At 39.7% G+C, this 144,179-nt stretch overlaps 3 protein-coding genes across 4 annotated transcripts in view; 2 read left to right on the top strand and 1 right to left on the bottom strand.

Moving 5' to 3' along the window:
* The window catches only part of LOC111233888 (extended synaptotagmin-2-like), a 58,486-nt gene extending 42,675 nt beyond the window's left edge, over window positions 1-15,811 (bottom strand). For both annotated transcript variants that reach the window (XM_022761798.1, XM_022761799.1), the window contains exons 1-2: window positions 15,692-15,811; window positions 14,082-14,469 (exon numbers count right to left, since the gene is read on the bottom strand). In XM_022761798.1, coding sequence (XP_022617519.1) covers window positions 14,082-14,462 — 381 coding nt within the window. In that variant the 5' untranslated portion in view covers window positions 14,463-14,469; window positions 15,692-15,811. The remainder of the gene's footprint in view (window positions 1-14,081; window positions 14,470-15,691) is intronic.
* A 12,757-nt stretch (window positions 15,812-28,568) lies between these two features.
* On the top strand, window positions 28,569-95,895 carry vipr2 (vasoactive intestinal peptide receptor 2). The gene is made up of 13 exons (XM_022761832.1): window positions 28,569-28,686; window positions 54,655-54,766; window positions 64,672-64,785; window positions 67,720-67,811; window positions 81,388-81,485; window positions 83,614-83,746; window positions 86,848-86,998; window positions 87,292-87,352; window positions 89,780-89,849; window positions 91,569-91,660; window positions 93,481-93,610; window positions 93,747-93,788; window positions 95,712-95,895. Exons 1-13 carry the CDS (start codon window positions 28,636-28,638, stop codon window positions 95,883-95,885), a joined length of 1,320 nt encoding a protein of 439 aa, XP_022617553.1. The 5' UTR covers window positions 28,569-28,635; the 3' UTR covers window positions 95,886-95,895.
* Window positions 95,896-141,026: 45,131 nt separating this feature from the next.
* Window positions 141,027-143,562, top strand: LOC111233820 (E3 ubiquitin/ISG15 ligase TRIM25-like). Its single transcript, XM_022761725.1, has one exon. It carries the CDS (start codon window positions 141,036-141,038, stop codon window positions 142,368-142,370), a length of 1,335 nt encoding a protein of 444 aa, XP_022617446.1. The 5' UTR covers window positions 141,027-141,035; the 3' UTR covers window positions 142,371-143,562.
* The last annotated feature ends 617 nt before the right edge of the window (window positions 143,563-144,179 follow it).

Here is a 144,179-nt window from a genome sequence, read left to right as displayed (position 1 = left end):
AGAGGTGCTGATTCAACTGTATGATCAATTTAGGGGCTAAAGTTTGTGGTGCTGTTGAAATATATTGTGTCATACTGAGAGATGTTTGTAATATTTTGTCCACCCTATTTATATCAGTGAACGAAGACTTAATATTAGATCAACCTCTTTTACAGCCAAGAGCAATAAAAACGTACAAATTTGTTACAGAAATGAAATGAGAATAAAAACTCATGCTCCACTGTGTGCATTTAATTATTCAGCAAACTGTAGGTCTGCAATTACAGCAGAGTGTGTGTGCCAGGCATCTTTGTAAAGCCTAATTACTACAGATAAACACAATGCAAACCCTTTGTTTTGACACTGTCTCATCTATCTTCCTCTTTTCCCTCTATTCATGCCAGTTGTCTTTGGCAGAGGCCACACAGCCTCACCGACAACACAACACCACAATATACAGAGATGTCCTACTGTTATAATACATGGCACCTACTGCAAGTATTTGTGTGCAGCTCTCAGGACGTGTGAACGGAAAAACATACGCTGAGAATTATCTATCGCTCTGAAGAGAAAGGATTCTGTATTACAGTGAACATATGAGAATATTTTTCTTGAAATTAGGTTTAAAAAAGTGGAAGTTTATTTTATTTTTGAGGACAAGGCGATTACGTGTTCATTACATCAGATATTCTTTTCTTCAAAGGGGAGAATACTTTACAGCATTGCACTATAGGTTATTTTTTAAGCCTTAATGTTGCTAAGCTAGCAAGTGCCGCCGTGATAAGTCGCCATAATCGACGATGTCAACAGGTGTGCAGTCACTATTAACCGCCATATATCTAGTTTCTATTTATCGTATATGGTCGCACTGCGAGTCTGAGCTGGATCAATAAGTGTATGGATAAGATAAAGATAAAATCAGCTGGTTAGTGTCTGACTTTGGGAGGATGAGCCCAGTATTTTTTTATGGTGCACAGTGAGATCAGTCACAAACATGTGAAGCATTACTTCATTTGTAAGTGTTGTCTTGTCATTACTAGGGAGAGCTTTTTTGTTTTTTAGCTGCTTGAATAAATGTTTGTATTGATCATGCCAGAGTGTCATTTAGATTTTCTGTTGGAAAATAAATCTTTTAGATTAATCAACTATGCAAAAATATTGTCGATAGATCAATCGTTCAAATAGTCGTTAGTGGCAGCCCTGATCACCATTCATGTGAACCAATAGAGTAGACATTTGAACAATAGTAGATATTTCACTCAAAATAACAAATGTCAAGATCATGAATGTGCTACAGGAAAAGTCAGCGGATCACCAAAGTCGTTAGGGTTCATTCTCTGGGGACCATGAATGTCTGCACAAAATGTCATCCTAGTCCATCAAATATGTATGACAGATGTTTCAGTTTATATCGACGGACCAACATTACCATCCAGAGTCGTGCCTCTAAAATGGCGTGAATGGAGTGACTCCTGTGTGTTTTACTATGTGCAGGTATAGCTCTCTGTCAACCCATGGAGCTCCTGCTGACTACCTGAGAGTACTGACAGTACGACACCACAGTGGGATGCAGTCTGACAGGATGTCAGTGCAGCAGCGTCAGAGCTGCTGTGGAGGACTGGGAGTTGACTGTGACAGACCTGTTACATAACTGACACACTGGAAGGATTCTGCACAAGCACTTAAGCCCGGGGCAGATGCACATGAATGAGTACTTGGACCATAAATGCAATTCATTTAAATGCAGACTGAGGTCAGGAGGACCAGGAAGGCTTTCAGCTCTGAGTACATACACAAATATATAGTCGGTCTGTGTGTGTGTGTGTGTGTGTGTGCTTCCTCATATAAGTGTTTTGCATTTATGTACATTCAAATGACCAAAGAACAAAGTCCTTTTCTGGGAATATGAAAAAGCAGATAACTGCTATACAGCACATATTATTGTAATAAACAAATCCAAAATGATCTCAATACAGAGTCTCAACAACAACAGAAGAACTATGCATCATATAAAAGTAAAAAAATATGTACTTACATTGTAGTAAGACTCACGTGCATATTTTCGTGGTTAAAAATGTACTGATTTTAAAGAAATGTAAGGGTCAAATAACAATTTAAATGCCAGGTTTTAGAGTGTATTTTCATAATATTGTATCATTTTCTTTAAAATGAACATACTATACAATGCTACAATGCTCAGGAATACACTACTATAGTTGTGAAAGTCATTTTAATGACAACATAAAAAAAAAAGAGAGTGTTTCTTACACATGAGGGATAAATATTAAAATTAGTGCCGCTACACAACAGTATGCTGCACGTATCTTCTCCAGAGCATGCAAGGTCACTTTGTCTCACACAAACATAGCGCATGTGGCTCAGTGTGACACATGACACCATCCAGGAAACACATACTGTACAATCCACGTGGACATAAACAAACAAGCTCACGCTGATGACGATATCAGAGTCACGTGGTGTTTTTCTTCAAGTTAAAATTACAATCACTATTTTTATGACACCGACAATAAAGTGTTGCTCTGAACTCGTGGTGATGGATTTTGCATGACACTGTCTAATGACCCATTTATATTTAAGTATCACATGAATGGTCCCCGGTCTGGAGTTACCTAGATTAAAATAGTCTGGATTTTTCAGGTTTAAATTAATCTGGAATTGTTGTCAGAGCAACAAGTTCTTCAGCTCGAACCTGCAAAAGTACATCTTATTGACAGTTTGCTGGATCAGGACGAAGAGTTTTAGGGTGAACACCTAACATGAACTCATTTTAAAGATGCAAATGTCTTCTTTTCTTAAAGATTTAATGAAAAATTTTAAATAAATTTAAAAAAAAAAAATCAATTTAAAATGTCTGATTGTTAAAAGAGAAATGAAGCCTGAACATATGGTATTTAATCTGACATTAAAATAGGAATTTGTCATTTCAACACTTGCTGATGATGATGATGATTCATACTGTATCTCTTTGTCCTTTAACAAATAAATCATCAATGTTGCCATGGAGACGGCAAACACAGCTTGTTTATATATTGGTGAAACTACATCATGAAAAGTCAGGCTGAATTATTCAGCCCTTCCTGATTCACACTTCCTATTTGGACTGTAACCATGGATGAACAGAAAACAATGAACATCGTGAATTCGTTTCACTGTGATTTCTCTGCAATTAGCTTTGATTAATCTTAATTGATTAATCTTCTGATTATCTTCTCAATTAATCCATTAATTGTTTCGAATATAAAACATAAGAAAACAGCACAAGGTGACATCATTAAACGTTTGATCAAGAGCCCAAAACTTAATGAAACACCCCAAAAAACAGCAAATTCTAATGTAAAATAATTGAGAACATGGAATCATTAAATGTTTTTCAGTGCATAAGTGATTATGAATTGAAAGTGATTATCATTTGACTAATGATTACTCAACTTGCAGAAGTTCTGTTTTATTTTACAACTGCTTATTTCACTGAGATTTTTCTTTCTTTCTTTACTATGAACCCAAAGCCTGGAAAAAAAATTATTAGACTGACTAAGTGGTTTTCTTTAGAGTGTGCTTCCTTTGCCTTTGCCTGTGTAATCTGACGGATATGTGGTTTGCAGCAAAAACACCATCAGAAATTCCATCTCATCCAATTACATGTGCTAACTTGAGCCTGGTGTGTCAGTCTTGTTTTACTTTTTCATTATTATATACGTACAAACTTCCAGTCTCAAATTACTGAGAAACAGGAAGTCAATTCTACCAGCTGCCAGGCCGCCAAATCAGGAAAACATTCACCACACATCACCATGTCAGCCATGACATCGTGGGAACTCACCACGAGTACAACAAAGCAAAAAGGATGAAGATACATCAGTTATTATCACTATGTCCAACTTGGGTCCAACTTGAGAGGGGAGTCCAAGTCACTGGATTGCAGCCAAACATGGAAATGGAAGACAAATTGTTGGTTGTGTTTGTTTACACTGTCCGTCTACAAGTTTGTACAAGGTAAAATTCAAGATGAAGGTACGCCAGATGTGGCTGCGGTCTGTCCCTGCTCCGGTGTTTGGTAGGTAATTGCTGTAATTACGGCAGACAGCTACACTGGCTGCATCTGTTGCATCTCGACAGATGTTAAAAGAAAAACAATGAAGTTGGATCCAAGGAATAAAAGGAGAAAAGAATGAATCATTCGGCCAAGAAAGAAGGCAGCGACAGCGGCACAGTTTTTTCCCCTTTTAGGGTAAACAACAGAGAAAGAGAAAGGAGGACTGAGACAGTGTACAACAGTCAGGTTTTAACAGACTCAGGCCGAAGAGCAAATGACAGTCATTAACATGACGTAAGCAAGAAATAACACAGGAGGTACTAACAAAAACTGCCAACATGACTCAGCACGAGGTGAAAAAACTGAGTGTAAAACTCAGAAAATACGAGCAGAGGAGGAAACAAATGTGAGACAGAGATAAAGGAGAATGAGAGACGCACTAAATTCTTTGAGATAAATGAGACTGATGGGGATGAATAAAACAGCAGCTAAATATACGATGCTCTTTAGCCTGGAGAGTGACAGAGAAAGGAAACTGGTACATTTCCTCAAGGAAAGAGGGATGAAGGACAAAGGCTTTCGACCACAAGTCATTCATTCTTTCCTCTTGCGCTTAGCGGAAAGCCTAACAGCTTTTGCTCTGTTCACTCTGGTAGAACAGCGCCTTCTTCCTTGATGAAAATGTTGTAATTTGCTCTAACTTGTTGATGGCAAACAACTACACCTGGTATCATCACTTCGCCATGAAAAATTGGTGAGACAAATAAATAAATACCAGGCAGGTAGAATCTCTGGCCTGCTACATACTAGCAAGCATGAGCAGCCTGTGCTAGCATGCTACATAAAGGAGCTAATGAAGAGAGGGATTTTTTTTTTTTTTGCTAGCTTGTTTGTATATCTCAGCTAACAATGTTTACAGTGCTAACAGAGCTAACAGGTTGTTTTGGATACATCACAGTTTTTAATGTCCACCACATAAACCACAACGCCAAAATCAGCCACGTTTTACAACAAAGCTGTTCTACCAGTTTTGAGACCACGGAAACAAGACATGCTGTTTTAATGGATTTGACAAGATGTAAAGAATCACTTGAAAGCTGCAACTACCAGTTATTTTCATTGTTGATTGATCATTTCTCGATTAAATGATTAAAAATATCAGCGAAATAGTGTTTTGTCCCATAAACAGTCTAAGACCCAAAGCTATTCAGATTACAATGATATAAAACAGAGAAAAACAGCAAACACTCGCACTGGAGAAGCTGCAACTAGATAACTTTTGGCATTGTTGCGTACGTCAGATACTTTAACTTTCCAGACTTGAAAAATCTTGTCTGACAGTATTTTCACTGCAGTGGATATATTATGGATTTATTATTCAAACTGGCCTTGTTGGATCATATTTCATCTGCCTGTAGCAACACGCCCACACCAGCACAGACCCTTGCTTTTCGTAATGCAGCCCTGTTTTCAGTCTGAGTGCTCCCTAATCTCAAACACAGCATGTGGACCAGACTGAAGGCAAAGACGTGGCGTCTGCAGGGTCCCTTTTAGTAACATACGTGTGTGTGTGTGTGTGTGTGTGTGTGTGTGTGTGTGTGTGTGTGTGTGTGTGTGTGTCTGTGTCAAAACGTGTCAAGGGGGTGAGACTCACAGTTCAACTATGTAACAGCTGTTTGGAAATCCTAACCTCCCTCTGCAGACACACCCCCGACAAAAAGCGTGTGCGTGTGTGTGTGTGTGTGTGTGTGTGTGTGTGTGTGTGTGTGTGACACAGAGAGAGAGAGAGAGAGAGAGAGAGGGAGAGGGGTGTGGAGAGGATGAATAATCCTGTTGAGTAACGCTGAAATGTATTAATCTAAACTGCAAATGACAAATTAAAAGAAAACTGCTTTTTCTGTCATCATCCTAGATTGGTGCTCTGTCACTGCCTCAGCTTCCGATGGGGAGGAGAGAGATTCTCCTTGACAAGGTGACGACAAAAACAACAAGCAAAGCTGCTCAGTCAGCTTCCCTTCAAGCTGCAGCAGGCATTGAAAGGTGCGGAAACAAGAAACCTATATGACGAGACGGCTGCTCCACGCTGACGTCTATATTTAGGCTGAGAGAGAGAGAGAGAGAGAGAGCGAGAGAGACTGTTGAGGATATGAGGAGGACAGACTGCAGCTAGGAGTGAGATCAGTCGAAGAAACCTGCTCTGTTGTGCTGAGGCTGGAAAGAAAGAACCAGACTAGATTTTCATGTATAATAGATTTGATCATACAGCCTACAATAGCAATTCTGCAGCTAGCTGCAACTGCTCTCTGCATCGTGTTGTTAAAGTGGGATTTATACATGTAACTGAATTCCTAATTTGGATTGAAGCTGAGTCATAATATTAAAAAAATATATAAATATCATAGTGTTTCCCTTATATCCCTTGGTGCTGCTGCTGCAATGTCATGAAGTCACAATTCCATGACTCTGCAGAGGGCTTTTAATTTGAAACGACGGATAAAGTAGAGACACGTGGCGACAACCGTGCGGGCCAAGAGGGGGAGAGAGAAAGAAAAGGTAGATTTACAGTACATATCATACTACACGTACAGTAAATCCAACATAATATAATATTTGATCGACCTCCCCTTTTTTTTCTTTTCTTTTTTTTTTAAATTGAGCTCCCTTTTTGTTCCTGGGACTAAAATACTTGCGATTCTCTTCTAAGGAATAGTTGCAATGGTTTGTCACTATGTGCTTTTTGAATAAAAACAGGAGGCAGAGATTTGGGTGTTGGGCCTTTGAGTTGAAGTAGTAATGTATTGTGACTTGTAATGTTTTCTGTAAATGAGCATATTTGCTACAATCCGGCGTGTTTACATTGTGTATTTTGTACTGATGTTCATTAACACTCATTGTCCCTATCAAATAAACTTAAAAATGATATAAATTATAAATTGTATGTGACAGGCTTTGTGTCCAGGCAACAATATGCATAAATAGTCACCTGATCACGAGTTCAACACAATCTGTGGAGAGACTCGCAACTTGCCATGCAGATCGTGGACCGTGATTCTACCTAAAAAGATTGAGATATGATCTTTGGGCCAGATCACCCCTAATTTATCCTATAGTGTGCACTTTACACTTTATATTGAAGGAAACATCAGCAGGGTTTGTTCCAGGGTATTCCAAGTATTTCATCAAAGAATTCAGTCAAAATGAATTGAATCTGGACTTTGTGAAGCAAAACTGAATCAAATCAAATCAGGAGATCAGCTCAAAGTTGGATGTTAACACCCTCTAATAAAGATAAAGTCAGCACTTTAACCTAATAGTGATTGTTGCTCTTCATAATCCACTGTTTCAGAGAGGACAGCTAGAAAAAAGAAAACTGTCCAAACGCATACAGACTGCAGGTAAAATCGGAACAGAGCAGCACAAGGCCTTTCTGTTCCTCCACATTGTTTCCATTCTGCGCTGTGGAGCAGAGCCCGGCCCTTTGGCACATCAAAAGACCAGGGAAGCCCCACCCATGCCATGTCATACGAGTACACTGAGACGAAGAGAACGAGGAGGAGGAGGAGGAGGAGGAGTAGAGAAACGCAGAGACTCAGGGAGAAACAGTTACACTGCGGTCGTAATGACTTTCCACGTCTGTTTGTTGAGAGGTTGATGACAGAGACAGACTGTTTTAAACCAGGCTGTTTTCACATTTTCACGAGAGCGGGGGGTTAGCTGAGTTTGACTGAACGTTTCCTGCACCGCCCAGCTTCATATTTATACTTATACACATCCACACCTAGAAACTGTCCAGGACAACCACACTCCACTGACTCCAATAATCCATCTGCAGTGATCCAAACCTATAAACAACCAAAGGATCCAGACTTGAGACTCTTCTGTTTTGTTATTGAAATAACTGGTTCTGAATTACTCAATTAATCATTTAGACTTTATTTGTTTGCACATTAAAAATGTAACTAGTACAAAATATGATATGTACATCAAGACACTGTATGTCTGACAATACATATGTACTTTTACCTACATATACTCACATAAACATAAATTTAAAGTAAAAAAAAAAGTTTGTGCAAGGAGAGACAGGAACTTAAAAGCTCCTAAAAAATAAAGGCAACATTTAGAAAGAATACTACAAAAAAAAGAAGATGAGAAAAAGAAAAGCAAAATATTAGTAGACTACTATCCTACAGTCAACACTTCAACTGGGAGTTATTTTGTAATATGTAAGTTTGAAATCCACAAAATGGCACCTTTGTATCTAAATAGAGATGTAACCATATTAGGATGTACATGTATGTCCATGTAGTGTTTTTTCTGGCAGAAAAGCACTGGCTGGGCGCCTTGTCCCAGCGCTTCGTCAACAAAGCACTGCGCATGGGTTTGTTTCTATGGTGACGATATCTTGACAACATATCACCAGCGGAGGACTGATCTGCTCCTACAATTGGCTTTTCTCTGTTTCTTAACGTAAATAATATAAAATAACATAAACCAAACAACTTGATAGTTGTGGTAGATAATTGTTACTGCTGACATTTTTTATGCTGGATGATTTGTTGATCTGAAACATATATAAACTATGTAAATATAGCTGCACCCCTGTATCTATGTCTTACTTGGGTCAAACATTACTGCCTTTAATTTGTCTGCTTTGGTCTTGCCTGGTTCGACACTGCTCCACTGCCATTTCTTCTGATTAGGTTAAATGTGATAAATCAATCACAGTCAATCCAAAGCCAGTTAACTTGTCTTAAACTCAACTCCCAAGTCAACAGCTTGCAGTCAGCATTAAGGTATTGATGTGCTAAACACATCAAACAAGAGTCAGGGGGTCCTGTTTCACTCTCTCCCTCTTCCCATGCTTCTTGTCTGGATCTTCACTGCAAAAGCTTTGTCTATAAGCCAGGACAAATCCTCTAAACCCTAAAACAAATCAAATCAAGTCATACTTCACACTGGCCACACATCTGTTGTCTGTGCTACTGTGAAAGAGGTAGAAAGGAAGGCATGATTCCTATCTAAATTACATCAAGTCAAAACACTTTGCCGCTCAGCATCAGGACACTGTACAAATGTCTGGCTAGGTTACACAGGAATGTGGTTTTACCATATAAAACTGTGGCCTAAATCCCGCAGCCTGCATGTGTAAAACTTCCAGACCATTAGTTTACTGGCCTGACCTCATTCCTTCTCAGCAATGCTGCTGTAGCAGACATTTCATCATACCCCCAACCCCACTAACCCCACATTCACCGTACTTAAGCCAGCCAGCGAGGACCTGGGATGACCTCTGTGGCATTAAGCCTAAACTTCACATGTAGTTTTATATTTTTATAAAGTTCATATGATCCAAACATATAACATATGAAAATGATTAAAACACAAACTGATGCCAAACAATAGATTGTGACTGGTTGCTGCAGCCAATTTCTCTACTCTGGAACGACATTGTTCAGAAAAAAAAAAAAAATCAATTAGAGCTTATGTCATGCATTGCTAATCACATTAATAGCTTTAAAGGTTACAGATAAGATTCCTGCTCTGCTTATCTTCCCTCCGTCTGGCACAAACTTTCTGATTTTCTTGTTTATATCGATCAAAGCATCAGTTACAAACTGCATGAAAGCAGCCATCAAAACAGTGATCAAGTTAGACTGCGGAAACCAGACAAAAATGTCTTAAAGGTTCCATATAGTCTAAAGGTAGATGTCCATGTGTTGTTTGATTATAAAGCAGGTCTAGGTTCTGTATTAATACTGTGAAAGTATCAAAGCGCTCAGTCCACAGAGAAATGCACACAGCCTGTATTCAGAAACTGAGCCTTAAAACCAGCCGTCAGGACTTCTGCAACTTTGTGATGTCACAAAAAAACAGTCATCACCCTCAGCCATGTCCCAAGCCCCGCCCACCTGGACCCACCATCCAACCTTGTAGGATTTGGTTTCTCCGAGTGTTTACCTGAAATCTGCTATATTTTTATTGGATCACTCAGAAATCAGTCAGCCAATCAGAAGGGAGGCTCTGAGCCCTGGATTGGCTCACTGACCTGTTGTTACTAAAGCTTGAGAGAGAAACCTGAGAGAGGAGACGTAAAACTACACTGAGATGGTTTTTGGTTCTTAAAACCACAAATATATCTTCTTACAGATCCACACTTCAAATAAAACACAGGAAAAGTGTCAAATATGAGACCTTTAAGGTTAAAGGGCTTTCATCATCATGGTTACAATCTTGCAACACATTGTTTGTCTTTCAGTTTTTCTCCCAATCTGTTTCTATCTATCCGACTTTATTCTACTGTATTAAGGCACATGAAAAGGATGAAAAAAGGATTTTAACTTCTGTCACATGTGTTTGAGTTCCTCTTTGGTGGTAAATACAGATGATATGATTATCTCTCTGTCCAGTGATCATCATGACTTATGGATGATGCAGTTCCTGGTTAAACTCCGTTGTATAGCTTCAAATAAAATCAGCAAGACAACAAAAACAAGCCAATCTTGTCCTGAATAAAAAGCCTGTACAGATGCATCTCTTTGTGTCTGACAGCAGTGAGGGAGTTGTTCGGTGTCAGCTTGTCTTCAGAAAGATAAAACTGTACCTCAGGCATTCCTGGCTTGCTGCTAACTATGAGCTGCTGCCCACACTGCCGATCAAGCCTCATTCCAATCATATTTTCTGAGAGCGCGAGCCACGAGGAGGAGGCGATCAGCGCAAGTTTCGGTGATGATCAGAATTGATTTGGTATATTCCAGATGCGGTTCATTTTGTTGATTTTACATATGGGCTGAGTGCTCATTATATACAGTATTCTGTCCACTGATGTGCTACTGTGGAAATGAAATGAAATTAGGCCAGTGTTTAATTAGGACAATGAAATTTACTTAAAATGCCAGATAAAAATCAACTTGTTGCTGTGTGACCGAGCAAAGCAAAGTCTGAAATATGCAGCAAAAAAAAAAGAAGAAAAAAAAAAGTCCAATTTCATGACAGGAGTATAGAAATTATGCATAGTTTAGAAAAACAACATAAGAACTGACATGTTAGAAACAAATTACTGTTCAGTTTGTCAATTGACAGAAAATAATTTTAATGACAACATATTGAGAAAAACACCAAATATTTTTGAGGGTTTGCTGCTTTACTTTGTTTTATATTATTGTGAACTGTATACCATTGGATTTTTTGGACCTTGGATTTTCTTGACAGATTAATCAATTATCAAAACAATCACTAATTGCAGTCCTTAAATGATTAAGAGTTTGATTTACTTGATTTACTTTGATTTGTGCTTGACTTTACAAATTACAGACAGAGGAGTTCACACGGGATTATATTTGTTACAGTTTCCCAATTTAACACAAGCACACTTACTTTACATGTATTTGATGAATAAGAAATTATTTCTGGTTCTGAAAATGCTAAACTAATTTCTCCTGTTACACTGCCCATGTCAGGTCGCTCTCAAGCTCTTTTGCTTAGGAAGATAGCAAAGCATCAACAGACACTTTGGAAATGATTAGCATTAATTTAGAAATTTGACTCTTTTATGAATATGCGGTGAATTTTAATATTAACCGGCCACTGAAAAGAATCATTTTGCCAAAGCCGTGGCAGCATTTCATTTGTCATACATCGGAATGTCTCAAATAGTTCAGTCAATCAATCAATAAATTAATTAATCAATCATAAGAAAAGTAACCAACAACTTTGCTCGAGTTTTGACAGAGTTAAGAACTGAATTGTGGTAACTCAGGGACTTCCAGTGAGCTTCTAATCATTAAGTTTTGAGGTCAGTGTGACAGAGGTAAAGTAGATAAAGTATCTCGTATGAAGAACGGGGACACACTGACAGCATCTGAGTATCTTTCAGGGGTCAAAGTTCATTGCTGATTGTTTGGCACTGTTGCTCATTATCAGGAGGACACATTAATCCTTTGGCATCCTTTCACTGGTCTCTCAGTTTCCCTTTAATCAGCCACACAAAGGGCTGTCAGTCAGCATTATTTGGTTTACACTTCCAAATGTCATTAGTCACGTTGTTTGTGGATTTACACATCTGGGACAAACACTTGGTCAAACACGCAACACCAAGACAAAAGCTTGCTGACTGGCAAAAAACATGTCAGACACTGCTGCGTCTCTGCTTACAGCAAAGCTTTCTGCACGGGGCCCAGGGTTTTGTTGCTTAGCACCATTTTTCTCAAGGTCTGTGTGATAATGGATGTGTTGATGGGATGATCTGTGATGGGAGGGGGCTGTGTTTGGGTTATTTGGGTCTGGCTGGTATCCTGCCATCCACTCAGCCTCTCAACAGTTCTCCGGCATCATCATCGATTACAGAAAGTGTTACTGCAGAACGGAAGCCTCTTTATTACAGTGGGAACGGGTTTCTGTGTAAATCTCACAAGACTGGGAAAAGATGAACTCATTTCCTGAGGTGAAAATGCTCATTAATTAAAAGACTCTGACTGTCTAAAAATTGAATTGACTTTAGGTATTCAATATACAATGATACACAATGAAAAAAAGTAGAAAATCCTCACATTCGAGATTCTGGAACGAACAAATTTTTTGCTTGAAAAACTACTAAAACTAAAATTAAAAAAACTCAATTTTCTTGAGTGAATGAATGAATGGTTGTTATGGCCTGAACCAAACAACAATCCCAAGTCAAGAAGTCAAATTATGGCAAAACCTATCCAACGCTTTACTTGGCAGGGGTGCGTTCAGAAGTGCCAGCTGTCATGCATAATGCATACAGTTCTTATTTCTTGAATAGCACATGAGTTTTCTCATCATGGATGTGGTATTAACATTAAAGGTCATATGGGGAAGGATTAAGGAGTTACTACCATTCTAATGTTTTGAAATATTTACAAAAATATTTTAAATATTTCATGTTCCCAAATCTAAACAGATGGCCAGTCTATATGAAAACTATGTCCTGAATACTATTTTGCCCGGTCAGAAACAAAAAGAGAACTTTGATGTCCCAGTAAATATCACATATTTGTGGATTTCATAAAGTGCGTTACTGAACCAAATCTTTTCATGCATTGCTGTGGTCTTACAGATCCCTGCTACCACAAGGCAAAGAGCTAATAAGCAGAGACAAGCTAATGTTACTGGTTCGTTCAGATACAGTACATCCTTTGAGCACACGCCCAATAGTATCCTCCACATCAAGCCTGCTGGGAACTTGTACTGTTGACTGGAGTAGCTTGTCACATGTCATGACCAGGGCATAAGTAGACAAGAGAGAGAATAGCAGCTATGTGTGGAAGTGGAAGGCATGTGGCCAGACTGCCTTCTCCCTTCTCCACACTAGTTTCTTATTGTGTCCTGATAACCACACCAAACCAAAAGGATGAAAAAAGAAAGTGAAAATTAGAACAGGTTCATAATGACTCTACTGCTTTTACAGTGCCAGCCTTGGCAGCCCAGTGGGCTTCGGGGCCCATACGTTAATTATTCATCGAGGACTCCATCTCCCTCTGGCAGTTAACAGGATTGAAATGATCATAAAGAGTCTGCTGTCAACCAATGGGTGAAATGTGTGACCTTTCCGACGGCTATTTACGAGACCCTCATTAACAAGCAACATGGTTTGTTTTGTCCTGTGAATAAAAATGAAAGTGTCAGAGCATCAAATGGCAGAAATGTTGCCTCTGTTTGTCCCTGGCCCCCCTGATAGTCACCACATTAGTTTTCAAAAACCACCTGAACATCTGAACGTAGTGACCTAAGGTAGAAAACTTCCTAGGTGTCACATTGCTGGCCATTTTGGATTATCTAACTGCCACATACTATACATTATTCCATTTGTTGTCAGCTACATTACCCAAACACTGACTTCTTTGAGACATACAAGGAATTCAGTGAGTCAGTTTGGCAGACAACTGGTCAGTGTTGACATGCCATACTCAGTGTTGGCAGGGAGAACACCCAAGGGAAGGGTGAGGCTTGAGACAGAGTCATAATACACAGCAATGATGCCAAAACAGTGATAACACCAGGTATGTTATAATACTGCAGGACTCACCCATGGTGGCAGCTCAGCAGTAGGCACACTTTGCCTCCCTGCTTTCTCCTCATGTTCCAGGAATGCTAAGGCACGGTTTATCCTGTAGTCCTTACTGCCGTGGTTCTTCCTCCAGTAGAATAACATGGCAAGTCCTATCAGAACCCAGCTAAAGCTGAACTCAAAGTATCCCAAGATGTAGATCGGAAAGATGATGGCGAAAGTCTTGGCAAAGTTAATCCACATTTGGCTGACATCTGTCAACGATGACTGCTGCTCTTCTTCCAGCTCTCCTGGAGACAGAGGTGGGTCCATGGTGGAGCGCACCGGGCTGCTGGGCGCTGCAACAGGTCCATTCGCCCCGACACCTGGTCCCGCAGAACCCTCCATCCTGTTACTCATTTCCCCTCTGGAAAGGCAGTAATAGCAAATGTTTGTGTCATGTCACACACAGACAAAGGTGACATTGTTTCATTACAGAGGCCTCATGCTGTGAGATTTTCATGCCCACAGGTCAAAGGTCAAACAATTATACCAAAGATATGCTATTATAGTTATAGCTTTACTAGTTATTTTCATTAGTGCTGACACGGAATGATGATGATGAGAATAGATGTAAAATGACAACACAAGAACCCCACAACAAAGATAAGGGTTTTTATGTCACACATTGTGATTATAAACTATGAAAAACAACTTAGTTTTACTATCATTGTTACACAACTATGAGGGAAGCAAAAATAAGTATGTATCACAGCAAATCTCAAAATTATAATGTATCTAAACTAATGGTATATCAAAGGAGATATTGCTTGTTGTACCATGTTACAGTATTTACCTTTAGCAAGCAAGTAGTAGAAACTTGATTAAAATGAACCAAATTCCCAAACAGATCCAAATTAGCAAATTTTGGTCATTGAAAAAATCACTTAGTTTGATAACTTAGAAGTTCCCCAATGCATATGATGGCTAAAATAAAGTAGTATTTGTTTATTCTACAAAAGCAATTTCACAGCCTTCATTACATATCCACACAGACTGCAGGCTGAGCTGTCATTCCAGGACTTCATACAAAACTCCTTAGCAAAATTGTCGACTTTTCGTTACCTATATTAATGTGTAAACTGGCAATAGCACGTACCTGAAAAAATCAAACTTAATATATCTAATGAAACGTTTCGATCCACTGTTCAATTCGGCATATGTTCAAAACACCTACCCGCAATCTTGTCGCTAGTATTTTAACTTTGAAGAGTGCCTCAACCGTTGGCCCCGCTACCTACCAACACCGCCACCGTTACTGGCAACAAGTGTGAAACGGTTAGTAAAGTACAATTTCTACTGAAATGTGTGTTGTATGTTTCGGTTGTATGTGTGCCGAATACAAGACCACTTACGACTAAATCCGATATTTATTTTAAGTCTTTGCTTACGGTGCCTTAAAATGTCCCTTTGAGTAGAGTATCGCTTAAGTGCCGGATTTTTGAGCGGAATCTGTCGTGACGTTTTCTCCAAACTGACACGTATCGGGTACTAGGACTTCACCACCAGCTACTGCGTGAACCAAACATCAGCGACAAAAAAAACAACTTCTTCCTCTACGCTCACCGCTGAGCAAGCAGCACACTCACCGGTATCCCCCTGCGACATTCGCTCTTCCTTGAAAAAGAAACAAAAAATTCACTCTGCCAACCGAGTCCACTGCATGCCGATCAGCTAAACTCTGATAACCCTCTCTCCCCTTCAGTACATCCTGCTGTGAGGGCGACTAGTCCGTCTCAAGCAGCCTGCAGGAAACTGTCATCGCGGGAAACAGGTCAGCCTCCGACAGGGAGGGAGCTTCAAAACACAAGCTCAACAGCAGACCCGGGCGCCATCTCGTGGCGGGAAAAACGGTAAGGTTTCAAAAATATGAACGTTTTAAACGGTCATTAGAGTTTTAGTTTTTGTCTGACAACAACATTTTAAATCTAAATTTAGTCCATCTTGTTTTGATTTAATCTGCAGCCTTGGAATTATGTAATGCTAAAATTCTTGTAAATTCCCTGTTGTTTCCCAAGGTTAATACATTAAAATGTAGTCATATACATATCACTTCTTTTTTTTCTTTTTTTCTTTATACAAATCCCTGTTGTGTGACCAAGTATTGTTTAAAGGGGCTATATGTAACTTTTGCTATTGCTACATATAACGTTAGCATTAACAACTGTTTACTTACCATTCTAGAGGAAACGTTCAAACTTCACACCTTTAAGAAACACGTTAACTCTTGTCTCTATCACTTCTTTTCTTCCATTGAACTTAGCATGCTAACAAGCTAGCCCTGGCCTGATTGGTGCATCTCATGACTTTCTGATACTGAGTCCATGTAGAGTCCCATCCGTCCTTAAGAAGCAGTTGCTTAGAGGACGTATTATAATCTCTTTTTTACAACAGTTAGCTGATATAGAGTACAACAACACTGGGACTTTTAACTACATGTATCACTCTGGTTACATTAAAGATTGTTATCTATCTTGGATTGTAACAAACTTTGGCCGCAAATATGAATATATTTCCAGAAATAACATTCGAATTAAATTATGTATGGTCGGCAGAAGAGGAAGAAGGGAAGGAAAGAAGCCTGCATACTCCTGCACACACCTGAGGTAACGTGTAGACAAAGTAGCAAGCTAATGTGCTGGTCAGGTAAATGTTTATGTGTTGCTTAGCAGCAGTCCAGTACCAGTCCAGTTGCAGAACTGTTTGTGTTGATGTAGCCAAATAAATGATGAAATAAACAAACAAATCATAATCTGTTGTTGCTTTTTACTGTTAAATAATATGGCACCTGTAGAACGGTTGCATAAAAGCAATATAACACTTGAGGTCATGCAGTTTTATTGAATATCAGCATGGCTGCGATTCGGTCATATAGGTACGAGGCCACAGAGACAACTTAGGCTACATATAGCACCTTTAAATTTACAATAGTGGGAGATCACAATATTTGCTATAACACTAACTACTGCATATCACTGGATTTTTGTGTCATAGTATGCCCTGTCAGTCCTAACCCCACTAGTCTGATACCCACAGCTGGCTGCATCTCTGCTGGGAACTGGGATCAGAATAACTGCCAGACTCCTTCCTTTCGATCTTTCATAAACTAAACATTGATTTGATATTTTAAACCCCCCTCAATTATTTTAGATTAATCAATAATGAAAGTAAATCATTAGTTGCAGCCCTCATGGTTTTATAATACAATTTTTTTTTACATCTAGACCTAGTGGTCTAGCTGAAGAAAGAAGGTTTTATGAGTCAAAAAGAGGTGTCTATGTTTATCAAGACCCAGTAGGTCTATGGTAGTACTTGTTTAAGACCTTGTCCAGTGGGGTCAAATGGAGAAAAAACAGTGAAATTGTTCCCTTTTTTGTTTTCATGAATAGAATAAAGGCCCAATGAAAATGAAATTGGCTTTCAAACTGCTTTAGGGGTTTTACTTTGATGTCATAGTTATTGAGTTTCATTTTTACTTACTGGATGCTCTAAAAACCTTCCCAAGAATAAAAATGTGGTAGGGATATACTGAATAGTTTTATTCATTGTCCAAAAGTAGTCAAATTTACATATACTGAGTCTAGCATGGCCTGTGAGATACTACTCGTGTAACGGAGTAAAAATGAATGTATGCTTCCTCCTTTTTTTCTATTTTTATATAAATATTTTATTCCTAAAACACAACCTTGATAGAGTACATTGAATGCCGAAATTGCATCATACTGTAAGTGGTCTGGTGAAAATATGAATTGAAATTATATGGCGAGTGATAAGTCGACTCCATGTGTTCTTTTTTCAGCACTTGGCCAATCCCTTACAAATGACATTAGGATAGCCTTTGACCAATGACCATTTCATCCTATTTGCTCCCTTCAATGTTGGAGCACACTGTCATTTAGAGCAGTTAAATAAAGCAGCCAGGTGTTTAAATCTAAAAAAAAAAAGATAATTTGTTATGTAAAATCATATGACAACATCACTAAATTGAACTCAAATTCATTTAGAAAAGATTCAGGGCGGTGTGCACCATCACTGTTCAGCGTGCTGTCATAGCAGACTTTGTCACCAGCATTTCCCCACTAGATGTCGTGGTAGTGTTTGTAAACTGAAGCATCACAGCTGTTGTGGAGTATAAATTCATATCAAACATTATCTTTGTATATTTTTCTATGTTTTTTTCTATTTGAATAGGCAGTAGTACTTAAGTAGTTTGGAAAATCCTTGTGTACATTGTCTCTGCAGTAAGAACCCGGTAGTCATTACAGCACCCATTCCCCAGTGCCCTTGAATCATTGAGTTTCATCAGGGTTTTTCATGTCTTAATATGGTATTATGTTTTTACCATTATGTACTTTAATAAGAAGACACTCACCTCAGCATAAAGCTAATTTGAAAAACAGTTTCATTGGTTTTTTGCCCAAAACAATTGCTTAACATATTAAAAATGAACTGTGTGTAAGAACAATCAAAAGACTTCTTTTTGGAGGAAGTGCAAATGTTAAAATCAGGACAAAAACAATGATTTTTTTTTAACTAAATACAAAACAATCTCAACAATCTCACCTCACAATTGTAATTTGCTAATGCAGAGGCCTGCTATGTATTCTTCAGTCCTGACAGCGTTTTTGTCTTGTGCTCCTCAGAAACTACTCTTTAAAATGAGTATTATACATTAATATGTGATGTGTGTCCATGCAAGTGGGAGAAAACAAACGGGAAATTGAGAGAAAAAAAACCCATAAGAACATTATCTTTAGTGAATTAACCATGTAGTTGGTTTAGGTTGGGTATGGTGTTCTATTTGCATTACACACACATGTAGGTATATGTATGTACAGTATATATGTGGTTAAAAGCAAAGAAAGGAAAAAAAGTTTGCATCAAAATGGAAAGCACCCAAGATTAGATAATTGAAAAGAAAAATGGAAGAATACAAGTCTTTGTTTTTTTTTTTTATTGATTTTTCTTTCATAAACCACCCCAAATGGGCCAGACAAAACTTATTTGCATCATTGTTAAATATACACTTACCTAATTTAGATTTATATGTATAAAGTTGGGGTAAATTGGAAACAGAAATGCAAGGCAAACCCTCCATATTTTGGCTGTATTACAGTCAGAAAATGTATTAGAGTATAACTAAACTGTGAGTTATATAAATTGGTAAGTTGACTGTGTTGTGATTTGCAATAATAGTGATTTATTAAGTTATTTTCTACTGTTGCACTCACTGTAATTCCCCTGGCAAAACAGAATCAAACTAAATGATAAATCTGAAATGGAATTTTTGGCAAAAGAAATAAGGAGCTGACGTTCATATCATGTAATATCTCCATCTGTACCCACACTATCTTACCTCACCACTATTTGTTGTTCAAGAAATCTCTGTAAGGTCATTAGAATAGATTAACCTTTAACCCTAACCCCTAACCCTTGATTAGTCATCTTGGTTTCACTGCCTGTATCCCGAAGATACTTTAATGTTAGGTTACATCAGTGCAGTGCCGGTTTGAATTTGTGTCAAGATCAACACATCAGTAGAAAACCAAGACATTAAGATGAATTGTTGAGATGTTTCTTTGCAGACTAAGAATAAATAAAAGTAATGGTGCAAACAAAATGATAAAGGATTATCTGGTAGGACAAATGCAGCCTGTAACACTGCTAGGCTCATTATTCTCATTTCATTTTCCTCTCCTCTCTAAAACTGTGCAGGATAATGACAGAGAGAGAGAGGATTATGAGGAGGAGGAGGAACAATGTCATTTCTAATATGAGGGTGGGAAAAGAGCAATTTGCAAAGCCGCAGCACAGAGGCAATAAACATCCTGCGTCTTCAGACCGTACAGGTGAGAGAAAAGAAATACAGTCAGAGCTGAGGAAGAAGAGGATGGGTTTCGTTTTAAGCTGAAAGACAGCAAAGGACACTTAAAGTTTCCTAAAGGCACGTTTTACAATTGTATAAAATACTTTGATGAATTAGAAGTGCATCCAACAAGTCCTCCACATTAAAAGACAAAATACGTTGTTTGCAGCTCTATGTAAGCATTTCCTGAAGCCCATATCAGCAGGACAACATCCATTATAAGTCAGCTATCAGCTATAGATACAAATGACCTTGTTAGGTTGGTTAGCAAAAGATCATGGTTTGGGAGAAAATAAACCAACATTGACAGGTGGCTGGCAATGGGAAGTTAACCGAAGTCCGCTGAGTCTAAGTCCAATGTTTTGTTGACCCATCTGGAGCACGAGGTGATATCATTCAATGTCTTGTTTTGTATGGTCAACACAAAAATCACCCAAAGAATATTCAATTTATTATAATGTAAGAAGAAAAAAAGAACCTGGAACCATCAAATATTTGGCATTTTTGGTTTTGATTATCAAAATAGGTCTTTCGATCAACTCATCATTGCAGCTCTACAGGTGCGCTTCTCTGTTATACTAGAAAGTGGGGTTTCACTTCCAGCCATTCTTTCTTTGTGCATTTATTTAATAATGGTAGTGAAGACAGAGAGGAAACATGGGAGAAAATAACAGGGGAAGAGTCCAGCCAGTCGGGAATCAAACCAGGGACTTGCTGCTCAGGGTACTGACACCCATGTGGTACAGTCCTTAACCGATCAGCTATCAGGTTGCCTCACTTCTTACCCTTCTGAGGTGCAGCAGGAAGAAGTAGTTAAGGAAGGAAAAGCGTTAAGAAAGAGGCACCTGACTAAGAAGTGACAACAAGCACTTCAAGTCAGGCCAAAAGACATGAAAATAGAAGAAATGATGCACGCGTGCTTAAACCAGTTGTTCCCAACCTGTGGTCCAATGCCCACTGGTGGGCTCAGAAGGCATTGCAAATGGGCCAACAAATCATTTTGAAATTGGTGAAGGAAAAAAATATATGATTAATGTTTTCATATGTCTTAAAATATTCTAAAAATACTGTCATTTTGTTGTTTTTTCTTTCTTTTTTGTCATGATAGATAGATAGATAGATAGATAGATAGATAGATAGATAGATAGATAGATAGATAGATAGATAGATAGATAGATAGATAGATAGATAGATAGATAGATAGATAGCAGTGGCGATTGCTCTAAGACTGCAAGGGAAGCTCAGCTTCCCCTAAAATGTCAACAAAATAAGTGGTCAAATATGTGCTGTTGTGTGTACATTTCATTGACTAAATATGCGCTAGAACACGTTCATCTTTTGTTCAGAATCAGCTACTTATCACAGGTGACCGACACGACTTCCTTCTCATTCATCCCCACAGCGCCACAGTGCTTTACACAGTGTAGACGCCGAGCGTCTACTGACTTCAACGGGGAAGCACAGAGTGGGTTGTTCCACTGCAGCGAAACTAGACGGTCATTGGATAAATGCTGGGCTTTGTCCCGCCCATCGGACGCTCAGCGTCTCTGGGGGTCTATGGGGCAGTGGGCTGGCCCGGACGCTCGGCTTCTGCATGATGATTGGATGATCTGTCTGAGGCTGAGTCCCTTTTTGATTGACAGCAAAATGAGCGAATCAGCGATCTTGAAGTATAAGCATCCACCGGAGCATTTTTCAGGTTTTTCATTCCGTTGTTCGGAGTTGATCTGGAGACGTCACTGATCCTCAGCGACTTTATCTTTGTTAAAAACGACTAGCGTTGTGTTTGGCAACTCTCTTCTGTCACTCTGCGAATTTACATATAAATAAACGGACACATTTTATGATGTAGGCCGAAAATGAGCTTCCCCTCCTTTTAAGACCAGCAGCCGCCACTGATAGATAGATAGATAGATACTTCATTTATCCCCTAGGGGAAATTCATGACCTATCACTGTGATAAGCCATTGACATGAACTATTATGTTGTTGCTGAACGGGCCACTTTTGCCATCCATGGCAAAAACTGGAGTATCAAAGTGGATAGCTGGTTAGTAACAAGAAGAATTGAAATGAAAAAGAGTCAAGAGACATGCAGTGAATCGACAGGTGATCTCACCTCCGTCAAACAAAAAAGAAAGTCCTGTAGCTTTGATCATTATCATTCAAAGTGTTCTGAGGCATCATTTGGCCTCTCATTGTTTCAGCATAAGATGTGAGCTGCCAACATTTTTGAGATTTTCAAGCAGGCCATGAGTCGGAAAAGGTTGGGAATTGCTGACTTAAACTTAATGGAATTTCTCAGTCAGTGTCTGCTGAGCACAGCCGTCATGTTGGCAGGGGTTGTTGTTTTGATCTTGTGCAGCAGCTTTAATCTGAAAACGGAGAAAAAAACATATATTTTCCCAATATTTTTAGATCAGATTGCACTTCATGAATTTGTGAATGGGGGGGGGGGTTATTTGCCCCGTGGTCCCGCCTGCAGGATTTCAGTTTCTTTCACTTTTTTTCATCCCACTTGAGTTTGCAGGCCCGGTAATATTTTGGCCCATGTTGTCTTTCCATAACAAATTCAATAAGCTACTGCAAAAGGCTTTGAAAGCACACCGAGTCCCTGTGTACTGAAAATTCTATCAATATGCAAATGTATTTTTGATAGAGGCCGTCTCTAACATCACTGAACATCTGCTCTTAGTGTATACTGTATGACCGAGCTGAAGGTTTCAAGTTTCTTGTGTAATTTGCAGCGGACTAAGACCTCCGCACCAAAAGACTGTGCTTGTATATTCGCATCTTAACCTCAGATCTCAGGAATCTCAGGAGAAACTTTGTGGCAGCAACTTTTTGTGACAAACTCTCCACAAATATCAATCAGCACGGTTCAAGACAATCATCCATCTGTCCTTAAAATTCCTCCTGAAGAGTTACACACCAGACCCCCATTGTGGACTTGACTTCACAGAAGCAGCAGACAGTTACTATGGATGGTACTTAGGAGGTGATTACCCTTGAGACACACATCAACAGAGACACACAACAGAAACAGGTCCTTATGGGTTTCCCTGCCTAAAGAATCTATTCAGTCATCCAGAGCAGTTTTCCACACAGCAGATTTACCTCATTTGCATTAGATGAACTGCTGCTGTCAGCCAGTCACGGTCCAGTACCGTGAGGGTTCACATTTATACAAGTAAAACACTACAAAAGGACTCTATTTGTAGCAAAGGTAAATGGGAAATCAGAGTCTCTAAACTTACCAGAGCTGATTTACAGGCAGTACGGGTTTTGATGTGAAGTTGAGTAAAATTTAAAACAAATGAACTTAATCTGCAGGGGTTAGTTCACCCATCACAACAACATCTGTTACTCACCAATACCGCTATCTGGTCATGCAGATTATTTAGATTTTAGTTTCCAAAGTTTTGAGATTTCTGTCTTTAAGATGTCTGCCGTCACCCCAGTACAAATGGAGGCGAATGGTATTAAATTAGTAGTTCCCTAAACATTTGAAAAACTCACCAGCAGTACATCTTTACAGAAACTGTGCCTCCTTTACTCTGGACAATGAACAGACGTCGGACATGTATCTACCTTTGAATGAAGAAAGAGCTGCATGAAATCTGTTCGGTGAGTAGCACCACTGTTCATACGTAATGATCAAAAAACTCTTGATGTTTATGATTTGAGAGAACTGACATGTTTTCACTTCTCAATTTCTTCTCTTGTGGCAGGACACCGAAACAAACTGGATTGTTAATTAGTGAGATAAATGAAGCCTCATTTATTAAATAATGTCTCCGTCTTTATCAGATCAAGTCTTTCAATCAAATAATTCATGTCCACAAAAAGACAGATGAAACTTTAAGAGCTAATTTATCAACTTAATCATACTTTAATTAATTCTAATCATTTGTTTTGTGTGAGTTCTACCACACCCTGGCCCCAGATATTCTCCCTGCATACAAATCATAAATAACAAAATTAAGAAATGAAAAATAAAAGTCTCCTGTTTGGATGAGGATGAGTACATTCTGTTTTAGAGTATGCTCACACCAGCACATTGTTTAAATTTGGCTTTATACACAAGCCATAAAACACATGAAGCAGCTGGATGAGGAGCGACTGCTTTAAGTTTTTCTGTCTGCACATTTTAATGTGGTGTTGACATTTTCGCCCACAGCGGGGCAGCTGATGGCCTCTGGCTTTGTGTAAATACGTGCCACTTAATCCTCGCTCCGCTCTCATGAGTTTACTGTACGGGACAGAAACCATGTACGTGGCTGTGAGTGTGTGTGGGAGGTGGTGTCTCTGTGTGTGTGCGTGTATGTATGTAGTTCTGTTTTTCTATTAGTCACTGAATCAAGAAGCGTCGTCTCGGGGTTTGAAGTGACATTTCACGGACAACCTGTCATATATAGTATATTTCTTCAGACAGTTCATTGACCTTTATTTGACAGTCAGAGACACTTTCTACACTCTCAAACTGGATCTGAACATCTGAAACACTCACTGCAGTGCAAACACTAATGCCTGACATTTTTCACGGTCAAAGTGAAGTTACAATACGTTTGTTTTTAACTTGTCTATTTATGTGGTCAAAAGTGTAAAAAGAAAACATTAAAATATTCATCAGCTCATCCAACCTGACCAACCATACAGGTTATTTGTTTCAACCCTCTGATACAACCCATAGGAGAATCTCCTGAAATAGTGCAGCAGGCGTACTCGACCTTGGTTGTCATGGTTACAATAATAAACTGTCTTGGCTTGGTTAGGTTTAGGCACAAAAACTACTTGGTTAGGTTTAGGAAAAAAGATTGTGGTTTGGGTTATAATAAGCACTTCCTTAAGATTTGATGATCTTTGTTGTCATGGTTACAATAAGTTTGTCGAACGGTCATGGGTAAAAGAAACAATATAAACTGCTAGTTTCACACAGGAACCGAACACCAGTCTCCTATGTCAACTTCCTGTGTTTTGTTGACCCATCCATCCATCCAAACTGATGTGAGCTTTGGACGGCGATTATTGGATGATAAAAACTATTGGATAACGGTGGACAGGTGGAACCATTAGTTTGATGACAAGATAAGGATGGCTGACAGTTGTTTCTTGAATTTGTATTAAAGCTTAATTTCAGGAAATCAATTCAGTCCCATTGGCCACACTGGCAGTTAACCAGCTGGGATACCAACATGGCCCTTAATACGTATATACTGTGTGTATATATATATATATATGTACACACACACTTTGACACTGAGTTTGTCCAGTTCTCCACTGCTCTATAGGACTGTTTTCAATCCAGGTTGTAACTCAAACACTACAACCCTGAGTCTTTTGGTGCAGACAGTGTTGTTCTGAATGTTGTGTTTTTGGTACATCAAAGATAGGTGATACATTTCCACATAAACTAATAGCTGTATTAGATAATGGTTGAAGTTTTCTGTTATTTCACCAACAATTTCCCCAGAAAGTGTAGTGTAGAAGTGTAATTGTTCTTTTAATTCACTTGTGTACAGTTATGGTTACAGAGCTCCAGAAAAAAAGGGAAATTTGAACATCTACACTTTCCATAATAACTGCGCAAATACAGTCTACTGATGACAATAATTTGCCTGGTCTCATATAAAATGTTTTGTAAGGCAGTGAAAAACAACCTGTTTTGTTCACTTGGTACGAGGACCTGTTGGAAATGTTATGTTTTGACAACCCCACCATAATACTATAAAGTCTTAAAAGACTGGAGCCAGGGGTCAAAACTGCTCTGAACATGGATTGAAGAAAGAATAGATGCTTTCTGGGGAAATTGCTGGTGAAGTGACAGAAAACTTCAATCATTACCCAATGCAGCAATGAGTTCATGTGGAAATGTATTACCCCTCTGTGATATACCAAAAACACACCGTTCAAAACAACACTGTCTGCACCAGAAGACTCAGGGTTGTAGTGTTTGAGGTACAAACTGTATTGAAGACAGTCCTATAGAGCAGTGGAGAACTGGACAAACTCGGTGTCAGAGTCAAATTATTTAAACATTGCACAGTGGTAATGATATTTTCAGACCAGCTTCTTGGTAGACACTGGTTAGAAAGGGGCTGTGCGCAAAAGATGGTGTGGTTTGAATTGTGGGCATTTGTCTGCTCAGGTTATTGTCCGCTGGGCACGTACTCTATTTACTTTATTTAAAACCTTTTTACTTTCAGTCATTCCCAATTATTCTAGGCTGAGATGACTCCAAAAGGAATTTCCTAAGCAGTCAAGTCAATTTTCTAAGACAACAATGAAACCTTTGGATGACAGAAAAATCATTAAAGTTTGGGTTTTGGTCCAACTGTCAGAAAGTTGAAGTCATTCCCCTCCTTTTAAAAACATTTGCTGTACCTGTAGTCAAGTTATTTGGACCATTAAAGTGAGACTGTGTCACTTCTGAAAGAAGCAATAACATATTATTCCTCTTACAAATGAAAAGCTGAATTCATAAGCAGTAGCATATACACACTGAGAGGTTTTGCAGCTCCAGCCTTATTTGATCTGGTATGACCAGTAGCTTACCAACTTTTAAGTAGATAATGCTGTCTTACTGACATTACTGAGTCAGTTCACGAGCGTTGAGTCTCCTGTGGTGAATCATTTCAGTTGCCAGAAAAGAGGTGTTACCTTTTTCATTTTGTACAACACAAAAAAAATTGTGTATGAAGATATTTAGGAATGGAGAGTAACATTGGTATAGGTAAATCAATCTTTTCTCTGAGAAATTATGTTTATATATAACTAAAGTGTGACAGCAAATATGTTTTGTAGGAAATATAATTGTGGCCAAATTACATTTTCTATTAATGAATGAAGACACTGTAAATTTACATTTTTTAAAAAACTTTTTTATGGTTGTATTGAGACTCTTTTGGTTAAAGTCAGGGAAAGATTGTGGTCTGGTTTAATACAGAAAAAAGTTAAGTGACTTCAGACCAAGCAGCAACCTCAGGGGCTGAAGAATGAAGCCAACATGGAAGCGCCAAAAACTGCATTTCCTTTAATAACCACTAGAGGCTGACTCCAAAAGCAAGTTAAACCCCATAGACTCCCATTTTAAAATGCTTAACTCTACAGCAGAAATAAACATGTCTACAGCCTGGAGGTGGAGCAGCTCTCTCTGAGCTTCAAAAATGCTCTTCAGAAACGAGTGGTTGACTTCACTGAGCCTATGTCCATCTTTATTCACAGTCTATGCTTCAGACACAACGTTTGAATTTACATTTGACCAAAACACTTTCACATCAAACACCAAAACACATCTTTCCTCAATCTTAACCAAAGTGCTTTTGTTAACCATAACCACACGGGACTGTGGATGTGAAACCTAGTCTCTGATGTGACAGTGTTGTGCCGTGTATGAACACCATCCACTGACTGCTGTCAATATATGTGCTGTTGCCTCTGAGTATTCTCCAGCCATTACATTTCCTACAAAATATATGCGGTGGTAGTTTGGTTGTATATAAACGTATTTTTAGGAGACAGAGTTGGATAACTATGTGTAAGCTTTTTCATTTTGGTTTATATCCACTACAAGTTCATAGATCCTTTGCTTGGATTCAAAAATGATGTCACAGCTTGGGCACTTTTTATTGTGCAGACACTTTGAGTTGATTTGTGGTTTGCTGGGTTGAGATTAATGTTAAAACATGAAAGGCACAACTGAGGCTGGCTTCATATCCTTTGAAGCTTTTTGTCAGTTTGCCTCCCTCATCATTGCATCGTTCGTAGATAAAATGCACGTCTAAGTGCTTTGGTGAACATTTAACATGTAATAAAACAGGGTAGAATAATAAGCATAAAAGTAAAAATAAAAGAACTGTTTGTGTAAGATTAAAAAAAGGTTACATACAACTTAAAAGCAACATTACAAGGGTAAGTTGCATGCTGGATATACTGTATACAAGCATGCTATTATGGAGACTTACGCTAACCTGAACCTCAACCTAACCTTATCCTGATTTAATGATTCACTTTATTGGGACTTGCTTTTTGTCCCCATAAGGAAAACAAGTCCAAGGCAATGTGACTGTATAGCCAGATTTAAGTCCACACAACATGGGTAATACTTGGAACACGCAAATGCACACAAACACACACACACACACACACACACACACACACACACACACACACACACACACACACACGCACACACGTGTACTTCTTTTTTGTGAGGACACTTGTTGACATAATGCATTCCCTAGCCCCTTACCCTAACTCTAATTATAAACTCATAAAATAAATAAAACAATAAATAAATAGAACTGAATTGGATATTGCTGTACATTGATTCTATATTATTATGAGCCCCAATAAATGTTTTATTTTGAAAGTCTGAACAGGAAGTGTCTGTGCTCGTCGTCGTGTCCTTGACAGTGGAAGTCAGCTGCGGGAAACTGATCTCTCTGCACATTCAGCTCAGTGGAAGCGACCAGTGTGGATACAGGACATCAGTGGCTGTGTGTTTTTTCCCCCTCTTCATCTTCTTCTTCTTCTTCTTCTTCTTCTTCATGGAATTAAAAAACTGCTCAGATCCTGAAGACGGGATGAAAAACTCTGAAGTGGAGTTTAAATGAAGTCCGGGCTCCTGTTTTAACCAGTTCCTCCTGAGTCTACCTGAGGGTTAAAGATGAGAAGTTTGCTCTTGGTCACCTTGTGTTTCTCGACGTGTCTGCTCCTGGTGAGTCTCTGTCCTAGTTTTTTTACTTCGATGTTGTGAGTGACTGAAATTATTCAGAAAAAAAAAAAAAAACAACAACAAAAAAAATGATACTGAATATTAACTGTATTTTCTATCTCAGAATGCCAGTATGACAAAAGCTTCAACTGAATTTATACAGATTAGAAAAAACACATTTTCAAGGTGACATAAGTGGGAACTTAATTATAGAGACAATCATATTTATATTGCTAATAATCTTTTAATGATATGGAATTGACCTTTTTGGTACAAAGTTGGAAGTTATCCCACTTTATGTCCTTTTGTTTTCTGCTGTTTTAGTGTAAGTATCCTATAATTGTGATAATTAAGTATTAAGTATTAGCAAGTAATGATTTTCATAATCAGTTTTTCTCATTAGCTTCTTGATTTGTTCATTTATAAAATGTCAGAAAATAATGAAAATGGTCATCACAGTTTCCCACAGCCCAAAATGACATCTTAAGTGTCCTTGTTGCAGCTGAACCGATGAGTTGACTCTATTTTGATAATCGATTGAACATTGAAGACATTTTTTTAAAGCAAAAATTAGTTGTTTTGATTTGAGTTTGTGCTATTTTTTTTCTCAGTCTTATATTCAATATCAGTCAGTATGTTTAGAGAGATTTAGACAAAACTGTGATTGACATTTGTTTATTATTGTCATTCACGTTTTATGGACTAATTAATGACTCATTAATGATAATAATAATCATAAGTAGGAGCCCTAGTCTTATTTAGTTCATGATATTCAGTTTACTATCATAGAAGAGAAGAAAACTACTAAAATTTCACATCTGAGAAGCTGCAACAACTGATTTTATGGGCATTTTTACCCCCAAAAATGACCTTTTCAACTCATTTTCTATCAAGTGACTGATCAATTAATCAACTAATTGTTCCAACTGTAATTAATTTAAGTATGATGTGAGAGTTTAAGCTCAATTATTCCAACCAAACTATACTTAGAGCTGAAATGACCAATCAACCAATCAGCTAGTCAATTAACAGAAATTCATTTAATTACTTTATTAATCACTTAAATCATTTTTTCAAGCCAACAGCTCCTGAAATGTGAGGATTTGCTGCTTGTTTGTGACTGATCATAAAGTTTGACAACACATGCTATTTAGATATTTAACCTCAGGAAACTGATGATGATTAATGAAATCGTGACATTAAATAATCAGCAGAATATTCCATGAGGAAGAAAATTAATCCTCTGATATTTTGATAAGCGATTATGTGTTTCAGTATTTTTTCATATTTGGATTTTCTGCTTTTTTCTGTTTTATATCATCACAAATTGAACATCTTAAAATCTATAAAGACTGGGGGATTTTAACAGGGTTTTTTTTTTTTACTGTTTTCTGACATTTTATAGACAAAACGATTAACTGAGAAGAAAAAAGCCTTAAGCCTAATTTATAAGTGAAAGCTTGTTTCTGTGTGGAATAAATGTGAGAGGCAGCTGAAGTTGTCCCCTGGCATTTCTATTTTCATTAATTAAGATCATTTGTGGAAATAATCTCCCACTGTCTGCTTGTTCTTGTCAAGCCATCCTCCAGCTATTATCCCACTTTTTTTTCAGTCCCTCACACATGATCTGCTCTTTTCCCATGTTGATCCACCCCACAGGATAAACAGTGGAAGTGCTCTCTGTCTCTCTTCCCATAAGCCTCCTTTGACTAAAAGCAGACGGGGGCTGTCAAAATGTTCACGTCACCCAAAACGAATGTGGTTTAATTACCTAACTGGAGAACGCTGCTGCACCAAGTACCCAGAAAACCCTGCAGATTCTTTAGCAAATCCTCAATTCTCTCTTTGCCCACTTATCTTCTGGTGGGGATTCGGTACCTCTCTTGCTCAAAGGCACTTCAGAAGGAACTTAGGCTTTAATTTCTGCTGGCTGCTTTTCTCACTGACATTTAGACCATTCTTTATTCCTTTATTCTCACAGGAAATTCCTAATAAGGTCAGTGGAGTTTGGTGTAAATGTGTCCATAGTGTATTTGTAAATGATCGTGAGCTGTACACTGAGATGCTCATTTAAAGTAGTAGCCTAAACTATGGGGTGAGATATAGGATAATACATGATATTATAGAGATTATACTTACACCTTTACTACCTAATATTTGATCCATAAACAGTTTCTAAATTTAATTTCCAGGGGCCAGTTGCACAAAACACCTTAAGGGTTTAATTTCTCCTTAGCTGAGGGAGTTACTTAAGGGTGTTGCACAGAATCTCTTAAAACGTTTCCTTAGTTAAGGAAAAAAGTTTGAAAGGCATTTGCAACAGTGAAAGAGATTTTACAGCAGTTCCATGGAGACCGTTGACTTGCCACCATTAGCACTTCTGAGCAATCATTGAGCTAGACGTTCAGACAAATCATTAACCTGTGATGTAGAATCAGTTCCTCATGTTTAAGGGTGCCACTGGGTTCTCCCCCTCCTCTTGGGCTGTGTGCATTTTCTTCATTTTTCTCCATAACCTCAGTCATGTTGCAGTTAGAGTCAGAGGTACCTTTAGTTTTTACCCTTATTTTGGTGCTAAGGTCTTTTGTTGAACAGTTTAACTGACTTCAAGTGATTCCTTTAGTAACAGACCAAGATAAGGAGAAACCCCTAAATACTCGAGTGAACATTTTAAGGAAACCTTTAGACTTAAGGTTGTTTTGTGCAACTGTATTTAAATTAAGGACACCTTAACTCAGAAAATCTTAACCCGAGGTGTTTTGTGCAACTGGCCCCAGAACATTTACCATGGCAAAATATAAAGGAGGATTGGGAATCTTTGGGAATCTCGTGCTTCGATTAGATTCAATTTTGATTCTCTGTGTCATGATTCAATATCAATTCTCCAATGCAATAACTACGATCTATGTGGCTTTTCCTTTTGAAAAAGTTTGACTGCAAAAAATTTGGAAACATGTTACAAGAGTTCTCCGTCTTCACAAGGGTAACAAAGTCAAAGTGTAATCTACTGACCACCATCACTGGCTGAACGTCTCGGTTCTTCAGTAGGATCAGATCTGGATGGATGCGTTTGGGGTTGGGAGATTTTGTAGAGGTGGTGGCGCAGTGTGTATTGATTGGACGGCCCATTTGCTTGAGTTTAATCATGTACTTCCCTAACATTCGTCTCTTGGTGATTCTGTACAAGGTATTTAAAATATTAACCTTAATCCTGCTAATTATTACGTAAAGTGAATTGGTTTGACTTGGTGGTGGTGGGAGATTTTATCCACATCTCCCACCAGGTGGTGCTGAAACAATTGAAACAATGAATAGATTTGTCAATTGACAGAAAGTCTATAATTCATTTATCAAAAACCCCAACTATTCTTTGGTAGTTCCACCTGTGTGAGGATTTGCTACTTTTCTCTATTTTATATCATCATTAATTGAAGCAAATTGAAGCAATTTGACAAAGTCAGCTTGAGTTCTGTGGAATTATGATGGTATTAATTTTTTTTTAGTTTTGGCATCATATTGGTTAAATTATTAATAAATCAACAAACAATCAATATATTAATCAGTGATGAAACATGATTGGTTGAAGCCTTAAACAAGAACAGTGGCTGCAGCTACAGAATGTAATGTGCTGTATATCCATTTCATGCTTTTTCCATATAAAACACAGTTCCTTTTAAAACCATTTAAATGTGCTGTGTGGATGTGTAGGTGGGTAGAGGTCACAGGTCAGTAGAGGAGGGAGGGTCAACAACATACTGTGTGTGAATAGAGATGAGTAGACAGATAAACACAGAGATATGCAATGCAATTAAGGGCAGCACAGGCAGACAATATATATATATATATATATATATACGCACGTGTATATATATATATATATATGTGCGTGTGTGTCTGTCTATACAAATGTATATATATATTCTAATGAGAGCATGAAGAAAAAGCAAGAGCTCCTGGGGAAAAAAAAAGCAGCCAGTGTTCTGACTCCAGGTCATCTCTGTTGATTCTGTCTGATATTATCTGGGAGAACAGAAGGTACTGGATTCAGGCCTGGATTCAGCCGTACTGGCATTTTTTTTTTTTTTTAAGATAACAGTGTTAACAACATCTGGTAAAAATATGTTTTCATTCAGGAGTGAAGAAAAGAAAAAACAGTTTTTTTTCATTACCTGTGTGTTTTTGAACGTTCTCTAACCTGAAAAAAATAAATTTCAATGACATACAAGCCTTTGAACATTAATGACATACTCTTGTGAAATGCAGTGGGTAGGAATAATGCTTAATGTTTTCATTATGATCCAACATAGTGAAAAAAAATAAAAATAAAATACAGAAAGTAAAATTACACACCACTAGAAAACTTCAACCTAAATACAGTTTCAAAGTGGTAGGAGTAATTCTGGGCATCTGGGGCACCTGTAAGTAAATTCCTGCCTCATTGTCTGCAAAGATAATATCAGGTGAGTGACAGTCAGAGCTTTTCTGAACGTAACACTCTCATTGTTGAACCATTGGTTCCAAAGATAGAAAATATCTGTTTCTTTGAAACTCAACATTTCAGTGTAAGAACCAGACACTGTCCCACAGCGTTAAATTCCATTATGTGTGCCAGTCAGGACGGACTCTGGCATCCTGGAAACTGATAATACGATCTGCAGCTCAATTATATTTACTTTTAGATTCTGGGTCAGCTGCAGCAGCAAAGCGTTTTGAATTTGTCTAGTGCAGTGGTTCCTAACTTTTTCCAATTCATGGCCCACTTGAAAATCAAATCTGTCAAAAATATTGCCAGCCCACATCTGACCCTGTAACAATGGGGAGGCACAACGCCTGATCCAGAATTCTCAGTGAGGAAGTAGATGCACTTCCAGCCCTGGTTTTCCTTTTTTTTCGTCACTTTTACGTGGGAAAACCACGTGAAACAAAACATTAATCATAGCAGAGAGTAGAGTAGTAGAATAAAGTATTTTGACATAGTTCAAAAACATGTCTGGAGAGGAACTTTAAAAGAAACACGTGTGGTAGGGTCAGTTTGCCCCAGTGGTCAGCAGCAATACTGTCAAATCAAAGATATCCCCTGCAGCCCAGGCAGCGATTTCCCATTATCAAAACAGACTATTGACCTTGAACGCCACACAAGCTCAATTATAAGTCTCTTGATTGTGAAGTTTCAAACTGTGAAACTTTAATATTTATGAAACTTTAATCAGAGCTCAGAACAGCTCGATTTGCATGAACCCGAGAAGCAAACCAGGTGAAGGAAAAGCTTCTAGCATACGCTCCGGGTGAGACAGTGAAATTTAAATAAATAGGTGGTTATTCTGCCGCACCGTTTCCAGCTCTAATGCACCCATACTATCCACCGAAAATCCACGCAAGTAGACATCAAAGCTCTCAGTGTTTGAGTGACAGGTGATGTCTGGCAAGTGCAGAGCTGAAACAACCGTGAAGCAGTTTAGTGATTAAAGATACAGACTGAGGATGAAAAAAAAAAAATTCACAGGTTTCCATTTTTGGATAATCTCTTAATGCCAATTAAGAAAATAAGGAACACAGGGAAACAGTCTCAGCAGTGTGCAGCATGTATAATCCCTTTCATGTGCTTCAGGTTAAGGTTAATTCACACATAACATTCATTTATTAGCTTATCACTGCCAACAGAAAATTTAACAGTATAACTAAACCGACTTACACATATTCTTTGACCAAAAAAGCAGAATTAAGAAAGAACCTCACATTACCTTGCAACTTCTCAAAGCAGATAAGTAACAGAATTAAAATGAAACGAACCTGATCAAAGAGAAAGTCAAATAAACTATAGAGCCTAAGAATCCCCGGGGGCCTTGTCAAAACATCTCCCCCCAGGTCCTGTTAACAACATTCACTGTGCTGCTCTGATCTACGTGTCGATAGAGAAGCTTTTGCATCCACTCACTCTCCCTCTCTCATGACTGACGGAGCGTAAACCCTCTGACATTCATGAGTCAACGGCCGGGCTGTGATTTTCAGTCTGTGCATGTTTCATTTTTTTCGAGTCCGATTTATTGTTTTAATGCGAGTTTGGAAGCAAAAAGGAAAACACAGAACTGTGTTTAGAAAAGCTTTTATTGTTTTGGAAAAGAATATATTCGGACGCCGAAAATCAATGGTATATCCAACCTGTGTGTGGTGAAGACGGGCTCTTCACAGCCTGCTGTTATCGTCTCATGGCTGTCTGATTGGCTAGATTTCCAGCTGTGGGCTTGGATGTTTTCCAGACTAAAATCTTGAAGCATGCATGTGAGATTTAGCCTAGCATCTGAGATGCTAGATTAAATGCCACACAGGGCTGTAATGAGGGGAAACGGTCAGACTGTAAACTTGTTCAGCAAGTGTCCTGCTCCAGAGGTTGAACACACATTTGGTGATGTGATGGAGGAAGTCAAAGCCTCTGTATCAGAGCAGCAGGTGTTAGAGGGAAAAAGGTCCAGGTCCGGACCAGAGACTAAGTCTAGACCTCTTCACCAACACTTAACTTTCTACAAAACTGCACTTTTACTGGAGTCAAAAAAAGATTAAAAAAAAAGAAGTCACTGGAGATGATGAGTCCAATGCAATAGAATGTATTCTTTCACAAGAACAAAAGCGAGATCAGATCCAGATCTGAACTGAAGACAGAGAGCCTGCGCACAATCATATTTATTTCCTTCTTAGGTGGGTTCTCCACTTATTTTCTAAAGTGAACCTATCACTGCCTTGGGAACAATGGTGTCCAGCCCCGTGTGGGATCAGGTGTCCAGAAGCCTCTTGTCTACCCTATCTCAGGCTCCTGTGCCAAGGTGTGTAGTAGGACCAGGCATCCAAGAGCCTCTCCACCACCCTAAACCTAAGGCCCTCGTCCATCTTCAATCTGGGCCTCACTATGGCTGCTGCTCCAACACCATCGCTCCCAGGGCCTTCAGACCATTTTTTCTTTTTTAACTTAATTCCCTCCAGGTTCCATTCTATAACAATCTTTCAGTAAAGGCTGGTTCACATACAAATCTAACCTCAGTTGTAAGAATAGCTATTCCATTGGATTATATGAGTTTAACATTCAGTATATTTATAATGTATAGTATATTTTGGTGAGGATTTACTACAACACAAGAGGCAGTAATCACCCATTAAAGGACCTGTGTGTAGTGTTTAGGAGGGCGGGGGTCTCATTTGGTTGCAACCTGCACCCTCACCACTAGATGCTACACTAAATGCTACACACTCGTCCTTTAACCTTTAAGTCTCTGGGTTGGTTTTCTTCATCTTGGTCCAAGGATGTGCAGTGGGGACTGCAACAACAACACACCACCTCCACATTTGCTTCCCACAAGGAACAGGCATTATTTGTCAGAAAAACATAAATATTGGTAGTGCATTTTTCCCCATGATGGGACCAAAATATTATTAAAATGAGAGAGAAGCATCTAAAGCCCTCAATATGTGATGTAGATTTTATACAGTGTTGCTCCCTTTTCAGTCGACTGTGGACGACCTCACACTGGTAGTTTGGTCCCTCAAGATTTTGTAGATGTTCATATCTATGTGTTGGGTTGGGTGCGGTCATTGATCGTCAGTAGTCCATATTGATGGGTACTGTCGGGGTGGGTGGAGCACCTCACCTTACAAACAGGTACAGGACATTTATTAGATTATTTGGAACATGTCTTTAGGTTGTAGTTTACATTCACACCTGGTGAAATATACAGATCGAAACACCTTGAATCTTCACATTTGGACCAAAGAGAGTCAAACTTTTTCATCCAAATTGTAGTACGGAGGCTAATTTTTGGGATTGGCTAGTTTAACTCCTAATTAACATAAATAGAGATATTCCACATGGAAATTTTCCACATAGCCATACATTATCTTACATACACAACTGCTTGTTAAGTTGCTTCTTACCTCCACACTATAAAGAGTTATGGACCTGTTTTATTCATTAAATTAACAGTTCAAAAGGTCCCATATTTTACACTTTTCCTGTGTTTTATTTGAAGTGTTGATCCATAAGAAGATGCTGAGTCTCTCTTCTGATTGGCTGACTGTTTTCTGAATGATGTACAGCCAGGCCAACCACAGGTAACGGATTGTAGCTTACTACTGTAGCTTGGTAAAAGTAATCAGTAAATGCAAATGGTGATGAAATGTTCCAAACAGACGATCAAATTAAGACTAAAAATATTCTGGTATTTCAGAAAAAAAAAAACTTTAGACAACTTTAGGTCTCTAATATTACTATCCTTGGGATGGATGTGAAATTACATTTTTCTGTCTTGTAACTAGCTCAGTGATGGAATGACCACTTGGTGTTGTGTTGTCAATAAAGTTAAAACAACAAAAACAAATGTTGGATGGTGGATCTGGGATGGCCATGACATCACAAAGTTCCAGAAGTCCTGACGGCAGTTTCTGAATACATGCTGTGTGCATTTCTCTGTGGACTGAGAGCTTTAATACTTTCATTATTTATACAGCACCTAGATCTGCTTGCACCTAGATTTATAATCAATAAAGTGGAAATGTAAATTTATACAATATAGGACCTACCAAAACTCAGTTTGAGCTCAGAAACTACTTCGATTAACTGCAAGCCGAACTTAACACCAACAGTAGCGTCTTGATTATTAAACAACATTGGATTTCCTCTTCCAGCTCTAAATCCTACTTTTGAGTACAGTAGTTTACACTTTCAAATTTTTCTTTCAACATTTCAAATGCCAGTTTTCATTTTATGGAATATGAACCCAATTTCACCTTAAAGAATTTAGCATTTTTTCCAAAACACAGGATCTGTTGTGAGCGTCTCCTGTGGTATTAACTCATAAAGAGTGCCTACACAGAGAGCTGGCAGGGCTGATAGAGGACAGAGGGGGGATGAGAGCAGGTATGTCCACCTCCAGAGGGATCAACAGGAAGCTTCGGCATCCACAAAAACCTACACCACACCCACACTATTATGCTCGCAGCGCAGTCGGAGCGATAATTCATCCTATAAGTTGCTTACATTATCCTAGAATTTGAATGACGAGGCATCAGCACAAAAGTATATAAAATCTCAACTCCCACTCTAGCAGTGATCAAACCTACACACACCCTCTCTCTAAAAAGAAACTACAAAAAAAAGGAAAGCGAGACTGGAATGCTGCTCCGAGCCTACATTTCTCCAAATAGACATAAGATACAAGACTTTGAAGTTTTATTGCCATAACATCTCACTAAAATGTGAAGAAGAAAAAAAAAAACAGCTTTCACAGACTTTTAGACATGCAAACACACTTAACAGCTTCAAAATGGAGACAGTTGGCTACCTAAACACAACTGATGCTTCACCTGGCGGTCACACATCTTTTCTTGTAGCAATATATCACATCCTACTTTGTAAACCAGGGTGGACAGTCAGTGATATATATGAAACAGCAACATAAAGCTGCGTCAACAAAGCCGTAATCATCAAAGCGTGTGAGGCTGGATAAACCCATCCTGTCACGTCAGGGATACATTTACATTTATCAGTTCGGCAGAGGCATCGTACAAGTGAAGTACAATCGAAGGCTAACGAGCCGGACGCCGTGAGGTGCAGTTTAATGAACGGTGCTGAGCGATAATTGCAATGCTTGTTGGTGTTTTCAGGGAAACAAATTGGATGAGTCACCTGTGACTCGAGGTGGTCACATAGCGGGGGAACAGAGAGCCGCGGACGCCTTCCCTCTCATATGGAAATGTCTTCGTTTATCACTGTCAGGGTATGTGGTGATACAGGCTCCTGTAGTCAGTTTAATGCAGTGTAGAAAACTCCAACATCTTTTCTCTTCATTGGAAAGATTGAACTTTTTTTTTTTTTTTCTGTGGGTTGAGAGAGTTTTTCTACCAACTTCGGAAAGGTGAAACTCTTTTAAAGTGTTGCATGGTGGTTGAGATTAATGTAGAACTACATGGCTAACGCTTTACACAGTTGACTGTTTTACGGATTGAAGCTTTTTTCTTTTTTTTTTCTTTTTTTTTTTTACCAGCAACAGTTTATTCGTCAGCCCAGTCCCTCTGTTACTGTACAGTGTCTCCGACTTGTGCGGGTTTTCCAGATACAGTTGATGAGCGCAGGTTTTTGGTAAAGGTGACTTAGCGGGATGGTACCAAATCTGGCAACCTCTCTACGACGACTTATTGATGTAACATTAGGCCGCATAAAGCTGATTAACTTTAAATCGACTTACTGTGATAATTGCATTGTGAGTCTGTATGAGAGCTGGTGTCAAACCTGGTCCAAATCAAACCCCAAGAAGAGTCATAAAGAATTGTTTACTACACATAACTTATCATTTTTACATTTCTGTTTGCTGGGCGGAGTTTGCATGTTCTCCCTGTGCCTGTGTGGGTTTTACTCTGGCTTCCTCCCACAGTCCCAAGACATGCACGTTAGGTTAATTGGCGACTCTAAAGTGCCCATAGGTGGTTGTTTGTCTCCTTATGTCAGCCCTGTGACGGACTGGCGACCTGTCCAGGCTGGTTCCTTCAGCTTTCAGTCTTGGCTAAGCTAGGCTAACCATCCCCTGTCTGAAAATACTGTACTATTCTTACAGACGCTCATTTATTTATCTATTGGCCACTAATACAACATACATACACACACACAGCCCTGACTAATTATCCCGTTATAAAAGTTGTTTCGGCTGCCATGTTAGCAAATTGAAGTATTTTCTAACCAGCGGGCTCCACCAACTCCTGAGGAAAAAAATCCCTCTTTTTGATTCTGGCCAGGTAGTTCACCGCTGTAGCTGGCAGAAACACCGAAACAGTGAAAGCTCTGCAGAGACATAATTAGGTGGCGATTCTCCAGGTTTTGTCACTACAAGCAACAGCTTTCACATTGTGCGTCGTCATTTGATTGAAGGTACATTCAAAAAAAAGAAAAATCTGATTCATGTCTGCATTAAGGTTTGCTCAAGGTTTTGTTTGAAAATAAAATCTAATTTTAAAGTGACATGGTGATGTGTACATAACACTATGATATTGTATCAGGTCAAAATTAGGGCAACATGAGATGAAAGAAATGAATGGTAACCACCGGGACTTAGTGCACTTACAGTATGAATAATTCACTGTACATCCGGCCATGTAGTAAAAACCAAACTGAATATAAGTTATAAGAAGGTTTTTGAGAGGGTAAGGCATAGATTAAAGCCTTTCTAATATATATAATTGATTATTGTCAAATATAGATGACTTTCCTGATTATGATCACCAACTGGTGGTATCCACGTCTTTCAATACTGACGCACTGACACCAGTGATTTTATAGAGATATCATATCATTAATTCGTTTAATTAGTTATTTATGGGCTTTTTAACATTGGGCCAGGAAGGGGATTAATATTAGCCTTCTTCGGTATCTGTAATAGCCTATATATATACTATAATATTACATCTCAGTTGAAGTAAAAGTACAGTAACAAACATGCCTGAATGGCTCAATAAAAGTTAAGTATCATATGTCAATATAATACATTGATATATGTGGGATAGTCTCATCTACTCTTCTGGCTTACATATACACATACTGTATATTTGATTTAATTTGAGTGAGAGTAGATGTTTTTTTGTTTTTTCATCTCACTGTAGAAAGCTGTATGTGGTCTTTGAATTTAGGCCACAGAGCGTGGCGAGGCATAACCCATTATGATTAAGCATTGTGCTGTGGGTTCCTCATGTGCAGTTGCTTACCAACAGCTGCTTTTCTGCTGTGGAGCATAAAAATTAACACAACGAGATGAGATGAAACACTCGCCTCCATTAAGGCCAGCACACAACACAGCAGAATATAATAGAGGCACTAAAAATATTACCAGCTCTCTTTGGTGTTGGCGTCTTGTAGTTCTTATAATCAGGTTTATATTTGGCTTATTCCACTCATGGACTCTTTGTACTATAAATCACACTGGATAAGATGATCAGCTAAATAGCCCTAAATGGGATCAGCACTGTGTATTGTCCCAAACTCTGTTTTCTATTGTTTTGTTTTTTTCTTTTTTTCTTAAATCTGACAAAAAGACCGACGCCAGCAATGTGTTAGTCCATCTCTTAATGCTTTCCAACCTCCCTACCATGTATGTATAAGCCCCCACGCCTCTATCAGTGGTTCCTTCTGATGACGCAAACTCTTATAAAAGAGCTCACTAACACGTAGTTTCATTTAAAACAAAAGGTGTAGGAATTTTGCCTCCGTAGTTTTTAGCAGAAGTTACTCAATCAGGAGGAGAAAGTGCACTTGTTGGGGACTATTTTTAGCGGCGTATTAATCCACACTTGGTGCTCTAGTGATTATTTGGGGCAGCAGGATGGTGTGTGTGGGGTTGAGTTTAAATAAACTACAGTGTGTGTGTGTGTGTGTGTGTGTGTGTGTGTGCATGGTGATGAATGAATGTGTCACCCAGTAGAACAGTGTGGCTCACTGATGAGCTTGTTGGACAACAATGGAGCTCTCTGGCTCAGAGGAATAAGATGTATCAGGGCGCAGATGTTAGAAGGGTCAGTTCATTCTTGGTTTTGGTATTTTTGGATTTGTTGATATTAAATAAAATAATACATCATTAGATTACAATAACATTTATTTGACTCACAAGCGAGTGAGTTACTTTTAGACTGTGTAAATGTCTCAGTCAGTACATATCTTTGGTACAAGCAAATCTAAAGGATCCATACCAATGTTGTTTGTTTATATTGTGTTTACCCTAAACGTCCATATAGTATAAAGAGAGGCTCAGAGCCTCCTCTCTTCTGATTGGCTCACTGACCTGTTGTTACTAGAGCTCCAGAGAGAAGCCTGAGAGAGGAGATGTAAAACTACACTCAGATGGTTTTTGGTTCTTAAAACCACAAATATATCTTCTTATGGATCAACACTTCAAATAAAACACGGGAGAAGAGGGAAACACGGGACCTTTGTATATATAGCCTCTAGAATTTATTGTGTTCCTCCACCGACTTGTCACAGCTGTACAATAGCGAGGGCAGAAGATCATATGAGCAGTTGTCTCCAAACCTTTTCAGTTTGGTGAAAGATGAACATAGAGGTTTGATGATTTGAAAAGTTGGGGTGCACTGTTGGGCAATGCTGTAGCACTGACATAATTTACCAGCTATGAGATTAAGAAATATTCACCAATATAACATCATAACTTGGATTTAAAAACGCCATTTTGGTTGCTACCCTGTGTTTGTCCAGTGGCATTGCTGATACAGTAACGGGAGGTGCAGTGAGTTTGCTTCGCTCTGACACATGATGAGGACGTTACACTGAACTCACAGAGTGACTGCAAAACCGTGCAGCAGATGGCGAAGCCGGGGTGGGGCCGGGCCTCGGGGCCGACTCTGAGGTCAACAGTCATTTCTGTGGATCCTTACGGAGTTTCAACTTATTTATATGACTGAGATTTGGGGCAGCTGTGGCCCGAAGGTCAGAATAACAGGCTTGTTACCCAAAGGACCAGCTGGAGAAGTGAACAAGCAGCAGTCTTCCTTCCCTGTGCTGCTTCCCTGCCTGCAGACTGCCCTTGAGCAAGGCACTGAACCTTGAACAGGCCCGGTCTAAATTGCTCAGTAAGAAAAGATGACTTTTTTCATTTGCGTTAGCAGATGCTGAAGTTGTGATAAGACTTGTCTCTCCAAGTGAATTTAGAGAGAATGTGAGGCATTTGGAGGGAGTGGAGCTTCATGGTGCTCTAAGTCTCCCCTGCTGTGTGATTACTGCGATAAAAGAAATTAGGAAACCACATTTTCCACTATCTGTGTAATCTGATAGACTGTGCGAGCTCTGTCTGCTAATAGGCTTTGCTGCCCACAAACACGTTGGCTCTGATAAGGACTGTGAACTCTTTTATATGAAATCTTCCCTGTGGGGATCTGTTACAGGAATACAGTCGCCTTTTTGTTGATGTCTGATAAAACATTTACACTCGAGGCGGTTTACTAAGCCTCTTATCCCCAGTAACGAATATGATTCATTTCCTCGAAGTAAACATGCAGCGCATGTTCAATATGACACAGTCATGTTTAGTCAGCACTAAAAAAGCAAGTTTATAAAGACTTTTCCAACACAGCCTTAGATATATAATGTGTAATATTTCTGCATACATATTTATAGAAAAAAACTAGAGCTATTACATATTTTGTGAACTTGCATTATCCAGTGGCATCACCTCCTCCTTTGCTCGCATCATAATCACTACAGCCAGTAGAGGGCTTTGTCACAGGGACATAAACATGTAGTTTTGGGGCATTTGCTAAAATGATGGATGCTGACCGACAACAAACGTAACCATAACACAATCAAACTCTGGGTTGTAATAAACTTTATTAATCAAGCAGTGAAAAACTGATATCAAACTAATAAAACAGATCCTAAGGCAAATTATTATCAGTCATACCATTTATATTTCACTGAAAAACTCACTATTCATGCTTTTCCTCTCGCAGATCCTGCTTTCATACATGCTCATAACTGCAGTTTGATCGCATCGTATCAAACTGGTTACAGATCAGGATCTATATCATGCCCAGTTCTGTGTATTAGGATATGACACTTAAACGAAAGTAAACATTTTCGAGCAAAATGTGTGATCCAGCTCCGAGCGGGTAACGAGTCTGGAATGGTTAGTAAGTTGTAAATATACAGTTGATTGGATTATGGCTGTGATGTGTTGACACTCCTGGTGCAAAATAAATTATGATAGTTGGAGCTATAGGTCGTGTTTTTCTAAAGATTTTTGCCTCGTCTCCATAAAACAGATCCCATCTGGCTCTGATCAGGACATTTTTAAGTGTGCTTCTTTTACAAATGCGGCAGAAAGAGGAGGATGAAAAGTGAAAGAAATTATCCGGTGTACCCTTTTAAAAATCCTATCACTGTGAATCAGCGGAGCTTAAACTTGAAAGTTTTTTTTTTTTGGTCAAACTAACCTTTTCAATCTGCTCCACATGAACTTTTCTGTTTCCCATTTTTGCCTTTTCGTCTCTGACCTGTTATTTTCATCCATATTATCCACTTTGCTGCAAGGAGAGATGCTCCTAGTCCCTTTTTCACATCGACTAGACTAGAATTTTTAATTTCCTCTTTTAACAATTTTATACACTTCACAAAGAAGAAACCTTAGAAGTAGAAAACATTTTAGAAATGCAGGAAACACGTGCACTTCCCCGCTCCCCAATTAATTTGAAAAGACCTGAAACATTTCTATTAATTTAAATAATTCAGCTGTTCTGTAACGTTTTCATTGTCAAATTGTATTTTTTCATTTTGTTTTTCATAGTTTCAAATTCAAGGACACTGCATCTGGAAAATATCGGTGTCCACCTTTTAAAATCCAAAATGTTTTAGTTCATAAAGATTTGAAGTCCACTTTAGGCTCCTATATATCCAGATCACCCACCTTCTGTTCTGTGAACTTTTACATGCACCTCGCTCAGGTTTTCTTTTACCATGGTTGTAATTATATTCAGGATATGATATAGAATATAATCTGGTATTTATATCCCAAATAATATGATTCTAACAATATCCAGGTTCCTAATCATCTATGCAGGTGTGTCTTTGACTCTTCCACCACCCAGACAGGTTGTCATTTCTGTACTGAGCTGCATGAATTATCAGCATCCAGCTTTCACTGTCTTGACAAGGAGCTTTATGATCCAATATTTATTCATATTTATTCTCTTTTGACCTCATTATACAACTTACACTGCACATTTAGCTCTATGATAAACTGGGTACATTTTTTTTTTTTTTTACAGCTGAATAGCTCTGCAAGAAAATAAACAGTTTCCTGTGATAGTTTGTATATTTCTATATCCATCTGAGAGGATGTCAGTGTGAATCTGTCGCTGGGAGGTCTAGACAGGATTTAGACGGACACTCTTCAACCACATCATAAAAAAAAAAGTTTCATCCTCAAAAGAAAACAGCAGCATCCAAGAGGTGTGATTCACCTGCAAAATATCCCTGACACTGGTCACAGAAAATCCCTGCTCTGTTTGCGTTGCTCATGGCTACGACTGTGCGCACAGAGTTTTAACAGAGCACCGAGGGGCCAGGAACAATCATCTGGGTTTACAGCCTGAACCTGTTCATCAGTAATTGGCTGGATCGGTCCTGATCTGTCTGTCTTTTGTTAAACCTACTGACAAACACGTTACTTGCGTTCGTGCAGCTGTGCAGATATTATTCCTATCCTTATTATGTTTGTGGAGCAGTAATAATGATCATAATGCATTTTATTCAAAAACAACTACAACACAATGGCAAATAGTCAACAGTTACAATTGTAAGTAAGGTTGCAACCAACCTGTTCAGAAAACTCAGAGCAGAGTTTGAAGAGATGTGCTTTAAGGAGGGTTTGAAAGTGGGAAGACAGTCAGCATTACAAAAACCTTGTGGGAGACAGTTCCAGAGGCGGAGAGGGTGGGGTGGGGGGAGTGGGGGGGGGGACAACACGACTGAAGGCTCTGAACCTCATGGTAGCCAAGCAAGCAGAGGGTGTAGTACGCCTGGAGGTGGAGGTGGAGGTGGATCTAAGGATACTGAAGGGTGAAGGAGATCTGATCTGAGAGGTACAGAGGTGCCGGGTTACAGAGTCTCAAGGTGAGGAGTGTTCAACAGGAAGCCACTGACGCTGCTGGCGGAGTAGTTCTGTGGAAGGAAGGGCTTCTGGGAATGATTTCGTAGCAGTGCTGTTCAACGTAAGAGACAGACGTAGACGATTGATATTGCCTAGACGGTAAAATGTGACTCACAGCATGAAGTACTGTCAAGATGACACTCAAACTGTGGGGACGGAGGAGAGAAGCTGTCAAGTTTGACCAAGGTGGATTTGGTACCGCTGAGGAGAAAAGTGAAGAGTGAAACTAACGATGAACGCTCTTTTTCTGAGACATTTTTGCAACTCCTCCTCCAAGCTGAACAACCATACAGGTCGTTTTTTTCTCAACCCTCTGTTGTCTCCTGAAATAGCGCCCCTATGGCGGCAGGCGTACCGGACCTTGGTTTTCATGCTTACAATAATAAACACGTGGACTCAACATCGAGCGACGTACCATAATCGACCACGGTAACAATAATAACGTGGTTAACTTTGTCGAACGGTCATGGACAATAGAAACAACATAAACTGTTGCTTTCACATGGGAATCGAACATCGCTTCTGTGTCGTATTCCTCCATCCACCACCACCTCCTCCTGACGTGGACTTTGTCTCTCTTTATACTACGTCACCGCGCTTTTCCCTTTGCTCCTGTCATAAGTAACTACGACCAGCAACAAAACGTAACTATGGGTCATAACCTGCTGCACAGACGACCTATGGGTCGCAGGTACCTAGTGAAAGTACCTTTCTCCTACACCTCTACCACTCATGACTTACACTAAAAGTTTATGGCCTGGACCCACTTGTTCCTCAGCCAGCCTGTGCTGTAACATCCAGTCCAGTCAACAGGAAACTCAAGGCAGCACAATCATCCCCAAAGCTCATTTGATGGCAACTGGCAGCCACTGGTGTGTGTCACCGCCGAATGAAACCACAGCTGGAAAACGCATGAGGAAAGAAGGTGATAAGACTGATTCATTAGCATGTCCAATGCTCAGACATCAACTGAAGGGAGGCTCTTAATTAAAAATGCTCCTGCTATTATAAATTTATTCCATTATTTGTTTATACAGAACCTTTATGATAAAACGGCACAAAGTGTTAAAGAAAGACATCTACATTTTTCGGTTCTTGACGGTGTTAAATTGGATGAATTTCTTTGTCTTCTGCTTCACAGATATGAGACACAGCTTTAAGCTCTTTACCGGGAAAAAATATGGATTGTTAAAGGAATGGCAACCCCCCCCCCCCCCCCCCCCCCCCCACCACACACACACACACACACACACACACACACAAACTTCCCATCAATATTTCAGACAGTGACAGTATTTCAGTGTACGAGATGGCTCTGTGGCACAGCAGAGGTGTGTGAAGCTGACACTTCGTGCATGCTGGCTTGTGGCAAGTATACGCTCGCCCACCTGCCACTCAAAGCTTGTTGTATAAAAATGACATACAGTTGTCATGGAGGAGGAAATTAGCCGTAGAAACCAAAATGCTTTTTTTTGTACCAGGCTGTAAACATGGGAGTCTACTCCCACTGTCTCCACCACAAGTGATCAGGCGCAGAGAAGGAGGATGAGAAAGAAGAACCATTTAATGGATTGTGAAACTGAGGTAAAAACATGCATCAATTTACTTTAGTACAATCACTCCAAATGTAAAGTAAGGATATTAAACAATGCTGAAGGAAACATCGAGCACAAACAGTTATTTCTGTGTAAACGGCAGAACTTAACTATGATTAATGACAATGAATGAAGCTCCACGGAGTTGGTTATTTTATTTTATGTTAAATTACGCGTCTCGGCTTACTCTGCATATTGACGTACTCATGGTTTTTGTGTGGATGCATCACTTATGTATGTGGCCCCAGGACAGGAAATGTGGTCCTTTAATCATGTTTACTGGCATAATGAGGCCTGATGAAGGTGTTTGAGCCAGAATGACAATTAAAAAAAAAAAAAAAAAAAAAAAAAGAAGTTAATTGAACTTTTTGAACATTTGTCCTCTTTGTTCTTCTCTGGACAGAAACGCATCTCGCTCCAAATAAAGAAATGTACTTGGCAAATTAAATTAATACGACCACGACAAGCAGACTAAACAAACCCATTAGACATTTCTGCAGCGGACAGATATTAAAACAGCCAAGTTTTTTCACAATATTTTCTCTTTTAAATGAATTCATTTCCACTGTTGTTTATTACATGGCCTTTTTCCAAAATGAATTCACCTTCAACACTCTGGTGCTGTAACAGCCTCCTCCTGGCTGCATCCCACCTCCAGCCTCCTCAATCTCTCTCACAGTCATTCTGTGTCTTTCGCAACTACTAAGGTGGTAACTGCCTTTCAGAGAGTCTCTCCTCAAAGACAGGCAAGGTGTTGCGCTGAGTTGTGGGAGTAGTGTGAAGAATGAATAAAGAGCTGGGGAGAGAGAGAGAGAGAGAGAAGTTCAAACTGTGACTGCTCTCTGGTCAGCTGATGCGTGAAGTGAAGCTGCACTTTTATTTGTCTGATGCATGCTGAAGCCTGACTGTGCTGAACATGCAATCACAACATCCTGAGTTCATATAACTTTGTCCTAGAAAGTCTGTGAATGTACAAAGCTCAATAGCAAGTATCTGTTGTAGGAAAACGTAATCAGTGGCTCTTACATGTGTTTGCTTTGTATACAAAGCATAATTTAAAAAGGGCACAGTGTTGCATCACCATACACTTTTTGCTCATACACTGCCAACGCCAACTGGTTTTCTTCAGCTACACAGTTAAAACTCAGTTTTTGATTGTAAAAAGTAAAATTTTAGTGAAAGACATGAGAGATAGTAAAAGTCGTCTGTCCTTTCCTTACAGCCCAGCTGAATTTCATATGTGTACTCACCTCTGTTTCTCACCTGCCTATCATTTACTGCAACATATAAATATTAAGAGGCCATATCTGTAAATGTTGCTATTGCTGCATAGCTAACATTGTGAGTTCAGCAACAAACTTCATTCCTTTACTTACAGCTGTCTCCAGAGGTGGAAAGCAACACCGTTGTTAATTCTTGTCTCCATCACGTCCTTCCGGCTGAAATTAGCATGCCACCTAGCTAGCCTCGGCCCGATAGCGACTCACTATAGCCTTCAATCTGCCCTAACGACATAACCTTGCTCAAAAGGATGTATTAGTACCTTGCATTGTAAACGCAAATATGTCTGAAGCTCTTGACAATCACCACTACTTGCTCCCGGCGAGAAACCACGTTTCAGCAGCAGAGAGAACTTACAAATAGCCCCTGTAATAATAATAATAACCTTGATTTATAGAGCACTTTTCTTAATGTTAAAGTGCTATACAAGAAGAATGAATGGCGGCGTGGCACTACACGTCACATCTCTTAATTATGGGAGTGCAATGTGCAATAAACCAATCAGAGTGCCATCTGCCATTCCCTATAAAAGCCAGGTGTGCATGCACTTTGGTGGATTGGTATTATAACAGTGGATTTTCCAGGGAGTAAGAAAGAACGCTTCCCTGCAGTGGAAACAGATTTCTGTCGGAGCAGGGGAGGTGCACCCATCAATGTAGATGAATTTTATTATCTTGACAATGTTCAATTGACTTCAGACCAGGTTTTTGTTGGTCAAGGGAACACATCACACTCAGCATTGATTCTGGAGAGTGCCGTTTTTCCTGTGTAGTCCTTTGTGAACTACATGGATTCCTTTTAAGCAGTATGCATTTTCATTGTGACAGACCGGCGGTAGACCCACATGCAACACACCACAGGCAATGATACAGGCAGGAATCGATAGCTGAAAATGGCACAGGCAGGAACACAATGTTTCTCCACGGGGAAACGGCAGTATACAGTGACTCACTTTCAAAGCGCTGCAGCAGTACAACGACCAACAACCACAGACGGAAACCAAAAAAAAAAAAAACACAGGGCAAAGTCTCAAGGTCGGGTTCAGAAGACTAGGTTGTTTACCAGGGAACAGGCAATGAAGGAGAATCAAAGACACGCTGAGTCTGCGACGGGCGATCCAAATGGGTAAAAGTCTTACATGGGAAACAACCAAGAACAACCTGGCAGTGAGTGTGTGGAAAACTGGAGACTAAATAGTTGCAGAGGCAATGGGAATCAGGTGTGTGTGATTATCCTGATTGCAGTGGAGCAGAGTGGAGCGGGGGCGTGGCAGAGTCAATGAATGAAGTGGACCAGGAAGTGCAGGCTGTGGCATTCATAAATCTGTTTGCTTCATGTTACAAAGTGAATTTGCAAACACGTCTGCCATTTTTACATTATTGACATTTCCCAGTAAGCAGCTCACAGACCGAGTTGAATCTGGTTGAAATGTAAGTTGTTGTTTTTTTTCCAGATGCCTTTGTTACATGAACTGTTATTTCAACAGAATTGTATGTATTAAAATACATGCTTCACACTGAAATATAGTTGTGTAAATGGTATTTAAACAACTGTCATGTGTAACCTAAAAATTCAGTAAACTTTCACTTTTTTCTTCTCTCTTGTCAGTTTCAATCTGAAAAGTCTTGATGCTTTTTTACCTGCAAATCGCCAAATCAGTACATCAGTAGCTGGTGGTTTGTGTGCATGTGTGTGTGTGTGTGTGTGTGTGTGTGTGTGTGTGTGCAACCTTGTCTCCCCTCGCCTCTTCTCCCTCCAGGCCGTCGCAGTAAATAGAAGTGTTGCATTTTAGTTTTAGTCATCTTGCCTGATGAATTTCACAAAATTCTGCTGCGTGTTAGGAAACAGACTCATCTGCACCGTCAGTCTGAGTCGCGTTCAGCTCGGCTGATTTGCTGTGACTGTTGTAGCCAAAGCCAAAACTTGATCTGTTATTCAACTTTTAGGATAAATGGGTTTTGGTGTTTGATAATTGCTGTTCAGCTGCCACTTCTGGCTAACGGTTTTTGCGTGTCTGCGTGTATGTTTCTGTGTGTGTGTGTGTGTGTGTGTGTGTTTGCGTGTTGTCTTGATGACAGCCAGCCTCGCCCCGTGCCAGAGGATAAAGGGCCGCAGTCTGTCTGGGAGGATTTCAGTGAGTGATGAGCCGGAGAGGAGTCTGTCCACTGGGAACTATTTCAAAAGCTGTTGATCTCATTATTGGCAAGAAAACTGAGTAAATTAACTTACAAGTTTTCAAACCTAAAGTACAAAGAAAGACTCACCTGAGTGTTTTCTGATCTGTCACCTCTATCATTAAATTCTAGTTCAGGTAACTAAAACTGTAAGGAGAAGACTGTGGTCAAACCTGAATTTAGTGTTGGTCGTAAACAGGATGCAAACTGATAGGTAACAAGAAATGGCAGAACAGGAATGCCAAAGATGTGTTTGGAAACTGATTTGCCATTAAACATTTTGTCCATCAGTAAGGACCGACAGGATTAGGCCAGGGACACAGCACTGGAAGCGTGGCGTGAGCGTGGTGGCCACGGAGCGTGTTGATTTTCATTTCAGTGTCCATGTTAACATGTTAGAGTGGACACACTGGCTGAGTGAGACACGTCTCTCGTCTTGTGTGATCTTAGAGATTCGGCCTCTCGTGTGTCCCATCAGAAATAGACAGAGAAAAGACCTGCTGATGTCGTACTGACATCATGCCAGCCACATGATGCAAAACTGACACCTTCCACTATAGTTTTCTCTGTCTAGGCTGAATCTGAATATGACACAGACATGAAAAACCATTGATATATTTTTTAACCATTTTAGCAGCTGCATGTGGAGACAGTGGCACTTTACTGATGTTTGCTGTTAAAAAATAAATCAGAAATTAATTTATAATGACAAGAAATCCAACATTGGAGTAGCCTGCAAACTCTATATAAGAGACAGAGCTGCAGCAGCAGCAGCAGCACTGCAGCAGAGACGCAGCCGGTGTGAATACACATGCATGCTTCTTCGCAGCAACTCGGCGACGTCTGCCGCCCACTCATGCAATGCATCTAGTGTGTTCCCAGCATTATTTTCTAACTGTTTAAAATTGATTTTCTATCATCTGCGCCAGAACAAACTGTAACCCAACACTGAGGTTCAATTGTGTCACCTTAACAGTGGCTTTTTTTTTTTTACCGATTCAGCACAGATAGAGCAACATTAGTATTTTCCACAGCCGTCCTCACTGCCTTCAACTAACTTCTGCGTCTGCACCAAGTGGCAATCTCCGAGGGTGAAACCTGAAGCAAACATGGAAGTACCAAAAACCACACTTTTTCGAATGGCCTGGTTCCAACATTGAGTCAATCCCCATAGACTCCTATGTTAAAATGTCCAACTTTACAGCAGGAATAAACGTGATTACAGCCTGGTACAAAAAACGCTTTTGTTCTGTAGCTAATTTCCTCCTTCATGAGAGTCAGGTACTGGCATAATGATGGCAGATGGCAGAACAGCCTTCTTCAGAAACCTGTGGGTGATGTCACAACTACATCCATCTTTATTTACAGTCTAGGGTCTGCACCCACCTGCTTGAACTCAATCATACAGGCTTATGCTCCTTCTTGACCACTGTGTTCCTCCAAGGAATGTCGTCTGGCATTACCATCCCTGCACATAAGACAATAGTGGTTCTCCGATGGTGGAACAAGCTGCTGAATGCGATCAGAGCAGGTGCATCCCCTCTCTATTAATATTTACATTTACTCATATAGCAGACGCTCTTATACAAAGCAACTTACAAGTGAGGGACATCACTAAAGCTTCCGTGCAGTGGGACCAAGAGCTGGGCGTTGTAGTGGGTCAGGTAAACCCTGATTTTTCTGATGTTGCATCTTGCAAAGTGGCACGACCGGAAGACGGGTGCAACATGGTCAGGGAAGGATAGCTGGTCATCAAACATGACACCCAGGTTTGTTGCAACCTTGGTTGGGTCAGAAATGAAGATGTTGATTTTGATGTTGACATCGTGATAAAGAGAGTGATTGGCTGGGATGACTCGGAGTTCAGTCTTAGAGATTTGAAGGTGGCGTTCCTTAATCCATGTGAATATGTTAGAGAGCCAGGCCAAGATCTGCTCAGAGACAGCGGGGCCATCTGGTGGGAACGACAGGTATAGTTGGGTGTCATCTGCGTAGCAGTGATATGTGAAGCCATGCGAGCAGATAATTGGACCCAAGGAGGTAGTGTATGTTGCACCTCTCTATCTTCAAGAATCTCTTGAAGACTTATTTCTTCTGAGGGAACCTCCTTACATCAAGGTCCCCTACTTCACTGAAGCTTTAGTGGTGTCCCTCCCTCGTCAGTTCTTTTGGATAAAAGCGTCAACAAACAAAGCTACTACAGCAAAGATTCAGACTTTACATTTTTCTAAGCATTAAACTTTCTGGAAAAACTAAAACATGTTGTTTCTGGTCTTGTACCATGTACCAACAACGTTGAGGTAACCAGACTACACTGTTTACACAAGTCCATGATTAATACCTAAATCAGATGACAGGCTTATCTGTCCACACACACACAGATGGATGCACACACTTGGCAGTGGAACACATACACTGGACCGTACATGTGGTGTGATCACGGGCAGCTGCGGCAGCTTAAAGTTATGCAAACTCGTAGTAACACACTCACACGTAGTAACACACTCACGCATACACACTGTGACATTAATATTCAAAAATGTGGAGGATGGTTTGTTGTTGGTTCAGTGTTGTTTAGCAGGGTCTCAGTGTTTCCTCTGCAAGATTTATGTGGCTCACACAATTCATTCATCTGCTCCTCCTGGTTTAATACACACACTCAAACACACATAAAGGCAGAGAGGCAGCGAGCGTTGGCTGGTTGGTTTAAGCAGCTTATCTTGACCCTGTATTCATCTGTCAGTCATAACCTTGACTTTCCTCTGTGTATCAGCTTGAAATATCTCTCTTCCTTTGAGAATCATACAAACAGAACACAGACAGACAAATGAAAGAATAAATATACATCTACAAATAAATAAAAGTATCATTTATTATATATAAAGGTTAAAAAGCAGATATGAAGTTTTTCCGGGAAGGGAGGGAACCTCCTTTGATTGCAGCCACTTGTGCATGTTGTGCTGCTCTGAGGGAGTGCTGTAGTTGTTTAGTTGAAGGGCTTTCTTCTGCATCCTGATGAGGGGATCAAGACTGATTAAGATGCTCCTTGTTCCGCTGGCATAGGTTTATAGAGTTTGCAGATTTTTTTCTTTATTCTCCTCTCGAAGCCAACAGCAAAAGCTCACAGCTTACTGCACATATAGCAGCTGAGGCTGAACCGTAATGTTACTTTAATAACAGTGTTTCACGTTGGGACTAATCGCTCTGTGTGGTACCGTTAATGAGGTTGGGAGAAGGTTTCAGCACACACAGGAACACGCATAGTAAAAATCCCAGGTTCCCAAAGATGTTTGGGCAGGAAAAGAGCTGACACTGGCAAGAATTCACCAAAACCTTAACTGGTCCATACAGTTCTGTCTGTTTGGATGTTGTCATTATAATAGGATTTTGAATATTGTCTGGGATTTGTTGTTACCTTGTAAATAGTCTGACTCACTGGATGTAGGCCTTAGGTATAAGCCTGCCATTGGGCGATGTTCTCCTCCCTTTCCCATTCCACCGTTTTCAAAAGCCCTTTCACTACAATTTGGATTGTGTAGTCACACAGTGGATACACGTCTGCTGCTTTTTGAAGTGTTTTTTTTTTTTTTTTGCAGGGAATTTGCCATTTTAATGTTTACATTGCGAATGGACTCAAAGCAGTTATTGCAGTATTAATGCACTTTCTACTTAACATGACCAACTGTTTTGACACGCATTACATGTAATGTGCGTTGTTAACGTACCCAGGTGAGCAGGTACACACAGCTTCTTCTGGCGCATCTTACATGCAGCTTTGCTTTTGTCCAGCTCTTCACTGTCTTCATAGTTTTTAAATCTGAAATGCAGCCACACATCTGTCTTTAGACTTGCCACCGACTGTCATGGTTTTATCTCACGCGCACGGCTGAGCTGCTGGCTCGTTTCAAAGGTTGGCACCGGCAGCTCTACACCTACAGTCGCCTGACGGGATCTCGTTGTGACAGCATCTCATCACATCCACAGCAGAGTGTAAAAGACAAATATTAAAAGATCGATCTTGGGTTTTATGAATCGATATCGGATTATTCAAATGAAGATCGAGTTCAATCGGAGAATCGATTTTCTTCAACCCAGCCCCAACCCAGTCTCGTGTGTCAGATCTTTCTGAAAGCAAAACAGCCTCTAAAATGTTGTGACAATATTTTAAGGTCAATGTGGAAACCTGGCCTGAACATATACAGTAAACTCTTTTCTTTTCTTCTACTTCCATCGCAGGTTGACAGCCGCCATCCCACCTGTAACTTCATGCTGGAGGTGGAGAGAGACCAGGTGGAGTGTCTGCGGCGGCTGAGGGAGGAGGAGGAGGAGGCTGCCAGCAGCCTTAAAGGTCACAATCACTCACAAACAATTACAGTCACAATCGACACTTTCCTTAGAGAAAGAGAGAAAGACATTTTAAAACTTTGTGGAGCTGAACTGGATCTTAAAACAGGAAACACAGAGCACATGTACAGAAGGATATATTAAAGTTCATACATGCAGTATATTCATTCCTCTGTCATGTGAGGATGTGAGCAGTTTAATCCTGTGTTTTATATTCTGTTCAGCTGTGTTTCTCTACACAAAATGAAAAACCAACAGATTCCAGTTCAGGTCACTTTCTCTTATTGAAACCCGTGTGATGTGGCTGGGAAAGGATTCCATCTCAATCAAACCTGGACTAAATCTGGATCTGAGACGCACTTGGTCTGACCTCCAGAGATGACAGGACAGATTAAACCTCATTTTGAAATATCAGATTATTTCTCTGCCTGACTGACTTCAGACAAAACTAATATTAAACACACACAATCTGCAGTCTTAGAAATCTGTCGCTCTTTGTTCTTGATACAAAAGCATTATGCAGGGTGCCAGCTCGTGTATAAAATGACATACACTGAATCATTTCATATTTAATTTCAATATGCTGGAGGTTAAACCCTGGACCACAGATGAACTGAATAATGCAGGTTAGAAAACAGTAAATATTTTAGCACTTGTTTGTAAAAATATAAGGGGAGACTATGAAAGTACTGACGGAGTGATGATCAGACACGGCTGATTGAGGAACACAACTTGATATTAAAAACAACTGATGATGCTACGTGACTTATTATGACTGATAAAGTCCAGACACCTACCTCGCCTCCTGATTGGGTCTCATCAATCAGTGGTGAATGCAACATGGATAGCAACCAAAGGTAACACCACACATTTGTTAAATGACCTGGAACACAATCACATTGCTGAATCTGAAGAGAGCATGACGTGGGCTTTCATTAATCGTTAACAGATAAAAGTTTGAAATAATCGAGATGCTGAAGTCTTATCACTCAGCCCTAATTCTGCCATACCAGCCACCATGACCATGTATAGACAGCCTGATGGACAGTCAGACTCCTGATTGTATCCAAATGCACACATTATCATTTCTCTCTGCAGCAGCTACATGTTGGATGTTCATTGAAACACACAAACGTACACAAGAACAAAGCAGGAGCAGTCGGATGCAAACTACAGTGATTATTCTCTCCTCAACAAACTTTGTTAGTTTGTTCTCCAAAATATAATAGTCTCTGAATAGCTCCTAACTGTTTCTGGAAAAAAAATAATAAGAAAGAAAAGTGCTGACAATCTTGGTTTAGCTGCAACCAAACCTGGCAACCTGGCAACCTTGCAAACGATACAACAGACTTCAGGAAACTGCAGAGTCACAGCTGTGAGACTGTAAAAGCAGACATTTTTACATTTCTGTAAAGATAAAACATGAGACATACAACTTTAGAAGTGCCGATAGGTGTTTTTTGTGTTTTGTTTTGTTTTGTTTGTTTTTTTTTTTTCAACTTCGGACAGACCCAGGCCGGCTGGTTCCCTCTGCTTCCAATTTATGTGCTAAGCTTGACTAAACACGTTCTTACTCACCCGCCTCTGCAGACATGACATGAGACTGATATCGATCCAAAGCAAACGAATAAGCATATTTCCTAAAGTGTTGAACTTTTCCTTTGAAGGAGCAGATCTGTTTAAACTACCTCTGTCCACAAGTTATTACACTTATGAGGCAAAAATAATGAGGCGTATATGTGGGACAATAGCAGAAATGTCAGCACTCACCCACATGTAGTTATGAAGTCATTAGCATGCTTAACTCTCTGCTTCAGAGAAGTAAAAATAAATAATAAATAGAGGTTTTAAACTGAGACTAAGCTCTCTGGCTCTGATCTGCTTGAAACAGTGTGACTTCAGATCATTCTTCACCCGACTGCCACAGTCAGGAATGTAAGCAGTGCCAGCAGTGTTTATACGCTCCGACCTCAGCTCAGAGATAATGAACACAGAGAGTGTGAACCTGGTGATGTACTGTTATGTTCCATACATGGTGCGAGCATGTATATCTGTACAGTGCACTGTACTGCTACTGGCTTGTTTAGCAGACCACAGCAAAACGTCCTTTTCCGAGCGCCACATGATTAAAAGTGTTTCAGTAAATGCCATATAAATACTATCAGTCTATTTATTTCAGCATTAAATAAGGTTGTTGTGTAGGATTTAACTGCACAATAAATATTTATTTAAGATGTGGTTTTAAAATACAGCATCATCCATTTAGAGTCACTAAATTCATTCTAAAGGTTTTAGAGACAGCGTTGCATCAGGCGTACCTTTACCTCTACCAAGCAGTGATTCTGGCTCCTCCTCCCCCTCCTCCTCCAACATGTCTCACCCTGAGCCTTGACTAGCTTGTTAGCAGCTTAGCAGGTTGGAGTCAGTGTCTGAATCTTCTAAGTTGTTGTCTGTTGTCATCTGTTTCAGTATTGTTCCCCTTGCTCAGGTCGTCAGCCATTGACTTTTTTGTGAACTAAAACTGCCGGAAAAACAACATTTCCCATTGGATCTGATGTTCATGGTTAATATTAAGTTAATACTACAAATCTATCGGATATCGAAGCTTAAGTAGTGACTGGATGGTGTACTTCACAAAGTAGATTTAAATGAGAGAAGAGGTGTGAGGTAGTGCGGAAGCTCCAAGAGTCGCGCTTTATAAATGAATAGAATGGGATGTTTCTTCATGACTGTAGATAGGTCCAACCCAAAGTGTGATGCGCAACAATGGACAGGGTTAAAGGGCTGAGATGGTGATGGGGCAGCATGACAATACAGAATATCTCCATAGTCAAGGTGATCAGTGTATCACCTGCTGTCCCTGATTAATTCCTGGCATGAAGTGAACTCCACAGATGAATAGTCATGACTTTATCAGCGTCTCAGAGAAAGGTCACTGTTTTCCAAAACAGATGTTGAGAAGTTTGAAGGGAAACTTTCACACGTTGCGGTGCAGATGAAATGTGCTGCTGCTTTTTCCTCAGAGGAAAGGCTCGTTTCTGATGTAACCCCCTGCGTGCATAATTATCCCAGCACAACTATACTGTAGGTCTCAATACAAGATCCAATTAGTCTGAGTTTGAACTGAGAAAGTTGAGCTAACTTTTCCTTTGCCTCCTTAAAGTTTCATGCATATCTACTTCTGAAACGTAGTGTACGCTAAGTTTACATGTTTAATGCACACTTCCTGGTCTTATGTCCAATGTAAAAGGCCCATGAAAAACAAATTCATTCTACTATCCTTTTTATCTACAGCAAGCTAAAGCGCAAAACTTCCTTAACAAGCCAGACTTTCCCCTCCACTGATGTGAGCTCTGGACACTGTGAGTGCCCCCCCCCCCCCCGCTGTGATAATTGAAGCTCAATGACACAAAGTAGAGCAAAAATAACATGGCACAAATCCTCTTCACGGGGGGGGGGAAACTGTGCTGGTAAGAGCGTTCTGAGAGCGAGTTGTTTCCTGGAGCGAATGAAGCCCTCAGGACTTCATCTGCCTTGCTCGATTCGACAGGAAACATGGCTCAGGTTTAGACTTCGGTTAATACTCTTAGGTCTGAATGTACGAAAGCTACAACATGGAGTTGTTGTTCCAGTTTTGTTATGTGTAGACATCATCTCTAAGTACAGCATCAAGGTCATGATCCCCCACTGGCTCCTCACCGCTGACTTACTGGGTGTGTGCGGACACCTTAGGATGTCGCTTTGAAGTAAAGAGACTGTCCTAAAAAATGAGCCCATAGGTCGTCTGTGCAGCAGGTTATTATGACCCATAGATATGTTTTGTTGCTAGGCGACATCTAGTGGTCGTAGTAATTATGGCAGGAGCAAAGAAAAAAGTGCGGGGACGTAGTCTAAAGAGAGATGAAGTCCACGTCAGGAGGAGGTTGTGGTGGAATACGACACAGGAGAGCGCTGTTCAAAACACAAGTGGAACAAATAAAAGTTAACGCGCACTCCGCTTCAGCAAATGCAGCGATTAATGTCATTAGCTACACCTGTGATTGACGGACAAAAATGAAGACTGCAAGCCCATAAGTTGTCTGTGCAGCAGATTATTATGACCCATTGTTACGTTTTGTTGCTAGGCGACATCTAGCGGTCATGATAATTATAACAGGAGCAAAGTGATGCAGCATAAAGAGAGACAAAGTCCACATCAGGAGGAGGTTGTGGTGGATGGAGGATTGTGACACAGGAGAGCGGTGTTCGATTCCCATGTGAAAGTAGCAGTTTATGTTGTTTCTATTATCCAACCACATTGTTATTACTGTAACCATGACAACAAAGATCGTCTAATGTTGAGGAAGTACTTATGTTAACCAAAATCACGATCTTTTCCTAAACCTAAGCAAGCCTGTTATTACAGTAACCATGGCGGCGAAGGTAGGTATGCTGCTTTCGGTACAGTCCATGTGTTTATTATTGTAACCATGACAACCGAGGTCTGGTACGAGTGCTGCTATAGGGGCGCTATTTCTGGAGACACTCCCATGGGTCGTATCAGGAGGTTGAAAAAACAACCTTGGCTGGAGGAGATGTTGGACGTGATGACTGTTGATGCAGCGAAGTAAAAGGTCTGCCGTTGAAGGTTAATGGAATCCTGTTGTACAGTTCATATAAAAGAGTCAGTCTGTTTAAGTAACTGCACTGAATAAAGGGTCCCCTGCTCAGTCAGCCTTCACTTTGTAGTGAATAAAGAATAAAAAAAGACCATAAAGCGGAGACAGGGGATTTACCCCCAGATGTGTGCTGCTGTGCATTTGGTGCGTTGTCGGTTAAAGGCGGCGGTGATGCCTCAGTGTTTCTGTGAAAGCGCACAGAGAAAAGATGGATCACTTAGCGGGTAGACGGACGTTTCCTCATGCTCCGGTGAGCTCAGATTCCATTTTTTTACCCCAAAGACATCTGTTCTCTCGTCTCGTCCTCTCTTGCCCTCTCTGTATCTCTGTAATCTCTTCTCTTTCACTGCTCCCCTTTTCTTTACCTCTGCACTTTCACCCCTCCTTTTCAAACTACCGTTTCCTCTTTATTTTCCTGTCTTCTTAGCAAATCTTTAATACTCCTTTTCTTAGGTTTTTCTTAATGTCCGTCTTGCACTGACTTCTCCTCTCTATCTAGTCTCCTAATAAAAGTCTTTTCACTGGTCTAATGGACTGTAATGGAGCATTTTCACTGTCCAGGCCATTTACAGTATAAGCTCCCGTTCCTACATTAGAGAAACAATATGAGACCAATTGTCAGGTCAAAGGTCAGAGAGCAGAGTCCTGGAAAAAGATAAGGCTGGATTATGAACCGGGCAAATAGGGGCAACTTTCTGGGGGCCAAACCCTCAGGGGCCCCAAAGGGTGTGTTTCTCACATTAGAAGTCTCCCAAAATGGAAATATTCTGATAAAATACCGGAAGTCCTAACAGCCTCTTTAGAACAGAACTTAAATGAATCCAGTGTTTGAACCTTATTAATGTATTTTACAAATACTGAATCCACCGTGTGACTCAGATCACATCTACACTAAACTGGCTGAGTTTCAGCAGTTTCAGCTTTCATATAGTTTTTCGAGGTACTTGGCAGTATGTATGGGCCCATTGTTGAATTGAATTAATTCAGTGAAAATCAGACGCGGCAAAACATGAAATAAAATATTGAAGAATAGTGTTCAAAGGGTTAAAGCAGAGTGAGTGATCGTGGACAGCAGGAGGCAACAGGATGGAGGTTTTATGGATTGATCCCACTGTGTCTGTGCTACCATCTGATTCTGGCTGCGATGCACAGTTTTGTTGTTCGGAGGGAAGATGATGACATCCTCATGTTCTTTTTCACGTCGTTTCGGTTGCTTCAGTGTGGATGAGGATCTGTGCAGAACCTGAATTGACAATATGAGAGGAGACATTGATGATTAGTTCAGGTGCAGGTGCAGGCGCTCGGGTTTCTGCCTCTCACACCTCAGAGTCATAGGTTTAATCTCTGCATCTGCGAGCAGTCGTCTTCCCTGACGAGACAACAATACTTTCAGTTTCACAAGTCACTCCCGATGATGATGTTGTCAACTGAAACCACCTGAAATATGAGATTAAAGAATAAAACATTTCAAGGAGCCAAGTGAAAAAAAGGCCAGAAAAAAACAGATGAATACATCACGCTGGTTTGTTTAGCTTCTCATGTCCTCTGGCTGTGTTCTTTTCTTTCTTTTTTTTTTTTTAACTTGACACTAATAGGTTTCTTTTTATAGCATTTTTTCTCTCTTCACACTCTGATGCCCTGGTAGCTTGCTGGCTGCATGTCTTTTGCAGGGATGTCGGGGAGGAGGGCTACACTTTACCGAGCACACTGTCTCAATTCATCTATCGCTAAAAAGCCTTGTTGACTTTTCAGTTTGCCATCAGCACTTTCACACCCATTAAGGCTCATGCTGAAGAGCTGGAGGAGCTATTTTTGGTAGGCCGTGTGTTTGTTTTGTTTATGGGGGGGGGCGGGGTTTGTTTTCACTCACTCTACGTGTCTCCTGTGCATTTTAGGAAAGACGGTGTTCAGAAATGCCAAAAATCCAAGAAAATGCTCCATGAGGAGTATAAGTTTCTTTGTGGTCCTATTGTGCTGTATGTGTTTGTTGTAAATAAGCTGTTTATGCTGAGATAAAGCAGCTCAGTGGGGCGTTACTGAATAGAAATACACAATAACATTCTCTGGACAGATGTTAACAGCACACAATATTTTCAAAGTGATATTTTGCGGTTTCTCAGTTTACCTCACGTTGAGTTCTCATCCCTTCTTCTCAGAGTCACAACGCAACAACAACGAACAAACATTGTCCAAACATTTACAACATCAAGTTAATGGAGATAAATCATGCAATATGGTTGAAAGAGCTCTGCTGAATTTTCCCACTCCTGCTCTAAATCCTGGACCATTAACACTGACAAAGCTTTTAGTTTAGACTCAGTTCAGACCATTTTTGTTTTTTAATAATTAATTCATATATGATATACACAGAATAATACAGAATAAAGCAGTCTAGACAATTTTCTGCCATTTTTGGTGTTAATCTGAAAACAAATTCACAAGTACAGATACCAGCTTTACGTTACACATACGTAAGTATTTCAGTCAGGGAGGAGGTACGGTTTGGCAAATGCTACACTTTAAATGTTTTTGAAAATTAGTTTTACAGTAAATGGTTCATGCTTTCAGTGTGAAAAACAAAACCTAGTACAAGGCTGGACAGCGTCGATTTCTATTAGCATCCTGCCTAGTGTCACCTGTGCTCACATACACAGTATTTAATAAAGCTGAATTCATAATAAAGCTGTTCTCATTTACATTTTCATTTCTGTTGTCAGACGACAGAACAGGTTTGAAATAGTGACTGACATGTGGCCCATCAGGCTCCCCGGTGGCTCACCTGGTAGAGCGCTTAGGATCAGTCCTTACCGGGTTCAAATCCAGCTCAGGCCTCCTACTGCATGTCATTCCCTCTCTCTCTCTCGCCCCCAACTTTAGACTCACTGTGATTCACTGACCCTACCACATTGAAGGCAACAAAACGGCCCCCCCCCCCAAAAAAAAATGTGGCCCATTAAGACTTCATGTTAACCGGCAGTCACTTCCAAGCTGCTGCTGCTGCTGCTGCTAAAATCCTGATTATATGACCAAACAAATGAGTTAAAGACAAAGACTTTACTTTGATTTCAGAGAGAAAGTTAGAAGCTGATTCACATCAGCATAGAGAGGTGTGTCTGTAGATGGAAAGCCTGACTCGCACTCACAGGGCAATACTTGCGACTCTCTTGTACGGAAAGTAAGTTTGTCTAAAAGGTCGCTAAATCTGTGCTAGGTGCTTTAAAAAAAACTTAAGTCTAAAAGTCTCTAAATGGGTCTGAAAAGTCAGGTAGTAACGGGGCATTCAGCTGACCAATGGAGTAACTTCATCAGTCAGTCAGTCAGTCAGCTTATACTGTATATTCATGCTTATATGGCTGGCCCCACCATTGCTGTTGCAGTAACCAGTTAGCTCCACTTGCCAAGTCAAATTGTGCTAAATTTTGCATAAATGACATGAGTTTCATACCTGATATGACTAAAATGTAATTTTTGGACTTTTAAATGTACTGCATGTTCAAAGTGTCTCTGATCAGAATTTATTACACTTTGCCATTGTATTCTTTTATCAGTGTGTCTGTAGCCAGTACCGCTGGTCAAAACATGAAACACACATTTTCCCCTACAACGGGAGGAAATTATCTTATCAGTGGTTATTTTTGTCAAAAAAAACTTTTAGCAAATGGAGATTGTGGGTCACTCGAGGCCACGGCACAAACACTGTAATTTTGTTTCTGCAATTACGAAGACAGAATGACAGTGAGCAGAGGGAGAGATGCTCTGGAAGGGAATATCAGCCTGTGAGGCATTTGTATTCATGAGCGCTGCCTCAGTAAGAAAGTGAATTCCTCAGCAGTAGACAGCACAAAAACACAACAGGTTCACTCGCTGCTTTTCTGATGAGGGAGAACAAATTGTCTTCCCCCGAAACTCTGCAGCTGCTCCACGCCTGCTGCGACTTCTGTGCACTGTATATAAACTAATATTTGACCCTGTGTGTGAACCACAGTCTAAAAGGGATAGAAATGTTGCCAAGCAGTTTTTAGTTGCGAGGACATGTTAGATTATTTTGGGAAAAAAACACAACTTCATTAAACGAGTGTCAGAAAGAAAAACATATGAGAAACCACAATGCAAAATGAACAAAATCTGTAACAAAAACTTCATGATGAAAGAAATAACACACCTCTACAAAGGTGACAATCATGATATTTACTATATGTGGAAACCCACTCCCTCACTACTAAGAAATCCTTTTAAAGCATATATAGATCCATAACAAGAACTAATGGCCATGGTTATAATAGTATTGGATTATTCACTAGTTTTTATTTTATCTCCTTGAGAGTTTTTGTTTTCAATTTCAGTTTGTTTTTAAAGCAGGTTTTCTCGCTTAGTTAAATTTTTATTTTTTGAATATACTTTTAGTTTAGTTTTTATTAGTTTTAGTTTTATTGTTATATGGGGAACTTGTCAGGGGTGAGATTCAAAAACGTCTGAAAAAAAAGTATTGTGTAATCAAACTCAACAAAACACAGATGAACAACATCCACAGAAAACAACTATGAAAGATGTGTGTTAATCTATGTGTTTGTCATTAAACAGAAAGATTCAACTGAACACAATAACAACAACAAATGATGCAGCATTAAGTGTAAAATGTGTGTAGTTCTGTTTCTGAGAAAAACAATCTTGAAATAACTCAAAATCCCAACAAACTCAATGACTCTAAGTCGAAGGTGCTGCAGCTCTCAGGCACATCATTGTAATTAATTAACAGTAAAATACTTCACATGTTTTAATTGACATCATTAATACAGTGAATGTTTGAAAACTTAAAGTTAGTTTTATAAACACACAAACACACAATTTAAGTTAGTGATCTTTTATTTTTAAGCTTCTTTTTTATTTTTATTTCAGTAAATGAAAAATTTTTTAGACATCTAGTTTTTGTTATTTCATTAGTTTCAGTTAACGTTAATAACCTAGCAGGCTCATGTCCAAACTCTCTAGTGTTATTAACAAATGTGACTGAACACATGGAAAAGTTTGGCAAAATCACTCAGTATTGGCCCAAATAGGACAACCCTAATTACAGGGCAATAAAGGAATACAGTAATAGATTAAACCCACCTTTGTGTATCATGACTCAGTCTCTCTCACGCTCTCTTCTGTCAGGCTCTTGGAAACAGTCTAAACCATTTTCTCTGACTGACTAATGCTGTTGTCGTTCAGTTAAAACATTTACTCATGAAGCCACTTTTGGTTTTGACAGAGCCGGGCTGCAGAGGAAGATGGGACAACATAGCGTGCTGGGAGCGAGCTGAAATCGGAGACACTGTCACCATCCCCTGTCCTCGAGCCCTCAAGACGTTGTTCGACAGAAACGGTAAGCTATTTATTCTTGCAGTCAATTAATGATTTAGTGATTTAATGATGTAGTGATTTCTGCGTATATTCAATTTTGCATTTATTTATTTCCTTGTGTATTTATGTCCGGTGGTTAAAAATGAAGTACAAATTTAATGTACTTGTACTTTACTTGAGTATTTACATTTATTTGACAGATACAGTTACTTTATTATGATATAAATGCATTACATGTATTTTGATAATATTTCTGTAAGGTAAAACTTTGAATACAAGACTTTTACTTATACTGAAGTATTCCTGTAGATGTACAAGTGGTATTGCTACTTTTACTTTGGTAAAATATCTGATTACTTCCTCCACCACTGTCACTAATTGGTCATCTTTTGATAAGGCTTTACACAGCTAAAACCTGTCTTCACTTATGTCTCCTTCAGCTCAATTTAAATGATAATGTTTTACTTTAAGTATTGTATCATTTGTGTATGTTGCCGTCCATTTACACACAGTCAGCTTGTCTTGGAGCCCTGTAGAGAACAGTATTATCAGACTCTGTGCCAGCCACAAGCCTGTTTATTTAATGGTAAGGAGACAAGTTTTAACAAGCTATCAGCACTTGTAAGGACATCTTAAATTTACCAAATTTTAACTGTGTTTAGGAGGTTTTCTTGTGTCTGTGTGCTCTGTTTTGCTGTAAATCTTCATTAGGCATCAATTTAAACTTCTGTAAGTGTATTTTTACACGTACATGATAATCAAATCATAACATTATTATTTAAGCGATGATTAGGACTGATATTACCTCATTCCTGCTCAGGATTAGTTCTAACCCAGGCGTTGGATGTCTGCAGATGATTTTTCACACTTGTGCAGTGAGTTGATATTTAAGTTTAGGGTTAAAACTGATAAGTCTTTCTGTCCTCGTTTCAACCTCCCATTATTCACCCTCCGTTAGCTCCTGTCCGTGTAAATGTGTACAGTGAGTGGATTCCCTCCTGAACCCATTAGGTTCTTCCAGTCAGTGACCAGATGGCAATTTGGATCTCCACTCTGAGCCGTGCTCTGATTTACATTGATGACTAAACATTATGTAAGCACCCAGCGGCTTGTCCAGAGCCAAAGTGCACGCTGACGCTTCTCTTGTCTGGGACAGATCTAAAGCCCCTAAAGTTGCATATTACTGAAATAGTGCAGGACTAATTATGTAAGAATGAACATTTAGCAACACCGGGCAACCTGAAGTTATTGAACGTCTTTATTTTGTTTTCTGTCAATAAAATGAAAGTGCAGAGAAACAAGAAATTAATGTTTTTTTTTTTTTTTGTTCCAAAAAGAAATAACCAGTGTTTGGCTCAGATAAAGCTTACTGTATTTTTTTTTTTAGAGTAAAACTCTCAGACTCTTTGCTCTTTTTTACTTTGCTTTGGTTTGACTTTATTAGCTTTGCTCAGCAAAGTATTCTCAACACCAACAACAAATGCTATGAAATGTGATAGGGTCAGTAACCCTAATATAATTAACAGTCAGCCCTGCAGCTCAGTGAGGCTCTTCATACCACTTTATAGCAATGTGAGTGGTGTAACTTTGGGCTTTCAGGGTGTCGGAAATAAAAGTCCAGTTAGTTTTCTGCATAAACATCCATCTATCCATCCAGTTTCTTACACTTATCAGAGGTCGGGTTGCGGTGGCAGCAGGTAAAGTAAAATAGCCCAGACATCCCTCTCCCCAGCAGTGTTTTCCAGCTCCTCTTGGGGGATCCTGAAGCGTTGTCAGGCTATATGAGATATATAATCTCTGCGAGTATAGGTCACTATTCAAAGCTCGTTACCATAGGTGATGGTTGGATCCAAGACCGATTGGTAAATTGAGAGCTTTGTTTTCCGCCTCAGCTCCCTCTTCACCCCGAGGTCTAGTACAATTCCCTCTTTACTGCTGATGCTGTACTGATCTACATGTCAATCTCCCGCTATCCTACCCTCACTCGTGAACAAGATCCCAAGATACCAAGGGCAGAAACTCCCTCCCAACCTGAAGAGAGCAATCCATCGTCTTCCGGCAGAGATCCATGGCCTCAGACTTGGAGGTGCTAACCCTGTTCCCAACCGCTTCACAGTCAGATGCAAACCTCCTCGGTGCAAATTCTCCCGGTTGAATGTCAGTACTAAAGAACTGTAACTGATGATTTTTTCATACTAAAAATGGATGAAATGACTAAGATATTACTCATAGTCATGAATCAACAGAGAATTACCACCTGACTGAACCCATTGTATGCTACTGGTCAGACAGTTCTGCTTTCTAAGGGGCTTTTTCCACAGTCATCACGTCAGTAAACACAGCCAGTCATCAGCAGTGATGACAGTATTACAGTAACATCACTACTTAAAACACTGTTACCCATTAAAAAAATATTTTAGCTTCAACTGTGTTTACCCTGCTGTGACATTGTGAAGCAGTTTTGTTGAGTGTAGCGAGGCAGAAGTACGGTTACTTCCAGTCAGTGAGCAAGAAATGCATCATGCTTTTTACAGTGCATTCTGGGAATTTCCAAGGGAGATGAACTTCCAGTGCACTGCATTGATTTTGGGAAAATGAGAGGATGTAATTCAGGAGGAATTAATTAATTATGAGTTAATTCTCCAGAAAAACAGTAGTTTTATCACATTCCTTCCTCTGATCTGAACATCTCACTGTGTATGGTGCGTCCGATGTCCGCTACCTGCCTCCCTCAGGTGTAGCAGAGAGAAAGAGTTAAGTGGTTGAGGAAGAAAGAGAGAGATGGCTAAACAGAGACAACAAAAACTTGACTGTCAGCTTTTTTTTTTTTTGCAGCCACGCCAACCTTGCACCAATGGCCGTCCATTCTTGTTCTGTTTGCAGAAAGAGGGGGTCTCTGTTGATGTAGGGTTGAAGTCTGGAGATAATTTGCTGCGTATCTCTTCTTCTCTAACAGGTAACATTAGCAGGAACTGCACATCAGCGGGATGGTCGGACATATTCCCAAACATCAGCAGCGTGTGCGAGTCAGACACAAGCCAGGACAAGGTACAGTAAACGCCTGCTGTCTCTCGGCCTTTAAGTCTGTTGTTGCTCTAAATGTCAGGGCAGAGTGTTTCACCTGAACACTAATGAATTCTGACGGTGCAGCAGCGAAAAAAAAAGCTGTAAAACAACACGGCCCATCAGTGACCTGTAATTGACGAAGCCTGCAGGGTTGGATGTTAATTAACACCAGTTAGTGGTGAAGGGCTGCATCTTTAAAAGGCCAATATGCCCAACAGTAGTGTGATACATGTTTAAATGTAAGCAATTTGTGTGTGTGTGTGTGTGTGTGTGTGTGTGTGTGTGTTGTGGTATTTGCGTCATTAAAAAAAAAACACCATTAGCCTTTGGTCTTGTTGGACCAATTTGGTGATTTAATTTTGTACTTCCTAGAAAGCTTGTGTAAAGCATGAGCCTGGCAGAACATTTTCAGGTTTGAACCTTAAATGAAACATTTAATGAGCTCCTTTACAAAGTCTGTTTAATTGTTATTTGCTCACATGCTGTGTGAAAAAGCCTTTTTCTCGATATTCATTTACTCATCCAGGCAGCTGCATGAAAGACAATTAAAACTATAGAGCGAAACTGTTGCTTAGTTTTTTACTGTATTATTAAATAATAGTGTACATAAGGTGCATAAGCCTTTATTTGATAGGACAGTGTAGAGTGACAGGAAATGGGACAGAGAGCAGGGGAATGACATGCAGCAAAGGGTCCGGCCAGCTATGAGTCCAACCAGGTGTTTGCTGCTCAGAGAATTTGCTGCCATGTGGTATGTGTCCTAACCACTGGGCTACTACTACTCTACTGTGTGACAAATAAATAACTGAACAATATACAGAGCTCCATTGCCTCACGTTGTGTCAAACAAATAGCAACCCTCCAGTCGGTGAGGGTTGATTTCATATTGTGTTTGGCCAGTAGCTCAGGCCCAGCACAGGCACACAGCAGCTCTAATGTGCACCTCGAATGACAGGCACACAGAAAGGGCTGATAAAGAGACAGACAGAAACGGTAAAAACTTGATGGATTTTGTTAATGGCCCACTAGCACACTGATGCGGCGGGATTTGTACTGATGCTCTCGATGGTCAGTCTGACTGTAACAGACGGATCTGTTGTCTGTGTATTTGTGAGCAAGAGAGGAAGACCAGTTTCAGTCTCTCTAGATCTTCATCACAGGTATTTAAAAAAAATTAAAAATACTTAAGGTGGAGAGAGACCGAAATGATGATGAATAAACGGTGATGCTGAGCAAGAGCAGTGTGCAGGATATTCTTATTTGCAAGACGAAGTGACACTTTCCAACGCACCTGCACCTGAGATATTGGGATGTGCTGTGAATGGAAAACACTGCATTCTCCTCCTGCATTTTTCTTGTTACTTGATTCTTCTTGGCAAACCAGTTTAGAGTAGGGGTGGGCGATATGACGATATTAGATCGTGAAGGATTACAATGTGAAGACGATCTTTCAAACTGCAGAGATCGTGGGATCGTCTAGGGCACATTCTATCAATTGCAGTTCTATGCTGATGCACCGACGCACCAGACGTATTGACGTCGTCAATCTGACCGACCAATCATAGCAAATTACGGGCAGTGACGCACTTTCCTACCCGCCTCCTTGTTTATGTGTGTAGCGGTAGCACATGGAGAGCGATGGCTGAAAGCCAAACGGAGTCGGTCGCTAAAAAAAATTCCACCTCCATTATATGGAATTGGTTTGGATTTTCCGCAACTGATCAAGCGCAAGCAAATGTAATTTGCAAAGTTTGCACAGAAACCGACGAACCAGAATGTTGTTGTTGTTTACCTTAAACTTTACGTTGTTTGCACATGCAGGCAAAACTGCGACTATTTGAAATAAAATCTGTTAAGAAAGGTTCTTTGGTCTAAATTGTCTGTTTTTCTTTTTTCAATTTAAGATCGTGATAAAATCGAAATCGTGATTTTGTTTTTAAAAAATCGTGATATGATGTTTTTGCCATATCGCCCACCCCTAGATTAGAGGTGCATTACCGCCACCAACCGTCGCTCTCACTTCACATTACTTTTCAAGGCAGCTAGATTCACGAGATCACTCCCTGCCCCGAATATATCACAGAGACACTAAGGGATAGGCCCCACAGTGGAAGCAGTAATGCCAAATCTCAACTAGTCAACATTTCACATTGTCATTTGATGTGTGTTATTTTGATTTGAGCTACTTTGAAGATTGATCTGATGTCTCCTCCAACACTTAGAAACTATCTCTTTCACAGTGTTTCATAGTTGATTTTATTTTCTTTGTGCATATGAGATGAAAATTGAATTGATAAATGTATCAAAGTGATATTAGAAGGCAGAACATTAGACTTTCTGAATGTTTCATCTTGTGCTGCCGCTGCTTTAATGTTAATCTGAGAGCATTCAATTCAGTAATGTTTAAAATTTCACAGAAAGGTTACTAGGTCAATACTGTCATGACTTTTATGTTTAACTGCCATCAGGGGTGCATGTCTGAAAGGGGCTTCATTTGCAGCAGCAAAGATGTTTTTTTAAACTTTAATTTTTAGTTATATAAAGTCACAATGTTTTTTTGGGGGGTGGCTGTGGTTCAGGTGGTTGTCCACTGATCGCAGTTTTGGCGGTTCGATCCCCAGGTGTCCTTGGGCAAGACACTGAACCCAAAGTTGCTTTGGATAAAAGTATCTTTCAAATGAGTAAATATAAATGTTAATATTGCACAAACAGCATATTTAATTTGCTTTCTTACAATATCCACTTGCAGCAATAAAAGAATGATGAACATTTCATGGTTATTTTTAGGCTCTGAATACTGTGATTTCTCCACCACCCAAATAGTTCAGGGAAGAAACGGGAGGAGAGTTTTTGGCGAGAAAGATGTTTGGCCTTGTTTGGCCTAGACAGTGATAATTGCTGCTCCCCTCCTCTTTCACTTCTGTGGTGCGTTCTGGGTCACCACTGGTCTTGTTCTGAATCTCTCATTGTGCTTGTTAAACTGACTGTCCTCCTGTCGCTCTTCTCCATTTCAGATGCTCTGTCTTTCCATTTCTCACTCTTCCATTTCTGCCTCTTTACTTGTCCTTCTCTTTCTGTCTTCCTTATTAGAGGTGGACTGATTATCGGATCTGATATTCATCATTTTTATGATTATTGGAATGTTTTGCTTTATTTAACCAATTGCTGATAAAATTAATTTAATCAAAAATTTGCTACCTTGGCCGGACGCAGCCACCTCTCCCTGTAGTAAGTAATTAGCAGAATAGTGTGTTTGCTGCTGTAGAGAGAGCAGCAATAAACGCTCCCAGCAACAGAAACTCTGACAAATTGAAATGGGACAATACACCTACCACAGCACGTCTGCATGTGAACGACAACTCACTTTCAGGTCATTTTGATCAAGTAGAAGTAAAATTACTTACGTAAAAATATAAAGTCAAGTTAAAACAAATTAAAGTAAACGTTACTTACATTTTTAAAAGGGCAAAGGGGAGGGGTAAAACATCTTATATGGTGACTATGATAAAAATAATATATGATGAAGAACATCTTTAGGCTACCAGGTTTATATGCAGTATGTATTGGTATTTCAATGCATATATGCAGTTCCAGGTGAGAACCGCACCAAAAACAAACAATAAATTCCAGTCACTTCCCAGGCACTTTTCAGCCTGTGCATAGCAGATAAACACTAAAACTGCTGTAGAGAGTTATTGATTCAACTGTGATCATTTTTGAGGATGTGGTGTGTGGAGCTGTTGAGCTGCACTGCATTATACAGAAAGGAGTTTCTGTAATTTAGCCTACCTTCATTGATAGAAAAGAGACAGAATAATTGAAGCACGTGGACACCACAGCAGTAGTTTTGTGTTGGCATGTCAGTTATTGGTCTCCTTGGTTACTAGAAAAAGGTATCTGAATCGATGGACCCTTATTGCTCATCTTCATTTGGTTTGTCTGTGTCCTGTTCTCCAGTCTGAGCAGGTCTCCCTCTGAGTGCAATTCACCCAAAATGTCCCAGAATCTATTGCATGTCCGTCAGATCAAAGCGGCCCATCGTGTTGTATTTTGCAGAACAAAGGAAGAAAAGGATGCATTTATTTCTAGCAGACTCCTCGTGTGTTATTGGAATACTCCAGTAGCTGTGTGAAAGGATTCAAAGGCCCAAGAATCATAAAAACATGAATCAACTTGAGCTTTTACAATTCAGAGAAATGACAAACCTGCTACAGTTCATCTGGCTGACAAACACACTGGTGGTCGGTCAGCACTGCAGCGTCTAGTGGACACGTGTCGTGCTTTTCTTTTGCAGAGTGAATGAGTTAGACCTGGAATCAAAGGAGCTTTGTCCTGTTAAGGAATGTCAATGTCCCTTTTCGTTTTCTGCTGCTCACTGACAGTTAAAATGAGGCAAAATGCCGACTTTCATCTGGAAGGAGCGACAAGGTGTTTTTGAACTGGTGGTAAAAACTTTTAGAAGGTGGGACTGAAAATTGAAGTCGTTTACAGGCCCAAACTCACCACTGGACAGAAACTACATGACAAAAGAAATGTACATAATAGTGGACTTAAATGCAACTGAATGTGCATGTCTCTGTTTCACTGAAGTATCTGACAAATCACAGGGTTTTTTCTTTGTTTTTTTGTTTGCTTCAACACACTCTGCTTCCCAAACTGAGCAGCAGCTGCAGACGAGAGCCCTTTAACTACACAAATAACCAGAAAGTGCAATATAACTTAATTTCATATGCAGGCAGGAATCTGTTTTTTTTTTGTTCTGTTTGTTGGCTTTATGTTGTAGCATCTTTGCATCCAATCAGAACTACAGCCTGGGTTTTAGTCTTTTAGTCTTCTCCCACCGCAGCCCCACCCCTCTGACAAAATGTTTCTCTACAAACCCAAAAAATAATTTTTCAAATCATATTTAAAATCCCCCTTCTCCTTGGGTGTCTGAGCTTCACTGTGCAGCCATGACCTTGAGAATGGACTCTTCAGTGAAGTTGGATGCGGTTTGTCTCGTATTTCCGGTTGCCTTGAACGCAACATCATCCCACCCGCATTCGGCCTCTTACTGCAAGTAGCCGGCTACCCATAGCGTTTGTTGGTTTGGTTGGTTAGTTTTAGGGACGAGGAGTGATAGATCGTCAGTGATAGGGTGAGAGAGAGCGGGGGCGGGCCGAGCAGCGAGTCTTCTCACAGACAGCCAGACATGTCTGCAGCTGCTCCGGCTCCCGATACTCCGCCCCGTGCACCACTGAAACGAAAATGTATGCATAAATACAGACGTGAGTGGGAAGCCTATGTTTAATAATATGTTCATGTTAAGTTAATAAGTTCATTTGAAGTTCGAGTTAATAAGTTATAAGTTAAATAGCTAGTAGTAAGCATTTGCCAAAGTTGTGTTATGTGCATTTCATTGTGCAAACAATACTGTATCTGCCTTTGCACTAAGGTTTTTTGTTTGCAGATTATTTCTTAAAATTTGCACTGTGAAATGATGTGAGGATAATCTGCTGTTCATGTTCCTCCAAAAGCTTATTATTTTTCATGGTCTCTGTGTCACACTCTGATGTTGGCCTGTTGAACTCAGCTATGACAAGATGACCACTAGAGAAGCCTGCTGAGTAAATAATAAAGAGATGGAGTTCATTCGTCAACATTGACTGAAGTAGAATTTATTTTGGAGTTTCTCGCTTGAAAGCTATCTATATATCTTATTTCTAAAACATTGTTTATAAAGGATTTCAAACTTAAGTATAAATCTTAATACTTTATTAAAACAATGTTTTAAGTTATGATTTACCACAACTAGCACCCCACCCCACTCTTGGGCCAGTGGTGATCAGGCCCCCGCTGGGGGGGGGCTGCCTATCTTTTTCTGCATGGAAGATGGCAACCCTTTACCTTGGCTCTGTCCAAACTTTCTGTGATTTCTCCCCCACCCAAATAGTTCAGGGAGGGAAATGAAGGAAGGTTTGTGGCGAGGAGGATGTTTGGCCTTGTTTGGCCTAGACAGTGATAATTGCTGCTCCCCTCCTCTTTCACTTCTGTGGTGCGTTCTGGGTCACCACTGGTCTTGTTCTGAATCTCTCATTGTGCTTGTTAAACTGACTGTCCTCCTGCCGCTCTTCTACATTTCTGTCGCTCTGTCTTCCCATTTCTCACTCTTCCATTTCTGCCTCTTTACTTGTCCTTCTCCGTCTACCTTCCTCATCTTCATTTGGTTTGTCTGTGTCCTGTTCTCCAGTCTGAGCAGGTCTCCCTCTGAGTGCAATTCACCCAAAATGTCCCAGAATCTATTGCATGTCTGTCAGAACAAAGTGCTCCATCTTGAGTGTTGTATTTTGCAGAACAAAGGAAGAAAAGGATGCATTTATTTCTAGCAGACTCCTCGTGTGTTATTGGAATACTCCAGTAGCTGTGTGAAAGGATTCAAAGGCCCAAGAATCATAAAAACATGAATCAACTTGAGCTTTTACAATTCAGAGAAATGACAAACCTGCTACAGTTCATCTGGCTGACAAACACACTGGTGGTCGGTCAGCACTGCAGCGTCTAGTGGACACGTGTCGTGCTTTTCTTTTGCAGAGTGAATGAGTTAGACCTGGAATCAAAGGAGCTTCGTCCTGTTAAGGAATGTCAATGTCCCTTTTCGTTTTCCGCTGCTCACTGACAGTTAAAAAGAGGCAAAATGCCAACAGAAGGAGCGACAAGGTATTTTTGAACTGGTGGTAATAACTTTTAGAAGGTGGGACTGAATTTTAAAGTAGTTTATATGGGCCCAAACTCACTCATTTCCTGTCTTTGTCCTGTTTCCCTCTACTTTGATTGTCTGCCCTGCCCTAATGTGTTTCACCTGTGTTCTATTGCCCTTGCCTCCCTTCTGTATTTAATGCCCAATTCCAATCCGGTCCCTACACACTCCCACTCAGAGCAGGCTGTTCTCATTCACTGACAGAGTGTAACTTTGTGTGGAGTCACACTCGCAGCTGTGGAGGGTCTCCTCATTAAGCTTTAGGATGCCCTCAACTTTCTCTGATGCAGACATTTGTTGTTACCCAAAATATTTCAGAAGATGTAGTGATTAAATTGATATTTATCTAAAAGATAACCTTATACACAACATTGACCAAGTTGTAGGTGTGTGGACATGGCCCTCATCACATTCATGGCATAGTGAGCTTGTGAAAGGAAAATTATTAACTGAATGAATAAAAATTCACTGCCATGCTTCTTTGGCCTCGTTTCGTTTTTGCTGCACGTTTATATAATTATATCCTTATTTTTTCCACAGTTTAATTTTCAAATAACAAGTCATACAGTGTAACCTCTAATTTCATCATGTGCGCATGAAAATAGTCAAATGTCTGTTTGAGGTAACTTATGACCTGTCCTTTGGAAATAAATGCACGGAAATCACATTTGTAGGTTTGTGGCATTTCATCCATCCGGGACTCGTCTGGGATTGTGATTTGTAAGTCTCCAAAGACGCAGACTCCAACTCAAACTCTCCAACCCAACCGGCCATCTGCCTATGCCGGTTGGGTTGGAGAGAGAGAGAGAGAGAGGAAAAGAACAAGAACGTACAGTGATAGCAATATTAATAGTGACAGTAGCAGCAGTAACAGCGATAGTAATGTAGTGGCAACTGCAGTGCTCCTACTGATAAAAATAGTAATGACAGCTAATAACATTAATAATAATCATTATTGATTATAGTAAATTTGAGTAGGTTTAGCAGGTTCGCTACAGTGACTCGGTATTGGAAAGTGATAAGGTGGTCTGACTAGGCTGGAGCTAGCTAGTTAGCAGATAGATACTTTATATATCCCCTAGGGGAATTTCATGTGTCCATTAGCTCATTGTTGACAATAATAGAAACAGTTAGTGATAAATAAACAATAATTAGATTAGTCCACTTCCTTTGGCTGAGGTGTTGTATAACCTGATGGCAGTGGGAACAAAGGATCTCCTGAACCTCTCTGTTCTGCAGTGCAGTGAGATGAGACGTTTGCTGCAGCTGTAGCTGCTTCTCTGTCCTGCCAGAATGTTGTGGAGAGGATGGTTGGTATTGTCTAAGACGGCCTCCATCTTACATTGCATGCCTCTATCCACAACAGTCCTGAGTGAGTCCAGACTCCTGCCAAGCACAGACCCAGCCTTTTTTACCAGCTTGTCCAGTCTGCTTGTGCTTTGACACTAAATATGTATGTTCCTGCACATGTACATTGCTCAGTTCTGTATATTTTTGTTTGTTGTCAACACACTTTCAGTGTTCAATTCAGCTTTATTCACATAGTGTCAAATCATAAACATTATCTCAAAGCACTTTCCAAAGTAAGGTCAAGACTTTACAGTATTATAGAGAGAAACCCAACAGTTTCGACCATGAGCAAACACCTGGTGACAGTGGAGAGGAAGAAAAGATTTTTTTGAGAAACCAAACCACTGTTACAAAACACAGATGCTTGTGTTTAATGTGTGTAAATCATATCAAGCACATCATTGTTTTTCCATTGAACATAATAAGATGAAAGAGATGTTTTCTTAACTCTAGACTCTCATAAAGTTGCTGCAAAAGCATCAGCTGTTGTGAATAACTGCAGATTATCTGATTTGATGGATTTTTTTAAGACCTGAAATATGCAGATAGCAAAATGAAGCCAGCCCATACTCAGGCCACATGCTTGTTATCTTCTGGCCCGGTGTACACCTGGTTCCACAGCCCAAATCTGGCCCATATTGTCACAACTGAACTAGGACTTGAACCCAAATGCATGACTCAGAGACAAAGTACAAATTAACAATATTCTAATAACAAAGTAGCAAAGAAAAATCACTCTTACAGAGGAAAATATATTCAAAGTACCCAAATAAAAATCACTCACAGAGAGGAAAAACTGTAGAACAAAAAAAAAAAAAAAAAAAACACTCTTTCGAGGAAAACCAACAAAGATTCAGGACAAAGGCAAAGACTAAGCATCAAAATGATGTAAAGCAAGACTATGGCAAAAACATAACACAGAATTCAAAACCTGACTTGGGATAACGTGGCTGGCGTGGTTCTCTGACGAGACGACAAGACAAACTGGCACAGGACGAAGGGAAACGCAGACTTTATACACACACAAGGTAATGGGAAACAGGTGGAAACAATCAGGGCGGGGCAGACAATCAGACCAGTGGGAAACACACAAGGGAAAGGAGGAAGTTACCTGAAACGAGAGGAGAGTTAGGTTTCAAAATAAAACAAGAAGTCACGAGACAGACAACACTAAACATAACTTACGTTTCTTCTTGGACATGACACATATACAGCATGATTGTCAGATACTACTTCCACATCTGGACCTATTCTGCTGCACATTCAGAAAACCTTTTGGCTGTCAGACAATACCAGAGGATAACAGCCAGTATCTATGTATATATGGCCAAGACTTGGGCCAAGGACCCAGGCATATGTTGGGCCAGAAGTTTCATTTTGTTGTCTGTAAAAGTGACAACATTTTGTTTGTTTGTTTGTTTGTTTGTTTGTTTTACCTAAATGCACAACTTTATTTAGACTTGTTGGAAAGAACTAAAATGTTGGTGCACCTGGTGTGTGAGAGGTTTGTCTTTGAGGAAAGGAGATCATAATTAAGTGATACATTTATTACTAAGATTGATGGCGAAGCATTCATTTGACTACATTCAGTTCAGACACTTAAGGTCCAACCAAGTAAATTTGTCGTCAGCTGCTTCTTGAGACATAAGAGCAACAGGTAACGTTAACATTTACACAATAACTGTCTGAAAAGGGCTAAAGCCATATTTTTATTTTTGAAAGAAATGTGCTCAAACAAACTGAAGAGGCAGGATGTGTGTGTGTGAGCTGAGGAGGTGGGACAGTGATGAATAGAAGACAAATGGGATGGAGCCCATCACACACACACACACACACACACACACACACACACACACACACACACACACAGCATCGGGTATGCCCTTTTAAAGTGGATGGAAACTTGATGTCTGGTGGGTTTTAGCTTCTTGTCAAACAAGCACACTAATTTTCTCACTAAAAAGACTCGAGAGGAAATCAAACACATAACATCTTTTTCCGAGGAAGCAAGATAACAGGACACACTCGCAGAGAGAGAGAGAGAGAGAGAGAGAGAAGGCATTTATTGGCAGATTTCAATCTCTTTGTTTCTGTCCCTAACAGGAATTTATCAGTTCCTCAGCTCTTGGTGCCAGAAACAAAAGTTTTCTCAACAACAAAACACTCTCTCTCTTGATCCTCTGATACTCGTCGTATAATGAGCCTGCTCGGATCTGATGCAAACCTTCATTCAGAGCAAAGAAAAAAAGGCCTTGTTGCATCACATCTGCGCTGAAACACAAGAGACACATATTTTATGTCCTGATTAAGATTAAAAGGAAAGTTACGAAAAGAGAAAAAAAAAACAGCTGTTTCTGCTTTTTTTTCCTTCCTCTTAATCTGAATTCTGCTTCATTTCACACATTAACCAAAACTGGATATATTTTGAAATCATTTAAGTCAATTCTCAATATAAATGTGTATGTCAGTTTTTGCAGAGGAGCTTCAGAGTTAAAATGAAAAAAGATTCAGTTTTTTCTTTAGTCTATCCTCTAAAGATGTGTCTCTTTCCCTCTCTGAAATTGAATTTGCTGGATAAATTATTGCTTTTGGCACAAAAATGTATTTTGTTCGAAAGGATCAAGGAGTCTCCTCCCACTGTTGCTTTGTGGTACAAAGAGATCTTTAGTGTGTTACCACATGGGAGGATCAGCTCTGTGTGTGAAGGTAATGTTCAGTCATTTCAGAACATCAGGAGGCCACTGATGGCCCAGCAGAGAGCGTCATTTTATTGTCACGGCAGCCGTAAACAAACTGCACTGATGACACTGCTGTGCAGATCCAGACTCTATATATATATGTATACAGTATATGTGTGTGTGTGTGTGTGTGTGTGTGTGTATTCATATATCCTTCAGGACAGAATACAGGTATTGGACACACTCACCTGGAATAAGGTCAGGTCAAAGGTGACATAAGGTGGTTATTATCTCTTCTTTTGCTCTTTCTTCTTTTTCTCTTTCCAATAAATTTTGTATTTATTCAGCTGCTATTTATTTGAAGTTTAACATGAATTTTTGTTGTATTTCTCATAAAGTGAAAAAATTACATTGTATTAAAAAAGAAATTCTGCCAAACTTTTGCTTCCCCCCTTTTAGTCTCCCTTTTCTTGCTTTTATTTCTGTGAGTAAAAGGACGTTGACTTGGTTAATTACTGTTGACACATTACAGGACATTTCACAACGCAGAGTGGGAACAGGACAGAGGGTCACAGAGAGTGCAGACCAGAGCAGCTTTAGGTCTCTGTGTTCTCACAGTTTGGAGCTCCTTTATTATTTCATGTAGTAATGAGACATCACTGTTCAGTTTTTAGCCGTGCTGGCAGCGTGGCTCTCGGGGCGGCGGTGTCTGTATGTTGGCTTTACTCAGGCTGTGTGTGTGACAGTATCCACCAGATTTCACAGAAACTTTTCAAATGATTATTCTTGAAGTCAAGCATAATGGTAGAAAAAAAAAAAAAAAAAGATCCATAATTTGTGTTTTGTAAGAAAAAAACACTTTTGATCGGTGCTATATTTTACAACAAAGCCAAAGATGTTTCACCAATCATCAACAAAGTCCAGATTTGTGTAATAAGAGATGTCACTGGGTGAGTAAATAGTTAGATTTCTGTGTCTCTGTCCTCACATGGAAGATATCTCAATTATGAAATCAAACATCTGCTGTCCTGTGTTCATGCTTTTTTGGTTCTTTGCTGTTGTGTAACAGCAGCTTCCTCCTGTTCACTTGTTTCGGGTCATGAACGGCACCACTGAATTGCCCATTGTGCTGTCCCGCCTCTCTCTCTCTTTCTTTCTCTCATATTCCCTTGCTCTCTCGCCCTCTCTCCCTCATGTCTCTACCTCCTCCTCCTGCATCTGTAATGGCAATCATTTTAATCAAAACCCAATACTGATAAATTGAATATAAAAGTCCAATAAGATCTTTTATTTCACTATAACACTTGCTCTCTTATCGGTTAATCTCCTCGGTGACAGTTCCGTCACCAACAGAACTGTGAATATTAGTTGTATAATAAATGTAAAGAAAAGCATCATCAGAGCAGAAACACATACAAACATCAACAATGAGTGTTTAGGGGAGAGCCATCTTTGATCTTGTTCTACTGTTTAACAGCAGTTTACCTTTGTTTAACTTAAGGTGTTCTGTTATGGGTCAAAAAATATATTAGTTCATCATCATCTCCACACCAGATTTCTTAGCATTCTGACCTGTAGTGTGTAGGGAGTCCTGCAGGTGATAGGTGATTTATTTTTTTTACTGCTAATGTATTAGTAATCCATGTTCTCAAATTAATATATTGTGTAGATTAACAGATCATAATGTAAAACTGCCTACAGTATATATGTTAACATTTAACATACAGGTTTTCCTACAAATTTGTGTATTCATACAAATCTCTGTCCAAAATTCAAGCCGCTAATTGCAATTGAATTTTCTGTCTCCTGAAAACTGTCACTGCTGTTTTTTTTAACTAAATGCTAATGTCACAATGCTAACATGCTCACAGTGGCAATGCTATCATGCTGATGCAAAGAAGGTATAATATTAACATGTCTGCCATATTAGCTTAGCATATTAGCATGCCAGTAATTGGTAATTCGCCTAATGAGTTTGAAGGGAATGCCAATTGACAAAGCACAGTGTCCACCAAAGTGATAACAATTCATTCTAAGTGGAACATGAATGTTTGTAAGAAATTTAAATTCAATTCAAATTTCATTTCATTCTCATTTCTTGGTACCTGAAGGAAGGAGTAACCCTCCTGGAGCTCTTCAGAAAAGATGGTCTGTATCTTCAGCATGATGGCTAACCATCTAACCAGAAACAGCTGTCATCGTCATGGCAGCATGACTCAGGGTAGCAACAATCATGACAGCTTCACACTGAAACAAACATACGCATGGTGCATTGTTTATGTTTTAATACTGGGTTAGGTAATGAGTAGGACAGAACATTATAAAACTCTATGTAAGTGCTGAAAACAGGTAAATATTAGAATTATCCTTTTAATTTAGCTGAAAACCGGGACATTTTAGTGCTTGCAGATATTTGTCAGAACTTGGCACACTGAGCTTGAAACCGGGACAATCCAAGACAAACTGGGACTTCTGGTCAGGACACAGACGGACCGGCATCATCGTTAGAGTCGCGCCACTAATGTGGCAAAAAAATGTGTGGAGGCGACAACTTAACAATATCAAAATGAAGAAAAAGACTCAGTATCACCCTAGTACCAAAACACAGCTGGTAGCTTGTTGCTAACATAGGCACAATAAATGTGCTGTTGCAGTAACTTGACAAGATTCAGAGATATATCTTCCAAAGCACTGGACTGACACACTAACTAACTGCCTGAGAGACTGATGATGCCGTAATAAAGATGATTAGAAAAGAAATATAACTCGCCTGCTCTTCTCTCTGTGTCTGCAGCTGGTCTTCTACGTGGTCGTGCAGACGTTATATACTCTGGGTCACAGTCTGTCTTTGATCGCCCTCACCACAGGGAGCGCCATCCTCTGTCTGTTCCGGTAAGACCAAATATTGCAATTGTATTACACCAGATAAATCTTCAATGGAGAAGCTGGGTCTTCACATAACTGGAATAAATAAAAATAAAAATATCAGTAACAGAGGAAAACTGGCTGGCGTAAATTTCATGCTCAGTTCCTTTCTGGTGTTTTTTAATCTCCATGTGCTGACTGACATGTCAGAGTCCAAGGAAATGCTGTTGGTTTAATTAGATTTTAAATGAACAAGCACTGCAATTAGACACATCTTCTTTTTTTTTTATTTAGTTTCCTTCATTTTGTTAATTTAAATTATGTTGATTTGTTTGCTGCTGGGATTAGCTTTAAAAAGCCACAGGAGGTTTGACCACAGCAGTGGAACCTTTGAACTTAATGTGGTAAATATGCAGAAAAACCACATATCTGTAAGAAGATATTTTATTCAAGAGACATGAAAAAACTTTGCTAAGGGCTCATTTAATTCAGCACATTTGAGCTGGAGTAAAAAAGAGTTTTTTCTCAGTGTACATGTGTTTGATACAAGTGGTAGAGGAGCCTGCATTTAAATATAAGAGGATTTACTATCATAAAACTTGTACATACTATATTCATCTTTCCTAGATTTTACAGCTCTTATCTCTGAGTGAAAGCTCATTATATCTTCACACTCCACCCATTGGTGGAGTGTGTTGTGCAGAGTCTCCCTGTAGATTTGAAAAGTGACTGTAAAGAAAGTTTTTAGCTTCACCAGAGGCTGAACACATTTACTATAAACTATAACTCATGCATTTAATGTAGCTTAAAGTGCTTAAAGGTTTTTCAGCACAGGAAGATGCAGCTAAAAGCTGTAGAAATCGCTGGCGTCACAAGCTTTCTCAAAAAAAGTGCTTTGGCGTAAAAAATGCAGGGTCATCTGACAAAATGCTCAACTAAATGAGAACCTGCAATAGAAGGTAGCCAAGACCATTGTATTTCAAAATCCTGTATATTCATGAAAATCAAACTAAAGCACCGCACACTGAGATAATTTCCCTTTGACTTTAATTGAGAGCGAACAAGACGTTTCGCCTGTGGCTTCTTCAGGTTCACTCAATATAATTACAAGGTGTGATGAATACCAATCCATTGGTCACATCACCAATTATCTTCGTCTTCATTTTGTCATTTGACATTTTTCTTTTGAAGCCCTGGTAATATTAATGATACTGTGATTTTTGATAATGTATAATATTATTGTGTGTTTTATTTTGGAAAATGTTTACCTTTGTAATATGTTTATCTTTTGGAAAAATGTTTTTTAAAAAAACTGTTAAAACACAAAGTAGATGATGATAATTAGTCAGGTTATCTATGTATGCGAAGAAGCCACAGGCGAAACGCATTGTTCCTGCGACCAACCACCACCTGACAGCTAATATTGGGAGTTCTGTTCACTATTCTTATATATACATATATATGTATATATAAACAGTATCTGTGTCTGACCTTTGGACAGTGCAATTGGTGAAAAACTGGCACAAAACCATTTTCAAGGCTTTCCACATCCTGACATCCCAACCTGACCAGTTATTTCATGGTAGCGTTTAAATGAAAACAGTGAAGTTTAAAGATCATTAACCCCTTAAACCCTAGGCTGTACACACTCACATTCAAACAGTAAAATCTCCAAAACTGTGCGGCCAAAATGAGCAACCAGGGGCTCTGGGGATAAGGGACACTCTAAGATGTGGGTAAGTTCACCAGTATAACCAGCAGAGGGGACAAAACCCTGTGTGTTCTTCACTGAGGTTTTCACCATCTCACTAGTGGATGTATGGGAAAGTTTATCTGCGGGCTGGAATACCATAGAGAAAGCTAAAACTCTGATCTCAATCATTTCTGCCTGAATAAACATCCGTTTTTGATGAAAAAGCACAAAACATGAAGTTTGATCTCAGATTTAGCGGTTGTGTTGCTCATAATGTGATTTATTTGGCTGGAATGGCGTGACAGTCTAGTTTCATATTATACCAAACATAAAATTCTACATTCATGTTTAAAATGATTTAAAACTTGGATTCAAACTGTTACTGAGGCATGCCTTACACTACTCATGTTTTAAACTAATCTTCCATCACCCATATGTCATGTATCTGCAACATCTGTGCAGGAAGCTCCACTGCACCAGGAACTACATCCACCTCAACCTCTTCTTCTCCTTCATCCTGAGAGCCGTGGCCGTGCTGGTGAAGGATGACATCCTCTTCAACCGGACCTCGCAGTGCTCCAACCAGCCGTCACTGGTGAGGTCACCACCCCTGTCCTCACTGATCCCCGAGCGAGCGAGTGACACACTCGAGCGTTAACAGCACAACTGTCACAGAGCGGAGACAGCTCGAGTGTGAAGCTGAAATTGAAAATGTAAATTTGTTTTTATAGAAGTGAGTCGTCACTTTTTTCTATTTACGTGAAAGTTTTGTAAAAATCAATCAGTGCTATCAACGTGATAAAAACTGACAAACCGTCTTCTGTGACAGTTCATTTACTGGCAATGAATTTTATCCACCTGGACTCACTATATGTTGTCTAATTTAGGGAGAAAGGGAAGCTCCTCTGCAGCCACATACTGTATTATGATTGGCACTGCACAGCCTCAATAACAATAACAGTGCCAATACGTCTCCGGTACATTACTTTACAGGCTTCAAAAACACTTTTTCCTTTAAAAAAACAAGCAAACCTCTCAGAATCATCAGTGCTTAATAGAATACGCTGCCAAAAATCTATGAAATAATGATTTGCAGGCTTGTAATGTTGGTTTTTATGTTGACAGAGAACAGCAGCTTTAGTTGAGTTTTACTCAGCAGTTATCATGGATTCCAGTGGAGATGAGAGTCCCAAACAAAAGGGTCAAAATGTCTGCAGGATAATCCATTTCTCCACATTACATCCATATGTTCGGTGTATTCAAAACAATCATTGCTATGCCAATGAATATTTTACATCTGATGAGTTGGAGGCGCAGAGCAAGGATATTTAGCTACACTAGTGTGTCTGGAATATACAGATTAGAGGAGCTAATTGTAAGTTTTTCCATTGCTACAAAGCTAACATTAGCATTAACAGCTAAGTCAGTCTAAAAGAAAAGTTGCAAGTTCAGAGTTCAGCATCAGACTTCATTCCTTTACTCACCAACAGCTGTCTCTGGAGATTGAAAGCAGTGGTGTTTTTCTTCTCTTTCTATCACTTCTTTTCTTCTACTGAAGATAGCAAGCTTTGACGTCTGCAGTGAAATGCTGCATATGTTTTCATGCATCAGTCAGTGGTGGCCAGTGTACTCTTTTATGCTGCAGTCTGCTGGGGCGGCAGCATGTCCGACACGAACACAAAGAGACTGGACAAGCTGGTAAAAAAGGCTGGGTCTGTGCTTGGCAGGAGTCTGGACTCACTCAGGACTGTTGTGGATAGAGGCATGCAATGTAAGATGGAGGCCGTCTTGGACAATACCAACCATCCTCTCCACAACATTCTGACAGGACAGAGAAGCAGCTACAGCTGCAGCAACATCTCACTGCGCTGCAGAACAGAGAGGTTCAGGAGATCCTTTGTTCCCACTGCCATCAGGCTATACAACACCTCAGCCAAAGGAAGTGGACAAATCTAATTATTATTATTGTTTATTTATCACTAACTTTTTCTATTATTATCAACAATGAGCTAATGGACACATGAATTTCACCTATGGGATAAATACAGTATCTATCTATCTATCTATCTATCTATCTATCTATCTATCTTTTATCAGTATGAGCACTGCAGTTGCCACTACATTACTATCGCTGTTACTGCCGCTACTGTCACTATTGTTAATATTGCTATCACTGTACGTTCTTGTTCTTTTCCTCTTTGCACTCTCTCTCTCTCTCTCTCTCTCTTTCTCGGCCTAGGCAGTGGGGCCGTCCACCCTGTGTCCGGTTCTGCATTCTCGAGGTTTCTGCCTCTTAAAAGGAAGTCTTTCCTTGCATCTGTCGCCCAGTGCTTGTTCTTGGTGGGAATTGTTGGGTCTCTGTAAATATTATTATAAAGAGAAGGTCTAGACCTGCTCTATTTGGAAGGTGCCTTGAGATAACGTGTGTTGTGAATTGGCGCTAAACAAATAAAAATTGACTTGACTTGACTTGACTAGCATCCAGACTGCCGTGAAGAAACAGTGCTGCTCAGAGGACATATTATAACCTCTTGTATTATAAACACAGCAATGGCTGAAGTAAACAGCTGTCAATGCTAGCGTCAGCTATGTAGCAATTAGCAAAACTTGCAAATAGCTCCTTCATTGGGGCAGAGGTGGACTTTATTTTGATTTTAGTGGTTTGTGTGGACATTTTAATAAAAAAAAAATAAGTGAATCTGAGTTGATGTTAAAATCTATGATTACTGCTTTGACTTCATGCCGACTTTAATTAAGCCAACTACAAATCACATAATCTTGTTTAGAATTGACACAGCTCTGTTAATTTGAATAGACAAGTTAACAGCTGACATCAGATCTGTCGTGGTGGTGATGTTACTGTAAGGCAGTTGCATTTTACAAATCCAGCAGTTTTAATTTTGAAAGATCATTACAGATCAGATATTTAATTCATATTTCAATTTTGAGCAGTATGAAAATGAACCAATAATTTAAATCAGGACATATCATTTCAGAGGGTGGGTGACTGGGTGGTGGGTGCTTAAGACACCAACCATCCGCCATGAGCCAGAACTTCCACAATCCGATCTCCCTCCTTTGTTTCTTGTCTTCTCTCTGGTGTCCAATAAAGACATAAAAACAAACCCTAAAAAGAAACACACAAGACTAAGAATCTCAACAATCATCCACTGACAACTCTCAGTACTTGACATCTTTTGATATGCATTAAAACTTTTGATGCTCTAAAGCTCTGACATTTGATCCTTTCTTATTTAACATTCCTCTCATCTTGGAGTGGAAACGTCTGTAATAATTGCAGGAATACTGTCAGGGCGCTCTGACCTTTATACTCGTATCTGCTTGTATTGTTGTGATCTGCAAAATAAAGCATGTCACCTGGTGAACCCACCGATTTCCCTGGTGGAAAAATGAGAATGTAAACCCACATCCAGTGTATCAAAGTAATTAGCATAAAGTCCGGTTCAACACTGTGGTTATATACAGCTCTGCAAAGACAAACAATAAGATGTTGAGAAAATGACTTAACGGTTCATTTTGTGTCAGTGATAAAGCTGTTACAGAATTTCTAATGGTTTTTTGACATTTAACATTTGAGCATTCAGGATTTAGATACAAAGTCTATAAGCTAGTCATATCTTTGACCTTTAGGTGCTCCTTTAATATGCATTTTTGCCCTTGGTGTGTATTTTTCAGGTGGGATGTAAAGCCAGCCTGGTATTTTTCCAGTACTTCATCATGGCCAACTTCTTCTGGCTGCTGGTGGAGGGTCTGTACCTCCACACCCTGCTCGTCGTCATCTTCTCTGAGAACAGACACTTCATCGTCTACATGTTCATCGGCTGGGGTGGGTAGTCACAATTTTTCCCACAATTGGTCACACTGAATCAAATAGCTGCATGTGCTCTATGGAGCTTTTTAGAATTTTATATATATACAGTATATTTTTATACTTATAAATTCTTATATAGTATTATATAATCTATAAAACACATATTAAGTTATACTATTCAAAATGTAAAATAGTAGTAAATTAAATACTAAAAATAAACATTAAGACTGGTACTGTCTCAGATCTAAACAATAGATGGATTATGTTTACCTACATTATATCAATGTTTTCCTGGTGGCTGTTCACAGGAATCCCCACTGTGTTCGTCTTTGCGTGGGTGATGACAAGAATCTATCTGGAAGACACCGGGTGAGTGCCGCCAACAGCTAATCACTCATCAACATGAAAATGTGATTCAGATTTGGTATTTGTGCACATCGTAATGTCCTTCAAGTTGGATTAAGTTGTATCACAGGAATCTGCATACCACGTGTTGTCTGACATTTTAATTTAAGTTGAATTAATTTTTTTTTTCTTTTTTGCTTCAAGTGTATATATGAGAGTACGCCATCCATTCTGTGGAATCATTTATTATTTTCTCCATCATTAGGGGAGTTTCAGTCATATTAGAGAGTGGCATACACTGGTATTCAACAGGGACTGCATCTGTTATTCCATTAAGTCCACATATTACGTTTATCGATTAGATTCTTTCAGCGAGTGGCCACATGAGAGTGTGGCTTGGTTTCCAGAAATAATAAGACAAATATCCCACATGTCAAAGAGCGCTTTATTGTATAATTCAGCCGGTGGGATTTGCATTGAGTCGTCGTCATATGAGCCCATTGCCGCTGAGCTGCTCGGCCTCTTTTGTACATTATTACAGCTGACACTGCAGCTTATTATTGAGTGAGTCGCACTGAGTGGGCGTATTTTTAAAATGACTCTGTGAAATAACTCTGCAGCAGAGCAGCAGTCTGATAATCAAGGAAAGCAATGATGCAGCTCCACAGGGTGAGGAAACTGTGTGGAGAATGTTAATGAAAGTTCATTCTTGACCTTGTGGTTTGGCGAAAACAATCTTAGAATAAAGTCCACTACATTGCTTTTTCTGGAAGTTTTAAACAGTGACCCAGTGGCATCTGCTGATATAAAGCAGCAAAATGCAGTTGAAAGCTCCAGAAAAAGCTGCACCTTGAGTTAAGATTATGTAGTGTGATTTTTGTAGCCCCCAGAGAGCTCTGACCAGACCTAGAGACTTGAGACTTTGACGGGAGTTGGGATTATGTCTCACATATGAAGACTTTAGACTTTGACTCAAGAGTTTTTAGACTTAATATAGGTACATCAGACGGCATCAGACAGGCTTGTAGCCAAACCGCTTGAATATTAAATTATTATGCCTACACATTATACCCAAATGTCAAATGATTTTCCTATTAAAGACTTGTGACCCTCCAGTATTCTTGCAAAGCTAAAGAGCTGATCCTTTGCTTCACAGCTGGACTGGGAGTTGCTGTCCCAACTGAAAGATTTCCAAGTTTATGAGTAAGGTTAGCAGAGAGCCAGAGACATTACAATGGTTATTTAATACTCAGAAATGATTTTACAAATGAAAGTGAAAACTATTTTATCTTTAGTTACCACAATCCTTTGGTAAATAGTCCAAGTATGGCACTATCATTGTAAAATAATCTACCATGAATGTGCAGTTGGCCAATGCATCATCTTGTGTGATGACGTTTGGAAGATTTGATCCTGGTTCAACTTTTTATGCTTGATGACCCTGCATCATTTTGCTGGATCCATCCCCAACAGGCAGGTTCTATTCAAACAAATGAGAGGGATGTTTTTTTTACACAGCCCTCTTGAAGTTGGTCTGAACGCAGCTTTAGAGGTCTAGGGAGATAGACCACCCAGTTCGCCACTGACTTCATCAGTGGGTTTGTTTTGAGGAGAGGTTAACATTAAAATGAATCAAAAGTTTATTAGTTGTATGATTGTATTGGCGCAAATATAAGTAGATATTTTTTTCCGGAAAAAAAGGTTTAAAAAACCAGGGGTCATCTTATATTTGAATCAGAGTTGTGACGCATCAGTCATAATGTAGATGCTGTACCAGACTGATGTGGTAAAGAGGAAGCTGAGTCTGACGGTGAAGGTCTCAATTTACCAGGTGATCTACTTCCCTGTCCTTGTCTATGGTATTGGCTTTGGTTAATTACAGTAGGATTAACATGTTTCAGCCAACAGTAGAGATTCCTCCTGGACACCCTCTGTTTTTCCAGGTATGTCCAACTAGGAGAAGACTCAGAGAACATGCAAGAGGGTACACAATTTAATATCTTATGATCCTCCTGGAAGAGCTGGAGGACATGGCTGATGACATGGACCCCTGGGCTACTTTGCTTAGCCAGACCTGGATAAGTGTCCAAAACAGGATGGATATGTGACTTGACTAAGACTTGCCTTGTAGGTAGAGATGGGTAATTGGCTCCAGTGTTGAAAGTCTGCTATGAGTTTTGCAAACCACCAGGTGTCACTTTACTTTCTTTGTTTGAGGCATCAAATCTTATTAAGAAAGCCCCAGAGTTTCATGTGGCGTCATCCATCCATCACTACCTGAAGGACAAAAGGTTTGACTTCAGAAGCGAATGACTTTCAGGTCTGCTGAAAGCTTGTAGAGTAGGTAGCAGCCTGGCACTCCTGCTTGTAACCACTCCTGCTTTTCTGCTCCTGCTGTGTGTTTACAAATATATTATGTATACTATAATAGTTACATTATGGTGCCCTCAGATGCTGGGAGAGAAATGACAACCACATACCCAACTGGGTGATCAATGGACCTATTGGATTCTCCATTATGGTAGGTTGAGGTTCATTAACTCACCTTTTTTTCCTGCAAGTGTTTCGTATGCCTGTTGGTTCAAGTGCATCCAAATGGATACAATGGATGATGATACAAAGGATACAGATGTTGTTGGGAAAATGGCACAGTAATTTCTTAGCATCCAGCCAAAAGCAAATCCAGTGGGCAGACAATATTGACATCAAAAACTTTTGATTTCCCAGGAACTTATTTAATTGCTTTGTGTTTCTTCATTGATTTGATGTAATTGTGGCTGTCATCCTTTGATATCTGTTCATCTCGTCTTATTTTTACTTTCTATGATGAATATATGGCCTTTGTAAGCCCATAAAGGTTTTTAATCTCAGCAGCGCAATCAACACATCAGACAGGTTTTGTTACCACCAATGAAGTGCAATCACTCACGCATCATATTCGACAGAACTGAGTTGCACTTAAGGGACATTCATGTGAGTTTCAAAGTCAGTTAATTTTATTTCCAATAATTCTATCCACATGTGAAGGATCAATATGTTCAAAGAAGATACATATATTTGATTTGATTTGGTCCTTTTTACCTGTTGAAAAGTTTGCAGCTCATTAAAGGGCCGTGGTTCATGACCCTGTCGACTTTAAAACCTTTCAAAAACCCCAATAAATTGTTTAACAGATCTACAGGCATCAGTGAGCATTCTTTTTAGCATCAGTAACGGCGACATAATGTGCTGGCACCCCACGTCTCAAGGTATTAACTTCACAGGATTTCCTGCTGAGTGTATTCCCGTGCTCCCGCTGGGTTACGTAAGCTATTTCAACCTTTAAAGGTCTCAGCAGGGGGAAGTTGCAGATGAAGGTCTTTTCGTGATAACTAAGATTATTTATGCTGCCGCCAGATGTGTAAATTTAATTTATTACGAATCACACGAGGAGACCTCAAAAGACCACAAAAAAAAAAAAAACTTGCATCATCATTTAGTATCTTTACTCTGGTTCCAGGTGGGTTGCTGTGAAATGAAAAACAGCTCAGTTTCTCTACAGTTGAAAGCTCATTGTAATGGCTTCATCACTGACCCTTTGCTTATTCCCTGTCTAGATTGTGGTTGAAATCTCCATCTCAAATGTTGCTCATCTCAAAAGCTGACTCATGAAATTGCGACACCTGCAAAAGGCTTTTATAATCCGTGTTTGATGGCTACAAAACATGACATCATGCTAAATCAGTGCTGCGTAATGATACAATAAAGACTGAGGGCGAGAGTTAACAGATCCAGGTAAAACGACTGAATCGTTAGCAAAATCCTACAAGGTAATTTCAAGGTAATTACTATCATACGCAAATGTAATATATGTACATACAGTATATTTATGATTTATTTATTTAGTTTGTATATAAAATTTTTTTAATATATATTTTTATTTTATATGTTGATACCTTTTCATATATTGAAATTCAATATACTGTATATGGCAACATCACTTTTGATATAGGGACATATATGTCCTACATTACATTTCTGTATGGGCACTAGTGATGCTTTAAAGGAGACAAAAGATGCACTAGAGAAACAAAGTTTTCACTGGACTCATTTAATTTGTTTGTTTTTCTGGTTTTTCTTTCCATTCAGTGTTTTCGGTGGGTGGGAAAATGTCCAACGCAGCAAAATAGAAAACCCCATAAGGGTGATTTTGAGGCTCGGTTGTTGCAATTACTCAGTTATTCCCTTCCTTTTCTCCAAGGTGAACTTCATCCTGTTCATCAGCATCATTCGGATCTTGGTTCAGAAGCTGAGGTGTCCTGATGTGGGCGGCAACGACCAATCACAATACAGGTACCTCACACAAGGCGAGGATTTGCGGATTTGATGCTGTCTAAACGGTGTGAACAGCAAAAACTACACCGAGATTTAAGTCCCATCTCTGCTCTCTTGGATATGTGCGACAAACCTGGTGCATGCTTAGGAAAGTTCAAAAAAGTTCACAGAAAGTGTCAACATTCATGTTCAAACACTACATCTGCTCGGTCAGTGTAAGCTGCTGTAGATAAGAGTCAGCTAAATGCCTCAAGATATAAAAAAAACAGATAATCTGAGACACCCAGAACATTTTTTTTTTATCCCCTCTGTGTTTGCTGTCTGGAGAGATAGGAGTGACGCAAACACTCATTCAACAAGACAGTGTTTCATGATGCAGCCTTTATGAAGTGGAGGTGGGGTGGGGGGGGTGAAACTTTTATGCCACTATGGTGCAGCACATTCTTGCACAATTCAGTCTCTATTTGAGTCTTTGCCCGGTCAGAGGCAGTGTGTTTAATCTCCAGGCAATTTTACCCTCCAGTGAAATCTGAGCTGTGCTGAGTTGTCAGGTGCTCTCATGTTTTGTGGCCGCGGGGATCCGAGATTCAGGGGTGAGAGGTGACGAAAAGCCTGGATAAACCTGATTCGCTCCACTGCTGAATCTCTTGTTGGTCTAAGTGAAGACTCAGTGTCACTGTGGTGTAGTTCAGTGTAAGTCTGAGCTGAGTCGACAGCTGGAGAGTGATACTGGGAGGGAGGATTTTACCGTCTTATGTAGGAGTTGTTAGCAGTAACACAGCACCACACAAATGTATTCAGTTTTCCAGAATCCACATTCCCAGAGCAATGCAGATAGTTTCAGCCTCCTTTGAGAGGAAAAATATTTAGTTCTGTTTCCCAAATTGTGACTCCATCTTTGTTTTCATTCAGAAACAGAAATGCAAGTTGAGTAATGAGTTAAAGGTCCCATTTTTTCCTCTTGTCCTGTGTTTTATTTGAAGTGTTGATCCATAAGAAGATATATTTGTGGTTTTAAGAACCAAAAACCATCTCATGTAGTTTTACATCTCCTCTCTCAGGCTTCACTCTGGAGATCAAGTAACAACAGGTTGGTAAGCCAATCAGAAGAGAGGAGGCTCTCTTCTGATTGGCTGATTTCAGGTAAACACTCAGAGAAACCAAATCCTGCAAGGTTGGATGGTGGGTCCAGGTGGACGGGGCTTGGAACATAGCTGAGAGCAGTGAGTGCTTCCTTGTGACATCACAAAGTTCCAGAAGTCCTGACGGCTGGTTTTAAGGCTCAGTTTCTGAATACAGGCTGTGTGCATTTCTCTGTGGACTGAGGCTTTGATACTTTCACAGTATTATCACAGAACCTAGACCTGCTTTATAATCAAACAACACATGGACATCTACCTTTATACTATATGGGACCATTTAAAAAGGTATAAAGGAATATTTTTTCATCTGGATTGTTAGAAGAATCTTGGGATTCTCAGCTTTAAACAGCTCTTTGGGTTTTTCAAACATATTTTAGAGAAACCAGTGGCTACGTCTGTGACTCAAATTCATGGCTTTTAACCTCATCTTACGATCTTCATTAGCAAGACGGAGTTTGAAAAAAACAATTAGTAGTAGTACTAATATTTAAAACTATTTCATTGTCGAGGTCAAGAATGACCTTTTTGTCTCCTCTTTTGTCTCAGGGGTGAGAGAAATAAAAACCTCAGTAAATAAAACCTAAATAAAATCCAGATACCACTGAGGTTAGATGGGTCTGACCCTTTACAGTAAATTAACAATATATACTCAATAAATACAAACAAACACAACTGTTCATTTGTGTTTCCTCGCAGGAGGTTGGCCAAATCTACTCTCCTGTTGATCCCTCTGTTTGGGATACACTACGTGGTCTTCGTCTCTCTCAGTGAATCCATCGCAGAAGATTATAAAATATTTTTTGACCTGGCCCTCGGATCTTTTCAGGTGCTGTGGTATTAGTTATTCAACCACTTCTATTTCTATATGTTATTATCATTGTTGTTAATGAAACATACATGTTTCTGACTTAAATGTTGAGGTACTGCTGCTCTGTACGTTACTGTATTGTTGTTTTTTTCAGGGTCTGGTGGTGGCCATCCTCTACTGTTTCCTTAACAGTGAGGTAAGAGCTAATTGTGTGACATGACATAGTACTGTATATGGTATTTAGTCATTTTAACTTAAACAGCCAAGCACATAAATAAATGTCGCATATCCATAAATATCAAACATCATTTCCTGTTTAGTATTTTACAGAGGCAAGAAAATAATACAGCTTTTAAAATATCCCCATGAATTTGTCTGCACTCAGCTGATAGCATGCTCATTTAAAAATGCAAAGCTTCATTTTTCAGTGTTGTTCTTAGTGGAAACATTTGATAAGCAGTGAATTATATTGGCAATTTGTTTGGTTGGAGCTAAAAATTTGTGATTTGGGTGTGTGTGTCTTAATTTCATCATTATGATTTTCTCATTAAAATAAAAGAAATTGATTTATATTATCCAAATATCCATAACAGCAGTGCCAACACAGCAGATGACAACAGACCATGGTAAGACTTGAAAATAGAAAATGCTCACTGATATTTGTTTTAGAACAGAAAAGACTGGGGGGCTTTATCCTCTTATCATTTCAAATAAAACTCATTATCCTCATTTAGCCAGATAAACCTGATTTCGCCGGATAAAACAAGTCAAAACAAGAAGGCAGCACGTACAGTGAAAATGGTTTGTGTTCATGGTTTTTGAGCGCCTGTAGGTGGTGCTCCTGTCTTCGCCTGTTTAGGCTTGATGGGTAAAATTGTCTGTGCTTACTACCAACCAGTGGTGTGCGGCGACTTTTAGGCCGGGAACGTGTTGATTTTCGTTTCGCCGCCCATGTTATCCAGTTAGAACGGACACACGCGTGTCTCTCGTGTCGCGTGATCTAGAGATTTGGCCTCTCGACTATTTTACACAAGTGATGTGCGTGTGTCCCAGCAGGAAAAGACTAGAGAAAAGACCTTTTGTTGCCATATTCACATCACACCAGCGAAATTACACAATAATGACAGCTTCCACTGTAGTTTCTCTGTCTAGGCTGAATCTAAATATGATACAGACATGAAAAAATAGAGACATTGATATTTTATTGATGTTTTCTGCACCGCAGCAGAGAAAACACACGGGTGCTTCTCCGCAGCAGCTTAGCGACGTCTGCTGCCACGTTCACACCACGCAAATATGCAGTATGGAGGAAAAATATCGAAAAAACACTTCCTAATGTAATCTTCAAAATATTTACCATTAACTGACAATGACTCATAGTCTGGACTGGAGTTGGGAAACACAGGGGAGATGCGAGAACTAGGGTCCTGAGGAGTCGTAGCATTTATTTACTGACGAACAGCCTAGAGTGCACATACATCACACTGCTACGTTCACAGCTGCACTACTAACTGCTAGCTAACTAGCCAACTCTGCTCCAGTCGCCAGCATCACCGCTCTCCTCCCTCTCTCTCTCGCTCACTACGCACACAACCTACGTACTGAGCTATTCCTGAAAGGAGTTGTGGTAAAATGTAGAAAATGTCGATTACCTCTTCGCTTGACCACCTCCAGTCTTTATATCACTGGGACACGGTGGCGCCCACAAAAATGACAGTAATAGCTGTTATATCAGCTGGAAATCAAACTAGCGTTCGGAGACAATACTCTGCTGCCACAAGAGGGCGGTAAATTACATGATGAATGCAAACAGGCTTCAAAAACCTTTATGGGACAGAACGCTGTTCTGAAATCAGATGTAAGGAGAGATATCGCTTCCACTTTGGTATCGTTCTAATTTTAGCCCTAACTGACGGCACGCCACTGCTACTAACTTACCACTTACTGTTTACCCCAAACAAAGCAGAAACATAAAATGCATCAGCCACTGCTAAAGAATTTGAAAATATACTTTACTCACTGTTTCATGGGGTTTTAAAACTCAATTCTCAGCGCTATCAATTCAGATATTTCAAACTGTTTCTCAATCAACTTGACTGTCTTCATTGACTTGTTGCAGGTTCAGGGCGAGCTCAAGAGAAAGTGGCGGAGCATGTATCTGAACTGCCGTCTGGGCAGAGATCACCACTTCAACAGCACCTTCGCCTCCAGGAACGGCTCAGACCACATGGTGCAATTTCATCGCAACTCCCGGACCCAGTCCATCCTGCAGTCAGAGACCACGGTGCTGTGAGGACCGGGGGGTAGGATCCTGGAAATAACAACAGATGCAGTCTCTAAGTTGACCAGAGCGGTTGAATAGTTTAACAAAATGGTTTTAACATTGGAAGCTGAGGTGAAGTATCACATGGGTGGAAACGTTTGAGAGCAGATTTTGGTTTTAGCTTTACAAATCTGTAAGCCATCAACATGTCCCTTATTTGGACCTAAAGTGGTGCTGACCTGTGCTGTAAGGGTGCGCTAGTGTTTGCTGCCAACTAAAGAGCCTTTTGAATTCAGCGATTTTGTGTCATGTTAGCTGTGTGAACCGAGAAAGAAAGGTACTGGTAGGAAATCTCTGCAGCATCAGCAACTTCATGTTGAATCTGACTGGTGTAAATGAGTGAGGAATGAAATGTAAATACTTTGAGTTGTAAATGTTTACATATAAATTCAATATTTATAATAAGAAAAAAAGAAAAAGTATGAGTAAGATAATCTGTGCCATTTTTTTCTTGAGGGTTGGCAGAGCTGTCAGCTTTAGATTGGACTCAAAACAGGACTTTTTGTCCCTTAATCTCCTCACTGTATCTACTATACAAATGTTCAGATGTATACGCCTGTTTTGTGAACAGGGTATTTAGAATAAACATATTTCTGCTAAGTTACTTGTAAGTGAAATATAAGGCCATAGAAACATATGATGTGTATTAATGGAAGTGTAAAATTTAATAATTATTTCATGAGAAGAGGGAAATCTAACAATACTCTTCTGTCAGGAAAATAGTTAACGTACATTGAGCAAAAGAGACCGTGCCCCCAAGAAAAATAAACGTTGTTTCAGAAAATGCACACATAGGGTGTCAGGGTGGTTAATGGGACAACAAAATGTCTGAATTTGTTTCCTATTTCCTCCCGACCGTCAGCGTTGGTCACAATTGGCTAATGACCGTGGTCAAGGTTAAAAGGAACCAAGTAGTTTTTATGATTCAACCTAAGCTAACCTTACTCATTGCGATGTAAACTCAGAAAACAGTTGTATATTTGAAATGGTGACAGTTTCCCAAAGCACTCGTAAATAGTGTCTGGAAATAGTGGAGCTAGACCAGATCAGACATGGACTAGCAAAGTATTTTATCCTTTAATTTGGAGGATTCGTTGAGGCAAAAAGGTTCAGGTGGATAACTTTTAAACTCTTAAAGACTGTTTCTTCACCAACAAGGTTTCACTCACCCAAGAAGCAGAAGCAGCAGCTTCCCAAGACGTCTGTGTACTGCAGCTACTTGTGTTTGGTAGACTGAGTTGATGATTTTCATTCCATCTCAAAAGGCAGCAATTTTTTTTTCCTACACGTGTGCAGGAAAAGGTTGTTAACCTAGTGACATATTATTTTGTGGTCCATAGTGGCCACACCCACCCATCTGATACTTGAAGTTTGCTAAAAATCACTGCTAAGGATGATTTGCAATTTTATTTTGACCCAGGTCAGCGCATGATCCCTGGATGTTTAAGATTACAGTAAAAAAAACAAAAAAAAAAACAAACAAACATTAAAAACAGGGTTGTTTTGTACCGATTCAGAACCCAAACTGTGCTGACGAACTGCATCATTCTTAATGTACATTAAATTAACTGTTGTCATTGAGAAGTACTGTGCATGCTCCAAACCCTTTATCTGTGCTATGATGGCTTTGACACTGTGCTCAGTGATTTGTCACAATGAAACGACGCAGGTGCTCAGACTGAAGATGTCATTTAACCAAAAGGGAAACTTTAGACAGTGTGTCCACTGAGAACTTCTGTCAAAACTGGTGGCATTTAACCATTTGCCACTTGATTTGTTGACAGAGTTGCAGTATCCAAACTAAATCGGTAACACGCCCTGGGAGTCTCGGCCTCGGAAAGGATGTTATGTATTTTCCAATTTGTAATGAGGTTTCAGCAGTGTGTACAAATATACACTGTTCCATGTTTTTTGAGACTGTAAACAAAGTGAGGGACCAAATTCATCAAGTCTTAAAGTGGAGGTTTGCACAGAACGGTTTATTCAAACCCACACCCTCCTACTACTGCAGGATTTCCATCCACTCCCGCCCGCTCCTGTAGAGATTTTGATCGCTCCCACCCACATCACTGTTTTCTGTTGAAAATCCTCCTCATCCCACGGGGGAATCAACACACATTTAACCCTGAAGGATTTTTTTTTTTTAATCTGAAGAAATGCAAATCCACTTTTGCACTGTTTAAAAAGCCAACTGTTAAAGACTTGACCTGAAAACAAGCATTGCCAAAAGATGTTGAAGCAGATGAAACATTATGGATCACAAACCAGATTATGGAATGTCACACTTCAGCAGTGATGGTGTTATTCAAAGAGGTTGTAGCATTCACAGTATGTAAAAGGTGTGCTGAGCAGATTTGCCTTTCAGAATGTCATTTCATTTTAAAAATAAGTTAAATTAAAGTTAATTTTAAGAAGCCAACCACTTTGAAAAGAGATAAAGTAAATGGATAAGTTTGGCTCACTGGATTTCTCTAAAACTGTTCAGCAAATGTCAGTGAAATTTGACAGATGTTCGGGTCTTAGGCGATTTTTGGTGCAATTACCGGCACCAATTTAAAAGCCTTGTTTTTTGTGTTATGTCAGTATTCTCAACAGTGCTAAAGTGCAATAAGATTAGAGTACTTATATCTTATATTAAAGAGCAAATTAACTAAAACTAGCTGACTAAACTTTTTAATTGGTTTAACTTTTCACCTTTCTGCTGTGATGCAGAACTGTACTCCAGGGTGTGTCCGTACACCGTGACATCCCCGAAAGACAACATTTAGAGTGTCTTTAAAACAGGTTTATGTTGTTTAACAGGTTATTCAACAACCTGCTTCAAACGTACTTTCATTCAGGCATATTTTGAAAGTCACCAGTTTAGGCAGAAGTGCCAGGTGGATACAAAAGCCTAAAAGAAAATAATGACAATTCTTTGATTATGAACGTTAATAATGTTGGTTTTATTCATGCAAGTGTTTTGCAGCAGTTGCATGATATTCTGTGTTTGCCTTTTTTATTACTGTTGGTATATGGCTGTCAATGTGTCATTTTCTTGTAAAATCTAATGTAAATTATGTCAAGAGATGACAACAAAAAAGGACAAGCTTAATTTTTTTTTTTAAATGTGCTATATTTTTCTTTTACATGCTGTATTTAATTGTTGCCACAAACATTTCTGGTTGCACTTGACTTAAGACATACAGAAAAAGTTTATTTTGAGCAGACACATTACATTACAGTCATATTACTGATTATCTATTCACTATCCATAAAACAATACTCCCTCCTGATCTTTAAGTGACAAAAGACTAAACCCACTTACTGTCCGAAATATGTGCCATAAGTTTTATTTTATTTTTTGTAATTTTGTGTTAGTGTTGGTCCCATTTTAAATGAATTTTATTTAAAAATGACAAAAAATAATGACAACAATAATCAATTTAATACAGAACTCCTAAACAAACTTGCAACTCTAATATATACTACATTAACTAGGAGCCAGACCCCACTGTGTTGTAAAAGCCCTAAACACAGGTCTGGACAAATAAGCACCTACTTATTAAAGTTGTTGTCCAGAATCCGCTTCATAGAATCAGGTGGAGCAAAATAAGGAAAAATGTTTTGCTAAATTTGGTCATTGTTGAGAATCCTGGAATCTCCTGGTTTTAAAGATATACCTGAGTATCATCTGCATAACAGCAATCATCATTTGTATTAACAAAGGTTCAGGCAATGAGATTTTAATATATCCTCTAAATTAAGCAATTAAGACAATTTTAAGCAATTTGTAGAAACAGTAGAATTTGTAGAAACATAATATTCCCTAATGCTAATGGTTTATATATTAGAAGTCTCTCATGATGTAAAAGTAATGAGTAAAAATAAACATTGGACAAGCTTCATCTTCTTAGATATTGAGTTTTTGTAAGCAATTTTAATACGTGTTTTTACCTTGACAGTTTTAGTAGCACTATCTTTATTATTGGAAAACAGTACAAAACCTGAAGATATTCAATTTATCATCATAGAAGACAGATGGAAACCAACAAACAGTGTTGTGTAGGAACGCGTTCAATCGGCAGTATTCATTGAACACGTTCATATTTTTTGCGAACGCTGAACTGCACGAGTCGATGAACGTGAGCAGCTGCTCACATTTTATGATGGTACAGGCAGTACAGACACATCTACTACTGCTGAAGCCAGTTTGTCTGAGCATTTGGATTTAAATGTAAGGCATGTCTGTGATTTTTCAGTGGTATACAATAATTAATTTAGTTTGGGAGTGGCAGTGATTTGGGGAAGGATGGGTAGAAAGAGGTTCTATTGAAAAAGAATAGCGGCCTATTTATTTAAAATAAACGGAACAAATGAACATGAACTAGTTCATTTTTGGGACTGTGAATTTAGTTCAAAATTTAAAAAAAAAATGAACTATGAACGTTAACTAGTTTATTTGTATGAACTGAACTTTGAACTAGTTCTTTGTAAGTGTTAACTGGCACAACACTGCCGACAAATATTCAGATTTAAGAAGCTGAAACCAGGGAATGTTTTCACATTTTTGCTTAAATAGACTTTTAACAATTCATCGTTTTTCAAAGTGATGCAGATTAATTTTCTGTCAGTCAACCAATGAATTAATCAAAAAATTATTTCAGCTCTAAATTCCATTTTTGCCTGGGTGCATTTTAAAGATGGTGTCAAACTTGTCAAGGTACTCAAACAAATATATTCATGTATAAGAAATACGATGAAAAAAACCACCTTTCTCATAGCTGCCATGCAAATATCAAACATTATGACCCAACACAGCTGTATGCCTTAAGGAAAGTGTTACCAAATATCTTACAAACAAGATGTCACCATGTTACTCAATGTATCATTAAGACGTCTATGTAACTATAAGTGGTTGAGAGTATACAAAACACTGTAGACCATATACAACACACACACACAGTGTTGGCTTGTCGTGTGATTTCATATTTAATGTGGACTGACATGATGCTGAGTATCGTGTCTTTATGTATTTGTATTGAGACACCATGAATGTGATGCAAAAGATGATTGATAAAGGCTATCTTTGTAAGCTTTGTGCTGTGTGAATGTAACTCTTTGGAACTTTCATTCATTTTGATAGTGTTTGTGCTTTTAGAGGTGGATCCTACTTAAGTCCCACACAATCCAAAGTTAAAACCTGGGAGTATTTTTTGAAGTCAGCTCAATAATTAAAACATTCCTCCTCCTATAAGCTTGACTAAGGAAGTTAACCCCTTCAATTTGTATCAACCAAAGTCATCAAAAGGTTTTATAATTTGAATATATGTAGCAAAATAAGTGCAAAGACCCCAGCAATTTGTAGACAAACACAAAATCATTTTTTACTTTTGAGAAAGTTTGAACTGATTTATAATATAAACATAATCAATTACATGCCACGTAGATAGATAATGTTCATGATCAAGTTCATCCAAACATACAGTGCCTACTACAGAACTAATGCCATGTTCACATCATGTGTGTTGGAAGATAGCTACGTGGATGTCCCATGTTTACAGATCCATTTCATATGAATGCAACTGCACAGTCTTATTGTGCCTCTGCTTTTCACTTTCATAGCCTAACTCTCTTACTACTGAATGCAGCTTTGTCATGTCTCCATTACGGTACAAATGTCCACAAGAGGCTTTTAAACGTTCTTTCAGCTGGCACATTTCAGATAATTACGGTTGGTTTGCCAACTTTATTTGCATGTTGAAAACATGTGCACAGCTCATTTATGATTGATGTTGATACACATTCGTGGCTTTACTCTTTTTTTTTTTAGAAATAGAGTAAGGCTCTTCACATAATGAAAATAAAAAAAATCCTGCACACTGTTTCACTTACAGCTGGTATATTTAATCGTTTACAGCGTTTCATCAGGTATGCACCAGCAGATTTAGAGGAGATATTAATAAAAGATTTTCCATTGATATTTTATCCCCTATCTCCACCTGGAATGTTAATATGATGCAAATGGGGCTTTGGAACCCCATTGCACTTTACATTAACATGCTGTCAGTATCACAATATCCTATCAGATCACATCTGGAAAGGATCTGTCTCACATTGGATCTCAGGCAGGTGCAAATGTAATCTGTACAGTGTGACCACTTTCTTAAAGAAAAAACTCACGCAGCAAATTGAAATGCCGCGTGACTCTGAAGCTATAAGGTGGAATAAAAACCATCTAAATAAGAATAACACCTGTCCATTACATTGTTTTTCTTGACCCCCATGTTTGATGCCTAACTGATTTGCTCATTGAGATCATAATGTGGGCTGAACTGAAATAACAAGAACACTTATTAATACCAGCTGTAAATGCAAAGGCCAATGGATGTTGGATAATGTATCCAGTTACTGAGCACATGTTAATTGGTGCCTTATTTTCTGATCTCCTACATAATGGGTGCACTACTCTCTGCATTTGCATTGAAATTTGTTGGAGGAGCAGAATCATCCAATGTGGTGATAATTCCGAGGGACACTGGGCTCTTATTGCATCTGTCAAATATGTGTTTGATTGCTTTGAATGACAGACTTTGGCTAATTTGCTTGTTGTTCTGTTTCAGGCAGTTTTAGAGTTTCCTAATTATCATTACATACTGGATGTTGATGTGAAGTGTGTGTAATAAGGAAGATCTTAATCATGATAACTCCCACATGACGTGAACACAGCAGCAAGCCCCCCCACACACACACACACTCCACCAACACAGGTGTTTTCACAATTGGCCTGATTGTTAGGTGTGTATTGACTCTCCTTCCTGCTGTTGCAGCCACATAGACACAGGTATAATCAGACATAACCAAAAAGCCTGTGTATGTGTTGGTTGTTTATCTTGATGTAAATCTATATGTCAGTAAGTTGAGGGGAGAACGTTCTGTTACATCAAACTGTCTGTTCTGTTTGCATTGTGAGTCAAATGGTTGGTGTTTGGTTAAAAAAAAAAAAAGGTCAGACTAACACTCTGCAAAATGGTAGCATACACAATGTTTTGTCATGGCTACCATTTTGCATCCTGCTCTAAGGTGATCTTCTGCACATGATATGATATTTATTAATAAATATAGATTTCTGGATGAGTTGGGGGTGGGGGTGGGGGTCATTATTATCAAGCCATTAAAATGAGCAGAGTGAGTCCGTGGCCCCACTTCCTTAAAGAGCACTGTCTATCAAAGGCCTCCGGTCCTTTTAACTCCTCTCTAATTATCTGCTTTCACTCATCAGATAAGAGCATGAGCAATGGACTGCAATCTGTCTGCCTCTTCAGTCAGTTCTCTTGCATTCTCACACACACACACACACACACACACATGGCCGGGACAGAACACAAGTTTCATTTTAATGAAAAACATGAGAAACGCATAATGAATTTCAGTTCAAGTGCCTGAGGGCTTATATTCTGGTATAAAATCCTGTGCATCATTAAAAAAAAAAAAAAAAAAATCATTTGATGGCTCATGAGCTCTTGGTGGAATTGTCATTGTCTAAAGATAAGGGGACCCTTTGGTGGACAGCTGAAGCGGCTGATAATTGAGATTAATTTTTGAAAACCACAAAGAAATTCTGAATCACAGCTGCATCACAGGCACCTTTGTGGATTGTACTTCTGTAATGTTTACACTAGAGATATGCAAAACAATCTCAAAGTTTGTGGCTTTGAGATCATTGTGTCTTTTTGCTGTTTTAATTGCTTAAGAAAGTAATTCATGTTAATTTATTGTTACCTACAGTCAGAGAAAAAAGCTCCGTGGCTTTAAAATTTAAATCTCCAGCTTGAAATCTCAAAATTCAACTATGAAAAATCTACAGGTGGCACAACTGTTCTTATAAGGGTTTGAAAAGCTGATTTTATACTTCAGTCGATTTGAATGAAGCGTGTAGCAAACGTATATAAACAAATGTGCAAATTTGAAAATTTATAATGGCCAAAATGATGAAATGCTAATCAACCAAAACCATCAATTAATTCAAACTTGTGAATCATTATGATAAATAGCTCTAATGTTTTAAATCTTATTAATGTTCTGTGGGTCTTACTGTTCCCATTACTCACTTACCAATGTGTTGATGACTGGACGACTCTGCAGAACCATAAAGATTATGTGATGTCTCTTGGACAGACTGATGTATTTACACACTAACAACATTTTTCAGTGTTGAAGCTCAATCAGGGTTTTTAAGTTGTTCTTTAACAGGGGGGTTGTTTTCAGTGTGAATCCCACGATGTACTCTGCTTCAGATGCTTTACTCTGATCTTTGCAGAAGTTCAGCTACACTAACAACTATCCAATGACCATGAATAGTTGTTTATCCCTGCTGCAGTTTACAGTAACAAATTAGTGATATAACATAGCATCAGTGCATGAAAGCTATAATATTCAATGATCCAAACACGCAGGAGTCTTGAGGGGAAAAGTTCAGTTTATGTTTCTGAATCGTCAGAAGAACAGGTACACTTATTTAACACGTCTGAAGACAGCTCATGTCTCCAGAGTGAAGCTCCACTTCCAGATTTTCAGCTCAAACTTTAACAGAACATCCGAAGAAGAAGCTGTCACAGTCAGAGTCAAACTGTTTGATTGACTAACACAGCATCAGAGATGGAAGACACAATTAAAAAAACATGATTTTGAGACCAACAGCTTCTTCGTTTTTCCTCATTTTTTTCCACCCCTTTCTTCTTCTTCTTCTTCCCCTTCACTCGTGTCCTCACTACATGTCGGCTCCATCCTCAGGGCTGTTCGGCCTCGAGGTGGCGATCTGGATGTTCAGTCATGTCTGAGAAGACGAGCTGCCTTGATTGGAGCTGACAGAGCGACTTGAGGCAAAGACACCGCTAATTGGGAGGGAACAGGCGGCCTGGCGAGGGGTCCGTGTTAGGGCGATGAATGAGCACTTGGGTCCTTGTCGCTGGTTGTTGTGTGTGGAAACCATAGTCTTTCAGAGGGGGAAGCTGATTCTTTACTGCAGTTTCTTTAACGGATTCAAATTCAAAGGATTCAGAAAGTGAACAAAATATTATCACAGGGGAGAGAAGATGATAAAATCCATGATCCTTCAAATGTTTGAGGCGGTTGACTGAACTGTGACTCAAAACGAGATTTATAAGTTCTACAGTGACATAATCTCAGCTGTAGTGTTGTAAAGTTTGACAGAGTGTTTCCAAAGTTATTTAAAGAGAAGACCACTCAGTTCAACAGTCATTACTCTGAATACAGTCCTGTATGTGCTCAAATTAGAGCTGTCACAATATCAGATTTTCAGTCAAATTCATCTTCATTTATTGTGTGTTTTGTCTCTTTTTTGGCAAATGAATTAGACTTGAAGTGTAATTATTCTTTTTGTACATTTTCTACACTCTAAGGTCCCATATAGTATAAAGGCAGATGTCCATGTGTAGTTTGATTATAAAGCAGCTCTAGGTTCTATATTAATACTGTGAAAGTATCAAAGCGCTCAGTCCACAGAGAAATGCACACAGCCTGTATTCAGAAACTGAGCCTTAAAACCAGCCGTCAGGACTTCCTGTAACTTTGTGATGTCACAACAAAGCAGTCACCGCTCTCAGCCATGCCCCAAGCCCCACCCACCTGGACCAACCATCCAACCTTGTAGGATTTGGTTTCTCTAAGTGTTTACCTGAAATCTGCTATATTATTTATCGGATCGCTGAGAAAATAGTGAGCCAATCAGAAGAGAGGCTCAGAGCCTCCTCTCTTCTGATTGGCTCACCGACCTGTTGGTACTGAAGCTCCAGAGAGAAGCCTGAGAGAGGAGATGTAAAACTACACTGAGATGGTTTTTGGTTCTAAAACCACAAATATATCTTCTTATGGATCAACACTTCAAATAAAACACAGAAGAAGTGTTGAATATGGGACCTTTAACAGCAAACTGACTCCAACAATCAACAACATTCCTGTTTCGTAATAAAAACACCTTGGTTGCTTTGTGTGTTTATTGTTCTGCTGGGATGTCTTATAAATGTGTACACTATGTATAAAAAGTTGTATGACTCTTTCACGGCTCCCTCAGTGTAGATGTGTGCACTGCCCCGCTTCTGTCTGATCCGTAATTGAAAGCTTTATGCATAATATCATTCTCTCATTCATTTTCCTCAGTGAACGTGTCACATGAATTCTCCTGTGGCCACATTTCAAACGACGTGTTTTTTAATGAGCAGTTGGTCAGCTAGTGAGAAACAGGGCAGCGAGCACGAGGAGTCGGACCCCCTCTGCCATCTGCCCGCTCCATCTGTGGGCGACAAACATCTGTTCACCAGCGTCTTTCATTTCAGGAGAGTCATGATCTCTGATTCACCAGAGCTAACTTTGTGGAGAGAGCGAGGAGCAGACTGTCTGTAAGGTACAAGATCTGCAGCACCTTGCACAAACCTGTCTAAAAGTATGGCCATGTTTACTTTTACTCACCTCAAGCGTTTCATATCTGTATAAAATGTACTTAGCAATTAGCCTCATGTTTGTCTCCATTAGCCACATCCCAAATCTGATCACAGAACATCATGGTTTTCTCAGCCCACATGTGAATCAGGGTCTGCTCTGCTTCAGACGAGAGGTTGGTGGTAAAGCACTGAAGCTGTTTGGTAACTGACAGAAATGCCAGAAGAAGGACAACTTGTGTACTAAAGTTTAGTTTAGTGTAAATAGCTAGCTAACATCGTCAGTATCTATTGCATAAACTAACACAAACAACATGGAGGAACTACGAGTTACTTCATGGACACCGCTCCCTCATCCACCCACACAGATCATTCAACACAGTCCTCCCAAGAAAAGTGACAGCATTGATTGTTTCAGTAAATGCCCCAAAAATGACATGTTTTCTGTCTGTGGGGAGCACAGCAGGAAGTCGGGGGACATTGTTAATGTATAAAGCCACAAAGTCTGTTGAGAGAGGAGTACAGGTCGGAGGGATAGGTCGACAAAATGGTGGACTTGTTCATTTCAAATAGCAACATTGGTTTCTTTTAACCGTGATGTGATTGTTCCCCAACCTATGGTGGCCCTGAGAGCTCAAAGCTAAGCTCAACCTAAGAAAGCACACAGAAATAGACAAAACACAAACAAATTCAGAAAAATCTTCTAAAATCTGACAACGCATGCGCCGCAAATACTCACAACACGGCTCAAGTGTTTCCTTAAAAAGAAAGAAACGCGGCTGGGATGCTGCACGTGATTTGTGAGGTTAAAAGCAATGAGCAGCAAGAGCCATGAACAGCCCAGCCAGGTTCATCACTTTTTAGTGTCCCCTGGTAACACTTCCGTTTTCTTTTGAGTATTTGCAGCTCATGTGTCGTCAAATTGATGAAGATGTTTTCTAAATTTGTTTGTGTTTTGTTTATTTCTGTGTGTTATCTTAGGTTGCGGTGCTTTGAGCTCTCAGGGCCACCATACCAACCCAAACCAAGGCCACCTCCTGAGGTCATTTGAACCAAATGATTTCAATTCGTCTCAAGACTGAGTTTGTTTATTGTTCCCACATGATTCAGATTCATCCAACTTTAGTGCTGCCCCTTATTTTTCCTCTATTGAGCACACACATCTGGAAATGCCTCCAGTTTAAGAGCCACTGGTTTACAAAATCTCTGGATAACCTGTCTGAAGAGAGGGAGGATTGCTACTCTTCCCATATGAGCCACCTGAGGGTCACTTATCATGTTGAGAGAGAAAAACTTATACCAAATATGGCCATGATAAATCTGAGTATTTGTGCATAAAATCATGCAACTGTGGGCTGCCAGGACAAAAATGACACTATACCAGATAACTCTCACTGTTGACACGGAGCTAACCATTAAGTAAAATCACTAAATCACTATGATGGACAACTTTCCACACAAAGACAGAGATAACACACTTTAAACTAACAGTTTCCTGTCTGGTATTCCAGTCTATTTCACCTCTGTCTTGGGAGGTTCAGGGTCTATGAGGCAGGAGAAATATATGTGTTTATGTATGAGAGGAAAAAAAAAGAGAGTGAAATACAAACAGTGGTAGAGAAATCCCTCGTCCCTCGTGGGTAAGGTTGGTGCATCTGTTTTGTTTTGGCAGCTGTTCTGACACTTTTGGGTCACTCTGCTGTGACATTTCATGTGTTTACATGTTCATAGGCTCAGTCAACGAATAGATTACAACTCCTGCATGAAGACAGGCGGCCCAAGATCGGCGCTGTGGGGATTCCATTAGTCAGAGTTTACAGTTGTGTATGAAAATCTGGTGTAGATATAATTTACTTTCTTTAACCGCTTATTGAGGCTCGCGCTGGGATTTAGGGCTTAAATTTATCCCCGCATCCACTGAAGAAAAGGACATGTGGTGTTATGAAACAGTATTTTAACAACATCTTTCATGATTTGATGATTGTCTTTTTGAAAGACGATATTGCAGTAATTCAGGATAAGCCATTTAGGATAAGTCATTTTTATGTTTACATGTCTCGAAGTATAAAATTCAGTTACAGAAAAAAAGGAGAGTATCTGCACACAGGACATAATACTGTATGTCTAAACTGAATTTACTGAATCAGTTATCCGGCACCTGGCCTGAAGAGAGGTGGGATGTGTTCAGTGTAAATGCACAAAAAATGCATAAATGATGATGATGATGAATGAACATTTATGAGCTTAGACATACAAAAAGACACAAAAAAGATGCATTACCTTTGTCATGTGTGGGACATTTGTGTTCAAATGTTAAACAGCATCAGTCCTGAAAATGTAGTCAACTTTATTTGATTACAGTTAAACATGATTTGTGGTTTAGCAGGGCTACGTCTTTAGGACAGATTGGAGGCTACAGTGAGTTGCTATTGGAGAGTGAAGAGACAAGCCTAGCTGGTTAGCATGCTAACTTCAGTAGAAGAAATAGAGGCAAAACAAGAGGGTTGCTTTCCAGCACTGAGGACAACTCTCGGTGAGTAAGGGAATGAAGTTTGATGCTGAACTCACAACATTTCCTCCAGACTGCTAAGTAAACAGCTGCTAATGCTAACGTTGGCTATTTAGCGATAGCAAAACTTACAAATAGCTCCTTTAAAAATATAAGATATCTCCACTGTAGCAATATCTTAGTTTGCAATATTGAAAAAGATATTAAAGACATTTTTTTTTTTAAACGTAGTGAGTTAAATATATCTTTAATTTAAATTATGACTATTCCAAACTACACTGAAGATGTCTTGAATCTGACTCTTTAAAATGTGCTTCAATCCATTCTGACAATCAATAAATGATCTGCTTGCAGTGTCAGCTGCATATAAAAAAGGCTTACTTTGTTTTTAATGTTCAAAAAGTCAACACACTAACCAGCACATTTCAATCAATTCATGTGGCTCACATCATAAAATAACTGAAACATACATTTTACTGCAGTTCTGAATGTTACCAATGTGTTTTTCTTTCTGCATCTTTTCCCATGATGTGTAATAGTGTTTCATACTCAGAGGCAGTACACTGACGGAGGAGAGGATGTGATAGATGTCATTATCTGTCACGATGCATCATTTCCACAGCATAGGCAGGTGGAGGCAGCAGATACTGGACGACCCTGACTCCTCAACATCCCGCCAGTGTCTGTCATTCCTCTACAGACGGAGTTACCGTCAGCAGTTCACTATCAAACCACTTACATTTCTGACTACCTGGACACCAACACATTTACCGCTCCCTGCAGGATTTGGCTTCTCCGCGTTATCAATGTAATGTTTCTGAGAGTTGCAGCCGGCGTAGACAGGTTTCTAAGACCCAGGATAACAGCTGTCTGGGCTTCTGAAACCAATATAGGATGTTTGTAATGATTTTAAATTTATTTTACAATCCTGCAGTGAGTGCACTCTCGCTCTGGCTGACACCAGCGCCCTGGAAATAACACTTAAACAAGGAGAGATCAACAAGGGAAAAAATATTTATTACACAGGAAAATCTGACACAAACTTCTCAAAAGTTTTAAGTTGGATACTGGGATGATGATGCAGGTGAAGCGACAGACTTGATGATGTTTGACCCCTGATACGAGGCAGGTTGAGAAGGAGGAGCAGGAGTATCGATAATCAGAACGTCCTTGTTCCTGTTTGAGGGTGGATAAGAGGGAAATAAAAGAGGGTGAAGTGGGAAGTGAGAGAGAGCGAGAGAGAGGTATTAACTGGTTTGGGGGGAAACCAGTTAGTTTGGGAAAATTAGGAAGGAAATTAGGCATAACTTAATGAGATTTTAGTTTTGTGTTGTGCCATAGCGAGTTGATCCTCCCAGTTTAACCCAGCTAAACCAAACCCCGTCTTGTTTATCAAATTTGCCTCCTGGACCATCATATCTGTTACAATTCTCTTCTTCAGCCCCCCTCGGTCTCTGTCTCCAGATCCTTTTCATTCATCCCAGGCCACGTTTTCTCCCCCAGACCTGCCATTCTCCCTCTGCCCACCAGATGCCCCCGGACTTTCTATCTCCATGTTCACCTACTCACCTGTTTCTTATCTTCAGTCACCCAAGCCTCCCTGCCCACTTAACAGACCCTGCTCCTCATTTCCCTCATCTGCCTCCCAGCACTTATACCAGCAGGTGTCAGATCATGTTTCTGTTTTCTAGTGTTCCTGAGTATTTATCTTTTGTTCTTGCTACCTGTGTGTGGATTTCCTGTTGCCTGTGCTGTTCTACTTGCCTACTCATGCATGCATGCTGTTCTACGTGCCTGTGGGCTATTTATTAAAGACGACTGCACTGCATCAGTCTGCCTTTGTGTGTTTGCATTTGGATCGTCTGCCTGCGCTGTTATCAGCAAATCCTGACCATACAGTATCTCGTCTTGAGGGCTGTTTCTGTCTGCATGGCATGACACATTGCTATGCAAATCAGTGTGGCAGTGTGTGTTGAATCTCCACCTCATTGCAAATGAGGGAAACTTCAATGATCTTAAATTAATGAACATGAGAAATGTCCAAATAACAGTAGTACATGATGAACACATAATAAATAGTTGCAGTTCAAGACAAGAGGTTGGCTCTGCTTGTAGGTCGGTTGAAGTTAGGTTTTTTAGTTTATTTATTTATTTGATGGGGATGAGACAATGTAGCATAGTTTCAAACAAGGTATGAAACTAATGTGTTGCACAAAGAGTTTATAGCTATTGCCAATTGCTACTCGACTCCTGTTCCAAGATGGGCTTTTACATGTGTAACAGAATTAAAACAGTCAATAGCAAAAACAAGACAAAACAGACAACACAATTGATAATATCCTACGATACTGTCTTGTGAAAAACGAGCCCACAGGTCGTTTGTTTAGCAACTTCTTATGACCCATAGTTATGTTTTGTTCTTAGACGACATCTAGTGGTCGTAGTAATTATGACAAGAGCAAAGGGAAAAGTGTGGTGACATAGTATAAAAAGAAAAAGTCCATGTCAGGAGGAGGTTGTGGTACATAGGAACGTCAACAAAACATAGGAATATGACACAGAAGATTGGTGTTCAATTCCCATGTGAAACCAGTTGTTTATATTATTTCTATCATCCAAGACCGTTCGTTGTTATTATTGTAACCATGACAACAAAGCTCGTCTGATGTTGAGGAAGTACTTATTTTAACCAAAATCATGATCTTTTCCTAACCCTTACCAAGTAGTTTTTGTGCCCAAACCTAACCAAGCCATGACCATTATTATAGCAACCACAGCAACTTTGGGTACGCTTTCTCTTACAGTCGCGTGGTTATTCTGGTAACCAAGACAACCGAGGTCCGGTACACATACTGCCATAGGAGCGCTAATTCAGGAGACGCTCCTATGGGTCGTATCAGAGGGTTGAAAAAACGACCTGTATGGTTGTTTAGGTTGGAGGAGTTGTTGTATCCTACAATTAGTTAAAAATATACAGATGTACAGTCTAAAAAGAGACAACAACAAGCAGACAAATAGTCAAACAAAAACAATTAACGACAGATACAATTACCTAGAAACAAGTACAGCTCTGGTTTGCTTTTAGCCAGCACTTAACCTTTGTTGTGAAGGAATTCATATCTGGAGTTAATTTGATCTCAGTTGGTGATGTGTTCACAGCCCTTTATGGTGAAAGCTGATTGTCCAAATTTAGATCTACGATGTGATATTTTACAATTGCCATTCACCACGCTCCTAGTTACTCTGTTACTGTCTTGCCTGTAAATATATCTGGAGAAACACTCTGGGGCTAAACTGTTGATACATACAGTGATTGACGACAATGGACAGACGGTTCATTCAATAACTGGCCATGGATTTAACGCACCTGCCCTTTTCCAGTGACCATCAAAGCCTTCCCAGATGGTTCTGTGTTGAAAGCCATCTGGCACATCCGGTTAGACAAATTAGACATGGAGACAAAAATGATGATTGTACCTGTTCTGATGGCAACACTCAAAGAGACAGGATAGAAAACCAGCTTCCGAGAGAGGGGCTCCTCAAAGGTATTCATAGTGGTGCAATCGGTTATACAGATGAGCAATTGTGTGAAGAATGAAAGATGACAGCTTGAGAGTCAATTTCAAAAACACTGACATATTGAAATGCCAAACTTGTTAGACAACAGCTTCTTATTGACAAATCCAGCAATTGTGGAGCAGCATGATGAAAGTAAGTCCAGTACTCATTCTCTTTTAGCTCCATTTTTGGTCTCCACTAGCTCCTGAGGGAAATATCTGACTCTTTAGCTGCTAAATGATCTACTGTGTTAACCAGCTGGTCGACACCATGAAAACGACACTGTGAGAGTGGTGAGAGTGAACCAGAACAGAAAAGTGTCCAGGCAGTTAAACAATAAGTTGAAACATGTTATGAAGCTCTGTAAAGCCGAGGGCAGCTGCTGATTCAAATGATAATTCTCTGTAAGTTCATCACTGCCAGAAATATCAATATTAATTATTGCCACTGTAAAGCAGACTGAAGCCTTTACAGCTTGTAAAACATACATCATTAGACACCCAATCTGATAAGGACAGAATTTAATTGTGCACGTCTCTGAGTGACATATGACAGATGTCCCTTTAATGTCTGAAAGTCGTACAGCAGCAGAGAGTGACCAGCATTTGTTTTACTGTATGTTTGCTGGACAATGAAAATATGCATTTCTTTTAGTTGTCACCATCCTTACTTCCACAGCCGAGCTGTAAGTCCAGCTGGAGGGCAGTTTGATAACCTGGGACAAACCTCGCCTCAGGCCATCACTTCAGACATCCCCCTTGAGACGAGCTGAACAGAGATAAACCTGAGCGACTCCATCACACACAGTACTCCTTATTCATGAAACCAGAACACACACATTTATGCAGCATTCTGTAAAACCAACAGCAGCATCAGTGGGATAGATACACGATACTGACTCTGAAGATTTGAAGACAGCTGGTTGGTCGAATGCTTTGTTGACCACTTTCATCCAGACTGAAGTAACTAAGCTACAATTGGATGAAATTTGTTTTCAGACATTCATGTTCCCCAGATGATGAGACTACTACTGACTTTGGTGATGACTCTGACTTTTCATCTAGTGCCAACACCAGGTCAACCTTTGGGGTTTTGAGTGAAATGTCTTGACTACTGGATGCAATGTCATGAAAATCAATGCAGACATTCATATTCCCCCATCACCCTATCTATATCGCAAGAAGTTTTTATGGTTGGTTTAAGGTGGAAAAAGTTTGTGTATCAATGAAAACTATTGCTTCGGCAATGGTTTTATGTCTTCTAACTGGAACATTATTGCCACCAGTTGTTTATCTTGACAATCCATCTCCTTACATTCATGGAGTGGTTGTAATTACGCATTGCTTCACATTTTCTTCATTTTTCTTGAAATTTGCGCTACATTTGGATTGAAACCTGTTGTGTGTCAATCTGTTTCCCATCATCCCCAGCTCTAATTTGTGCTGATTAACAAATGTGTGATAATGGTGGACATTACTTTTTTGTCATTTTGAGCACATTGCCATGCTGACGTTAGCATTTCCAGTGGGGATGCATAAATCTGAGGATTTTGTGGGTGACGAATCAGGGAAGGATACGTCGTGATGCATTAGTGAACTTTTGTTCACTGGGCATCGCTCAACTCCTGAAGGTAAATTCTGAAATTCCTTAGTTTTCTGTTTCAAACCGACCTGATTATTAACACATAAAACACGCTCAGCGGTTACACTTACAGACATATTTATACCTAATTTCCATAAACCAGACCAGTAAGAAAGTGAATCATTGAGGAACATTTTCAATCTGATCAAGAATGAAGAATTTTTGTTTTCTCATTCAATGAAACTCATAGCGTTAAAAACGTTTGTATAACAAGTGGGCACTTGATAAGTGTAGCAACACTTTTTCCATTTGCCTTATAATCAGTACTATTCCATAGACCTTTTTTGGATATATCCGAGCAATTATCATTTTAATACCAATACATTTTTAGGAAATGAGCTGGAAAATAATGGATCCATAAGATAATGTGAAAACCATTCATTCAGTATTTGAGAACCTGGTTTGTGTAAAAAAAAACAAACAAAAAAAAAAAACGTCCCAGCTGATGTTTTTGGAAGTCTGAGGACACGTCATCTTTTCATTACTGCCAGAGCTCTTTGATCATCTCTATTAATTCCTTTCCTCTGATGTGTCCTCTACCTGTCACTCCCATGTGGAGGGATTCTGTCTGAGAGATCTCTGAGGCTACGTGATGGTGTGTGGTATGTGTGTGGTTTTTTTGTGTTTGAATGGAGGGTGAGCAGTTGATGAGACTGACAGCCCGGCGTGGGCAGTTGGTGGCCGATGGAGGCTTGACGTTGCCAGGGTTCAGGGGTCACTGATGGGGCGCTTCATTACGGTAATGACCAGAGGGGTTGGGAGGATGGGGGTGGCTGTCACTCCGCCTCAACTGGGATGTGTTTCTCAGAACTGTGGCTGAACCTTCGATGAGCTGCCGTCATTGATCCGACCCAGCACTGTACCTCATCACCTTGAAGGAAGTTCAGACAAACTGATTCAAATGAAAGTCAACTTTTATTTTCTACGCTTTTGAGCTCCTGTTGACCTCCACCCTGCCACGTCGTGTCCTTTTGCCACCTGAACAGAATTTCAAATGATCAAGCTGAAAGGCTCAGCTACACTGAAATTGAATGTAGACCTATGTATGTGGATTACAGTGTCTTTTATTGCCTGGAAAATAAATGCACTCCACAAACAGGATGAGAGTGAAAACATTTTCTGAGCCACTTCCAGGAATTATTATAGTCTCTAGTCAGTATAACATTGAAATAGTGTCAAAGGATTACAGACAGGAAAACGCTCAGGAGGTAGAGCAGGTCGTCCACCAATCAAAGGGGCGGTGGTTCAATCCCCGAATCTTCCAGTCCACATGTCGAAGTGTCTTTGGGCAAGATACTGAACCCCACTTATACACTGTTCCATCAGAGTGTGAGTGTGTGTATGGTAGAGGCACTGTATGAATGTGTGTCCATGAATGGGTGAATGGGGCTTGTAGAGTGAAGCGCTTTGAGTGGTTGATTCCTAGACTAGAAAAGCTCTATATAAGTCCAGGCCATTTAGCATTTACCAATCATGTGTAGCCTGCACATTCATAAACCTTTTAAATCTAGAACTTTTCATGTTCTTTATTGATTATTATGTGACTGTAGTGTAGTTGGTTTATTTGTCTAATCCAAAAGCCCGTGTAAAACTCCCAGTGGCTTTTTGTCGAGGGGACCAGGATGACGCTTACTCCCGGGTCGGCCCACAAAAATACACCGTTCTTGGGCACTCTATATAAAAGAAACTTCCCCCGGAGCCAAGACACTAGTAGTGGTGATGATGATGATGGCCATGTATTCAGAGTTGAGGTGGTGAATGGGAGGTGGAGATGGGTTGCAAAATCTTCATGGTGCTGAAATGGTAGATGACTGACAGCAGAAAGAAGGTTTGACAGCTTACGAGTGATTGGCTAACGGCCAGTGTGTCAAGTTGTGATTGGATGACGACAGGAACGAGTTGGTGGAGCTGAGAGACAGCGGGAAATTGTGCTTGTGATTTAGCAAACACGCACAAGGAGATAGTCTTCCTGACAATCGCTAAACTACATTTGTCCAATTTGCATTCATGCCCATACCCAATCTTTGTTGTTGTTCATTTCAGTTTGAGGGGTTAAACAAATACCATACACCGTGTTGATTAATAACCTTTGGAGGTGCTATGCCAGTCGCTTCCTGTCTCGCCCAACATGAGAGTGGTATCTATCTCCTCGTCCAACCCCCGGCAAAGAAAGCAAATAAGCAGATTAACTCAGATAGTACTTTGATCAGCTGTGACAGTCTTTTACACAGATATCTCTATATTGTAAAAAAAAAAAAAAAAAACAATTTTAACTCTGGGGCTTGTGTCCAATTTAATGGCAGACGATGGATTAGATAAATCGCTTCACACACTCAATAGAAATCTGTTTTTCAGCGCTTCATGTGAAATCCATGTTGTAACAGCAGGGGAGGCCTGCTGGATTATTGTGTCAGTCTGTGTTAAAGTCAAGATGTCATCAGATGACACACACACACACACACACACACACACACACACACAGACACGGGCCTGGCTGTCGTCCTCAGGATAACATCACCACTCACTGTTGCTGTCACACATGAAAGAATCTTTTTTCTCTGATTATGGACGCTCAGAGCGGCCTTACAGCGAATTAGTATCTGCTGACAGAAAAAAGAAAAGGATATTGTGTTCTCTGTGGAAAGACATGACCTGTAAAGTTTATGAAAGTGCCTTTGTGTGTTTTTCGCTGACACTTTTCACTTGTGCAATTTTAATGTAGCTGATTATTGTTTTAGTAAAAAACACTTTTCTTCTACTTGCCTTTGTTCGCCAATTATGGGGTTTAACACATTAAGTTCCTATCTTAGAGCTATGAACTTATCATGATTTTTGTATTTTTTTTTTCCTGTAAAGAGCAAAATCATTTATTAATAGTACTTAACAAAACGAATGATTGCAAATTGATTTCCGCAGCAGCAGACAGACATAAATGCACATCAAAGCGGGAGCTGAGCAAATGCCATCATGAGTGGATGAAGGATAAATGAGTCATTAGTAACAAAATAATGTTTCCTGTCACCCTTTAAAATTCGACGGTCCTCGTCACCCATTTACAGACAAACACATTAAAACAATTCTGTCAAACAGGAACACGCTGTGAGAAAACAGCGGCCGCATTAATGTGCACAGCAGATCAGCATTAAATGACTAAAAATGATTTCATTTCAGGCTGTAACTTTAGAGGGAAATCTTTATTACTCAAAGTGAATATTAATGGTTCAGATTTCCCAAAGTTTTCAAAGTGCATCCCTTCATTTTAAAGAACAATTTTTTCTCTGGACCACTTAGACAGACAGAGCTCTCAGCTCTTTTTTTTGTTTGGTTTGTTGTTGTGCAGAACCTCTGCCCCCCCCCCTCTCTTTTTTTGTTTTTATCAGAGAAGATGAAGAACTGTCTCCACCAAACATCTGACCACCTCTGATCTGTGTATTCTGTAAATACAGCGTTAAGGAACTGAAACGCTCTTTGTTCTCTCTGGACACCGTGTTGTCAGATTGAAGCATGAGAGTCTGGGAAATCTGATCAAACACCTGAGAGTGCTTTGGCCCCGGACACACTACTGACAAATACACGTCATATCTCTAAAGCCGGGTACGGACAGTCCAGACCATGCCAAATTTAAATCTATCTATGTTTAGAGTCCTGCCAAATTTATACGAGATCAGCTGTTGTTTTGCTTGTTTAAAGTTTAGTTTGATGGGGGTCAAAGGAATTGTATGTGTTAAAGAATCTGCAAATGTATTCACTCAAAAAACTGAATGTAAATGTCCTTTGATTATGCATGAAGACTGTTTCACTTCAACAGCTGGAAAAACAGATAATTCTTCATTTCCACCCTCTCTGATATCTCCTCTCAATTGGCTGCATGTGACTTCCAGCGATATTCCTGCTGTGCCTGAGATGTGCGAATGTGTGGCCACCTATGCGTGGCTACGTCCACACTGCTACGTTTACACCTGGCGTCCACACTACACCGGAGTTTTTGGGCGTTTAAAACCGACACTCTAGAAAATGCTGCTGGACCCGTTTTAGTTTGAAAACTCATAGAGACCCACGGTCGCTCCCTGATTTTGTTTTATCAACCTTGACTACCGGTGCTGACTACATGATAACGAAATACAAGCGCTACTGACCTTGTTGTCTTTGCTAGCAGCCGTTGTTCAGTTAATTGCTGCATTTTAACGCTACAGCTGTTCCTTGTTCGTAGTATTTTGTGCAACTAATCAACTGCAGAGTAGACAACGTGCTTCCTGTTTACACCAGTGTGTGTAAACAGGAACCCATAAGTCCCCTGCTGCAGGTACACTGGCAGTTAAGTGCAAGATCGACTTTGTCTCATTGCTGTGCTAAATTTTATTCTGTTGATAAATTTAAATGCAAACAACTGAAACCCTTGATAGTGTGTTTTGTGGATTATTTAGTGAAACAGGGACGCTCTTTTTACAAAGACATCATGCTTTAGAATTTCTAACACATAATTCTTGCTGTGAGCTCCACAAATTACCTTAAGTGGAAGCAGAAATCTAACTGACTAGATTAGAACTAACTGACTGATATCTCAAAACCTGCACACATACAACTACAACTACTATAGTTTGGGAGAACTGACCCTTTAAAATACCTTTTTACCCCCATTTCAATCAGATATTCTGTGTGCCAGATGAAACAAACAGCTGGATCTAAAAAAACAAAAAACAAACAAATTGATTTTATAAGGATATGAGCCTTGTAATCATTCCCTCCCAATCGCATAGTATTAGTTTGGGTCAGAGGTTTATTTATCTTATCTGCAATCAGGCGGTTCTTTACATGAAAGTAATCCCATTTTGTTTTTCTTACAAGAGTTATTTATAGCGGCTCATGGTAGGATGTTGGTGGAGTTTACTGTACACTCCCAGGCATGAATATACCTTTGGTCTGAGTTCAGGTGTTCATTCTGCAACCTCCCAACCCCACCCCTCCCCTTACCCCTACAATCACTACCTTGCAAATCCAATCTATGTTCAGATGAAATCCTTCCTGGGTTGAACAACATGGCCGGCATAGCTGATGCTTTTCCCTGCTGTTTTACCCGTAATTTGAATTTTTTTGGTTTTTCTGCCTGTACATAATCAAAAACTGAGACTGCAATCTCTCCATGCATCTAAAACTGGGACGATCCCTGTAAGCCCATTTGTCTTGCTGCTCATGAATTAGACAAAAGAAAGGAAGGAGAAGGAGATAAAAATAGGTGACAAATAGCCTCTGGTTCAAATCATCATCTTCATATTCTGGGATGGTCTATTTGTAAGAAACAATCTTTTACCATATTTCATGATTTTCTTTAATGTGAAAGTAAAGCACTTAAATCCTAAATTATCAGGGTGGCAAAAAAAAAACCAATAATTTTACTGCCTGAGGGCTTTTTAGTTAAAGTGTAACTTTAACACCAGGCTGAAAAGCTAAGTTTCACTCTTTGTTAAAGAAATCTGAAAGAAACCTGAGCTCGTCTGAAAACAACTAAAGCCTGGGAGCTGTTACATTATCATCCAAAATGAGTGAAGAAAGAACTCCATGTCCCATCATCTGTAGTTTCACATGTGCAAGGTTACCATTGGTTAGTTTGGCTGACTTTACCTTTTGTTAGTCGGTATGATCAGTCTGGACTTGTGCAGGCTTTTTTTCTGTGTATCAGAACTGTGAGCTGCTTCCCTCTGGCAGCCTATTGTTTTGTGAACTTATGAGAATCTGATGTCAGATCTCCACCACCTCCTGCCATTATGAGCAATAAATGAAAACCGTTGCTCTCACCTTCCACACCTTTGACAGGCTGCAAAACAAACATTTGAATTGGACAAGAAATTGAATTTACAGAATGATTACATAGTTAGAGATGCATGGTGATTTTTTTTGGTCATCCATGAAAACAACATAATTCGATTAATCCAACTCTTCCAACCTGAACAACCACACAGGTCATTTTTTTCAACCCTCTGATACAACCCCATAGGAGTGTCTCCTGAAATAGCGCCCCCTACGGCAACAGGCGTACTGGACTTCAGTTGTCATGGTTACAACAATAAACAGACGGACCAAGAGCGGCATACCTTCGTTGCTATGGTTACTAACGGTCATGGCTTGGTTAGGTTTAGAAAAAGATGGTGATTAAGGTAAAGTTAAGTATTTCCTCAACATTAGACGATCTCTGTTGTCATGGTTACAATAATAACATGGTTAACTTTGTCGGACAGTCATGGACTATAGAAACAACATAAACTGCTGCTTTCACATGGAAATCGAACATCACTCTCCTGCTTCATATTCATCCATCCACCACCACCTCCTCCTGACGTGGACTTTGTCTCTCTTTATACTACGTCATCACACTTTTCCCTTTGCTCCTGCCATCATTACTATGATCACTAGATGTCGCCTAGCAACAAACCGTAAATATGGGTCATAACCTGCTGCACAGACAAAGTATGGGCTCGTTCTTTGCAGGAGGACGGCCTTGATTAATCGCACATTTATTAGAAATTTGCTGTGACAGATCCTCCACCCTCCATCATGTGGCCCTGCTTGAAGAGGGACTCTGCAGTCACATCTACCTTTAAAACCTTCATTATGTTGAGCTCCTTTGTTTTAAATTTGCATAATATCAAATTTGTTCCATTTTTACTGTTTGACAGTTATTTCATTTAATAACTGAAGCTCAAGTTAACATACTCAGATTTCTTGTTTTATCTGTCTAGCAGTCAGAAATACAAAGATGTTGAGTTTACTGTGATTGGAAAATGGGAAATTGGGGTCATTTTTCCTTTGATAAAGATTTATATTATTACTCAGTTATCAAACTTGTTGCCAATTAGTCTAATTTTCTGTATATCAAGTAACCGAATAATCGACTCATCATGTCATCTTTAGAGTACAGGTTGGTTTCTCTGTGCCTGTAGAAATTATGAAACTGCCATGCCATTAGGGGGCCAAAAACAAATCATTGCCCCTTAGGAGGTTAATCTGCCAAAAGTCCTGTAAAACATGTCCACCGCTGGTTTAGGGATTAAAAGACAGCCCAGGACCAAATCCTCATGATATGACGGCTGCTGCAGCTCACGTATATAAATCAGCCAACTGGAATATGAGATGAAATGATGATGTTAATCAGAATACACTGGCCAAGCAGCAGATTTGAATAAAGGTTATAAAGGAAAAATACTGCCAACACTTTGGCCATGAGAACACAGCACCACAATCCATCAGACCATCACCGACTCTGACGCAAGTATTTATTGTAAGCTTGGTGCCAAGGAGAAAGTGATGAGCAGTACACAGTCAGCATGTGAATCAAAGTAGTGCCACACCAAGTTCTGAAAATGTCATGTCTGACCATGGCTATATAATTCCAGGTCTCACATGGTTGCAACATTTTACGAAACCTTACTCCATATGAGGTTAGACGTTATCCTAAACATTCATGTGTGAAGATGCTATTGGACACCAAAATCCACATTGTCACATGTTCTTACCTAGTTAATATCACATGTGTCTTGTTCTTTCCCCTACTTAGCTCATCCTTGACTAGATTTGAACAATATTTTCTAAGTCTATGCTTTCCTTGTAGCCCCTTAGGTATAAGACTCTGGGTACTCTGGCTACAGATGTAAGCAGTGGCTCCATCTAGACACAAACAGTCATAATAGAAGCTAAGCAATGTCTAACACTCTGAAGGTTGTTAAGGCCTGAACTCTTGGAGCGTTATTGAGGTTTAGAAAAACAAAAGGAAACTGGAGGCAGAAAAATCTCCTTCACAATCATGATGATAAATATTGATGATCTACAAAATCTGGTCTCCCCTCGTAGCTAGAAAAAGTTTCGTCCCTGATGTAACTCAGACATGACAGATTAGATGGATGTTGGACATGATGCAGATTATGTATACAGGAGACATGTCCTGAATATAATCAAGTACAGGATAAGACTCCAAAGCATAAGAGAAAAGCACCTTCCATTGTTGCAGATTGGGGAAAATTCAGATTGATTGCATTTGACGCTTCTTCATTGTTCCCTCAGCTGTTGGTGTGGTCGGTTCCAGTTTTAGTTTCCGCTGTGATCCACACCTGCCGTACTCCTCGTGACAATTAGAAAGGTCAAAGTTTTCTCTCAGAATGCCTTTCACTGAGTTCCCCATCACCTGGAGTCAGCAGCTTTAATCCCTCATGCTGGAAGTACAGTACATGTGTGAAGTGTTTTTCTCGTTGTTGCATCTTTTGGTTGCACTGATTTAATACTTTTTTCTCTCACTGTCTTTATATGTGTTCTTAATACAACACGATCTCTATACACATCACACACGAATTAAGTGGATTAGTGTGAACAGATGATGAAGTGAAATTAGTCAGGCTGCTGATTTGGAAGCAGATGGTTGAATGGAGAGAGAGAGAGAGAGAGAGAGAGAGAGAGAGAGAGAGTGTGTGTGTGTGTGTGTGCTGCTCTATAGCAGTGACCAGCAGGGTTTTTTTTAAGTCACACCAGAGATCCTGACTGAGGTAAAGATACATACACTTTAATGTCACATTTTACACAGGCTGTGTTTAAAGGATAAGCCTGGTGGTGACTAAACTTATTCAAATAAAGTTACATTTTTATTTAAATAGCCCATTGAATTGCATGAAGAAAAAGTCACAAAAAAAAACTTTAAGAAAAGTGGAAGAAACCTTAGCAACAGCACAGAGGGGCACCATGAAGGTCTCCATAGATATCATGACAGTCCATCCAGTAACTCATGACGTACAGTTAGGCCCAGAAATATTTGGACAGTGACACAATCTTCATGATTTGGGCTCTGCATGCCACCACATTGGATTTGAAATGAAACAACTACAACAGAATTGAAGTGCAGACTTTAAGGTTTAATTCAAGGGCTTGAACAAAAATATGATTAAACATGTAGGAATTGTAGCTATTTTTAATACAAACGCTCCTCATTTCAGGGGCTCAAAAGTAATTGGACAAATAAACATAACCCTAAGTAAAATGTTACTTTTCAAATTTTTGTTGAGAATCCTTTGCAGGCCATGACTGCCTGAAGTGTGGAACCCATGGACATCACCAAACACTGGGTTTCCTCCTTTGTGATGCTTTGCCAGGCCTTTACTGCAGCTGTCTTCAGTTGTTGCTTGTTTGTGGGTCTTTCTGCCTTAAGTTTTGTCTTGAGCAAGTGAAATGCATGCTCAACTGGGTTGAGATCTGGTGATTGACTCAGCCATTGCAGAATATTCCACTTCTTTGCTTTAAAAAAAAACTCCTGGGTTGCTTTTGCAGTATGTTTTGGATCATTGTCCATCTGTACTGTGAAGCGCCGTCCAATCAACTTTGCTGCATTTGGCTGAATCTGAGCAGAAAGTATATCCCTATACACTTCAGAATTCATCCGGCTGCTTCTGTCTTTTGTCACATCATCAATAAACACAAGTGACCCAGTGCCATTGGAAGCCATGCATGCCCATGCCATCACACTGCCTCCACCATGTTTTACAGAAGATGTGGTGTGCTTTGGATCATGAGCTGTTCCAATTCTTCTCCAAACTTTCTTCTTCCCATCATTCTGGTACAGGTTGATCTTAGTCTCATCTGTCCAAAGAATGCAGTTCCAGAACTGGGCTGGCTTCTCCAGGTGTTTTTTGGCAAAGTCAATTCTGGCCTTTCTATTTTTGAGGCTGATTAATGGTTTGCACCTTGTGGTGAATCCTTTGTATTTACTCTCATGAAGTCTTCTCTTTATGGTAGACTTAGATACTGATACACCTACTTCCTGGAGAGTGTTCTTCACTTGAGTGGATGTTGTGAAGGGGTTTTTCTTCACCATGGAAATGATTCTGCGATCATCCACCACTGTTGTCTTCTGTGGACGTCCAGGCCTTTTTGAGTTCCCAAGCTCACCAGTGCACTCTTTTTTTCTCAGAATGTACCAAACTGTTGATTTGGCCACTCCTAACATTTCTGCTATCTCTCTGATGGATTTCTTTTTTTTTCAGCCTCAGGGTGGTCTGTTTCACCTCCATTGAGCGCTCCTTTCACCGCATGTTGTGTGTTCACAGCAACAGCTTCCAAATGCAAACACCACACCTGGAATCAACTCCAGACCTTTTAACTGCCTAATTGATGACAGGTTAACGAGGGAAGAGCCCATGCAGCCTTGTTATTTTTTTTGCAGCCTTCTGAGTCAACTGTCCAATTACTTTTGGTCCCTTGAAAAAGAGGTGGCTACGTATTAAAGAGCTGTAATTCCTAAACCCTTGCTCCAATTTGGATGTGAATACTCTCAAATTACAGCTGAGAGTCTGCACTTTAAGCCCGTATTGATTATATACTTCACACTGCACTAGGTCCCAAGACTATTTGATTATTGAGAATAAACATGTTAGCACTGAGATTGCAAATTTTACGATCACGCAAGTGCAATAACAATGCAAAAAGATTCAAATTAGATGAGTTAATCCCTTTTAATGTTTTAAAATCTCTGGCAGCGGACTCATGGCAGTGTGAATGTGTGACCTTCAACTGAGTCATATTGCTTTTATGGACTATGTCCTATATTCTATGTTTTATTGCTTTTATTGTTTTTATACATTACACTGTATATTGCTTATCCGTTCAAAGTTCTTTTTACACTTATGTATTATTGTCTCTCATATTGTATATTTTGTTGCAGGGCGTCCTTGGAAAAGAGAGCCTGCTCTCAGTGGCCTTCCCTGTATAAATAAAGGTTTGAATGAACTGCCCTCTACTCATGAAACTGGAACACTAAAGTATGTCAGGCTATTTTGCTTTAAGGTCATTAGACATTTGGGACAATAAAAGACTGGGTCATGGACGAGAGAAGACGATGATACAGTTCTCTAAAATAACCCTCCTACATTTGTAAATCTCATAATTGTCCATTTGTATGTCAAACAGCTGCTTCTTTAGCTCTATGCTCATTTTTAGGTTCAGTATGTTGTATTAATTGATACATTTACACATTCAATCGTGAATGGTGGTCATTGACTGAATGACTGACTTACTGACTGACTGATAGTACGTCTACCACTGCTCAGCAGAGTGCACTGGTTTCCCTGCTGTACGAGAACTGCAGGGAAGCAGAGCAGAGCTTCCAATACACTGAGCCTCATTTCCATTACAGTAATTATACTTAATTACAATTAAGACTAAACTATTGTGAACTGTGGAGGCTGTGCTCTCAATGAGAGACTAAAAAAGAAATATGTAGTCTGTCTCAGCTTCGGTAGCTCACCTGCTAGGGCACGTGCCATTCAGGCATAAAGTCCTGGAAACAGCAGGGTCGAGTTCAGCCTGTGGCCCTTCTCTCTCTCTCTCTCTCTCTCTCTCTCTCTCTCTCTCTCTCTCTCTCTCTCACTATAATAAAGGCAAAAGGCAAAAAATAACTAGATAGCCAGTCTACTCTAACTTGCTCTCTCAGTGTTCACAGTAAATACAGACGAAATCACAGCACAGTCTTTGTCTTTAATTTATGTGTTTGGTGATTTTGTCAGATGATGTTGCGCTTAGAAAATCAGGATTTGACCATAGGCAGTCCAGATATGTACTAGGTTTTGACCTAATCTTGTTTACTGTTCTTTATGGGAATTTTGGTGACTGTGTACAGTATAATCCAATGTGATTGTGTGTTAACTACTCCCCTTTTGGCCAAGTCCCTCTTGTGTAAGATACTTTATGTTGGGTACATCTTAATTTCTTGTTTCACTTGCGCAGCAGAAGCTGTTGGGGAAGTTGAAATCAGGAAACAATCAAAGGTAAAAACATCCTTCCCTCTCAAGTATCATCTGAAGTGTCTTTTGTTGCTTTGGAGTTTGTATCTGTGCATATAGTTATATTTATAACTGTGCTATTGTGAACGGTTTTGTTCATCCTTGCTTAAGCCTCAACACAATTAAAGGGATAGTTCATCATTTCAGGAAACTGTTATTCACTTTCTTGCAGAGAGTCAGATGGAAGAATGGACACAATTGTCGTTTGGAGCAGATTAGCATAGCCTAGCACAAAGACTGGAAACAAGGGGAAACAGCTAGCCTGGCTTTGTCTAAAGGTATCTTGTTTGTTTAATCCAACCAAAAAGTGTAAAAATGACATTTCGCAGTTTCACTGGAGGTTACTTGTCACACTATTTCTTGGCCGGGACCAGGCAACCACAAGAGACTCCAGGAAGGTAAAGGTCTTTATGGTAGCAGATGCAAGATTCATATTTACTGTGCAAACATGAGAGTACGGTATCGAACTTCTCAGCAAGAAAAGGAATATTTATCAATTTCCGTATCAGTAGGAGATTGAAGAGCAGGGAACAATCACATAAGAGTTGTTCCCAGTGTCCCTGATATATTCCCTATCATACAGTGTGTTTGGATTTACTAAACTCCATGTCATCCATGACCTATGTCAGTTCATGTTCACGTTCTCTGATATCCATCCTCTGGGTCTTTGTTGGATATGCATTCGCTCTCAAAACAGCGGGAGTCCTTCGCTCAGTCCTGTACTTATTTGCTTCTCCACAGCTGAATAATTGATCACAACGAAGAAAAAGAGACATTCTACATGGAAGCTTGTGTGAGGAAGTCCGTGGTCTCCTAATGGAGGGAAGCTGTGGTTGTCAGGATAATTGCAAATTAGACTTTTTCCTTCATTTGTCAGCTCCATCAGCTCAGCTGGGACCTGATTACCCACACAGGTACAAGTTCAAAGAAACTACCTCTTCCTCTCCCTGAGGCTTTCTGCTTCCTGTGAATATTTGATTGAAAAGCCCAACATGTTGTTTTTTTCTTCTTTCTTTCTTCCTGCATGCGCAAGTCATGAGTCTGTGTAACCAATATAATTTAAAGTGAAAGCAAATTGAAACACTGCCAACATTTCATGATCGCACATGCAGAGGTCTTGACAGGTCCACTTAAATGCTAGTACCCAGGAGCTGAGTCAGGCCAGGTCCAAATTATATCCAATAAGTCTAATATCCAAGTGCCTCAGAGCAGACCTGCTATCACCTCTGATCATGTAGTCTACAAGTCTGCAGCCATGCTTGTGGCTCTTTGAAGCTTGAGCTAAATACTAATGTCAGCATGCTATATGCTCACAAAGGCAATACTAACATGCTGACGAAAAGCAGTTATAATGTTTACCGAGCTCACCATCTTGACATCTGTTAATTAGCACTAACACAAAGTACAGCTGAGGCTGATGGGAATGCAGGGTATTTTGTGATAAACCAAAGTGTAACAAACAACATAAATAACTACGCTTACCATTCTGATACATCTGCTAGTCACTGATTTTGGTCACAATAAATTCCTCACTCCTCAACCAATTCCTGAGTCTGGGTCTTTTTTCGATGATCCAGACAAATACACCTTCACCTTCCCAGGCTACTTAGGTGCCCATGAGGGTTTCCTGATGTTCTGTGTCCTGTCATTAATGATGGACATGTTCCCCTTGTTAAACGGGTGCTACATCACAGTGATGGCTCTTGTCTGTCCCCAGTGTGTGGTTACCATGATTCCACCATGATTATCAATGCCAGTCATTGTATGCACACTGAGTGAACTGTTGACATGTCTCAAAGAGACGTAAACAAGCTGAGAACAAGCCAGCGGCTCGTAAAATTTACAGGTCACTGACCTTCACCTCCATATTCTGGGAACAAGACATTTTCTATAATTAATGAGTACAGTACAGATCCTATACAATAGTCCAGTCCTTTGTATGATCTGCTGCTGAGCTGGTTAAAGGGCTCTGCTGCGGTGCCATGAGGCCAAAGTGCTGGACGTCTTGTGGGAATATCTGGCACACAGTCGTGTGTCACAGTTGTTTTCTCACGGATCGATGTAGAGCGATTACAAATGAAGAAATAACTCCTACTGCTGCTCTCTTGATCATAGAATGAAACACAAGGCCGACCCAGTGGGCGTCTGAAAACCTAACAACCAGGCCTCTCTTTGTTTCCAGACAAGTGTTCTGCTGTCTATGTGCTCTTGGCAATGTCTGAATAAATAATCACTTTATTTTAACGGGAACAGTTGGTGAAGGTAGCATTTTCTCAGTTTCTCTGAACATCTATGAAATTATGTGAAGGCCTCAGGTTGACAAAGCCTGTTTTGAAAATAAGATCAGGCATCTGTGTACCTTCAGGATTTGTTGTAACATCACTTCTCTGGTGTTTTCATACATATATTAAAAAGGGGCTGTTTGTAAGTTTCTCTGCCGCCAAATGTGGTTTCTTGAAAGGAGCAGGTGTTGGTGAATGTCGCTTGACAATAGCTTCAGCCATCATTGCCTTTACAAGACAAGAGGCTCTGTAGGAATGAAGTGTGATGCTGAAATGTACATTGTTGCTCATACTATAATGAAACTTTTTCGGTTCTTTATCGTGGGAAACATTATAAAAAAAGGAAAATCTATAACCAGACTCGAGTGAAGTGAAAATGTAGTCCAGTATGCAGGTGTCAGCTGTGCAGAAAGATGCTGATGCTGAATACAAACGTCTTCCTCTAACATTTCCTCAACATCACTTAACATTGCAGCCGCAGGTGAGGCTGTTGAGATGTTAATCCACAGGATCAAGTATCAGCGACTGCAGCACTGCAACACTGACCTTCTTTTCCAGTAGTGTGTGTGTGTGTGTGTGTGTGTGTGTGTGTGTGTGTGTGTTTATGCAGCTACTTAACTTGTTTTTATCTACCTGTGTCTCTACAGTGTCAATGTGTATACATACAGGTAAATACAGTATGCAAGTCACTGCGGTGAATCAGTGTGGCTTATGATGTAACATCAGGTCACCAGCTGCCTCTGATGTCTGACTGTTTTAGCTCGACTTTCACATTTTCAGAGAAGCAAACACTTTACTGATCTTTTTTTCTTCATTACTCTGTATTTCTCTTTTTCTCCTGCTTGAAAATCTTGTGCATTTGAGTTCCACTTCAATACACACAGGGTGTTTTAGCTGCCAGCATCTAGTGGAACCTCCATATTTAGCTGCTGTTAGGATTAAAATTGCCCTTTTCTTTCTCTCTTTCTCTCTCCCTCTCAATAATTAAGTCAAATATGAGGCTCTGCAACCAAAATATAAATCTACAGCAAGTCTTGCATGGATACTGAGAACAATCTGGCAAAGAGCGAGTGAACCAGGGATGCATATATACTGGCCTGATTGGAGATAGAGTGCAGCTGGGCGCAACAGGTGAGGACAGTGAGGCTGATTAGGAAGTGTGGCAGGGTGGAGAGTGAGACAGAGGCATAGCAGGCTGTGACAGTTATATTATGTTATGGAAGACAAATATATGTGGACTAAAAAAATGTCTGTCACGGTCCCAGCTGCAGCAACAGAATCTCCACCTTCCTCTCTCTCTCTCTGTCTCTGTCTCTCTCTCTCTTCTGTTCAGCTGCTCCTAGTGTGTTTCTCCCTCCTCCCTGTGTGTCATTCCACAGGGAGGCGTGGCCTGGCTATCCGGCTGTGGGCGGTGCGGCACACCTGAAACTCATCCACCTTCATCAACCTCAGTGTAAGAACCCTGGCAGCTCATCCACTCATCTCCGGATTATACCAACTTCTACGTATATGGTAGCTATCAGCTGAAACCTTTGAGTGAGGTTTTCCCCCTTGTTGTTTTTTTCCCTGTGCTCACTCTGTGTATCCTCTGTCCTCAGCCGTACCTGCCTCCCAGCTACAGATCCAGAACCGACGCCCAAGCTTTCAGCTCATCTAACCTGCCTGCGCTCAGTAAAACTGTCTCTTTACCAACTCGATCTCTGAGGTCTGCTTTAGGGTCCAAACCTAACTCTAAGCCGTAACAAATGTCTCTGGTTCTGCTACATTGATTTCATTACTTTAAAAAAAACCCCAAAAGCTATCCATTGTGATTCTGAGCGTTGTAATGCTAAATGAGTGGAGCGCTCTTTTAATTATAGTGGCATCAGATTAGACAACAGTCAAATTAATCTTTTTTTAATGGTGACTTGAAACAGTTTTTTAAGGCAGTGGACCCTAATACACAGTGAGGTCCCTTGATCTGGATTTTGGATTTTTTATTAAGGTAATGTGTGAGATAACAAACCAAGGGGCAAATAAAAGTAGTAGTAGTAGTAATAATAATAATAATAATAGGCATGAGATGTTTTGAAGTCATTGGATTTTGGTAAAATAACATCACAACTTAAAACCAACAAAATATCAGTGTCAGATGTCGTCAGTATTGTACGTCAAACTAACGTGGGAGTTAAACATCATCCTGATATTGGATTTTGGTCACCTGACATTTGTCACGGTCTGCCTTGACTTTACTTCCCTTGTGTGTCTTGTGGTTATTTTACCTCCTGTCTTTGTCCTGTTTCCCTCCTGGTTGATTGTCTTCCCCACCCTAATGTGTTTCACCTGTATTCAATTGCCCTCGCCTTCCTTCTGTATTTAAGTCTCTGTCTTCCAATGTCTTTGTCACTCTGTCTGTTGTCCTTCTGTGATAATCCAGTTTGTTCTCCGGTTTTGTTCCTGTTCCCCTCTTTGAAGTTTCCGTTCGTCGTGCTCCTTAGATTTTCTGTTTTTTCGTCTCTGCCTTGGATTCTTATTTCTTTCTGTTATTGAAATACATCTGTTTTTCCCTTTTTTGTTGGCCTGCATTGTCACAACCTACATTCAACCAAACATCAGTTCTTAACAATGTTGGCAGCAGCTGCGTGTCTGCTGGGTCCTTTTTGCAGCCATTATCTGCACTTTGTTAGTTTCATTTTGATTTACACATTTGGTTTTTTACATTTTTTAACAACTGGCCTGCAGATCAGAGAGTAAAACCAGAATCTTAAAACAATTTATGCAGCGTCTGTCTGATGTTGTTTGAGTCACTAAATCTTGTTTGTAATCCTTGCCTGAAATATTTCTGCTAACACCAGAAAATTTAATACACTTAAAAAATTTTGCACTTTTTCAATAAACCTTCAGGGCTAAAGGCCAGTGGCCATATTTCTCAGCTATATTTCTCGTTTGGTCACCATCTAGTAACTAAAAAGATTTGTCAGTCAGCCTCTAAAATTGGCTGCAAATTGTGAATTAGCTTAATAATATACTGCTACCATCTAGAGTCTGTTTAGGGGTGATTTATTTCCTAACTGTGTGTAATGGACCTGTAATAAAAGTCGTATTTGTTGTATAAATGTCAGTGATGTAAACCCAGAGGTGTAAAATTGGATGACAGATTTCAAAGTTACCCTCTGCAGAAACTTTCAACCTGACTTTAGTGAGCCTGGCAGGTGTTCGTTTGAGTCCCTGTCGATTTAATTGGGAAGCTCCTTAGTGTGTGTGTGTGTGTGTGTAACATCATGAAGCAGATGGGTGCTAAAAAGTGGCAAGCAGTCTGCTATAAATATGGATAAACAATGTTAAGCTGAGGTCTAATGCTTAAATCTGAAATCAGCTGAGGAGCTTGTTGCTGCTGCTGCTGTCCATTGGGTTGCTCCACAATCTCATTAAACACCTCCACACCGCAGGGTTCATCACCACCGTGGGGTCGAAACCACACAACTGCAATTTTGTTTTCCCTTTTTTTTTTTTTTCTCGCTGGAATTAAATTTTTTGCATGGTGGACTGAGTACTTGTCACATTCCTTGGGCGTTTGAAACTAATTAAAAAGCTTTTTTTATTTTTCCATGGATGAATGTTGCAGCATTAGGAAAACAAATATTTTTGTCTCGCTAGATTCACGCAGATGCTTGTTTCTGTGTTTTCAGCTGAGGATCTTTTTGTAAACTGGAAAGTTTACTCCAACTTACATCATTAACAGCTGCGATCTAAAACCCTGCCGGTCTCCTGGTCTCGTTCCTAAAACTCATATTGTGAATTCAAAATGTTTTCAATGACCTGAGGTTTTCTTTTGTTGTTTTTGTTTTTTTAATCTGCATTAGTCAATACTTTTAGCTACACCAGCTGCTTGGCTTTAGGGATACCTATCACTTGATCCAACACATGTTTCAGACTGAAACATCTAAATAACTAATGCATGGCTTACCATTACATTTTATACTGATATTCAAAGGGATGTGCAGAGGGCCCTGTAAGGTTTGGACGGTGGTGAACCCTTACAACCAGGATGAAGGCCAGCAGGATTGAGGTGCAAGCGTGATGGAGAACAGAATCAGTCACACAAGGATTGGTTTCAGAGCTCTGAGTTTGGTTTACTGGTGACCATAGGCAAATTACACAAAACAAAAAAGTCCAACAGCTCTTACATACAGTATATGTAGCAGAATGGCTGGACAACAAAAGCAGTCTGGCTGGTGTAGCAGGTCGCAGTGGATAGCAGCAGCAAAGGTGACATTCAACCCGACCCCCCCCTTCTCTGACACCCTACCCTGCTTTCCCACCTGGCATAACTACCCTAAACACTAGCACCATACATTTACAATACCTATTTACAATTTAACCATACTGATATTTCCATACAATGACTTTTGGCCTGACACAGATTAAATAAAATACATAATAAACTAAAGAGATACCAAACAAAAGCCAAACTTAACAAAAACCCCTCTACCCACTCCCCTCTCTCTTTCCTGCCCACTTGGTACAGCCTGATAAGGTAATTGACACCTGCTGAGTCTGGTGGCTGCATTCCCATGTGTGCACTCCATGAAAACACGCCCCCCGGAAGTAGACCTCAAAGAGAGAGTAGTTAGTAGGGGTTCCCAAAATAAAAGCACAACATAACAAAGTGAACTTCCCGTATCATCCAAAGTGTATTGTTTTTCACCTTTAGTGAGGGGGATGCTTGCCAGCTCCCTCACAGACCCAAATTCATAAAAGGCAATCTTTGCAAATAATTAAATGAAAATACTACTGGAATGATATTTTTACATCACTCTCTGAGGCTCAGCTTAATACCACTGACCAAGATGCACTTCCTCTGGTTACATGGCTGCCTCTCACCTCCATATTTGTCTCTTAACACTTCTTTATAGAGCACAATTGTGCTTCAGTAATAACAGCCAATAAGAAGATGCTGATATTGTATGGCTGAGACATCATGCCTTTAGACACAATTCTATAAAAGATACATAAGGTGTGTGTGTGGCGCAAATAAGTCATGTTTTTAATTAACAAGTTCTTAGATGTACTGTGAGTTTGGAAGGTTCCGTATATTTTTCTTGTGTGTCTATGCGTGTGTATGGGGAACAAATGGTTCAATTAAGTAAGAAATTAAGGGTACAGTGTTTTCATCACCGGTCATTGTTAATCAGCAGTACCTGCTCATCACCAGAGGGTGTCAGTAATGCTACATTTTTCAGGTAAGCTGGGGATGTCATAGCGTACTTTGGGGTTGGGATAAGGTTTACACTGTACTTCTGTGCCACTGTTTTCAGTTCTGTAAGCTTAATGACTGTGTTTGCTCTGTTTAGTTTAGCATGTTAGCGGCTAATGCCGTGGTAGGAGCGTGGGGCGCTAGCTAAGATCATGAGCCCTCGTGTGCCGGAGTCCACGCCGCTGATTATGTTCTATGACTGTTAAGTAAGAAATATGCTGTTATGTTGCACAAATTTTGTTTATATATAATTGGAAGATGTATGTTCATTTCAGAACAAGGAGAAATTTGATATTTTTGCTCATTTGTTATATTTTATTACTGCTATTATGAATACGTCGGATAGTGATAGCCTCTGTGTTCGGGATGAAGCTTCACAGCGCTGTGTAGCGTTCGTGAATTAAATGTGACAATTGCAATTTTGCAGAAAATCTTCATTAAATGTTAAGCATCAGACTGAGCCTCTGAAATGACATTCTCATCCCGCTACATGAGCATACTGACTGTAAATAAAGATGGACTCTGATGGTTTCTGAAGAGAGGTTTTGAAGGTCAGAGTGGGCAGTACCTGACTCCACCTGTCTCCTGGCTAATCCAAAAATGGGCAAAGAGGAGGGGCATGTGTGGAGCTGAGACTTTGTGGCAAGCATACGCTCACCCACCTGTCACTCAAAGAGGCCACACCCTCAATTCTCCATAACATTAAGCCTTAATAAAATGTAAACAGGTGAGTTATATAAACAGTTGTCATGAAAGAGGAAATTAGCTTTAAAGACCCAGGCTGTAAACATGTTTATTTCTGTTGGACATTTCAAAATTGGAGTCTATGGGGATTGACGCACTGTTGGAGCCAGACTCTAGTGGTCATTCGAGGAACTGCAGCTTTTGGTACTTCAGTGTTGGCTTCATTTTTTCAGCCCTGGAGGTTGCCGCTTGGGTTTGAGACACTGTTTGTTTTTTGTTTGTTTTTTTATTTATTGATGTAAGATCAAGATTAACATTGCTTCATTGAAAATCTGTAACTTCCCTTCCATCCTTTGTTACTAGCATGTCCTTTGTTAAGAACTTAATACTTCCTCCTTTGCAGCAGCAACCTTCTGGTGGCCGTGTCCCTGTAGATGTTTCTCCCCTCATTGTGGTTTAATGTCATCCTCAATAGCGAGCAGCAGCAGATCAGAAAGCCTCTCTTCCTTGCATAGGATTGCATGAGTGTACTTTTCACCAGACTGAGCTCGGAGAACGACTTCTCCACTGTTGCTGTTGACACTGGAATTGTTGCATATGTTTTTTGTTTTTTTTATGAATTGCACCAGTGTTAGAAAGATTTCCTATCCACTGTCATCTCTGTGTTTTTAACGTCCCCTTCATGGCGGATGTGTCTTGGAAAGAAGCATGAAAAACCCTGAGCTCTCTTTTTAACTTCTCCATAGAATTCACAGCATCTTTCTCTCATCTCCTGTGTCTAGACTGTGTCTCCCTATCTGCCCTAAATCTCCTGTATAGTTCCGGAGAAAGAACGTCAATAGATGGCTAGTACATCTTCCCTCTATAGTCTTCCAGTGACTTGAAGGAATAGCTCTCTGTGGCTGCAGTCGTACCCTGTCTATACTTTTCAGGCACACTCAGCAGTATTCCTGAGCAGTGCTCCAAACTGTTCTTCTGTCTTCAGGTTGGACAAGGTGTCCCTCACTCCAACAATAACAGCATATGCTGTGGACAGATCAATACCCTGGTTCTGTGGATAGTGGTGATTCTAGCTCAACAAAAAAACGTTACGAAATCTAAGCTTTTTTTTTTTTTTTTATTCTGAAAGTTCACGTTCATAGAATTTTTAAAATGTAAATATAAAGACCAATAAAAACGTAAATCAATAACTAGATAACTTCAGCGTTGTCATATTGTAAATAAGGCCAGTGCTCATCAACACAAAGACCCTTTAAGGGGGTTTCCTACTGAGCAGTGTTGGCAACTCAGTGATTTTATGGCTGGATTTGGCAACTTTTAAAACCCTTTAGCTACTTTTGTTTCTTCATAAAAGCAGTTAGTGACATATTTAGATCTCGAGAAGCTCTGATGTTTCTCTCCGGACTGACAGTGTTCAGTGGGCGGGACAGAGCAGTAGTAGGTTCTTGACACCTGGATGGAGCGCTCCTTTGCATCCATTCCACACATATTGGACAACAATGGAGACCCGATCGCTACGAGACACCTTAATAGTTTCATGTACAAGTATCAAATGTATTTCAACTTCATCCATTTCTTTCCTCATCTCTCTTTCTGTGAATGTGGGCCAGGCTTTTATGAGAATGTTTTGTGCTGTGTTTGAGAGGAATGAAACCTGACACCTCTTCCTATCCATTTTTTTTCTCTTCAACATTTCTGAATGTAGCTTGGGTACACTGGTGTTACCAGCTAAACATTTTCACAAGTTCTCTCCCTCTCTTATCGCCTTGCCGTGAACATCTGATACCTCAAAAGCCTCTTTTTGTATGTGTTCCATCGCACCATGCTTGTTAAGTGGGCCTCCGAGTCTTTTTTCCAGTTGTTTACCCCAGCCTGTCTCCAAGCAGTCTTGTTACTTTACTTAAAAAGCTTAGAGCTGAAGCAGCACAAAGCGTCCTTACCCGGCGAATACTCCAACCACGGCCTATTTTCATCCCATATCCTTTGAAACAATCGGCCATCTGCATTTTATCAACACACATTTTGACATAGCTGGCATCACACTTGAGATAAAAAGCTTGGTTGTGGGCAGAATCTGTAGGATACGTCAAGAATGCCAGTTTCGACGGGGCCTCAACTACATTAGTCGTCGTTTCCTCAACCTCAACCCTCCTCTATGACTTCCTCATACTCAGCATCCTCCATCATTTCCTTCCTGTGGCTTCATCCTCTCCAACATAGACAGTCAATAATTGATCATCTGTGGCCTCTCTCTCAGGTGAGGCCTCCTCCTCTCTCTCTGCTGTCAACACTCTCAAAGTCAGAGTCTGGTTCTCTCTTGTATTTGATTTAACCATGCATTAAGAGACTTGCCACCCTCAGCTGCTTCATTTCGCTGCTTCTCCTTCCTTTACTGAGGTCTTTCTTTTTTTAGCATTGCGCTGTAGGCATGATTAAAATGAATCCTGGTTAATTACTTTGTAATGTTTCACAACTCTGATAACCTTCAGCTTATCTCCCCATGCACCGGAATGCTTACTATATTATTAATTAATTGTATAATGTATTGCTATTATTATCATTGTTATTTAGTTTTTACCATCCTAATGTTATTGTTCACCACCTTATGCTCCCTGCAAGGAAGCATTTCATTTTCATTTAGTGCTGACTAACAATTCGTGTCCAAATACATGAGATCAATAGACTAACTGGACACAAACTGATGTGAGCCTGCATCGGCTCTTAGCAAAGCGGCTATTAGTCCGGTGGCAAAATCAAACTGAGCTCATTCGCTGAGAATGAAAGCAGAGATGTTTGGGTTGATACAAACAGCAAGAGTTCACTCTCTCCAACAGACGAAAACACATACTTGCCAACACTCCAGTTTTTTCCCGGGAGTCTCCCGTATCTTTAAGTTTTTAGTAAGTTTTGTTAGGCTTGTTAATTTTATGTTTATGTGATTTTTACCTAATGATTAATAAATATCAACTTAAGTGATGGAATTTAAATGTAAAAATTTAAGTGAATCTTGTTATATGTTTACTATGCATGTATGTTATGTATATAATTTCTTTATTTACTTAAAATAAGTAGAGAAAACCAAAAAAAAAATCCGCCCTGAAGCAAACTGCTTGCTGTTTCTTTCCCCCTAATATGTCTATATAGAAGACAGACTTGAATGACCTTTAAATTTAATAAGATTCTACATATACAGCTAGAATTGTATAGTTGCATTTAGATATAATATAAAAGAGATAACAGGTGTTCACATTCCTCCATTTTCCAATAAATGATTCTTTTTTCCTGTGTAATCTAGTATCTGATGAAGGAGACAGGAGTTGATAAGCACCTGTCAGAGTCTCTAGATAGAACATACTGTATGGTTCACATTGTAACCGTGGAATTAAAGTGAAATAAAGTGTGGGTGAAAAAAAAAAAAGTGATCTGAACAGAACAGACCTAGTTTGGAAAGTAACTTTCTCAGTGCAGTTTTCCCAGCGAGCATTTCTGTCATTGATTGAAACGTATCTGTTGGAGTTTTTAAAGCAGTTTCCTTTTAAAGCAGGAAACTTTTGTGCATCACTAAACTGCAGCTATGAGAGACACATTATTATCAGATGTGGCGTAAACATTACACTAACTCTGCAGACAGCTACTTCATTAACAGCGCTGCGTCTGATGGATTTATGGAAAACAAAGGCTGTTTCACCGCCACAGTCGGGTTTAGCCTGTCTGATACAACAAAGTGTCAGTGCCTGCGGCTACAATTAAAGGAAATCCAATCCATCAGTGGGGGTTTGGAGAGCAGCTCAGAGTGGATGTGACATGTACAGTAGGTGAGGAAGAGTCGGCGCCTGCTTAGTTTTAATGAAACATAGCCTGCAAGCTTTCAGTTCAGGCAGAAGACTCCAGAGGTACACACAACATCACCATCTGGTTGTTCCTGCACACAGTGTCTGACTGTGTCTTTTCCCCCAGTCCTATCGACGCTCGAAGAGCTCCAGAGCAGAAGTGCTGTTCTGGCTGAGAACTCACCAATTACAGAAAAAAGAATAATTAGTTATTCTATAGTATACTGGACCTGCCATAGCATGCCAATTACATTCATTATGACTCCAAAGGAATAATAAGGTTGCTCTGTAACTGCAACCGTTTTCTAACAAGTTCACCATATCAACTCAATATGGTGGCCACAACACGAATGCAGAAGCCACAACGCAAATGCAAATTAAACCACAACACCGATACAAAACCTACAACACAAATGCAAAAGCCACAACACCGATTGAAAAGCCGTAACACAAATGCAAGAGTCACTACACAAATGCAAAAGCATTCATTTGAGTTCATATTGACATAACAATGTTACGTTGTTATGTCAATATGAAATCAAATGGATGCAGACAAGAATGAAACTGAAATAAAAAAAAAATGCACCAGAACACTAAAATGGACAACTAATGATTATTAAAGATAGCTGAATGAATTACAACACACAACTATCAACAGATACCCAGCAAATAGAAAGAATATGAGTCATTGTAAGTAATAGTGAGGATAATGAGCCTCATATTTTTTTTTATTTTTTATTAAACAAATACAGGCTCTCCAGCAGACTGGAGTCTCACCTTCCTGTTATGACATTCTTGACTGAAAATAGGAACCTGGTGCACTTGTTTGGCTCCGCAGGGGCAACATGAAACACTGAACAGACCGCTGCCCAGAAGCTCCGGAAACTCCACTTTGAGTGATTAGACGCGGGAACCAGATTCTTTCTCCATGCTCGGGCACCTGAGGCACCGGCCGTGAGTCTACATTTTTGTAAATGGTATTTAGAAAAGATATTGGAGGCTGAAAACTAGATTTTAATTTGAGGACTGGAGAGGGCATATAAGTGATGTTTCAGTAAACATCAGAGCATTCATTCTGAAAAGTGTTAGTAGCTTTGGCAACACCTGTCGATGCAAGGTCTCACAAAAAAGTTTTTTTCTTTTACAAAACATAACCCAGCATTCAATTTTAAAATGAAACACTTAGCTTTGATTGTTTGGGGCAGCAACACACCTTGCAGCATGTAGCTTGCCAGAAAGTTAAGGTTAGGGGTTGAACTTCTCCCCGGACTCAACCATTTGTGGCACTTTTCATGTGCGCAACAAAGTATAACACTATGAATGTCTTCCAGGAGAGACTGTCTGAAGATGTGTGCAGTTTTCTTTTGTATTTAAAGCCAGTTTTTTTTTTGTTGTTTTTCTTTTACTTTGCCTTCAAGTCAGGATGTTCATATCAGGTACAAACACAGCACAGCAGACCTTGTAAACTAGTTCTGATGGAGAATAAATCAGAACCTGTCCACAAACAGGATCCTGGCGTAGGTACCTGACGAGTCCAGGTGCTCAAGTGGCTTCGTTATCACAGACGTCACTGTCACGTCAAAAGTCTTGTCGTCCTTGATTCTTTGTTGTTTTTTTTTTTGAGAACAGGAATGATGGTGGAGCTTTTGAAGTGGGCTAGTATGTGATATGTCTCCAAGATGTCTGGACACAGCTGGTCAGTAAGTGCTTCAGGATAACAATCACATCATTACAACATTCATATTTAGTGCAAAAACAGATGTCTGTATCTGCTCTGAAAAGCTGCCTGGACTCATGTGGGTCTGAATGTTAATTTAAATGATGATAGAACAGGTCCTTATTATAAGTCCTAGATTCTCGAATGACACTCTACAACAGTCTCTTTCAACCTCTAATATCCAGCTTCTTGTCTGGACTTTTCCATTCATGTGTAGACAATACAGTCACAATGCCTTTTCCAGTTGTGCTGAGAAGTTAATCCATGCACTGTAATTCTCCTGCCTCAGCCAGGGATTTGTAGCTTGTGCGCAAGGTCGAAGGTCAGGATCCACTCAGGAGTTTTCATCGTTTGAGCTGGACAGCCTCAACTCAACCTTTTTTTTTATTATTGTTATCTCCACTGAGGTACAACAGCTGCATGTTCAGGGAATCAGCTTTTACATTTCCAGTGTTCCAACTCCAGCTGAAAAAAAATCTCATGGTTTAGATGAATTAATAACTGTTTATCTAACATAACTGCACTGAGCAAGAACCTTTGGCATAAACATAGAGCATTTCCTCACATTGATGACGGTTCAGTGGAGCTCTCTCGCCCCCCAGTGGTAGTACAGTTTATCGCAACTTGAAATGTGGATTCCAACATTAAGGTCATTCCCATCATTACAGTCTTTAAGCTATGCTCTCTTCTGGTGCCATCCAATAAGTGTGCTGTGTATAATATATATTTAATTTGACATGAGTGCATTGGCAAACACTAATGCTACACATCAAAGTTAAATGTGGAATTTGATGAGAAATGTAATCATTTCCAATTTATTCACTATTTTATTCTCTTTCTCTTTTATTCACCCTTTCTCTTTTCTCCCATGTGAAGCACATGTTTTCAAATATAAATTTAAATGGAGTTTGGTTGTTTGACACAGTGTTTGTATTCATATGAAGAATAGATACCTATAGAGAGAATATAAAAATAACATAACAACCCTTCTTATAATGAAATATTTTATGTTTGAGTGATTGAAATAACTTCACATGTAGCTGCTGTACTAGTTTTTGTTCTAATCTTCACTGCACAGTGAAAAGGACAGTGAAAGTTGCACTATCCCTTTAAGAGAAAAAACCCTGCTGTTGAAATGCATCAGCGTGAAAACCCCTCCCTCTTCATCCTGCTCTCACACACAGCGAGCTCCACTCTGTCCATGTGCTTCCTCGTTCCCTCCTCATCACTGATTTGCAAGTGTGCAGATGGGTGTAGCCAACATGTGATACAGCGGGAGCTGATGAGCCCCATTCAGTGAAGATTAGCAAATGAACAGGAGCAAAAGAAGCAGAGGTTTGTTTTGGATTAGAGCACAGACTTTTGTTTCTGTTCAGAGAAAGTGAAACTCTCATACAGGTCACTGCTACAGGGTGAAATGGAGCAGAAAGGAGTTCAGCTGGACTGGGGTGCTTTCTGCTGTTCAGTCTGTCTGGATCTAATGAAGGATCCGGTGACTATTCCCTGTGGACACAGCTACTGCATCAACTGTATTAAAAGCTTCTGGGATGGAGAGGATCAGAAGAGAATCCACAGCTGCCCTCAGTGTAGGCAGACCTTCACACCGAAGCCTGTTCTGGTGACAGTCTCAGCTGCAGCAGAAAGGACTGAGAGGCAGAGAGAGCTCCAGCTGAGTCGACAACAAATCCAGCAGAGAATCCAGGACAGAGACAAAGATGTGAAGGTGCTTCAACTGGAGGTGGAGGCTATCAATGGCTCTGCTGATAAAGCAGTGGAGGACAGTGAGAAGATCTTCACTAAGCTGATTCGTCTCATGGAGAAAAGAAGCTCTGATGTGAAGCAGCAGATCAGATCCCAGCAGAAAACTGAAGTGAGTCGAGTCAAAGAGCTTCAGGAGAAGCTGGAGCAGGAGATCACTGAGCTGGAGAGGAAAGACGCTGAGCTGAAGCAGCTCTCACACACAGAGGATCACAACCAGTTTCTACACAACTACCCCTCACTGTCACGACTCAGTGAATCTACAGACTCATCCAGCACCAATATCCGTCCTCTGAGCTACTTTGAGGACGTGACAGCAGCTGTGTCACAGCTCAGAGATAAACTACAGGACATTCTGAGAGACACATGGACAAACATCTCACTGATAGAGAAGGACATGGAAGTTGTTCCATCAAATCCAAAACCAGAGCCTAAGACCAGAGCTGAATTCATACAATATTCATGTCAAATCACACTGGATCCAAACACAGTAAACACACAGCTGTCATTATCTGAAGGAGACAGAAGAGCAACATTAATGAGAGAAGAACAGTCCTACTCTAGTCACCCAGACAGATTCATTAGATGGCGTCAGGTCCTGAGTAGAGAGAGTCTGACTGGACGTCGTTACTGGGAAGTGGAGTGGAGAAGGAAAAGAGTCATAGTAGCAGTCACATACGGGAATATCAGCAGGTCAGGGCCCATGAATGAGTCTGTGTTTGGATTCAATGACAAATCTTGGGCTTTAGAGTGTAACAGCAGCAGTAGTTATAAATTCAGACACAACAGCATCAAAACTCCAGTCTCAGGTCCTTGGTCCTCCAGAGTAGGAGTGTACCTGGATCACAGAGCAGGTGTTCTGTCCTTCTACAGCGTCTCTGAAACCATGACTCTCCTCCACAGAGTCCAGACCACGTTCACTCAGCCTCTCTATGCTGGAGTTTGGTTTAGTGGATATAATGGAGCTACTGCTGAGTTCTGTGAGCTGAAGTAGATGAAAGATATAAAAGAGGGAAGCTGGGAGGAGGAGGACATACTTTTTCTTTCATTTTGGATTTTCATTTTTTTGTGCTATTCTAAACAAACCCAAATTGTCACATAAGGATAGTCTTGCGGAAGAGCTTTCAGACAATTTCTATATCTGTAAACACTTTTCAGTGACATTATAAACTATTCTAGCACATTGTATTCGAGCTCAAACAGTGACTGATGTGAAAGTGCTGACTTTCTCTGGGTTCATTTGTCCCATCCCATCCGTCTACATCATCATCAACTCTGATAGTATTCAGATCTTTTACTTAAATAAAAGTATCAAGGAATAACTGTAAAAAAATTTTTTAAAAAACCCATTACAAGAAGAAGAAAACTAACTGACCTTCATTCAAGATGCTACATAAAGTAAAAGTACAGATCTACTATCAAGAAAACATACTTAAAGTATCAAAAGTATTCGTTTTGTAAAACAAAATGCCACCTGTGACTGGCATGAAATAATTCATACTGATGCATCAGTGGAGTATTTGACCGCTGTAGCTGGATGAGGTGGAGCTGATATGATCTACTTTATGGTATATACAGATTGTGTGAGTCGTGACATGATAAATGGGAGAGAAAACAAGAAAAAAGAAAGTTCTGCTTCATAGATTTGTATCCATGTTTTGTATAATTCTGTCATTTTTGCTTTTTGGATTGTTGTAGCTGTTTGGGCCTCGGACAGTTATATAAATGAGACCATGTGTGACGTTTAGAGAGGAAATGTGTCTGTGATGGAACTGCTGATGACTCATTTACATGTTAAACATGACAAGGAGCCACAACTGTGTTTTTGTTTGGAGCCATGTGCTGAAGTTTGTGAACCAGTGAGTTAATCTTTAACAATATATTGATTTTTATGAATGAATGAATGAATTTTTTTTTTCGTTTAAAATCTTTATCTAAAAATTGTCTGATTACTACGGCTGTCAGATAATGTTGGTTAATTAACTGTATTAATATTTGCATAGGTTAAATAACTGTCCATATCCTTTGCCATATGTAAATTTGTTCACATGACACCATTAAACCTGTAATATTGTGATCAGTTTTACCGTTTTCTTCCTGCATAGTGTTTAGATGCTGGTTTTGTAGGTGCTGCATGAACTTTGTGACTGTGAGAGTATAAATAAACACATACATGGAAACACTGAGTGCGAGAGCCTTACTCCTGTTTAGTGGCTGTATGACCAACGTATGTAAGATAATGCTACTGCACCCCTCAAGCTTTGAATTATTTTTTTGATTTTCCAAACGCTGTTTGTGTTTTGAACAATAAAAATATTTTTATATTTAGAGATGAAAAGGGTGAAAAAGTGTCAAGAATTTCTAAATTTGATGTTTCCCAGTAGAGTTATGTCTACAAAACTGTTCAAATCAATATATTGACCACTATTAGCTTATCACTGATATATTGGTATTGTGTATATGTCAGCTGATATGTAACATGATGCCGCAGACATTTTAAGGCAGTTTAATTATGTTTAAGAAGAGATGTTTGATTATGTTATAAAATCTTTTGGATATTTTGAACTGTTAAGTTTAGACATGAGACAGAGGAGTCCAAGTCACACACACATCCACAAAATGTAAAGGATAACACAGTAAAGTCCAAGACCTATTTTTATTGTCGTAAATGCAGATTTTGTCCCAAATCAATCAGGTATCAGTCGGGTCATAGCAGCAGGAATTACCAGGTTGAACCCTGTAACACATGATGAAAGATTTGATGAAGTGTTGGATGCACTGTTGTTTTCAAATATTCTGATAA

The sequence above is a fragment of the Seriola dumerili genome, unplaced genomic scaffold (assembly GCF_002260705.1).
Source record: "Seriola dumerili isolate Sdu_G_001 unplaced genomic scaffold, Sdu_1.0 BDQW01000432.1, whole genome shotgun sequence".
Lineage (NCBI taxonomy): Eukaryota > Metazoa > Chordata > Actinopteri > Carangiformes > Carangidae > Seriola > Seriola dumerili.
Note: the sequence above shows the minus strand (reverse complement) of the source record. Positions and strands in the feature narration are given on the sequence as shown.

Coding starts and splice junctions, on each gene's coding strand:
- LOC111233820 (XM_022761725.1), top strand. CDS start 141,036: ATGGAGCAGAAAGGAGTTCAGCTGGACTGGGGTGCTTTCTGCTGTTCA.
- vipr2 (XM_022761832.1), top strand. CDS start 28,636: ATGAGAAGTTTGCTCTTGGTCACCTTGTGTTTCTCGACGTGTCTGCTC. Junction 81,486..83,613: donor GCCATCCTCTGTCTGTTCCG/GTAAGACCAAAT, acceptor ACATCTGTGCAG/GAAGCTCCACTGCACCAGGA. Junction 83,747..86,847: donor GCTCCAACCAGCCGTCACTG/GTGAGGTCACCA, acceptor TGTATTTTTCAG/GTGGGATGTAAAGCCAGCCT.